The 144,179-nt window shown below is 40.6% G+C and overlaps 3 protein-coding genes across 6 annotated transcripts; 2 read left to right on the top strand and 1 right to left on the bottom strand.

The window, feature by feature from the left end:
• Positions 1–30,379: 30,379 nt before the first annotated feature.
• On the top strand, positions 30,380–40,419 carry LOC105937654 (cortexin-3). Its single transcript, XM_021324723.2, has 2 exons — positions 30,380–30,646; positions 37,677–40,419. The coding sequence occupies exon 2, from the start codon at positions 37,754–37,756 to the stop codon at positions 38,003–38,005; it is 252 nt and encodes an 83-aa protein (XP_021180398.1). The 5' UTR covers positions 30,380–30,646; positions 37,677–37,753; the 3' UTR covers positions 38,006–40,419.
• A 25,524-nt stretch (positions 40,420–65,943) lies between these two features.
• ptpn23a (protein tyrosine phosphatase, non-receptor type 23, a) lies at positions 65,944–95,434 on the top strand. Its single transcript, XM_036135381.1, has 24 exons — positions 65,944–66,195; positions 67,938–68,012; positions 71,448–71,575; positions 72,805–72,881; positions 75,194–75,243; positions 75,322–75,453; positions 75,532–75,612; positions 75,715–75,846; positions 75,959–76,006; positions 77,075–77,131; positions 77,230–77,288; positions 77,389–77,468; positions 79,343–79,457; positions 79,566–79,631; positions 79,740–79,885; positions 81,414–81,731; positions 81,808–81,962; positions 82,049–82,380; positions 83,205–85,428; positions 85,518–85,702; positions 91,383–91,487; positions 91,625–91,763; positions 93,068–93,181; positions 94,000–95,434. Exons 1-24 carry the CDS (start codon positions 66,112–66,114, stop codon positions 94,591–94,593), a joined length of 5,496 nt encoding a protein of 1,831 aa, XP_035991274.1. The 5' UTR covers positions 65,944–66,111; the 3' UTR covers positions 94,594–95,434.
• Positions 95,435–98,199: 2,765 nt separating this feature from the next.
• Positions 98,200–142,324, bottom strand: LOC105937637 (SREBF chaperone). Of its 4 annotated transcripts, none has more exons than XM_036135384.1 (23): positions 142,127–142,324; positions 135,587–135,787; positions 132,600–132,717; positions 130,558–130,715; positions 128,418–128,638; positions 126,604–126,709; positions 124,026–124,198; positions 121,408–121,534; positions 117,448–117,560; positions 117,279–117,373; positions 117,017–117,115; positions 114,534–114,746; positions 111,936–112,315; positions 111,057–111,206; positions 106,411–106,612; positions 106,200–106,315; positions 102,778–103,324; positions 102,597–102,682; positions 101,421–101,503; positions 101,103–101,269; positions 100,893–100,973; positions 99,273–99,479; positions 98,200–98,488 (listed from the first exon to the last, which is right to left on the bottom strand). In XM_036135384.1, the coding sequence occupies exons 2-23, from the start codon at positions 135,706–135,708 to the stop codon at positions 98,243–98,245; spliced, it is 3,810 nt and encodes a 1,269-aa protein (XP_035991277.1). In that variant the 5' UTR covers positions 135,709–135,787; positions 142,127–142,324; the 3' UTR covers positions 98,200–98,242. The 4 variants fall into 4 exon arrangements, with proteins under 4 accessions (XP_035991277.1, XP_035991276.1, XP_035991275.1 ...); XM_036135383.1 differs by lacking the exon at positions 142,127–142,324 and adding an exon at positions 140,480–140,827; XM_036135382.1 differs by lacking the exon at positions 142,127–142,324 and adding an exon at positions 139,460–139,759.
• Between the last annotated feature and the right edge of the window lie 1,855 nt (positions 142,325–144,179).

The following is a 144,179-nucleotide window of genomic DNA, read 5'->3' as shown; positions in this document are numbered from 1 at the left end:
CCCCCCCCCCCCCCAGTTTTTTTTTTTATAGATATGCTGTTATTTAATAGTTTATGATACCAAGAAGTCTAACAAGCGTCCCTCGTGATTCGAAAGACAAACAGGTCCACACAGGTTGTGAGGAGCCTTTCCACATAAACCCATCTGTCTTTGTGTGTTTACAGGAGAAATACTTTATCCCATCCATCCATCCATCCATCCATCCATCCATCCATGCATCCATCCATCCATCCATTATTTATACTGCCTTTTTTGTGCAAGGCCGTGGCTTAAATGAGCAAAAAGTAAGAAATGTACTGCAAAATTAACCGAAATTCTCATTTGTCACCCAGGATGGCAGTAACATTCCCCTTAAACCACTGACTAAGGCGTGAAACTGAGTTTCCAACATTTCACTTTTTCACAATATTCAAATTTTTGGAGACACAAAACTTTAGTTTTTATTATTATTGTTATAATTAAGCTGTAATCATGAAAATTATAAGAGATAAAGGCTTGAAATATGTCACTCGGTGACATATTTCAAGCCGTTTTATTTATTTGTTATGTTATATGAGATGACCTTCTGATCTGAGGGACAAAAAATACTGAACTCTTTCACAATATTCAGATTTTTTGAATATTGTGCATAACTGATTGTGGCACTCAGGGGGCTTTAAGTCGCCTCTGGGCAGAGCACAGTGCTCTGGTTATAATCCCACCAGCATTTAGGGAACACATTTACAGTTTGTGATGTTGGACAGAAAAGGCTTCTCTGGCTTGCTTGCCAAACTAAGATTTGACAAAGCTTCTAGTTGCTATAGAGACATGATGACCCAAAAAGGCCACATTATTTGTTGTAGCACAGAAATAAGGAAATTTGGAGATTTTTCCCCCCTCACTATTCTACTCCTTTTAAATTGGTGGAAAGATAAAATTGTATCCTAATCCAGCCATACAAATGATAAATATATAACAAATCGATTCAGGGAAACCGGGTCATGAACTACCTGGTTCAAATGTTACCAGAAATACTGATCTACTTAAAAAAGTAAAATTAACTTTTATTTTTTTAATTCTTCATTGAATTTGATTTAATGGTGATAATCAGGCATGAAGCACATAGCTTTGTTGAAAGAACAATCAATCAATGAAATTATGCTGCTGCCACAGAAAAACAATTAATTTATAGTTTTTTTCTTTACAAAGGCCGGTGTGCTATGGGTATTTGAGCACTGTTCATTAAAGAAAAAAGTTAAAAGATACAGCTTTAAAAAGACACCTGTAATTTTATTAATCTGTGTATGAAATCTGACAAAACATTTTGATTTTTTTTTCTTCCTCCTTTCTTTTGCTGGTAAAATCTTTGACAAGTGTTCCTCTCAAACAATAAGTACAAAAAAAAAAAAACACACAAAAACACTGCACATCTCTGCACTTTCTATGTGTTTTTACATCAAAGGAGTTCCAACCACGCATGCTAATAAGAGTCTGTTTGAACTGCTTCAGATCTACCATTTTTCCTGAACTGACAACAAAGAGTCACAGAAAAAAATGGTGCGTAAAATAACTGGGTGTGATCAGATACTTGTGCTCTAAAGACTATGTAACGGCTGAGAATATTTCCCTGACAAACAGAGAAAATTACCCAAAATCAAGGGCCTATGGGTACGAGTCGACAGATGTTTGTGTGTTATATCCATCCATCCATCATGCCTTGAAAGCTGAGCATAACAGAATGGGGTAAAAAGCAAACACTGAGCCAAGGTCAAAGCCCTCATTTAGGGCCATAGCGCACATTTTCTTAACACCTTAAGAGATTTAGTAAAAACCAAAGAGTTTAGATAATGTTTAGGGGTCCATCATTCTTACGTAAGCCAGCAGCTTTTTGTTTGACTTGCATCACCTAAATATTATAAGTCATACTTAAAACTCTCCCTGGTCAGTAAAAAAAAGTTCAAATAAATATATAAAAGTTTTTTGTTTTTTTTATTATTGGATGCAACAGTCATTATCAAACATCCATTCATCAATGATTTTGTTATTTTTCCTCCGATAAGCCACTTTTTTCCCCTACAAATATATAATATATGCAAGCCCCTAACCCTCAGAATCAAAGTTTAATCCAATGTCATTCTACACATTTTTAGGCATTTAACCAAGAAATTGCTGCAAATATAAAGGGGGAGCAAAGCCTTTAAACATGAACTGTGTTTGTATTTAAATGTTTCAGGCATTCCAAGTCTGGAGCCTGATATGTTAATACTGAGAAAAAGGCAGTTCCTGGAATAAAATGCTGCATGAATGAGCCTGGGGAGGCAGGAAAGTGAAGAAGGCATGTAGAGTCCTCACTGAATGTAGATAGAAAAGTCCAGAGGGCAACATTTTGGAAAAAAGGGAATGGTAGAAGGGCTGTCAATGTTAAAGAAGTCAATTAAAGTCAGTAGTGAAAGAAATAAGTAATAAAATAATGTCTAAACCAGTCATTTTTCTTCTCTGATTACAAACCACAGATTAAAACTGTCACCCTTCCCATTATGAAATATCAGCGTTGAAACACAGATCTGTGCCTAAGATTTATTGCGTCCTGATCAAACTCCTAAACAAACAAGGGTTTGACTGTAGCTTCTCTAATCTCACCAATCCACTCACAGTTTGGTATTCAACCAAAGTATGAATACAAGAGGTCAGGCTCACCTACTTCTCCTGAGTGTTGGCAGCAGAACTGATTACTCTGCAGGTCATAAGTTAATTGTTTATACGACTGAAAGACTGGCAGGAAATGTGCCATCTGCTTCCCTGAGAGGAAGAGAAACCCTGACAAGGCATTAGCTTCACAGGCTAAAGATTGTAAATATGGACAACACTTTTAGCCTTTTGTTGTTGTTTCTTGATATGTCAGAAATTAAACCTCATAGATGGGAATGTAAAGCAGCATACATATTAATACACATAATAATACATCTAATCTTGACCTTCTTCCACACATTATGCAACAACGTTTGGAAGTGCTACCAAACTAGTTGAAGGTCAGTCTAACCGGACTGGAGAGCTTCAGTAAACATCGATTTTTTAGCCCTTCTACTGAGGTAGGTTTAGGACTGGGCTTTGACTGGGCCATTTCAGCACATGGATATGCTTTAATCTAAACCATTCCAGTTCAGGTTGTATGTTTAGGGTCGCTGTCCGGCAGGTAGGTTATCCTCTGCACTGTTCTCTTTTCCATCCTCTAATTGTTTTTTTTATTTTTTATTTTTTATTTTTTGCTGGATTATGCCACTGAGCTATATAATACACTGGAGTGCTGATTTTGCCGAAAAACTGAAGTCACTGGCCGCCATCTTGCTACTCCCGACTCTCACAGAATCCCATAGGATTTGCTTGCAACAACAAGCCGTTTCCTGGCTGTGTGAAAACGTTTCACAGGTAATTCTACAGTCAGTGGATGTACTAACACTATCAACTACTAGGAAATTAGGTGCTGAAATATTTTTCATGTTATTCATATTAAATATATATATATGTATATATGAGTATGTGTATATGTATATATGTATATATATATGTATACACATATGTAAATATATGTTTTTGTATATTGTTATTTATATATTTATAAATGTTAAACATATATATTTAAATGAATAAAATACAAAATATTTCAGCACATGACTTTCTCACTACTTGATATTTTTAGAACATAACATAAAAGTATATGGCATTTGACATTTTAAAAGTCTTAAGCCCCCCCTGAACATGAGAAAATCCTTGTTATTCGATGCTGTAGCGCACATATTCCCTAGTTACTGGGGGAAATAGGGAGTACCAATATGGCGGCTGGTGGCTTCAAAGCGACTCATTCAAACAGACGGTGATTAGCACTCCAGTGTATTATATAGCTCAGTGGATTATGCAGTGTATAGCTACATCAGCTTTTCTATTAACTGCTATCACAGTTTTTTTGTACCGTTAGATTGTGTTCATTAAGTGTTTATTTAACTATACATTGTGTTCTTTTTATATGTAGGCCAATAAGTTAAGCTGTAGTGTCATCTAACCAGAGCATGTTCTTCCACATGTTCGCTTTGTCCCAATGTTGCTTTGGTCAAACAGCAGGGGGATACTTCCTTTGGCTTATTTTCAACAACCTTCCCACTCTCACCACCCATGACTAGACATGGTTCTGGTAAAACCTTCCCCCACTTGTGATGCGGATCTCTGCAGCAATTCTCCAAAGCTGCCACCAGTCTCTGGGCTGGATGTCTAATGAATGCTCTCCTTGCCCGACCTGCCAGTTTAGGTGAACAGCCATGTCTTGGTAGGTTTGCAGTTGTTCAACATTCTTTCCCTTTTCAGATCATGGATGGAACTGTGCTTCAGGAGATGCCCAAAGCTTAGAATTACTGCCTTAAAAGTAAACTAATTTTCTCAGACTCCTTCAGAGAAGAGCTGTATTTTTAAATTGGTGGGGATAATAGTTTGTAGTTGTTATAAGACAAAATGTGAGCGAGCCTAAGGAGTAAGGATACGTTTGCAAGGCACTATAGGCTCCAACATGTAACTAAGTGTAGTGTATTGCAAAAGAATTCATACCCCATGACCTTTTTCACATTTGATGTGTGTGTCATGTGTCTATGTAGTGGAAATCAGCCAGAACTGATGATCTATTTGCAACAGGGAGTGTCCCATTTCTTATTGGAATATTTTAAACACTACATTAAGTAAATGCCGAGTGGTAGAGGGACGCAGGGAGTTAAAGGGGTAGGCTAGATCTGATAACCAATCTAGGTACACTGCTCATAGTTTAGCATATAATTTAGCATATGTATGTATGTATATATATATGTATGTATGTATGTATGTATGTATGTATGTATGTATGTATGTATGTATATATATATATATATATATATATGTATGTATGTATGTATGTATGTATGTATGTATGTATGTATGTATGTATGTATGTATGTATGTATGTATGTATGTATGTATGTATGTATGTATGTATGTATGTATGTATGTATGTATGTATGTATGTATGTATGTATGTATGTATGTATATATATATATACACATACATTTTTCTCTCAATTGTATGATTTAATTTCGAATGCAAGCAGAGACGTTGAAACATTTGCGCGGGCTCACCTGGATTCTGCACGTCTCCGTATCATTAAACATCCATAATCCCCCTATGGCTCAGTTTTTGCTAACTTCACCATTCAACGCCGCCCACCTGCTTTTGCTGACGGCAGCAGCTTCGAGGGCAGTCCGCTTGTGGTGGTTCACGCTGATACACAATTAGCCCTGGAACAGCAGCGGTCTCATTGAGCTAATGATTCACAAAAAGAAACCCCAGCACCCCACTCGCTCTCCCCCGCCTTCTTTATCTTTGTCTTTCCCCTCTTTTTGCCTTAATACATTTCTTCTCCTTGCTTAAACTAATTTTTTTCTTCAAATTAGATGTCTTTAAAAAAAAATTCCATCCCAGGATCATTACTGTCAGCGTGAGATTGAAGACATGACGGCTTCAAGGCCTGTAGATTTCTCGGTGCAGGCAGCAACATTTTTTGTCTTTGTTGTTATAAATGAGCTCAGGTTTGTGTGCAGCGTGTGTGCGAGGAGAAAATGGAAACCATGGGAGCCACCGCAGGATTGATCTAAAAGACTCACCTCATTGATTTCTTTCTCTTTTTCCCTTCCACCTATTTATTTCCTTGTTCCATGTATCAACAGACATGCTTACATTAGTAATGGTCCTTTTACATGGAGAGGAGGTTCTGTCGACTGGTTATGAACATTCATAGTGTGTGCTCCATGGAGGCAGCTTTATTGTTCTTTTTTCAAAAAGTACAGTATATTTTAGTCTTCACTGACTGAATTGCAAAAAAAAGTTGTTCATATATTTTTCAGCCAAAGTAAGAGCTTCCCTGATCAATTTTCTTATAAATTTTAACTAAAAAATAACAGCTTTTGTTCTACCATACCATACCATACCATACCAGCTTTATTTATAAAGCACTTTAAAACAACCACAGTTGATACAAAGTGCTGTACAATCCAAAAACACAACAAAATAAAAATAATTATAATTAAAAGTAGTTTAAAAACAAAGACATACACTTTAAACTAGATCTCGCTGCGTGCAATATTTGTGCAATGTTCTTGTCTACCTTTATCATGTTTTTATAGCAGCTTGGGTTGATTGAACATTTGTATAAACACATGCTGGACAGAATAACATGAGCTGTGATAACGATCTTAATGTTAAATATTTAATGTTTTGTGGTTAAAGGGAAACAGATTGTGAACAGATAGGGCACTTATTTTACCAAAAACTTGCACAATCCTGCACAATGTCTTGAAGTTTTGCAAAGTCATTTTTTAGAAGCCATATCTTTGTCAAGGGCAGCTTAGTTCCCATTCTTAGAGCTGGATTTTGAGTTTATCCATCTATCTTACGTACCTTACATCTGTGACAGCTCTTGCAGAAAACTCTATTTGTTTGCCTCAAACATTTCAATGGCATAGTATTTTTCTTGCAGAAACTGGAAGATGTGCTTGGGATCAAAGTAAAACTGAATGGCTTAATTAAGTAATCCGTTTACAATACATTTTAGTGGGTTTATTCCTGCGATGAGTGTCATGGCTGCCATAGTGGATTTGGTCTTCTACAGTTTGGGAGATTGTTTGGGAGATTTTTGCCTTCAGGTCCAACCCATTCTTTACACAATAAATTCAACAAGGTGTCTGAAACATTCCTTCAGAGTTTCTGGTTTACAGTGACTTTATAGCATCATGCAGTTGCAGCAGATCTCTTGTAAGCACAAGGTTTCTACATCCGCAATGATAATCTCATGTTTCAACACATCCTGAAAGTGCTCTACTGAATTGAATTGAATTGAATTGAATTGAATTTCTTTATTTGTCCCTTGTGGGAGAAATTTTGTCTCAGTACAGCCCATCAAGAAAAGACAAACATGGGTAGACGTGAGACTGTGGCCACAGCCTTGCCAGAAGCTTTCTTGCAGAGTGGAGGAAGGATTACATTAGGATGGGTAAGGGGAAAAAAAGAATGCATTAGTCGCAATGTCTGTCTGACAATTCGATCAATGTAAAAAAAAAAACTCTCAGCACAAAAAAACAAACATACAGGCAACATCATAGGCAGACATATTTCAGGAGGAAGGGTTTTCGGGTGGGGAGGCATCCAAGTCCAGTATCCCAAGTCAGCAGCGTCTACGCGTGCACAGTGAATGCGGTGAGTCACAGGGGGTATATTTATCACCATGTTCAGGTGTGTGTATGTGTGCGTGTCAGTATGGCCCCATGACCCTCCAGGCGCCCCTCTCCAGGTATAGTATTATATGGTATATTATCAGCAGTTCAAGAAGGGCACTGTTCAGGTTCACAGGTGTCATGAGTGGATCCGGGCGGGGGTAGAGCGTCTTGCTTGCAAAAAATCCAGGAGAATTTGCGACAGCGAGCTCCAAGGCTAGCCATCAGGGTGCTGGATTCAATAACAAGGAGATTGTTTTGTGTCACGCTGACCGTGGAATTTGTGTCAGCCTTCAAGTCTCTGCTGGTCTGTCTTCATGGCAAGTCAGCCGAATTTATTGGACTTTCTGCCGTAAATTTGAGCTACAAACTTCCCCGAAGTCTTACCATTCCACCATTCAATTTGACTCCAGCTGACAAGCGATACGGTGCAAGTATGGCATCAAGCGTGCGGTGTTGTTCACTAATCGAATCTGGTTAACTAATAACGGCCCGGTTCAAACCCTCACAAACTCCCGGCAGCCTTATAATGGCCAAAACTGCTGCCAAGATCTTCAATTTTTCTTGATGTATCAGGTAATCGCCAGCTCCAATAAGCAGAAATCCTGTTGTCATAAATCCAATTATATGTACTCATCTTGCACGTCCTCGATGGACAAAATACACAGACACACCATCTTCCAAACTCCCCAGGAATCCATGATGTATCAGCCAGCGTGTGTACTGGCCGGACAGCTTGGCTCCCCCATGCCTGGTCTTCTCGTTGAGAAAATTTTATCAGCTGCCTTGAGTGACCAGCTGATCAGATCCATAGTTTTCGATTCAGATGATTTGCAGAAACAGGCTCTGAGAAAGTTACACAACATGCAAGATCTGAGAACTATTGCTGGGTGTGGAGTACAATGAATTAATTGTTATGTTCAAATGGTCAGTAACAACACTCAGTTGGACATTTGCAGTTAAATAATGTTAAATCGGTGCTACAGGGTGTTTAATGTGCCAGTAAAATATATACCCCACACCATTATACCATCAGCAGTAGCGTAATGCATCATTACAAGACAGAATGGAAGAAACCTGATCAAACCATGCAAAGTTTTGTTATTGTCAACTTTCAGTGTTGTACAATTAAAGGTAATATTCTTCAAACCTTGGTTGTAACACGTGGTTATTTGAGGCACTGTTGCCTTTCTATTATCCCAAAACAGTCTGCCCTTTCTCTTCTGACCTCTGACATCAACAAAACATCTTTGTCCATGCAACTATTAATGCTGCTGTTTTGACCATTCTCTAAAAACCAGAGAGGCAGTTGTGAATGGGAATCCCACTAGATCCATTTCTGAAAAATTCAGTCCACATCCCCTTGCACCAACAACATTACCATAGTTGCGTAAATACACGTTTTGTCTCACTTTAATGATCGGTTTGAACTTTAGCAAATTCTCTTCATTATGTTAAGATGACTGCCATGTCATTGGTCATCAACTGAAAAATTAAATGAAAAAGTGCACCTAAAAAAAGTATTGAGGATCGTATATTTGACCAATTACCCATCTATCTTCCACAGATTATAAATATGGACCTCATGACAGTAGATATGGAAAATCATCACCAATGTTTTCACTTTTTGCATGCTTCCCTTGGGCATGAATGCCAGGATGGAATATAAATTTCCTTTGTTATGCAGATGACAACATTGTATATTTGTCTATGGAGCCAGGTGAAACAAATGAGTTTATTAAATTACAGGTATGCCTCAAAGGCAATAACACCTGGGGCCAGACACAAACAAATGTGCAGTTTAATTCTAAGCACAATGGAGAAAATGAGCATACACATTTTTTTTCAGGCTGTATTTGCCATAATTAGCAGTGCATGCCATCACCTAGACACATACGCTGCACTCTGATCTTTTCCATAAATAGGTGTTGAATCTTCTCTACTTAATTAGATATGTAAAGATGGGCCACAAACAAGTGCACAAATTAAGGGTCTTAGATCATGTATGAAAAGAGATGCCAAGGCAATTTACATAATGTTACAGTAATATACATATTGAATGATAAAATGTGTGCTTTAATATTTATGCATGTAAATTTATTCAAGTACAAACTGAAATAAATTTGAAAATGAGCATAATATGCCCTTTTAAGGCCCCTTTAGATATAAAGTGATGCTTGTCATTTAAATAAATGGCAAAGGGTATGTTTGCTACACACAAAAATAAATAAGAATTAACAAATATATTTTTCAGAATAAGAATAGTGGCATGATTACTATTGGCTAATATTTTGTATCAAAAAAAGGTAATAAAAATGTACTTTTTGGCTGCATCTGTCATCGACGATTATGATGCAAAATAGAAAAAAGAAGTGCAGCTTTACAGCTTACAGCTCTCCTCTCTTACAGAACAATGCATTAATCTCCAGCTCCGAGGGAGATATGCGATGCATGTGCTCATAACTGCACATGTTAAAGAATTGTTAAAGGAGGAATTAGCAAAATGTAATTATTTTAGATAGAAAGAGCTAAAAAATAGTGATGTGAAGAACTAAAGGTAATATTTTAAATAGACTATGGTACGATGTCGCCCTGCATCTCTCTGTGTTGTTCTCCAGTCTCTAGTTACAAAGCCGGACCGGCCGCGTGTGCATGTACGTGCCTGTGAACAGCTGCCGCTCAGGGCTTAGCCACTCCCTGCCCGAAAACGCCACCATCAGAGCAGAGTAGGAGCAACATGGCGGAGAGCACACCCAGCAGATCAAAATGTTTACTTGCTAACAGCATTATGAGTTACTTAAATCTTTACTAGAAATGTTCCTCCGGAAGGTGAGGCTGTTTTGCTGTGTTTTTGTCCTTTACGCATAGGAGGCGATGGTTGAGAAGGGAAAGGAGGGGGAGGAGACGGGGCTTGTCAGATGTTGTTTTGGTCTACAGACAGTGCTCAAGCACCACCTAGTGGTGAAATATCACTTATTGCTCCTTTAACATTCATTATTTAATATTCAGCAAAGGACCAAGCCAGTTGCCTGAGTATCCCGTGTTTGTAGTTCAAGGTGCAAATTCACAATATTTCAGCCACTTTCCAGCACCAATACACAATGAAGCTTAGTAGACCAAGCGTTTCGCTAATATAATGTTGTTTCCAAAATGATTGCAAGCAGCTAAACAAATACTTTCATGTTATTTACCGCAAACCCTCTTCTTGATGTCAGGATTTATCGACTCATTTTCTTGTCTATTTGCCTGAAGAATCTTGAAGTAGTACTTAATTTTGACATTTCGATCATGTACTTCTCTAACAGCATAAAATCAATTATGTTTAAAGCATTTTCACAGTGGAAGATTTGGCCTGACTGACAGGAATGCAGAGTGCCATTAAATATTGCTCTAATTTCACGAGAGCACCAAGAATTCTTGGTAATTTATCATCAATGAAGACTTTCTCTGATCCTAAAAAGCCTTTAAAACTAAATTAAAATGAACCCCTTCAGCAGATATTAAGCACTGAGGAGAAATGACTGATGTTCATCACTGTGCAGTGAAAGAAGCGAGAGTCTTTCCCCTCCATTTCTGTCACTTCAGCTTCCCAATACGCTTGCCTCATTAATTCAATTGATACGACACAACAGAACCTTGTTGTGGCAATCAGAAGGTTAGTTAATCTGGCCAATTAGCTTCCAAGTGGCCATGGACTGATCGTGCTCTTTGAAAGGGCTTCTGATGCCCTCCATTTGCACAGTAAACAATAAATGAAGACAAAGGCACTGAGCCATTTTATGAGGCAAACAGAACGAGAGGAGAAGCTGAATGTCATTATCCTCTCACAAGGGCAGAAGCAGGAAATTAGCTAATTTACCAATAAACAAATAACTGTATATGTTGACGTTTTTAGAGCTTCAGTCTGGATATAGTAGTTAATCATCAAAGTTGAAATGTATTTGGATTATAACTCCGATCCCACGAGAAGGGTACCTGCTCTAGACATCTCTTTTGCAAAGCAAAACTGCCTTGGTACATGTAGACAACCAGCTTCCTATGTGGTACGTCAGAATTGCCAAGAAAGTGAAACGTAGTCTTTATATGTAACAAGTCGTACATGCAGAAGATGTTAAATGTTTACGCACCGTTTCTTATAAATCCAAAAACATAATATAATTTCCAAACTTTTTTCAAAAGTAATTTGGCATGTGTCCTGTACAGTTCAGCTTTTAAAGACCTTTACATGTTTTGTAGGAGTCAATCAGTATCACGCGTCTTATCTTGACAGTATTTGCTCACTCTGCCTTGGAAAGGTTTCCCAATTCGATCAGAATTGAATTATTTTACTTGTCCACTGACCTCTTCAGGTGACCCCACAGACCTTATGTCTAGACTCTGACCCGCACCCTCACCAAATCTGGAATTTTCCTCTGGTAAGGCCATTCTTATGTTGATGCATGCATGCTTGGACTCAGTGATGCTAAAAAGGGAAATATTCCACTTGCTAGTGAATCCCAGAAGGGTCTGGCCAAAAATATACTGGTATTAGTACCATAGCATGTTCTTTACAAAGGTTTTAGAAAATGTTATCTTAGGAATAAGAGGTCTGTATTTGCAACCATAGACAAAAGGATACAATACTTTTTTTGTAAAATTTCTACGGTTCCCACAGTGATAATGTTTCCCATTCTGGGAGTACTGTTGACAAGTTTCCAATTTGCATTTTAGTCTTTTTAGAGGAGAAAAGTCCAGTTTTCTCAGTGTCACTGTTGTCTCTTATCTTTTTTTAATTAATGAGGACTGTTTTTGACTTTGCAGTGGTACAAATACAATACCAGATGTTTTGCATTTGTCTCCTAACTTTTGTCTAAAACTTTACATATCTGTTTGTCGGACTGAACTTATGTAGCGCTTTTCCAGTCACACTGACCACTCAAAGCACCTTACACTAAAGCCACATTCACCCAATCGCACTCACTAACATGCACACATCCATACACTGATACACAGATCGATAGGCAACTTGGGGTTAAGTGCCTTGCCCAGGGGCACATCGACATGTGACAGAGGGAAGCTTGCAAGACGACTGCTCTACCCATTGAGACTCACCCCAGAAAGGTCACCCTAAACAGGTTAGCAGTCCACGACAAGGCAACATAGACACAAATACAGGACAACCATGCATACATTCACACCTTAGAGCAATTTAGAGTAACCAGTTAACCTAACAGTCATGTTTTTGGCCTGTGGGAGGAAGCCAGAGTTTCAGGAAAGAACCAAACTCCATGCAGAAAGACCACAGATTGAGATTCAAAACCAAGACCGTCTGGCGGCAAGGGAACAGTGCTACCAACTGCGTCAGACTTTACATAAAGGGTGCAAAATTAATGTTTGGAAGATCATAAAAGACTGACATTTTATTCAGGGGTGTGGGAACGTTTTAGAGCTACATTCCAAATTCAGCTGTTATTCAGATTGGTTACAAAGTTTTCTATTTAAAGGTACATTCACATAGAATGCGAACGAGGTGAATCAAGAGAGTGATTTACATACAGCAACCATGGTGGGTTCAATAGACAAGAGGAACCATAAGCTGATAGACGCTCCTTCTACTTGATGACGTGGTGAATCGAGTTGGGGGAAACCTGGCTGCGTTGTCAGCGCATCTTGTTTGTATGAGAGAGGCGAAATACCAAGCTTTTAACAGCGGGCGATCAACGTGAATAATCTGCATTGTTCACGTTCGTTGTGAGCGTACGTACGTTAAGCAAATCCAACAGATTGCATCGAGTCATTGACTTGCAGTATTCTCTCCCCCTGGATGAACTTGTAGCCACAGTGGACAGTCGCTTGCATTGTGTCGTAGACTTTGCAGCAATCCCTCATACCGAGCATGCATGGAGTGACAGTGGAGAGGAAAACTCCCCTTTAAATAGAAGAAATCTCCAGCAGTTTCAGAACCATCATCTGCCATGATCGACTGGGGGTTAGAGAAGACAGAGCAGAGACACAAAAAGAAGCCAGAAGCACTGATCCAGGAGTACTTTCTGTGTTGGAGAAAAAAAGTAAAAGGGTAATAGCAGAACTAGCTCCACTGGTGGCTTTATCTGGAAAAAGCTGAGTAGATAAATGTCCAGCAGAAAAACAGGGTTAACCGCTGAAAGACAGGGCCAAGTACATAATCTAGAAGGAGAACATGAAGTTACTGGCAGTAGCTCAGCCAGTGCTCCCACTTTGGTGTCCCAGCTAAACAGAACACCAGCCCAGATATAACTTTTATAAGAGAAAAAAACACAGTGAACAGAAATATAAAAGCTGAAATATTAGCAAACCATACAAAATTGAAGAGCAATAGGAGAATGTAGCAGAGTGAGGAAAAAGTGGTCACTATGTCCTCCAGCAGCCTGAGCCTATACAAACACAGCTACAGCAATAAATGCCCCCTTTTATATATTTACATTTAAAATGCCTTTATTTTTTAGAGGAACCAAGGTCAAATTCTTTTTTTGTGTCCACAAACTTTGAGAATAAAGCTGATTCTTATATGTTTCAACTCAATTCATGTTATTTGTATAGTGGCAATTCACAACATGTCATCTCAAGGCACTTAGAAAGTTTATTCTATTGAGTCATTGATTTACAGCATTCACTCGTCCTGAATGAGCGTGTTGCCACAGTGGACAGTCGCTTGCATAAAGCTCAGGGTAACATGAACCACTCTAACTAGAAGCTTTGTCTGAAAGGAAAGTTTTAAGCCTAGTCTTAAAAGTAGACAGGGTGTCTGCCTCACGGACCAAAACTGGGAGTTGGTTCCACAGGAGAGGAGCCTGATAGCTAAAGGATCTGCCTCCCATTCTACTTTTAGAGACTCTAGGAACCACCAGCAGACCTGCAGTCTGAGAGCGAAGTGCTCTGTTAGGAACATACGGGGTAATCATAGCTGTGATATATGATGGAGCTTGATTATTAAGGGCTTTATACGTTAGAAGGAGAATTTTAAATTATATTCTTGATTTAACGGGAAGTCAATGAAGGGAAGCTAAAACAGGAAAAATGTGATCCTCTTTTTAATTTTCATCAGAACTCTGAAGGCTTTTAACTGCATTTTGTGGACTTCCTGATGATAAAGACTTACAGTAGTCCAGCCTTGAAGCAAATAATGGATAGACTATTTTTTTCCTGGAAAGGATATTTCAAATGTTGGCAAAATTCTGTAGTGAAAGAAAGAAATCATAGAAACATGTTTAATATGAGATTTACATCCAGAAAACCCGCTATGACATAAAAAAAGGTCATATACCTAATCATTAAAACATAAGAAGTATTATTTTACTTATCCTCTCAAAGCTTGACATACAAAGAGTGTAGAAAGTGACTTTGACAGCTGATTTTACAGAGTATGCTTGATTTGTAGTTTTGTCAGCAAAGAAGCCACTATTCCTCCATGGAGTCCCTCCAGTAGATTAAAAACTTGGATCATCAGGGTCTTAACTGCCTGCACAGACTGTCCTGAGTCCCATCTAACCAGTATTCAACCGGAGCAAACGCTGAGGCTCAGCACAAAGATCCGTAGCTGCATAAGGACACCTTGTGGTGGCGAAATGAAATCACATCTAAACCCATCAACACAAGGCCGTGCTGGAGAACCATATCTCAAACCTGCTGCCATTGCTGCAGATGCACACCGTTAAAGGGCTGAATCCTAAAATCTGAGATGTTTGATTAAATATCAGAAATGTTTAAAGAGTCAATATTATTTTTTTATTTACACTTTGTTACAGAGATGGAGCCCACAACTGCAATAATATGCAGGTTTTTTTCTAAAAATGCCTTTACTGTTACTGACTGGGCTAAAGCAAGAAGAGAGGAAAACATGGCGCGTTACAGACTTAACATCTGGAGTGAAGCCGTCATAAATTCTGCACTTATTTATTAGAGTCTGTCACTCCTTAGCTCTGTGCTATCATGATTAGCCCTATTCTTTCATTCATTTGCAAATAATTGCTGTTCAGACTGAACCCATAGATTATCTTTTCCTTTTCCTCATCACTCCTGTAGGACCCAAACATGCCAGGGCTGCAGAAGACCCAACTTTGGACAACTTTCTCATTATTCCTGGTTAGCTTACAGACTTTTGTGCTCGAGTTTTCTGCTTGGCTGTCATAGCCCAGCTCAGGTATAAAGGAGGCAGTATAAAAATAACCGGAGGCTAAGACTGACCTGACTTAGCGGTTTGAATGAAAATTTGAAAGATATCCCTAAAGAAATAAAGCCCAAGAGGATAATAAGCAGATTTCTCAAGAGCAACTTTTAGGGGAGTGAGGCCAAAAAAATGTGCATCAAAAGAGGGTTATTATCACCTCAGAATTGGCAAATGACCAATGAAGGTGTTCTTTTTTTTTGCTCCCTTTCTTTCTCCATCTCCTGTCATTTTCTCTGCTCTCTCCTTTCTCTCCTGTCTCTCTCAGCACCGCTCAGCGCCTCTCAATGCTCAGCCTCTACCTCCCATTTCAAAATCTTCTCAAAAACTTACGTTTTGGAAAACGTATCACTTAGAAGGTTAAATATTATAGAAATATTTGCCACCATCGATAAAAAAGATCAAATCTGTCAAAAGAATTTAGCTTGTCTTTAAAAGTAATGAAGTGAACAAAAAAAGAAATAGAATAGAAATACCTTTATTGTCCCACAGTGGGGAAATGTGTGCTTAACAGTGGCAAAAAAAAAACAAGTCAACAGAAGACACCAGACTAAAATAAAAGATTAAATAACGTGAAAAATGCTGAATTCAATGATAGGCTGAGCAGCAGAAAAGAAAGACCCAAACTTCTCAAATGAAACAAAAATAGTGACAAATGTTTATGCTAGGTCAGGACTGGTTTTTGCTGCAAACCAGATTGCTTGTGTCACCACCATTTTAAAGATAATAATAAAGGTTGTTGGGTCATCAAAGGTCACTCAAACCTCCTCATATTAACTAAACCAAACAAAAATGGTATCAATCAATAGCTTGACTTTTGTGCTGGTTTGTACTGTTAAAATATTTTATTGTAGTCCTTTTAAAGATATTAAACTAAGAAGGAAAAATCCAAAGTGATATGGCTGTTGTGTTTGGCGGCAGAGGCTGTATGACCTTTGGATGACCTTTATGTTTATATATATATATATATATATATATATATATATATATATATATATATATATATATATATATGACAGCTTTAAACAGACTTGCAGATTTGTGATTATTTTGACTTGATCATTTCAGTGTTTGACTTGAGGCCCCAGAGTTTCATATGGAATGCTTTGCTTTGTCTTGAAGTCACTTGGAACTGTAAAAGATCTATTTTACAATGTTTCTATTTGCAGAATTATGTATTTATTTATGCCAAGCAACATGGAAGGTAAGCCCAAACTAAAACCAATCACACCCAGGTACTGGCCAGCAGTGTCCACTTTAAATGCAATACAATTGATGAAGTACAAGAAAGCCTGGTTGCAACAATCCACAAATGTACCAGCTGCTCATTTTAAAGGTCTAATGCAAACATTCAGGCCCCTGCATTGTAGCTAAGGAAAACTCTGCCACTAACCAGCAGGATCTTTAGTAATTTATGGGAAAAATCTTTTTGGAAAATGAAAGGATAGTGGTTAAGTAGTTATGAATTTAAAGGTGTTTTTTTTAAATCATGATCCTGTAGTAGAAGACATATTTTTTACTTTCTCAGCAACTGTTGGGTTATTTGCTTAAGGGACTTGGTGCTATTCAACAAAATCAATTTCTCTCGGTGCAGCTTTATCATTTGGTCTACCAGAAGCTAGAGCACAGCCGGGATACGGCAGATTTTCCCTTCTAAAATTTCAAAGATATTCTTATTTCCTGAAGTGTTTTTTTTTTGTTTTTGTTTTGTTTCATCGAACTACTCTACATTTTTCTTCAGCACTTTGTTGCAAAAGGTGCCAGGCTTCAGTCTATATCCAAATACTGACATCGAAGTCTTCTTTTTGTCTTCATATACTGTTCCACCACCACCACTGTCGTTGCCTCTTTAATGCATCACACCAGTCACACAGAATAGAAACTTTAGTCTCATAGTTTTACAATAATAAACAGATAGTGCAGGCTTACTGTGCTGGTGGCGCAGACTGATGCGTTGTGTTGGGGTGGCACGTTTGGGATTGGCTGGTACTAATAATAATAACAATTGTGCACCTGTATCCCTGAATTTTCTAAAAAATGGCTACTTAAACACTGCATTGAATAAAAAAAAACAATGTAGCCATTAGGCCTGTAGGTTCCCACAAATAATCGATAATGCCTGAGACACTCCTGGAGATTATTCAGGGCTCCAAATTGGATTAGCAGAGACGCTTCTGCTGGCAATTAGTCAATGGGAGTAGATGAGCCGAAGGAAGCACAAAGCTATTAATTAATGCTGAGGGGAGGATGGGGCCAGTCAGTTCATGCAGCAGCAATGAAGCCGTGAACCACTGTAAGAGAAAAGATGTCAAGCTAAGAAGCCCATCAGAGGAAAATACGGGAGAAAGGCCAGGAAATCAATACCACCCTGAGCTTCTCTTTTACTTCTGTCAATGGCAGATGTGAACACAAGTGTTCCTGCAGGCGGGCTCCAACAAACTTTAACAGAAAGTTTGAGGAGTGGATTGCTGACAAGTCTTCTCACATACATCAGCTTTATTAGAAATTGTTTTTGAGAACTTTGTAACCTCCAGGAAAGTGTTTTTTTTTTCTTCCTTTCTGTAGTGTTAGAGAAAACTACAACAGAACAAACTTTATATTTTTAGTCCGAGCCTGATATTGCTGAATTTTCTCGAAGTCAATCAAAAGCCAGACGCATTGAATGAAGAGTTATTAGGAGTTTGGTCTAATGTGTTTGATTATAGTTGGTTGTACAGTTGTGTGTTTTTAACGTGAGGACGTCAAATAACCAAGCTCTGAGCTGGAGCCGGGCTTACAGCAGGAATCCAGAGCTGCTTTTAAAACGTGGCCTAGTCTGACACATCCGTCGAAGGTCTGACTCACGCTGCCATGTTTAACATGAGTGCAGCGTGGAATCCAGCGGCGCCATAGCTGGGAACTTTTAAAGCAGGTCCAACAGAATTAGCATCCATGATTCACTGTTATAACACCGTTACTTTAATGCTTTTTTTTAGGCCCTGAGTACAAATGATTGATTTGCTTGGGCATTTTGAATATCAGTCTCCCTTGGTGAAGCGACATTTTTAAAGTTAATTTCATCAAGGGGTTGTTGGCATACGGCTTTTGGTTAAAAGTGCAGAGGTGGGTAGAGTAACCAAAAATTGTACTCGAGTAGCACTACTTCAACATATTTTAACTCAGGTAGAAGTAAAACGTAGTCAGCCAAGAAATTACTCAAGTAAGAGTTAACAAGTATTGAGTAAGAAGGCTACTCGAGTACTAAGTAACTGGTCATAACAGTTGATGATTTAATACTTAAAAATAATGTAATCGGATTGGCAAAAACTGGTATTTTAAAGTCAAAAGATACATTGAAGGCACTGAAGACTCGAGAAACGCTTCTAAATATTTTTTTTAAACATTAAACTTGAAAGCAGTACTTACAGCAGTTAATGTATATATAGTATGTTAAAACAGTGCAAAGTACTTCCAATGACAATATCTACTGTTTGCTGTAAGTTAATTTGACCTCCAAATGAGGTCAGCAGATAAAAACCCAGATTTTATGTTAAAGTGAGACTTCTTGTTTGTACACAATCTTTGTTATTTTAATGTTATTTTCTGTCTCTCTGGTGCATTTTTGGTTATATAAAATATGTTCTACTCCTACATATTTTACTCAAGTAGGAGTAGTGATACTTGAGTAAAAATGTGACTCAAGTAAAAGTAAATAGTACAATGCAGTAAAACTACTCCTAATATGGAGGACCCCATAATAAAAGTTACTCAAGTAAATGTAGCTAGTTACTACCCACCTCTGAAAAAGTGACTTACAGTATAAAGTATTTTGTAAAAGCGTTATTTACCCTTTGAACTGTTTAGTTTTTTTATGTAACACACCAACACAAAGTGGTGCCTAATTGTGAAGTGGAACAAATATGACATGGATTTCAGAATTACTATAAAAAAGAATGGGGGACGGGGGGGGGAATAATTAAGTATAATAAATTAAGTATGTTTTTCTTTTAATACAGAAATAGAAAAATTAAGCTTTAAATGTTAGTGATGAAGCTTGTTCCAGTGAAACTGAAGAAGTTAAGGATTGACTTAGTTTATCCATTACAATGAAACAAGAGGTTGTCCTAGTTGTAACTTTAGAAAAGTTGGACAAAATTATTTTAGATCAGAAAGTCGAGGATTTACTCAACTTATTCCTTTGTTAATGTAATGTTTTTCTTTTCCTATCTAATATTTCCTCCTGTAATGTTTTTCTGTTCATGTACAGCACTTTGATTTGTCTTGTTACTGAAGAGTGCTTTATAAATAAACTTACCTTGCGTGTTTGTCCAGCCAAAGGTTTCCTTCATTTCTAAGCATCCAACCACAAATGACACATGGCACATGGATATAATGAAACTGGTGTATTTCTAATAAACTGGACACCCATCTTCATCATCACCAAGCTCAAGTCAACGAGTCTCTACTCTCCATCCTGCTGGATTCAAACTTCCTAGTCAACTCCTTTGTCTCCCACTTGTTTTTATTGTTAGTTAGCCTCCCTGCTACCTACTCGCTTTTCTATTTTTCAAAAATCTATGCAGCATTATTTCCTGCCGGCCAAACCAGCCTCTGCCACTTCACAGTAACCTCCCCTGACTCCCAGTTGTCACTAAATCTTATTACAGCGGTTACTGAGGCGGAGATGTTCCATGTTTCCTGGCAGTCTGCTTGCCTTCAGGTACAGTCGTCTGTGTTGCAGCCACATGCTTTCAGCTGTTTGACTGTGTTCTGTTTTTAGACTGAAGCTGTCAAAGTTTATTCGCCAGATGGTTTATCACTGCAGGAACGTAGTCGTCTGGATAAAGACAGACACGTTGTAAAACTTCTTGGCAGGTTATTGAGTTGGCCATCTGTCCGTCTCTGTACCCTACCGACCGGCTTCAGCGGCTAAACGCAAACAGTCGGTAAACTCGTATTCTCTGGAGACGGAAGTCAAATGTGATTAAAAGCCTTCGGTGTTATTTGCAGCTCTTTCAAGCAAAAAATGAGCTGCTGTTCCTAAGTACTCGGCATACAAGCCATTTCTAGCCTCTCATACGTTGAGGCTGTTCCTGAAGCCAGCTAGGGATGTCGATCAGCCGTTTCTGCTGCGCTTTGGCCACAAACGAGAAGCTCTAAGCCTGTCAAGATGGATTCTGTCAGGATCCCAATCGGCCAAACCTCACGGGAATCCAGTTCCCCTCCAGCACAAGAGGGAGTCTGGCAAAAAAGTGTCCGTCTTCCTCATTCTTAGTGGGAAAGCTTGTTTACGGTTGCATGTAAGCGTCCATCTGCGTCACTCATCCCCCTGCAGAAGATGCAGATCGGCTCATGCAGAGCTCCGGTAACTCGTATCGGGTTTAGGTACAAGGATGTGAAGATGGCTAGCTTGAGAAATGAGAGAGTGAAAAAACCCGTTCAAATCATTTCAACGCAAACAACAGCGCTTCATTTATTTACCAATCATTTCACATCAATGAATCAATCAGATTTTTACTATGGAGCACTGTTTGGTCAAATGGGGGGAAAAAGCTTTTCTTCAGAGTTAAAAAAAAACAAAAACAAACATGCAATTAATAGATAACTAGCGTGAGACTTTGATTAAAGTGCAGAACTGAGAAGATGCGATTATAATACAAACTGAATTCTGAAGCACCAGAAACAGATCTGAACATTAATATTCAACATCAATAAAACAAAACACTTTGACAACAGACAAATAAATAAAGATAAAACAAAAAAACATGTCAAAACTGAAGTTTAAATTAGTGCTAAAAGCAAAAGTAGAAAATAATTAATGACAACCACCCCAAGTAACAATAAATAAATAGAAAATAAAGTGCCACATAATGTGAAGAATAAGTGAGCGACACTGGTGCCGCTTTAAGGTGTTACTAAAGCAAAGATCTTTTAAAAACACTGGTGTGTTTTCACAAATAGAAGAAGGGGCAGACGTTTTATTTTAATAGGTATAGACTTATCTAGTCCAGTCTTGATACAGGTATTTTAATATAGAGATGATTAAATGCAGTAAAACGCTGTTAAACGGACCCATTAATTTGACACCAAAGTGAAAGGTTTGAATCAGATCGTTCATTCATTGGCCACCTGAGTAGTAGAGGCATATTTTATTACAAAGCCTACAGTGTACACAACACAGGAGGATGCGTTCTCCCTTTTGATAAGCATGCTGATTAAAAAGGGCTCAAGGGAAATAATAACTTTGTTTATTCTTTGAATGATAGCTTACTGCAAGAACTGCAGTGTATTTTGTGAGTCAAGTACGCAGAGTTTAAAGACCTGAGTTATACCAGACAGCCGTTGACTGTACGTTTGGAATTTTCCAGAACTCCCAAAAGAAAAGAAAGTTTGAGGTTATAGTCCTGAAAATTGATTTTGAAACTGGAGCAGAGCAGGTGTAGCGCACAGATAAAGTGCACTTTATCTTCTAGTTGCTCTAAGTGTGTGCCACAGCATCAGTTGTGGTTGGGGTTGGCATTTGGCATCCCCGGGCAGAGCGGATCAGCACCTGTGTCAAGATGATCCGCAGCCAAGCAGACACAAGCCAGGTACAATTTACCAAATAAAAGGATAACTGAGTTGCTGGGAGGCATCGAGTGAGCCGGCTGCGTCTGAGGGCTGAACACTGTTTTCCCTGAGAGTCTTGGAGCTGTGAGAACTCTTTCGCTTTTTTCTGATTGAGGTATTAACCTTCACAATCCTTCCAAATAGTTTTTTAAGTGGCGTCCCATTTCACGGTATCCTTAAACCCTGTGGCATATAGTATTGCGCTATGATATAACAGGGTTTTTTTTTCACTAAATGTCAGAATATTGCCAAAAAGACCTAAATTCAACAGTTCTAGAGCAATTGTTCTCAAATGTCTTTCCAAGTAGAAAAATGTCAGGACATCATTTTAATCAGTCATACAACAGTTGTTTTTTTTTTTTTTTTGCTAAAATAAAAATTTAAAATTCTTTGTAAAAAATATTTGTACCAAATGATCAAATTCCAGGATGGAAAAATAAACAGGAAGTCAGAAAGAAGGGAAGATGACGATTTCTCACTAATCCTGACCTCTAGATGCAATGTTGCTGCAAATATAAAATGTAAATGGCCAGAGTGTTTGTCACACTGAATCATTTCCACACATAAATACACGTAAAACATCCATTGGAGAACAAGTTAATTTACTTTTTGAATATATAAAATACAGAGATATATTTTCATTGATGCTTCAGGTAAAGCTTAAACCAGTGGAAGTAAAAGACACAATGTTGTTTTGGATGTCATTTATATTGCAAAACTGGTTAAATTTATGGGTCTTTTTTGTGTGTGTCGGGTTTTATTTACATAATTAACAAGGTGCATGCCATTTTGTCCTGTTAGTCTTGTTTTCTTCTGTTCTTCAATCACCGGCTCCTTGTTTTCTTTTCACATCACATCTTTTTGATGAATCCTTCAGCAAATAATCATCCTGGTTTTACTTTTTCTTCATTCTCTGTCAGATCCTCGTCGTCATTTTTGTCTCTTCAGTCTTTTGGTTCCCTGGTGCTTTTATTTTAGATTAGTTTTGACCAGCTTGTGCTCTGTTCATCCTGATTTTAGTTTCTTTGATTTTTTTTTTTTGTGTTGATTAAAGATGTCCTTGGATTTTGTTCCTGTGCCTCATCATGATACAAACAACCAGAGTTTCTAATAAAACTAATCTAATAAAGTAGTTATTTTAACTTTAGCAAACTATAATTTTTTTAGTTTTGTTGAAAGCTATCCATAAGTCGGGTACTCACACAAACAACATAAATCGTTGCAATGTCAGAGAAGTTTTTTTTTTTTCATCTGCTTAGCCTCAACACACCGATGATGAGGTGAAAACTGTTGCATTCCTTTAAAGTAGTTTATCGCTTTGATTTTACGAGTCGGAACGGAGAGACAATAATAAAACGTCAATAATAAAACATTCTAATAAAGTAGTTTTATTCTCTCTGTAAAATATATTTACGTGGGCGAGGTTGCTGACTGGCTGTGGATGATTTGTTCAGCTGTTGCAGAATGCATGCACCGGTTAGGCATAACATTATGACCAGCTGATTAACTTCTCTGTTCAATTTAAACCAGTTTATCTTACATGACGAAAGGCACTTTAACTACTATTACACACATTCCGACTTTTCACCAAGGCTCCAGTAGTGTGTGAGCAGGGGCGGTTCTAGACAGGGGCCAACAGGGGCCCATGCCCCTGTAGATATGACCCTGGCCCCTGTTATGGCCCCTGTACTAAAAGCATGATGTTAAATAAACTTCTCATAATTATTTGCAATGGCAAAGAAACCATAACTGTTTGGTCACTTTGACCAATATTATTTTTTACCTATACAGCTTTACTCTAAAAAGAATTTAAAACTTAAGATGTTTCACGTTTAGCTTTAGCCGTATTGAGCTGGGGGCAAAGTTTTCAACTGCTAGATCAGGTGTCTGAAACCTGCAGTTCCAGAGCCACAAGTGGCCCACTTAATATTATTACACAGTTAAATATTGCCATTTTATTGTTTTTAAATTTTTTTGTTCTGTGCCCCTGTGAAAAAACACTGGCTCCACCTTGGCCCCCCTGGTAAATTTGGTCTAGAACTGCCCCTGTGTGTGAGATATGCTGGTATGAAGTACAGCTAAAGTTCCTAATGCTGTTTCTGGTAGAAAAGTGCCAGAATAGCCACAGATCAGGCCGGGAGCCGATGCTGATCCCTGTCCGCTACTGTAAGCATCAACAGTAGCGGAGCATCAGGGCTGGACCATGGAGCGGTGGAAAAAAAGTGACCCTGGTCTCGTGAATCATGTTTTCTTTTACATCACATGGTCGACTGCATCATGTTTTAGTGAGGTGTTTGCAGGACCAAGATGCAGACATGAAGCAGCAAGATGAGAATAAAGATTAAATGATGACCAAAGTGAACCTATAACAATAAAGGATGAGGACTGAGGGGGAAAAGAGAATAATGGACACAGCAGACTGTGAGGAAACATGGAGATTTAACACAGCGTGATACAAAAAATAGCCCAGAATGAATTAACAGAAACCACTAATTGGATCACATGGTAAAAATAAACATACTGAACAAGGCACGGTCCCAGGAACTTAAAGAATCAGTACAAAAAGCAAAAATCCCTTTGGATCATGACAGATTGGCTGCGTCACTAAGCTTGGAAACACAGGACCCCCAGGATGGGCGATAGGAAGGCAGCAGGGGGAGGCACTGAGCAATGCCCTGCTTGGATCCTGTCATCCATGTGGGTGCACCTCCTACCTTAGCGTTGCTGAAGACGTTGTTCATCCATTCACAGAAATGTTATTCCCTGATGGCCGCAACGTATTTCAGCAACCTATCGAACCCTGACACACACCAGTTATAGTTCAGCAATGGTTACAAAAACACAACAACAGGTTCAATATGCAGACTTTGTCTGTTATATTCCCAGATCTCGATCCTACCCAGGATCTGTGGACTGTGCTGGGCAATCAAACCAGATCTATGGAAGTCCTACCTTACAACCTTCAGGACTTAAAGGGTCTGCTGGTGTCACCATGCCAGATACCCAAAGCAAACCTTCAGAGCTCCATGACTCCACAGGTCATGCTGTTTTTGCTGCAAATGGGAACCAAACAGACCATTAGGCTAGTGGTCATAAGGTTATGCCTGATTGGTGTATATGTACACATATGTGTGCATAGATGACTTCTTTCTAACATAGATATCATCCAAAAACTTTTGTTTTGTTTTTCATCAACAAACTAAAGGAAATTTTCAGTAAACAAAGACAAAATGGCTGCAACCACAATCAGAAGCCCACCTTATTATTTTTTTTATTTTTTTCAGTTATTTTTTTAACAGTTAACATAATTATTTTCTCTGCGATTGAGATTTAAAAACATTGATAAAAAAAAGCATCCCATATCTTGGAAGTCATTTGTGCTTCATAAAAAACAATTAAAGGTGTGAAGGAAATGATTAGATATTGGACAATCAATCAGGTTCTGATTAGGATTACTTTTTAGGGAAATCCCAAATTCATTCATTTTGTACACATCAAGAATCCTGATAAGATTTTGGAACAGGAACCGTGTTGCCTTTTTTCTAGCGTCATATTTTTCAATCATATCATAAATACCTAACTTTTCGAATGGCCTCATTATAAACATTCAAAGATCCAATCATTACATTGCAATAGAAAGAGCAAGTTTAATCTATTTATTTAGAAATCACACCGAACAAATACATTTTGTTGGATTATACATATCTGTTTACAGTTTGGACTCCTTTAGCGATGAAGGATAATGAGCAGATCTTTGCAACCTTTTTTGAAAATAGGAAAACGGCAATGTAAAAAAAAAAACTTTACTTTATTAGATTAGTAAAAGAAGAAAGTTGGCTTTTCTTTACCTGCACACTTCATTTGTAAAGGTAGATAAGCAAAATGATTATGCTTAAAGGTGTCAATCCATAAACATCCATAGACACTAAGCCTTGTAATGTCCCTTTGTAATTTTAGGCCAAATATTCCCTAACTTGTTTTGTTTATTTGCTTGTTTCGTTTTCTACTAAATAAAGAAAAAATAGATGTAATGTTTTACTTTTGTGAAAAGTGAATAACAAAGAATCCAAAACTTTATTTATGTAGACTTAATTTTTCAACGCTATCGCCCTTTAATTAAAAGCATTGCCGATTAATTATTCCTCCAAACTAAATTATGAAATAAATAAATAAGTTCTGTCGCCGCGTGTAGTTCTTAAATGAGTCCACCAGGTGGCGGCGCTGCGCTACTGCTGGACATCACATAATCTCACACTTTCCAAAAGCTCCAGCGCGCAGTTTCTCACCACCGTATGGACCAACACTTCCTCCAGGTTCTCAAAGGTGTTCATGCCCTCAAACGTGAAACACCACAACTGACCAAAACAGAATACTTTATTTTTTATCTTTCCTTTCTTTTCTTTGTCTTTGCGAACAAGCTAAAGACTTAGTGCAGCCCATATCCTCATTTTATGGACCAACACTAAATGTAATGTACATAGAAACAATCGTCGCACGTTTAGTCATGCCAGGCTCTTGGCAAGGTCTACTGTGTTGTATTTATATTTCATTTAGGTGTCTGCACATTTAGGTAGAGCACATCACCCCAGTTCTAAAGTTATTACACTGGCTCCCTGTATCTCAGAGAATAGACTTTAAAATACTTCTGTTAGTCTATAAATCCCTAAATACATCACAGACTTGTTATCAGTATATCAACCATCCAGACCACTAAGATCTTCTGGCTCCAGCCTACTCTGCAGAACCAGAACCAGAACTAAACAAGGAGAAGCAGCATTTAGTTCCTATGCTCCGCTTATCTGGAACAAACTTCCAGAAAATTCTAAAGGTGCGGAAAGCCTGAGTTCCTTTAAATCAAGATTAAAAACACATTTGTTTAAGATTGCCTTCAACTGTTCTAGTTAACTGAATTACCACTTTTTTGTTCTTTTTTCTATCTACATTTTATTCCTACTTGCTTTTATTCTGTTTTATTTTGCTATATTTTAATCACGTAAAGCACTTTGCATTGTCTTTGTACTGAATTGTGCTATATAAATAAATTTGCCTTGCCTTGCCTTGCCTTGATCCAAGTTCACTGCACTCCACAACACACACGGTCTTATAGCCAGTAGCTGCTGCAGTGACCTTTGTGCGCCCATGGTGTTGGAGGTTGGAGTCTCTCGTTTATTTATCTAGCTTTAAAACACAATACTGAGGATATAGTCACATCTTGTACCTGTAAGCATTTCAGTGTTTTATTTTCAGATGTCTCGTTGCTTTATACCTAATTTTTTTAAATAATACCTACTGTTAGTGTTTGCATCTTTCTCATCTTGGCCAGGATAAAATAAAAACCTCTTTCCTGGAAAAATAAAGGTTAAAAAAATAACAATCTAGTCTACTTGTGTGGGAGTTCCCCCAAAGTTTTTTTTTTTTTTTTGTTTGTTTTTTTGTTAATGCATGCACAGAACCTGTGTAGTGAGCGGTGTTGAGGTTGCAGAGCATTCTGGACGGGTTGCATTTTTTAAAAGGTAGCTCTCAAAATTTTTGCCCGGGTTCAGGCCTTGGTCAGCAGGAATTTGATGCAGGTGAATAATAATGATACCTGTGGCAAAAGCCTCACTGCTGCAGAACCGCTGCTTCAGCTCACCCTTCTGATGACCGAAGGATAGAGCAGATTAACTCAACGCATTCTACACTCTGCATAAAGCTGTGTATTTTTCATACGAGAAGATCCCAACAAAATGTTAGCTAAAACAACGATCCCCCTTTATTTAGAACGCAGTGATTGATGAAAACTCTCATGAGCCATTGCATCGAAAAATAAAGGGCATACTTAAATTTTTTGTTAATAACTAAAACTTTTTGATCTGTAACAATCATTATGTAGATAATTACTCTAGAGGATGGATTATTTGGTCAGGATTATTCATCACAACTGGCGATTACATGCTACCGCGGCCAATGACTATTTCTGCCTCTGTGGATGTTTCTCTGCAATTTTAGAAACTGGAGCATAATCCAATTGTCAGCAAACGTGGTAAAATCATCTATGGACGGTCATGCGTCAGTAAAGAGAGGAGTGGTTGTGCACAATAGGTTTTCAGTGTTTTCTGCAGTCCAGCCAGTTTCCATGTGATGGAGGTCACATTGAGCACAGTAGTCTTGATTCTCTAATTTTTGATAGCGTGGTGGTTTTACAAGCGTCGCATATCTTTACTTATGCCATGTATTGTTCACCAAGCTCCAGCAATCGTTCATGCAGCCAAATAACAAGGCAGTAAAAAGCTAAAGTATATTCTGTTAGAGGCATAAATTACAAAGTGCTACAAATACATTTGTTCCAACAGCTCTTTCAGAAGATACGACATTTAAGCTTTCGTTAAAATGTTTCCCAGTTTGCTCCATTAGAGAAAATAAACATTTAAAGTTACATGACTTTGTCTTATACTTCCTATAGCGTTTTAAATGTTTAATTCGACTTTGTATGGTAAATGTACAGTGCCTTCCAGATTTACTTGCACCAAGGCCTCATAATAAACCCAACCTTTTATTGCAGTAGCAGAATAAACCTGCTGCAGTTCTCAAACAATGTGCTTCCCATTCAAGCATCCTTACTGTCAGCACTGTAAACTTTTGATATTTTCTTTGTTTTTTCATCACGGTTCCAGTACTTTTCTTCTCTGACTGTATTTATTTAATTAACTGTTAGGGATATTTATATTCAAGGAAAATGTAAAGTCTTGGAGTAATGATTAGAAGCTCCTGGACACTCTACCCCGCTAAAATGAAGTGTTGGAACATTTCTGGATGGGGGGATGTTCATAATAATTTAACTTTATTGATCCCATAATGGATAAATTTACTTCTGCATCTGAACCCATCCCCTTGGGGAGCAGTGGGCTGCTACTGTGCGGCACCTGGGGAGCAAACAGGGGTAAAGGTTATTTACTAAACACTAGTAAATAACCAAACACCTAAGGATTGTGACGGTGATCAGAAACAAACAAAAACAATTAAGTGTGTGCCACTGAATAAGTATTCCAAAAAAAAAAGTTAAAAAACAAAACAACTGGACTTTTTCCGAAGTTTGAGGACCTTTCGCTTCCCATCCAGGAAGCTTCCTCAATTCAAATGTCTGGAGTAGTGTGGAGTGCCAAGCTTTATATTATTGCCCAAATAGGCCTTATTATGGCTTAGAGAACAAATTAGATGCAAATTAAACCGAAACTGGTCCACCCCTTAGAAATGGGGAGTCATTAAGGTCATAGTTGGCCTCGCTTACAGGGGAGATGTGATCACCTGCATGGAGTTGAGGATTGAGGTGAAAATTGAAAGGAATCAAACCTATTTACCTACCTTTGTTGTAACACAGCAGCAATACATTACAACACAGCAATAGGTTTGATTTCTCACATAAACAAAAGAGATCACATTACCCCAGTATTAGCAGCTTTGCACTGGTTACCGGTCCAGTATAGAATCCAGTTCAAAATTATTGTCCTTACTTTTAAAGCCCTGCATGGTCTAGCTCCTCCCTACATTTCTGAGCTGATACAGCTCCATACTCCGACCCATAGTCTGAGGTCACTGGGCCAATTATTGTTAGTGGTCCCACGCACTTATTTTAAAACTAGAGGGGATCGCTCATTCCAGGCAGTGGCTCCGAGGCTGTGGAATGTTTTGCCTCTCTCTTTACGCTGCATGAATTCTGTTGCTTCTTTTAAAAAGCAACTAAAGACGCTGCTATTCAAGCAGGCTTTTAATTAGACGTGTGGGTTTTATGGTTTCGTTTGTATGTTTTTTTTAAAATGCTGTTTAGTATTGCTGTATACTGTTTTTTTTTGTATTTGTATTTTACTGTGAAGCACTTTGTGATTTTTATCTGAGAAAAGTGCTATATAAATAAATTTTACTTACTTTACTTTACTCATACATTTGAACTGAGGAAGCTTTCTGGATGGGAAGCGAAACGTCTTCAAACTTCGGGAAAAAAGTCCAGTTGTTTTGTTTTCTATCTTTTTTTTTTCTTTTCTTTTTTTTTTTGCAATGATCATGACCTGGATGACCTGGAGAATCTTCACCAGCACTGAATAAGTACTGAAATGTGATTTTTTTAAGTAGGAAGTTTGGACGTTTTTGTGTAGGAATGTATTGATACAGTAGCCTAATATATCTTCTTTTTGTTGTTTAATGTGTATAGAGTTGTGCATCATCTTTCGTCCCTGACTCAGTTTAACCAGGGCCACAGCTTTGACTTATCCGCGTGCAACGTACGTGCCCTACCTGGAGGATTGCTATGGCAACAGGTTGCCAGTGGCGACGGGGTACCTCCTTGCCCGTGTTTCCACTGCGATGAGCGGCGCGTCGGGAAGGAGGGAGGGAGAGAGAGAGAGGGGGGTTCACAGGGAAGGGTGAGGTCTGCCGGGCTCAGTCGCCGTCCATAGACAGAGGGAAAAAATCACCACAGTCAAGCCAGGCTTTTCCCTTTCTGCTCGGCGAGGAGCCCCGCGGTCTGCCGGGACGCATCGGTTCGCTGCTGCCATTTGTTTCGGACCGAACCGTCGCATCCAGCGGAATGGAGACCTGCCGCTGACGGAGACTGTGCAGCTCCCCCCCACCTGATAACAACAGGTTAGTGTTCGGCCACTTTCTCCTGCAGCTCACACCACCTCCTATATATATATACATACAGCTTCCACTGCTGCATGAAGCTTTGTTTTATTATTATTATTGTTATTGCGTTTTTTTATAAGCACGACATATGTGGCAGATTTTAAATTGTGGAGGGAGGCGCAGGACTGTCTCGCGGATGCAGGAAGAGAAACGGGATTCGGGCACGTTTCTAATCGCACGCACGTGCACGGTGAGGAGCCCAGCTGTGTTCAACGTAGCTTCTTTTATTATCATTATTATTATTACTTCACATTTCACAGCTGGATTATTACAACACGTTTTGCGTTGAAATAATAAATAAATAAATTGGCGACATCACCGAGCCGGGACTGTCGGGAGATTCCTGCGCTGCATCAGTAAACCAGTGGGTGTGTCTACCTATTATCACGCTTGTGTTCCAGCAATTTGGATGTAATAGCGGAGCAAATCAGAACCAATTAATCTGGAGCCATTCCTGTTGCTTTTATTTTTAGGGCATTATTTGTTAATCTTTTTTTTTTTCTTTGTATGTCATCAAATGAAACATGACACTGTCTATATAAAGTTGGAAAACAGACATTTTAATGAAAGAAAAACCTAGATTTTATAGAAATATGCTTACCTTTACCTTTTCACCAGGCTTAATATTACACAAATGCATTTGTTTCGGTTCAAATCAACAGCACAATGTAAAAATATATAGTTTACTGGTATAACATGTAAGAAAACATGATAAATATGTCGTTTTAATAATATATATTGCACTAGATGAATCATAAATAGGCATTTTATTGTTCATTTTTGTAGTAGATTATTGCTCTGACAAACTGAAATGACTTTCCACGAAGCTTAGCGATTCTATTAACCTTTTTTTTTCTACTACACAAACGCCTCGTGAATTGTTTATTACGCTTATTTATAGCAAACACAGACTGTGCCTGCAGCTTACATCAACATACCTAAAATAACCTGCTTGTTGTTCTATATTTGGCTCTGTATTTCTGTCACATTCCGTCTAGACTGACATCTTTATGCGTATTTTCCCCACAGAGCGATCCTCGGTGTGCTCTTGAACCAAAATAACTCATTCTGGTGAAATTTCTTTCATTTGTTTCCCCCCTAAAACCTGACATGGTGTAGTGTATTTGTGTCTTCATCTGGTGGCTATTCCAGAGAAACAGACGTTTGTCTTTGAAAAGCATTTGTTGAGGAGCAGAGACAGATAATGTGATAATGTAATACTTGCTATGATGCTTTTTTTTTTTTTTGCCCTTTTTGACATGTAAAGCTCCGTCTTAAGTTGTCACTGGGAGCTTAACAGTTTCTTTGCGTGTCTCTCTGAAACTACTGTCAAGAAATGGTCCCAAACTGTGAGCGCTTAGTCATGGAGCCGCAGATGATATAAATGCTGGGGGGGCTTTGAAATGAATTACATAACCTTGTAACAAATAGCTGACTGGTTTCTGGCCTAAAGTGATAATACTGTGTAACCTGGCTGTGTCGTTGGAGGACAAGCCGATGACAATATGACAGTGAACACTGATGGAATGCCAATTCGCCAAAGAAAAACAACCGTGTTGCTTATCTTTTTTTCTTTTTTTCTCAGTGAAAGCAATGAATCACTGTAGTGCAATATGATTTTTGAGCTTTAAGTGTGATGGATTACACGCTGCTGATCAGTGAGGCGGGGCTGAAATCTGCTCGATCTGTGTCTCTCTGGTGAGTTGCAGAAAGACCCCGTCCCCCCCACCACCGCTCCCCACCCCCCTACCCCCCCACCCCTCTTTAAAGGCAGGAGGAGAAAGCTCCTCTGCTCGTCTTGTCACTTTGAGTCGTCTCATGACACATTCAGCATTTCTCCGAAGTGATTGTCAGTGTCTGAGACGGCTCTTCGCGCTCACTGAAGCATAGCCGAAGGACATAACCCCAAAACAAAGCAAGAAAAAAAAGAAAAAAAAAGAAAAGATATGACTTTTGGTTATGTAAACGTTACCCAGAAGCATCTGCCATGACAAATCTCGAAATGACTTGGAGGAGCAAAAAGATCCAGTGGTGTCACGTGTTTAACAGACCCAAGCAGAAACCATTTATTGTCATTTCATTGTAACAGAGCTTGTAACATTTTCCTTGGATCTTTAACAGATTTGAGGGAAAACTAATAAATGGATGGACAAATAGATGGAAAAAGCACACAATTGATACAAATATATACATTAAGATGTTACCAACATGTTTCTTCTGACCGGAAGTAATATTAACATTTTGGAGTGGCTTTAATCTGATCAAGAATCTGTTGAGACAGCTAAAGCTCAGGGCAATGGAAAGGTGGCCTTCAAACCTCAAAATAAAGGCTCATTACAAAAGATAAATTCTTAAAAATAACAGAGGATTAATGAAAAAAAGCGGGTCAGTAATTATAATAAGGATTGTATTGCTATAATACCAAGTTACTATTGAATTTCCAGTCATAACTGAGAAGGATATGATTTAGGGCATGGCATTTTGTAATAATTAATAAAAATACATTGTTTTTTTCAGAGCTGATAATACGTATACGTTATTTTATTATCTGTTAATCCTCTCAGAAACAACGTTCTTAGTTGAATGACATTGATTTTACATGTAAATCTGCCAGAAATACATGTAATTTTCTCTCTCTCTCTAACTATGGCAACAGGTTGCCAGTGGCGACGGGGTACCAACTGTCATTTCAATCTATTTTATAAACTTAATAAACAGAAATAAGTATAATCACCACGTGTCAGATATAGTATAAGCCATATAAAAAAAATATCTTTAAAAGCTTGGATGTCCCCAACAAGGTTTAGCAGTCTTCTGCTGTTCAGATGAATTCTGTTTTCGGCCATATTTCCTCACTGTGGTGATTTTCTCTGTGAGGGGAACAGCTTCAAACGGACCCACATACTGTTTGGGAATTGATTGAATTACCCCTGCCTTGCCTATAGAAAAGGAAAACCACTGTCTTCTCGTCTAATTTTTCGTTTGGGCCCCCATGTTGTTTGAACAAATGATTCACACAGCTTCCTGCCAATTTCACCGAGTGAGAAGAAATGTTGTATTTTCCGTGATGCTCATATAAATGAACGCCAACTTCAAGGCTTCAAGGGTAGACGTGCGGTAGAAGTCCGCATAATTTAATCACTTTCACTGCATAATTATTCCCATCGACTAAATATCAAACATTGATAAAGCCTCCAGGTGTAAAGGCGAAACAATACAGAAATGACTCACAAATGCATTATTTATAATAGTCGACAGAAACTTTTATCTGTGGTCTTTAAAAAAACAAAAAGAAATTTAAAACAAATTGTAAATAGATTTCTGATTTAAGGCAATATGACTGTAAAGTCAGTGAGTTTCTCTTACCTAGGGCTATCATCTAATTAGCAATCAAATACAGTCTAGTTTGGTGGTTATGTAATGGGTATAAATGATGGATGTACCCCCTCCATTTAAAATTGTAACAGATGCAGAACTGCCTTAAAGGGATAATCCTTTTTTTTTTTTCATTGGGGTCGTTTGAAGTACTTGTGATTGGCCGTCTGAGCCGTAGGAGCCGTCAGAAAAGTCTCGGTTTGGATAAGAACAGAGGATTTGCACTGATGAAACCAAGCTTACGGCTCCTCAGAGTGAAAAACAGCTTGAACTTCTTAAATGTCGCCGCTGTAAGAGAGAACGCAACGCTCTGTTCTTTTTTAACAACTTTATTTAACAAAACAGTTTTTGTACGGCTATATTAAAAAAACTGGAGTCTTAACATGGTAAATCTAATTAGTTTTAACCACAAATTACAGTTTTGACATCATGATTTGCTTTAATTGAGCACTTCAGCGCTGTGAAAGGTATTTGCACCCTTGCATATTTATTTTTCTGTTTTGTCTCCTTTAAATCTTTTAGATCATCAAAAATATTTGTAAGGCCAAAGAAGACCAGATTAAAAAATGGCATTTATTAAGGCAAAAAGCTTTACGAACCAGTCCTCTTTGAAAGGTAATCGGACCCTAAACCTAACAACTGGTTGCGCTACTTTTGACAGCAAAAACCGGCATCAAGTGATAACGAGCCTTTTACATCCCTGTAGAGAAAGTTTGGTCTAATCTTAATTACAGAAATGTTTTAAGAAGTGGTTGAAGCATGAACTGCCACAGCATCTCAATTGGATTTAAGTCCAGACTAAAGATCACCCTAAAACCTTGTTTTGTTTAAACATTCAGAGATGGACCCACTAGTTTGTTTCACATCTCCGTCCTGCTTCATGAACCAACTGTGATTGAACTTAAGGTAAAAAAAAATGATAGCCAAACATTCTCCTTCATGATGTTTTGGTACAGATCACAACTCTATTTTTTTCACCAATCGCTGCAAGTTATCTAGGTTCTGAAGTGCCAAGGCGGCACCAGAATGGCATCATGGCTGGGTATGATGTTGTTTTCTTTTCCTGAGAGGCTGTGTCTGTTAGAAATAACAGATCGCTCACCTTCTGAAAAGTTAATTTTTTGTGACGTCAGTCCTCAGAATATTTCCCTACAGGTCTTGGGGATCATCAAGCATGTTTTGTCTGCAAATATGAAGCTGGGCTTTGAGTCCCTTTTATTTATTTCACAGTTGGTTTTACCTTTGAACGTTCAGCATGAACACCGCCATCAGTAATCAATGCTCTGTTGGAGTAATTTTAATATGCTGGCCACTTTCTTTCCAAAATCTTGTAGCCTACTTCATGTTGTCAGACAGGTTCTTTTTAAGTCGTCTTTTGAGTCGATAAAACTGCCATTAAACTTGCCTGTGAGTGGCTGGTCACATTTAACTCAGCTGTGCAAAAACTGTGATGAATCACAGTTATAATTTAACAAGGAAGGTTACGACTTTTTCACTACACTGCAAATTAGCTTAATTTCTACAAACATCTAATTATTTAAACTGAGCAGGCTTACTGAGATATGTAGTTACATTCGCATCGTTCAGAAAATCCCTTTGGATTTTTGCTCAGACAAAAATGTCTGTTTGTTAACAAAATCTAAAGTTAAAGCAAAAAAATAAAACATTTTGTAAGTTAAACCAGTTTTAACCAGCTTAATTTAAGTAACAAGGATCATGCTTGTTTGGTAAAGCAGATGTTGAGGCAGAGTTTGCCTAATTATCCCGTTGCCATTTTGTACCCAAATTTTGCCATTTTATCCCTCCTCCTTTTTTTACATAAAAAAACCTTTTGTTCCACTGAGTAACAGCTTACTCCTCTTGGATTTTAGGTATTTTAATCAGTCATTAACATGCTAAAATGTCTTGTGTAATTTAATCTAATGGTATTCCTTTATGTTATACTCTCTTTTCACTGCTTTAAATTAACTGTTACAGAGACAACCAACATGTTTACTGTTAGTAAAAGTCAGAATAGTGAAATGAATGTTATTCATAATTTATTACGTTTGGTACCACTAAATTAGAATCAAACACTTAAAATATACTTTCACAGACCCCTGCCTTGGCCCTGTGCTTTCTTGCAGCATGGTGGGGGGGGGGGGGGGGGGGGGGGGCGGAGTGTATTTAGATTTAGCAGTTTTACAGAGTAAACATTAATTTTAACACAGTGTAGAGCACCATTTCAGATGCAATGCCATCTCAAGGCAGTTCATCTACAGTTTTGTATAATCCAATTATGTCCAATTTCTATTCATCTGAATCTGATTAATTTCAGTACAATGTATCTAATTTCATCCATACTATAAAGCATGTTATAACAGTGGAAAGGTGACACTTACTTTTAGCTTTCTCTCCCCAGTTTGTGTCAATCAACTCTAATTTCCAGCTTATAGACATTAATCAAGCCACAATAACTCGGAGGGACCATTTGCTGGTAGATATTATTCAGTGGAGAGATAACAACATTCACTTATGACCATGACTAAATACATAATATGAACCATTTTACCTCAACACATACACAAAATGACCAGAACCCACTTTGGGGTGGCAGTATGTCTTAATATTTAAATGCCTTTAAAGTTGCTTAAGGTTTTAAAAAAAAAAAAAAAAAAAAAAAAAAAAAACAGTAATAAGAAAAATAAATGTTGAACTAACCCAAATTTATCTACTCAAGATTCAAAACGTGACTTCACAAATCAATGAGTAAGATCATATGACATTTTTTATACCCTGTAGTAATTACATTTGTTCTATGAAATCCAGTGTGTGTGTATATATGTATGTATGTATGTATATATATATATATATATATATATATATATATATATATATATATATATATATATATACTGTAGATATACTGTATCTATATATATATTTATATATATATATATATATATATATATATATATATATATATATATATATATATATATATATATATATATATATATATATATATATATATATATATATATATATATATATATATATATATACACTGTAACTGTTCACTGCATAGTAATCAGTCCCTCATCTTTGTGCTGTAAACCTATCTGGAATTATGCTTCATTGATGCAACCTTTTCTGGGGAAGAAATTCATTTTTCCTCATACCTGCCTGTGCTAAAAAAAAAAAAAAAAAACTGTCTCTCCGAAATGTAAATTGCTGCTGCAGATATGCTGCATATCAGAGTTGCTCACAGAGGACAGGATTGCAAATGTTCCCAATATCAGCCCGCATAATGATGCCAGTGACTTATCTCCCTCCAGACCACATTGCCTCCCATAAACATTGCATAACTAAAACCCCATGTTGACAGTTCAAGCCCCCTGAGCTGTTCAGATTCTCATGCCCAAGTGACTCCCCTGAGTTGTTACTCATTGATTGGACTTTGTGGCTCCAGTTCCAAAAATAGACTCATCCACGAGCAAATTTGTCATGTCCTGAGACTTTTTATGTCCATTCATGAAGCCCGAGGAGCCTTTTTCTTTTCTGGTTTTACTGTACCAGCTGTGAAATCTCAGGGGACACCATCTCTAATCTATCTGTTTGGGTTTTCTCACAGGTTGTATCTCTTGAGCTCATCTTCCTCTCAGAAATCTTTCAACAAACGACAAAGAGCTGGAGCCGAGACGGTCAAGCATGGACGTGCCCAGGATGGCCGAGGGCCTCTTCAGCAGCACGCTGTCCTCGTCGGGAGGGGGCCACCACGTCCCCTCCTACCTGACGCTGGAGCAGAAGGCTGCCTTCGTCTTCGTGCTGCTGCTCTTTATCTTCCTGGCGCTCCTCATCGTGCGCTGCTTCCGCATCCTGCTCGACCCTTACCGCAGCATGCCCTCATCCAACTGGACAGACCACACTGAAAAAGACACGTTCGATTACCGCATCGTTTGAGGAGCCCAAACAAATTAGGAGAAAACTTTTGTTAATTTCTGTGATCGGATGCTTTACGAAGCCCTTTGGCCCCAAGTTCAAACGACTGCCGATTCACTCGGAAAGTTGAAATTTTTCTGAAAATCCTCTGAATGTTCGGATTGATTATGGCATCGGCGATTTGTGGTGAAAAACGTTTAAGAGCTTCTCTTTAAATCTGAATTTTCTCAGCCATTAAATCTCGACCAGATTCATAGTTTTAAGGAAATCTGTCAAACCACCACTGCCATTGTCACACCCGAATTTTATCATTGTGAGACAGTAAAGCTATTTCTATTCTATTCTATTGGAGCCCATAAAGGTTCAGCAGAGTTAGCGACTAAGAAGCGAGTTATGCTTAAGTTTCTAAAACAAAGACTTCAGACCTGACTTAGACTTGTCCTTTAAAGACCTGACTTAGACCCAAGGTTTGAGACGTCAATGCCATATGCACACGACAACAATCCATTGAAAATGGAATGGTTTTCCTGTGTCTGCTAACATATCTGCGTGACAACTTTTAACTTAGCGATCGCTGCGCACAACACACAAAATTAAACCAAAAAACAGTGTAATTGCCTTGTAGCACCACTAGTTGGCGGCGTGCCCTGCTTAATGCTTAAAAAGGCACCGCCACTAAATAAACTTTCAGAACGGGAGGGACTCTAACGTGCACAGACGACGAGGATGACTGAATTATAAAACCACACAGAGTACATATTTGAGGCTATTTCTTAACAAAAGCACTTGCGCAGTGCGTTTAATTTAATATCCAGGGACAACGACCCGTTCGTGTTTTGTTGTTTTTTTTGTAGTGACCAAAAAGACCGTACGGATGTCTCTGAGAATGAACTCTGTATTAAATGACAAAAAAAACTAAGCCCTACCCGTTTGTGAGATTGTATTGTCTCGCTGTTTGGCTAGCCTCACTATAAAGACACTTGAGGTTCTTCAAAACAAAAGCACTTCCTGTTTGATTCATGCAGAAATAAAAAATTTTTCTACTGATTTCGCGTGAAAGGAATTGCTAATTTATGTTTTTAGCGGGGGGGGGGGGGATTTTACCCAACAAACTTTCAAAATAACATTTCTAGCATGTTTGTTCATGAAATGTTCATGTGTTAAATTAAATCTGGATTTGACTCTATAATCTAAAGCAGCTCTGTGTATTAGGCAGATGGTTGCCACTGATACTGTGGGAGGGTTTTAATTTCAGCCATCAGAAACTTCAGACTTGACTCAGACTTGCCCCTCAGAGACGTGAAAGAGCTGAGACTCGATTTGGACTTCTTCTTTAAAAAACTTGATTTAGACTCGGAAAAAAAATCTCTCTTTCCCCGCCATCCGTTCTTTTGTGGACTACCTCACTCGTCTGTCTCCCGTACGATGGTGTTTCCTCACAGATCACACAGGGTCCAGTGTTTTTTGATATACAAGCCAGATCAATGGTGGCAGTGTTTACATCAGATCACATCCTAGAATTTTTATGGATAGTGTAGACAATCAGTGTTTAAAGTAGCTTAAAACAAATGAAGTGCGACTAGTGCGGGTTGTTGAGGTCGTTTTTTTAAGAGTATTTTCTTAATTCGCAAAGAGGTTCAAAAGACTTTGTGTGATATGCAGGCAAAGAGGAAGTCGATTGCCTTATGTCTTTATAAGATGCATAAAGGTTCTAAAAAAAAAAGTGTTGTTTTAGCTTCATAAAGCAGGTTTCACAAACAGAAAGAAGACATTTTTGCTTGAAAAGCTCCCTTTAATGCTTAGGAATGATTTGAACAAAGAAATGGCAGCAGTGAGTTACTCACTGTTGCGTGTGTGTGCGATGGGCAGAACAAAACTAACTTAACTGTGTGTGTCCCTTCAGTCACGGAGGGGTTTTTGGTGTCATCGAGTTTAGACGTAAACAACCAAAAGAGGTGTTGAAGTTACAAAAAAAAAAAAAGAGAAGATAACATTTACTGTGCTGTACTGTGTGCCTAACCTAAAAGATGTTCTTGGAAAAAGAGAGAAAATGGATTCATATTCGGGTATGTTTTTATTTTATTTACCGTGTGTGTCTGTGTAAATGAGCGAGTGCATTAGTGTGGGGTGGCAATTTAAAAAAATGAACTGAAAAACAAAAAGAAAAAAGAAAAAACTAAACAGCATTTTACTGCCTGCAGTTGGTATATTGACAGTTGGTATGCCAGACCTGCAGAGTGTTGATGTTGAAGATGATGAAGCGTTTTCACATCCAACCCTTTACAAACTAATGTTGTGGCTCTTTCTTTGGCCAACTTTTCAACTGTGCGCCTTATAGTGTAGATTGTTTACAGTATCGTAGGTGGCAAACACACTGGGAACTCCACTGCAACAGTGTCTTTGCTCTTCACCGATGTCATATGATTTGTTAAAAATGACTGAAAAAGAAAAAAAGTCTCTGATCTCGTCCCTGGTTGGACACAAAGTGAACTGTGATCCTTTTTGATGAAATGTAATGTTCTTGTGGTCTGCTGTGGCCTTTTACTGCATAATGCAGATGTTGCAATGTTGTGCTGAGGTGAGTTTTCTCTCTCTTGCTCTAGTTTTTCTTCCCCCCCGCACGTGTATTCAGCAAAGTATCCTGTCTGTGCATGATAAATGGTGACGTGTTTTAATCCCGATGTTGTCGTTGTGGGCCAAGTTGCTCAAGCAGCATTTTTCTGTCCGCTCTGGAGCTTTTTGTTTCAATCTGTTTTGTTTTTTTTGCATTGAGCCGCTCTTCTTTTTGTAATAAAAATGATAGGAGTCAACAAATCACTATGATGTCTTTTATTTCATCGTGTTGTAATTAGCCAGGCTGCGAAAGTTGGCGGTGTTGTGGGGGGGGGGGGGGAGCCACATGGAACTGGTGAGCAAATGGTTCTTTCAATCCCTCCTGACCTTTGCGAGGCAGCTGTATCCGCCTGAGGCCCACACATTCTTTTCCATTTTATCAGGGATTGGCAGGGCGAGCCGGCAGGTGTCTCGATTGGTTTTCTATGGACCCAGACGCTTCGTCTAGATACAAACGCAGAAAGTGAAGAGAGAGAGAGAGAGAGAGAGAGAGAGAGAGAGAGAGAGGGCTCCAGACCAAGGAATTCTCCTTTTAGCCAAAAACCTTCAGAAAACTGTGCCTCTAGCACATTCTGCGTATGCTGATGTGAAATCATCTGCTGCACACCTGCAGAAAATCTCTGCGTCATGTCTTGCCTTACGTATTTAAAGTGTTGCTTCCCCTGCAACAGAATTTGTGGATCTTTCGGGGCGCTTAATATTTCTGCTGATATCATGCTTTGGCTCTTCCATATTTATTCGTTTTTTCAGTGGAGGGCAGAGGAATAGATGTGGATCAGAATTTTAAACAATGTGCAGCCTGGGCTTTTTTGGTTTGTTATGTAAGAGACAACCGACGTCTTCACTAAGGCTTTCAGTGTTTTCACAAGTCAGAATATTAAAGAAATGCCGTCCATAGTTGATAACTGCTTGTACTGCCATGTTAAAATTAAACATTTGTCATGTGGTTACTAATACCCCTTCCTTGGTCTGGTGCTTCCTGGTAGGAGTATGTGTCATAGGTTTTAAATAATTAAGACCCATTTAAATACAGTTTCTTTATATCACACCAGTTTACAAAAACAAACCAAAAATGTTGTCTGAATGCAGTTTATGGGACAAATAGATCCAATTCATATTCATCAATCAGACTGATTAAGATCCAGTTACAATGAGTCTAGTTCAGGTTTTAAAAACAATACAATGAAATTCAGCTGACATCTTAAGGAAGAGTTATCATCCTGAGCGAACATCTGGCCAGAGTAGAAAGTAACCCCCTAATTTAAAAGGAGCCAGGCTTGTTAAGAGAGGTTATCTGCTGTGGGGGTTGGGATGGTGAAAAATAGACACAGAAAAACCCCAGAAGCACCAGGTGTACTTTCTATAGCAGGTGGATGGCACCGACAGCTCCATCAGTTGCTCCATCCAGGAATCAGACAGATAAACCCAGAAACACTGAGCCCTATGTGCTCTCTGTGGGAAGAAAGACTACAAAAATTAAGCAAAAGGTCCGCCAATAACTGTGTCCAGAAAAGACCAACAGCTGAACAACAGAAATGGACCACGACTACTTTCTATTGAAAGCACAAAGAAAATGAAAGTGCACAAAGTTAAAACCAGTGAAAGCTCAAATAGTGCCTCCATCCAAGAGCAAGACAAACCTTAATACAGAAGCACCAGGCCAAGAGTGTTTTCAATAGAAAGAAGAAAAAAAACATACACAGCTAAAAATTAATGGCAGCTATAGCTCTACTACTGTCTTCATCAAGGAATAAAAACTAAACATAAAAGTGTTGAGTTAGTTGGACTTTCAATGCAATGAAAGTAGCTTTGCTACTGACTCAACTCATTCATGATGAGACATATAGCTAAATGTAGAACTAACAGGCCAGAGGTACTTTCTATAGAAAAAAAAGCAGAGAACACAAAGTTAATTGCAGCAGAAGCCTTGTCACTAGCAAAACACGTGCAACAATCACTTCTTTCATATCAAAGGGTTCTTGATTGTTCAGACCATTGAGAAGTATCATTTAAAACTGACCCCAGATTTAAGCCTCAGTGATCATGTAGCCGATGCAGCTAGCGGAGATGCTGAAATAAACCGGCGCTGGACTTGAATTCGCCACCAGTCCTCAGTAAATGTCTGCTCACCCAAAAATAGTTCCGATTTTTAGCATCCTCCACGGGGGGGTTGGAAATTCTGATCATTTCTACTGATATCCAGAATAGAGGCTTATCATTTGGGAATGAAAGCGCTCCTTTCTGTCCCTCAAACCTCATTAGCTCTTGCCAAACAAACACACTAATCCATTCTAAACACACCCTCACCCAGCAAGTGGGATCGGCGGGAGGGAACACGAGCCATTATGGATCAATACCACAGTCATGCTTTCTGAAACATGACTCATAATAAAGAAATTCTAATTAAATTATTATTTTTTTTGTCTCCGGTGTGCACGCTCAGATGCCTTAAACCAAATTTATCCCCCCCACCCCCCTAACGGCTCATTTCCCTATTCAGCCTCCGTGCAATTTAATGCTCCGTGAACAGGTTGGGAGGGATTGTTCCCTTGTGAATGTTGAGTCGCTGTGCAAGATCACATAAAGGAGGCAGTATTGATGTTGGATAATGGATTTCTGCAAGGAGTCCTTTTTATTCTGAAGTGCTGATGACTTTCCTGTCACATCTTCCTTTGACAAATAGTTTAGAGAATCATCGAACATTTGCAGACAAAAAGGACGCTGCAGGATTTTCAAGAAGACTGTTTTAGGACGGCGGATGTCAAGAACTAACAGATTCACTTTGCTTATGGATTATACCGTCACCTGGTCGTTATTCTGAAATGAATGCATGAAGAGAGGCTTCATTAAATGTATATTATTAGCACGTGGAATGTCTTGGCAATGATTTCGGATATTTTTCTCAATTATTTTGGCATCTTTTTGATGTTGTTTTTTCTCTCCATTACTGTAAAAAAGAGACAACCCCCAAATCTCAGCTCTGATATATCTGCCATCTGTTGGAGCAGATTGTGGAAAATCCAGAGATGCTGCGGTCACACAAAGGCCTCTCCATATCATCTTAACAGCTTTTCTACAAGACACTGCCTGGATGATCTCTAGGGAATATTTAAACTTTTGCCTTCAAGGATGCAGCCTCTCCAGAGGCTGACCTGCAGCTGAGTGTGAGGCGGTCAAGATGAGGCTAAGCTCCTCAGACCATGGGTCTAACACTGAAAATAAATGGACTCCTCCCACTTAGTTGGTTTTGGATATCGCAACTGGTGTGTTTAAGCATCTGTCTTTCTTGTTCAGTTAGTGAACAAGAAAAGCTCCACATTCGGTGACGAACTTGCCAGGTTCAGGCTTAGGGATGGGATGAGGAGAAGACTCTGGTCGCCTCTGCTGAGTTCAGGGTAGGGCAGCTCCTGCTCTGTACTGTAAGAAGTGAGCTGAAGTGGTTCAGCCATCTGATCAGGACGGCTCTTTTTAGATGTTTTTGCACAGCTTCTGCTGGAAGGAGACCCCAGGGCAGACCCAGTACCTTCTGGAGGGGCTACAGCCTATTTTCCTTCAAACGAGAAAAACCCTGGGATCCTTTGGAGATGACGGAAAAATGTTGCAGATGAAAGGGATGACCGGGATTACCTTCTGGACCTAACCTGGCCAGCCAGATCCATAATGTATAGCACTCTATGCTGCAAAAACGGAACTAGAAATAGGTAAAAATGTTCTTAAAATCAGTGTATTTGTCCTTGATTTGAGCAGGTAAATAAGACGATTTGCCAATGGAATAAGATTTTTGCAATTAAAATAGGAACAATTCAACCCTATCATGTTTCAAGTGCAGGATGTCTAATTATCTTATTTTAGGGGTAAAAATACTCGTTCCATTGGCAGATAGTCTTATTTAGCTGTTCAAATCAAGGATAAATACACTAACTTTAAGAACATTTTACTTATTTTTAGGTCCGTTTTTGCAGTGTAGTTCTACACATCATCCATCTGGATCTGTTTGGGGAAAGAAGGAAAGTTCAGCAGAGCTCTGTGAGCTGATTGAACAAAGCAACACCTTGTGCCCGCCTACCAAAGTTTGGTTTTTAGCCAATCATGGTATCAAATGAAAACGTAAGCAGCAGACATCATAAGAAACCAAAAAAAAGTGAGCTAGTCAAGGTATTTCTTCTAGCAGCTACGCGTGCGTCCTCTTGCGCTGACATGTTTGTGTTGGTTCAGCTGTGGGCTCGTCAGCTCTTGCTTTTATTGCATGGATAAGTCCCGCCTTAAACCTCAATACTACAACGTGATTGGTCCGAACCGCGAGAATTCATCTTGCAAGCAAGGTTAACCTGGACCTGTTGGTTTCAAGACGTAACCTCCATCTGGATGTTAAACTAAAAATATCAGCAAAAAATAAAACGCACACAAAAAAAATCTATCTATCTATCTATCTATCTATCTATCTATCTATCTATCTATCTATCTATCTATCTATCTATCTATCTATATATATATATATATATATATATATATATATATATATATATATATATATATATATATATATATATATATTTTTTTTTTTTTTTTTTTTTTTTTATTATGTTTTAAGTCATGTGGAAAGGTCTGGCCAAATTCCTCTTTACCTTTTTACCGGGTCATTGCAACAGTAAACAGGCTTAAATCGGAGGAAACTGGATTTTCAATCAGTCCTTTCTGAAAACGTTTCAACATCTGTCCAGGAGTCTTTGTCAAACAACATGCTAGAAATGGTATTTTGGGAGGCGATGTCCCAACCAGTGAGTAAACGATTACATTTAAATAATTACATAAAACAATCCTCTAGGTTATTATTACTGTAAAGCCATATTCATTGGCTCTGATAACCTCTGGTTAAATACACAGTCTCAGACACTTTGTCGCAGAAACAAGAGAGAAAAAAAAACCAACAAGCCAGCCAGGAATATTTTAAATACCCCAAAGGTTGGCAGCCGTGACGAATTTGCACACAATACTCATGATTCAACATTTTCATACCATTACATCCCTGGTCCCTGGATGTTCCCGGGGGCATATGTAGCAGATTGCACCTCGTGAAGAGCTCAGGGATAGCGTAAAAAAAACACATTTTCTTTTGCTTTTTGATGCAGAGCATTTTAAAACATGACTCTAAAGATGATAGATTGCACCTGATCTCCTGCGGCAGGTCGTTTTGCGCCTAAGGGTCCTGCCAATCTGGTTGTCTCTGCTAGTCTTCGTGGAAGAGCCTGAGGGGCCCCCATCAGGTGACTCCAGGCTGCATATGAGCACCCACACATGCTGCGGAGCTCCATAACATACATAGACGAACCGCCGTGGCATGTAAAGCTGCCAAGGCTAAAACCTGACATCAGTGAGGACAGACCGAACAGTTTAAGCTAAGCGGATGAAACAGAAGAGCTGCGATGCTGTCGCCTGTGATTTGTTAGAAGTCTGGAGCTGCTCTGTCAGATTCCTGTCAGCTGCGGCGTTCGTTAACGCTTAAAAAACATCTGAGGACGACAGCTGCTCGGGAACACACAGCTCGACAGACACCAGCGCCGACTACGACTATACGACTGGGCCCGTCTCTGCTCACATTTTCAGACGCTCTAATAGAGACCGCGGTGTTTCAATTGTTGCTTGCTAAAAGCTGCCCGGTGTAATGACAGCCATTATTGGTGATCACTTTTTCATGAAGCAAGCTGAGAAAATAGATGCTTCCACAGGCAAGAAAACAGTAATGAGGATAGTGAGCGGCCATAATAGAGTCTACAGCAGGCAAAAATTGGATTTTTGAATCAATCTGAGACTGACACTCCATCTTTTAATTCCATCCATTCATTTACCGTCCTTGTGTAAGTGGGGTCATTAAGGGAATATAATTCTCTTATTTTAGCTATTTTTACCACTTTCATAAATGATGGAAGAGTCACAGAAGAAAGAATAAGAACAGCAAACCAAGCGACTAAGGTTATAGCTAATATGAAAAGGTAAATTAAGTTATTTTGATTATTTTATGATAAAGGAGCATTTCTTACCAACAGATGAAAGCTTGGCAATTGAGACAATGGGAAGAAATAGACACTTGACCACATCTATGACAAAAACTTGTATTGTTATTATAAAATGGATGCATGAAGATGTTTAAACTCCATCGTAGGTTTGTTTATCATGCTTCATGTCCTGTCTCCAAATTTCCGATGTGGTTTTAGAGGTATGATAAGAAGTAGCACAGAAAGGAGCTGTTTGCCATCAGCGGCGCCACCTGGTGGAACGCCGTTCCCTTGCTATCACGACTTTTTCGGAGTATGCTGCAAAACAGTTCAAGCTCATTCAGATGGGATGGGTAGCATCTGTAAACATCAATTTTCAGTCTCTGCCTCAGACTTTGAGTTGGATTCTTGTCTGGTCCATTCTAATACGTAACTCTGGCTAAATGTTTAGCATCAGTATCCACTGGATTGTGATGCTCTGATTTTGAAACGAACCAGTTTTCTTCTCAGATTGCCGCCCATTGTCTAATCAAGTCTTAACTGCCCTTGCTGGGGGGAAAAACACATCCCATCTGCATGATACTGCCACCACTGTGTTCTGTCAAGGGAATGGTGTGTTCAAGGTGATGTGAAGCGCTAGATTTCCATCACAGACAATGTTTTTTACATGTATGGTAAGCATGTAGTTCAATGTTGGTGTCGTCTAACCAGAGCATGTTCTTCTCAGCACAAGACTTGTGACTAAGTTTTATCCAGACTTCTTATGGCTTCCTTTCAGAAATAACTTTCTTCTTCTTCTTTGTTGCACAGTTTTTATTTGTGTCATGCAAAACTACTGTTGTCCTGTCATGATGTCATTCTTTCACCTGAGATGTGAATCCTGGCTACTTCTCTGATTCATCTCATCCTCTCTCCCTCCTGTCAGTGGAGATGTCTTGGTAGATTTTTAGTTATGTCATATTTCCATTTTTCATATGAAGCTTGAACAGGAAATTTTGAAAACCACGTGGTTTTTCCTTTTATTTTAACATTTGCGTTAACTTTGTGTTCTTTTGTCACAAAAAAATTCAAATAACATGCATTGAAGTTGGAGATTGTTATCTGAATAAAATGAACTGGGGGGATGGATATTTTTGAAAGGCACTGTAGATTTATTTCTCTGCATGGTAAAGATCCAAAAAGACAACATGTTTCATCATTCAACTTCATTTTTCATTCGACTCCTTGCAAGGCAGGCTTTCTCTTACATTTTTAATGTTATCAGTCTAAGCAGAGGTTTTCACACCACAATAACTAAATAAAATAATAAAACACACCGCAGACTTGACAAATCTATGCTCGCTGTTATTCAACTTGTGAACTGCTCTGAGAATCCTTTGACATCTACACAAAAAAGGTAAAAAGATATTTTCGGATTTGTCTGTCATTACTGTTAGACATTTTAGGCTACATAAAAAGCGACTTTCCTTAACTCGAAAAATACAGCTGTAGGCTCTGGGGCAAAAGGGTGATGCAGTAGCATACTTTAAGATATACTGCAGCATATGAAAATGCCAATGCCTCTAACAGTCACCATGAACTGAGATTTTCTAACCAGCCACCCTGTAAAATGGCCGTGAGATTGCTAATTGAGATAATATGTGAATATAGCGATAATCCTTTGAGGCATTAAATGAGAGTAAACGAGTGTACATTCTGATGAGAGCTTTTAATCCTCCAAGCTCTGTCTTTATATCATGCTTAAACTCACTTTGTCCCATCAGTGGGAGAGGCGCAGGGCTGCAGCCTCCGTCTTCATGCTGGTTGAAGTGTGGATATTTAACATCGACTTTAGGAAAGCAGAAGCAAGCAACGTGGTGTAAATACAGATACCAACAAAAATGTTTTAGCTCTGAGAGGAGGGTGTAAATATAAGTAACACAAAACTGGATTTCCACCTATGTACAAGGTAGCGACTGCTGTCATTATGACTAAAATTGTTTCCTCAAGTTTTATTACAGAGTATTTGCTTTTCAAAGTAGCTCAAACTCAGTTGACAACATTTTCTTAGTTATTTGATACATTTTAGAAATTGACTATACATACATATATATACATATATATACATATATATATATATATATATATATATATATATATATATATATATATATATATAGAACAGATGTATGTATTTACAAATGTATACAATGTATATGCACGTATATACGCGTAGGTACGTATGTATGTAGGCGCATAGATATATGTATATATTTAAGTATATAGATATGTTTATATATATATAGAGAGAGACCACTAAGAATGTAAATGAGACATCATATGCCCATTTCTATTTCCTTTTTTGTATTTTTTAGTATTCTTTTTGATCCATTGTATATATGAAGATTCACTGTATATAACTGAATGCACCTTCCCTACTCTGCACCTTCTTGTATGAGCCGATGTCACGAGTGAATTTCTCCATTGTGAGATCAATAAAGACTATCTTATCTTATATATATTTATACATAGGAGTGTACAGAATTGTATATTGTATATAGCTGTATAACTGTATCTAACTGATTCTACTTACCTATTTTGACACCTTCTTCTGACTTTTGACTATTGAGCCGATGGGACAAGTGAATTTCTCCACTGTGAGATCAATAAAGCTTATCTTATCTTATCTTATCTTATCTTATATATATATATATATTTGTCTTTCAGCAAAATCAGGATGCATGAGACATGTTCTTTGTGGGGAAAAAACTGTCAATAGTCAGAGCTGGATGGAACATAAAAATAATAAAACTTATTTTGTTTCCATTGCTTTAAGGTCACTGCCATATCCATAACAATGACTATCTTGACTTTGTCTTGATTTCAGTCTCACACCGTCTGGCACCGAGCGACTGAAATGGACCTTCACATCAACAAATAGACCCCACTTTGGTAGAAGCTACATGTTGTCCCAGTTACAGCGAAAGTGGCTGGTTGATGCTTTGAAATTAAAAAATAAATTAGCAAGAAATTTGCCCTTCTTAAAATGATTTGTTCATTTTACCTTTTGTCCCTCCAAAACAGCTCTGTTCCTCTCGTTCTAATTTTTGCACGCTGAAACGTTTGTGTGTGACCTGACCAAGCAGATGGGAGGCAGGAGGAAACAAAGGTCACACGTTTGATTCCAAGAAAAGATAAGGTGTGTCCGTGAACTGACGTGGCATCTGTCGAGGTGTCCTTGAGCCCAACACAGAGCTCCTATCTTTACAATATGGGTCACCCTGGATAAGAAAGGATGAAGTGCTCTTACAGTAATTGCTTCGTGATTATCTGTGGCGAGACAGTTCACTGCTAAAGTGCAATCTGAGGGCCATCATCACACATCCTGGCAGTTTGGTGCAGACAAACACCTGAAAGTAAAGCTACGCCGTACAGTCTTTACCGTCATACAGTTAAAACCAGGTATTTACATGCACTGTATAAAAACACACAATCTTTGCTCACTGTCAGACTTTTAAGGCTTTAGGATATTCAAGATAACCAAAATCTTTCTATTGGCCAGGATAATTAGTGAGAGAATTTAATTTTAGATCTTATTCTCTCTTTTGGTTAATACATTCGGTTGGCTGGTCCACTGGTCCGGTCAGAACCGGCTCAATCTTAACCCGCTCAAGACCGTTGACGATGGTGGACCTATGAAGAACATCTCAATACACTGCCACTCCTCACCATCCTAAACAACACTGTATTTACTTTGGATTAATTTTGGTTTATAAGAACCAGCCTTTATCGCTACCTGAGCTGGTCCTCACACATTGACACTGTTCTGCAGAAAGCCCGGCAGAGACTGGACTTACTACGGCAACTCAAGAAGTACAACCTAGCCCAGGAGCGGCTAGCCATCAGCTATGCTGCTATTATTCAGTCTGTCCTGGGTTTTTCCACCACTTTTTGGTTTAACTTATCCATAAAACAGGACAGGTCCAACCTACAATGAACAACTGGGTGGGCAGAATGGATCATCAGAACTGACCTTCCCTCCATCTGGGACTTATACAGTGGGGCAAAAAAGTATTTAGTCAGCCAGTGATTGTACAATTTATCCTACTTAGAAAGATGTGAGAGGTCTATAATTGTCATTGTCATGGGTACACTTCAACTATAAAGATAAGATGCTTTGTTTGTCATTAAACATACAAGGTACATACGAAGAAATTACATTGATCAGATAAAGGGTTTTAGAAAAAAAAATCCAGGAAATCATATTTTCGGATTTGTTTTTAAATTTATTTGTAATATATGGGGGTTATCCGGGTAATTGCAACAGAAAACAGGCTTAAATCGGAGAAAACCGGACTTTCAATCAGTCCTTTCTGAAAACGTGTCAACATCTGTCCAGGAGTCTTTGTCATGTCCTCCATGTTCTTAAAATAGCAGTGCACCAACTGCAGGTCGCTCAAGTGCGAGGGATCAGAATTGATAAAAGACTCCTGGATAGGTGTCGAGACGTTTTCAGAAAGAACTGAAAGAAAGTCCGGTTGCCTCTGACTGAAGCCTATTTGCTATATGGGGGACAGAATTTGGTCACAAGCAAAAGTTCAACTCAATACTTTGTCGCATAGCCTTTGTTGGCGATGATGGAGGTCAAACGTTTCCTGTAGGTCTTCACCAGGTTTGCACACACTGTAGCTGGCATTTTGGCCCATTCCTCCATGCAGATTCCCTCTAGAGCAGTAATGTTTGGGCCTGTCGCTGGGTAACACGGGCTTTAGACTCCCTACGCAAATCTTCTATGGGGTTGAGGTCTGGAGACCAGCTAGGCCACTCCAGGACCTTGAAGTGCTTTTTAATGGAGCCACTCCTTCATTGCCTGAGCGGTGTGCTTGAGATCATTGTCATGCTGGAAGACCCAGCCACGTTCCATCTTTAATCCTGATTCCATTTTTTTTTTTCAGACCGAGTGCAAGTACGAGTACTTCAGTTTAGATTCTTGCCAATGTCAGTCTCACACCATCTGGCAACAAGTGACTGACATGGCCCTTCACATCAGCAAATAGACCACAATAGACCACACTTTAGTAGATACTGAGTACTTAATAAATTGGTACTTATAGATCATAAATAACTTAACATCCAATATCGTTGACTACTGAAACACGACTGACCATTAAGGGCGATGAGTTTGATTAGAGTTTCAGTTATCCTCTCTCCTTCTTTTTCTTTTGGAGGGTCAGCAAACAACCCTCTTGGTGTATAGCACCACTAACTGGTATAGAGTGGCATCTAGCCTTTGAGTTGCAGCATAGCCCAGCCCAGGAGAAAAAGTGGTATTGGTTCAGAGTATCAGGTTGCTTTCACAAGTATAAGTATAAGTACTTGACGCTATCGGGACACCACTAATCTTCAATGCTCTAACTGATGGAAGGAGGTTTTGGCTTAAAATCTCACGATTCATGGCCCCGTTCATTGTTCCTTTCACACGGATCAGTCTTCCTGTCCCCTTTGCAGAAAAACAGCCCCAAAGCATGATGTTTCCACCCTCATGCTTCACAGAGCTGAGTTTTTTATTCTCCCAAGCCTCTTCTGGATCATCCACATGCTCGCTGGCAGACTTCAGACTTCAGACCAGTACATGTCCAGGGCCTAGACATGTACTGGCTTAAGCATGGGGACACGCCTGGCATTGCAGGATTTCAGTCCCTCTCAGCGTAGTGTGTTACTGATGGCAGCCTTTGTAACTCTGGTCCCAGCTCTCTGCAGGTCATTCATCAGGTCCCTCCGTGTAGTTCTAGGAGGTTTGCTCACCGTTACCATGATCATGTTGACTCCACAGGATGAGATCTTGCGTGTTGCCCCAGATCGAGGGAGATTACTTTCTTATAGTTGCTCCCGCAGCTGGTTTATTCACACCAACCTGCTACCTGTTGAAGATTCACTCTTCCCAGCCTGGTGCAGGTCTGCAATTTTCTTCTTGGTGTCCTTCGACAGCTCTTCGTTCTTGGCCATGGTTAAGTTTGGAGTCTGACTGTTTGAGGCTGTGGACAGGTGTCTTTTATACAGATAACGAGTTCAAATAGGTGCCATTAAAACAGGTAACGAGTGGAGGACACTCGAGGCTTCAGAACTGCACTAAAATCATCACTGGGAAAAAATCCATCTCTTATTTACAGCTCATGCTCTTCAAAGTCAAGGAGAGAGTAAACTTGGATGTCATCAGCAGGTCTGGGTGTACAACCATCAGTCAGAAATTCTTGTGCTACATCATAATCTCTGTTGCACTTGAATTTTCAGTGTGTGTGGAAAATCCAGACTGTAACATCTTCATGTTTACATATTTTCCTTATTCCATATTGTTTAATCTCAAGGGAAAGGAAAATATTTGCTGTTAACAACAAAGCCAATAGAGAAATAGCTCCTACAAATTTCTTTGCATGGGATTTTTGTCTTTGCTCTCTAATATAAATGTCCACATTTGAAAAATACAATTTCTACCATCGCTTTTCGTTGTGAGAATAGCCTACTCAATGAAACATTCATACATACATTTATCCATCTACATTTTTTGTTTTATGCATCTTTAATAGGTGTGCCAAGAACTCAGAGTGCAGTGTATCTATTAAAATGATTACAGCTCGAAAAAAAGAACTGTACTTTAGCTGTGACCACAATCATTTTCAGCCTGCTACTAGTGTTGACAACGCATCAGCTTCTCTTATGAATTATTAAGTAAACACAGTTTTCCCTTAAGTCGTTATGAAATCATAGCTCCATTTGCTTTCAGGGATTACTGTGTGTAGTGGTTCTTTTGACACTAATTAAAAATGAAGAATGGAGACTATTTATTGGCTTTCATGCAAACATTTTCTATATATAGAATTTCTGAGAGCATCTTAACATCCCGACCTAATCATCCAATAGTGTGATGAAATTTGTAAAGCACACTCGAGGCTTCAGAACTGCAGTGGAATCATCACTGGGAAAATCCATCCCTTATTTACAGTTCATGCTCCTCAAACTCAGGCAGAGAGTAAACAGGGATGTCATCAGCAGGTCTGGGTGCAAAACCGTCAGTCAGAAAGTCTTGTGCTACATCATAATCTCTGTTGCGCTTGAATTATCAGCGTATCAGGGTGGAAATGTGGAAATGTGGAAAACTCAGACTGTAACATCTTCATGTTTTCACATTTTTTTGTTATTTCATATTCTTTTATCTCAAGGGCAAGGAAAAAAAATATCTGCTGCTAACAACAGAGCCAGTGCATCGCTCCTTGGAGAGTGCAGGCTGTTCAGTATTCAGACTACAGACCCTTCATGTTGTCGGCTGAGTCTGCTGCCCCTGCCGAGTGATGATGAACCGTCGGCCCAAGGCTGCTTGCTTCCTGCCGGTGAGAACCATCACCGCGGTCACCAACCTTTCCTATCGCCACCTCCGCTGACACCGTGCCCCAGCACTTCCATAATGTGACAGCTGGCCCGTTTGGTTGACAGCCAGATACGGCTAATTCACCACAGAGCTGCTGCGCCGTAACTCAATCAGAACCAGAACGTTATGCAATCACAAAGACATAGTTTTCAAAACTGTTTTTTTTTTAACTACAATAAAGAAAACCTTGGATCCAAACTGCAAAGAGGTAAAGATACATTTTTTTTCTGTTAAAAGAAAAATGGATGCTAGAAATGAATAACTTAAGGCTCGATCCTGCAGGCATTGTCTAAATGCTTTTCATTTGTTTGAACATTTGCATTTTTTTTTTCTCATATCGACATAGCTCTGCTAATTAGCTGTTGCTCTGCAATGTGCAGGCGGTCTGTCTTTGTTGTAGGTGTTTCTTTTTTGTTTTCTGCCATAATTATGTGTCCCACGAGATAAAACTGTTTGTCCCAAGAAGGTTTTTTTCTCTTTTTTTGCCCACCAGAAAATAATCCGACTGTCACATCCCTTCCATTTAGTGCCTATGCATAGTTTCTATCGCCTTTTTTTGTGCTTCTCTGCCGCATTTAAAGCCTTAAGAAATTGACATTTTCAGTTTGAAGACGAGCAAAAGCTGCACAAAGGAAGGTAATTTTGCTTAAATATCCTTCAACAAAAATATGAATTCATGAAAGAAAAATGAAGCCCGGAATAATTCCCCAAGTAAATTTGAATTGCAAAATGCCACTTGTGGTTCATTTATTTTGTTGCTGCTCATCGGGTTTAGGTGGCACATCTGGAGGCAGAACTAAATCAGTGAAGAAGTTAATTGAATTTTAAATTGAATGAGAATGAACGGGCAACTAATTTGACAACTAGCCTGTAACTGCAGTTCTTACCCAAGCAAACAGCACTCAGATGTTGGCTGAATTAAATTTATTTTCTTTTATCATTAGTCTTGAAATACAGATAGATTGTATAATGGATCTTAAACCTATTAAAATAGCTAATTGTACCTTAGGCTAAGATAGAGTTTGGCCAATTAACTCTGGCAAAACAGAAGAAAGAAAATGCATCAAGAGAAAAATAAATCTGAAGAGTGTTTTTACATTGAGCCTAAAAGGTCCTTTCAGGGTGAATAGCGTCTAAATAGCTCTTTGATCTCAGAAATAACTCAAAAACATTAATGCATGACATTCATCCAACCATTTTCTGTCTTTTTAGTCCTGTCGAGGGTGGTGGGAGGATGGGTGAAGTCTATCCTGGCAGAGAACATTCGACTCCACATAAAGAGGCCCTCCAAACATCTTCCTCTAAATCTATATCCCTGTTTGAAACGGAGAGAAAGATTCATATGCAGAAAACAGCAGCTGTTATTGACTAACATTATCTCATTACAATGACCTTTAGAAAAGTCTTTGGAAGACTGTCCGTTTATGCATCATTGTTAATGGATGCATTATTGTTAATGGACGTTACATTGTTAATGTACAACAACCATCAAAGTAGATTATTGCCGCAGGTAATTAGCGATGCCACTATTTTCTGCTGCTGTGAAGATTTTGTTTCGGCAAACTTGGGTTTGTTTTAATCTTTTTTTAATTGTTGCTCCACCATAGATATGTTGTTTATGGAAGAATCTATCAATATCCACAAACTTTTTCTCGTCTTTTTTTATTTCTGAAGCCTTGCGGATGTTCCCTTATTCAGGACATTACAACTTGTAAACAGACTCGGCAGAGCTTTTACAACTCTGCTGAGTTGCTGGGAATTTGTGGTGCACTAAATTTACACCCCAGAAAAAGAATACATTGAGTACTTAAGACACTCCCGTCAACTTAAAAAAAAGTGAAGTTTACTGGGGGGGGAAAAATACAGTTACATTTAATTTAAATTAGAATCAGAAAAACTTTATTAATCCCATGAAGGGCAATTCATTGCAGCGACCCGGCCAGACATACACAGAAAAACAGACAAGCAGACAAGTATGTGCTGCAGCCTTTCATACACAATGGTCAGAAATGCAAACAAGATACTTAATTAAAGCAGAAGGTATAAAAGATTTAGAACTGCTGTCCTTTTTTTGTGACAATCTGTGTTTACGTAAAATTTCAATTTGTCATCAAACCCAGTTCCCAGGTTTTTGTAGCTCTTGACAATTGCTCTTCTTCAGCATTGATGGCACTGGCTTTATGCTGGTCACCTGCTTGCCTAAAGTCTACTACAAGTTATTTAGTTTTAGAGATGTTTAGGTCCAAAACGTTGTTGTTGCACCAGGCGACAATAGAGGAAAGAGCTGGGCCATTGCTCTTTGTTGTTGCCCTGGAGAAGAGACAGGACAACAGTGTCATCAGAGAATCTGACAAAGGCCGTTTGCTGCACTGCAAAAACTGATCTAAAAATAAGAAAAATTTTCTTAAAATTTGTGTTTTTGTTCTAAATTTGAGCAGGTAAATAAGATTATCTGCCAATGGAATGAGTATTTTCACCCCTAAAATAAGATAATTAGATATACTGCACTTGAAATAAGATGATGGAGATGAATTGTTCTTATTTCAAGTGTAAAAATCTTATTCCATTGGCAGATCATCTTATTTACCTGCTCAAATCAAGGACAGATACACTTATTTCAAGACAATATTACTTATTTTTAGTTTCGTTTTTGCAGTGTGGTTGGGGTTTCTGCCGCTGTCAGTATATAACATAAAGAGGAGAGCTGACAGCGTACAACCCTGCGAAGATCTGGTATTGGACACCAGGGCAATGAATTGCATTGGGTGTAAACAGGGATTTTCAGGGATCAGGGATTAAGGCTAAATTCTCTTTTCAGTGTTAGATTATTCTGCAATAAAATGTTATTATAGCTTAATTCTTATTACACATTTTAACAGGTGTAACAAATCTGGAATCAGAGGAGTAACACAGACTCCACACAAGTAATATGAAAACTTTTCAGCATCCAACTCAGAAAATACATTTTGCAGAGGCTTTCTTTTTCAAATGTCTACTGGTAATGAATGCTTATATCCAGGGGCAGTTCTAGACAGGGGGCCAACAGGGGCCAGGGCCCCAGTAGAAATGGTCCTGGCCCCTGGTATGGCCCCTATATTAAAGGCATAACATTTAATACACTTCCTACGATTATAAGCACTGGCAAAGAAACCATAACTGATAATTTTATTTTTTACCATTACAGTTTCACTCTAAGAAGGATTTAAAAATTGAAGGTGTTTCACGTTTATCTTCAGCCATATTGAGCTGGGATCACAGTTTCTATCTGCCAGATCAGGGGTGTGAAACTTGCAGTTCCAGAACCACAAGTGGCCCACTTAATATTATTAAAGCATTAAATGTTGCTGTTTTATTGTTTCATTATTTTGATCCTCTATGGAAAAACACTGGCCCCACCTTGGCCCCCTGGTAAATTTGCTCTAGAACCGGCAGTGCAGATATCACAACAAGCAGCAACCCATGCAGGTGTTCAACTGTTTTTTTGTTTTTTGTTTGTTTTTTTGGTAATCTTTTTTTTTATTCAATTTTAATCAGTCTGTCCAAATAAAACTATGGACAAACTTTTCAAAAACATGAAGCACTATTGCGCTACTTTAAAAGACTGAGAAAATCTGGATAATTTTAAGCAAAATACGAAGAAATAAGGAATGCTTCAAGATTTTTTTTTTCTTATTTACTCCAATGCTTGGACAATTGGTGAAGGAGTAAAGTCTTGATTTTGAAAACTCTAGTTGCCTCACAGTATAGATTTTGCACAGATCAGAGCAGTTTTGGTAGTTAAAAGTTATTAGATTAGATTTGCTGTTCGTCCGTCCGTTGTCTTCCGCTTATCCGTGTCGGGTCGCGGGGGTAGCAGCTTCAGTAGGGAGGCCCAGACGTTCCTCTCCCCAGCCACTTGGGCCAGCTCCTCAGGAGGAATCCCAAGGCGTTCCCAGCAGAGAGACATAGTCCCTCCAGCGTGTCCTGGGTCTTCCCCTGGGCCTCCTCCCGGTGGGACGTGCCCGGAACACCTCTCCAGGGAGGCGTCCAGGAGGCATCCTGACCAGATGCCCGAGCCACCTCAACTGGCTCCTCTGGACGTGGAGGAGCAGCGGCTCTACTCTGAGTCCTCCCCGGATGACTGAGCTCCTCACCCTATCTCTAAGGGAGAGCCCAGACACTACGGAGAAAACTCATTTCAGCCGCTTGTATCTGGGATCTCGTTCTTTCGGTCACGACCCAAAGATCGTGACCATAGATGAGGGTAGGAACGTAGATCGACCGGTAAATCGAGAGCTTCGCCTTTTGGCTCAGCTCTCTCTTCACCACAACGGATCGGTACAGCGCCCGCTTCACAGCAGACGCTGCACCAATCCGCCTGTCGATCTCCCGCTCCATCCTCCCCTCATTCGTGAAGTGAGGTTGCTGTTCTAGTAGAATATCTTATCAATATCATGTATCATATCTGCCTAACTGTGGGAACCTGTGAAAGGATAAAAACGTTGTACTTTCATGCTATCTTGAGTACATCGTACATGGTTGCCATTTCTGGTAACAAAGAAGTAACTTATTGTGTCTGGGACATGTAGAGTTCATCTAAAGGAGAAAGTAGAGGAGAGACTTCTCCCTGTGGATCTGATTGTTCTTTCCATTTAAAACATATATAAACCAATTCTTCCAACTTAGTAGTTGCGCATTTTCGCCTTAGCTCTAAAATTCTTATTAAAGTAAAAACCTGTGCCCGCCCAGCGATGCCCTCCTAATGATTCATCCTGCAGACTCTCAGTGGAACATGCAGGACTCATGGCCATGGTGGGTGTTTGTGATTCTCCCCCATCCGAATAATCCTCCCTTACATGCCTGGGTCAAGCTTTGCTGCGGGCCCTGCTATCTGTATCCTGGAAAGACTAAGGGTCTTGTACAGAAGTTATCTAATGATGACTAGAAACTCCCACGTACCACCTAGAGGTCCCACACACACCTCTGTTATGTAAGGCTTTGGTGGGAGAGCACGTGGACCTTTTTCAGCTCTCCTCCAAATGCTGCATCAGCAGAATCTTCACCCATCACAATGTTGTTGATTTTAATTTCCCTTTGGTTATCAGCGTGACTTATTTGTTTATAAAGACCAGCTCAATTCCAGTCTCATGAGAAATGCTGTCTAAATGCGGGTGTTGTTGTGTTAAGAACTGTATGCCGGCTGATAGAAAAAAGGATGCACGGCCACTGCAACCATAGCAACAACAGTCGGAGTATGGTCGTGCTTAGAAAATATCAGATGTGTTTGGGAAATTACAGAAGGCCCGATCGGACACGTTAGCGCCTGCAGTCTTTGGCGTTCTTCTTTTTCATATTTCTTTCTCTGTATGTGTGAGTTAATCTCTTTAAACACCCCCCCCCCCACACACACACACACACACACACACACACTTCTGTTGTTCCTTTCCCTCTGATCTCAGCGTATTTTTTTTCTCCTCTTCCTCCCTCCTTCCTCTCAAGCCTCTCATTTACCCAGCTGTGTCTCAACGTCTTCCCTTAAACCGCTCTTTATGTCCACCACCGCACTTTTAAAAGTTAACTTTTATCCGTCCGGCCTTAAAGTGTCAATATTGTGCTTCTGAAACGAGCAAGCGCAGGTTCTGTTATCCAGTCGTAAAGGCTTACCCCTAGACGTTTGTTATGTCAGTTAAGAGATAACCAGATTTAAAATGCCTCAGTTTTTGTCCTTTTTTTAATGCCTCAACCTTTTTTTTTCAAATTTCTTTGGCCTTGCCTTATTAAGCTCTTCCTCATCAATCACCTTTCAGTTTTCCTCATTATGTCACCGTTCTGTAGCCCCTGTTATTATCCGCTGTCAGCCCTCCTCGTCTCTGTCCTCCATCCATCACTCTCATTTACTCTTTGCAGCGTTTTCAGTGTCTTTTCCCCTCTTTGTTTTCTTCCTGCAGCGCTTCTCTCCTCTGCGTCCCTAAATTCACTCTTCATCCATCCACCTGTAGAAGAATCATCATCCACTGGTATGCGGCTCGTCAAACCAGTTGAAGCAGAAGACATCTGTGCCCTGCCTCAGCAGCGGTCTGGTCTCCTCCCTGTGGCGCTGCTAAGCCCCCCCGTCGCGTTGCCTTCATCCTGGTTTAACAGCGCTCTGTCCAGAGGCATCATGGCTTACACTGATGAGGAGAATACAAAATATAAGGAGAAAAGAATACACACATCTCTGGATTGTATGCTCTATCATTCCTAAAGGAAGAAGTGAGGTAGAAGTTTTTCTTTTTCTTTCCATGTCTCTTTACATAAGTGTTTGGTAGCAACAAATACTGAACGCTACAACATTTCAATTCAATTCAATTTTATTTATTTCCAGACCGATTGGTCAAAACGTTTCCTCTCTAAGGAAACCCAGCAGGTTGCATCAAGTCGTGACAAGCAGCATTCACTCCTCCTGAAAGAGCGTAGAGCCACAGTCGTCTGCATTGTCGATGGCTTTGCAGCAGTCCCTCATACCGAGCATTTGAAAAACTACATTTTAAACCTAACAACCTTTATGCAAAAACTTTGGATAATGCTATCCAGTATTTCAACACAAACCATTAAATAGTATCTTGTTATATCTCTGGTTCTTGCTGACTTCTGAAGGCTCTGATATACTTCACATTAATCAATAGCTTCAACAAGGATGCAAAACCTTGACTAATAAGTTATTCTTAGCCTTCTTCTTTTATTAGTTAGTGTTTTTCTTTGGTTCATTTACATTATGAGGATCCAAGGATTTAATTTTCTGCAAAAATTGTCTCCCTTGCATAACACTTGTCACCTTCCAAATCTCCAAACCGCTTCCACGGCTTTGCTCAGATCGTGTCGGCTTATTAATGAGCACAAGCTGCAGACTGAGAGGAACTTTTTTTTTCTCATTAGTTTAAGCAAGGGAGATGATTCAGGTGTCTGTCACATATACTCTGAACTCTCGCAGCTCTGCATCATAAAACACTGCTTCCATGACAGCTAATCAACCACTGCTGACACTCCGCGGTAATAGAAATCTAAATTCCCATGACTTTTTATTCACTCAGTCATCTTTACTTTGAAAAGAAGCGACACAGGTGAGTTACTTTGCTCATAGCCGGTCTGGAATTTATACATCTAACTGAGTTGAATGAGGCTGTTTAAAAGGTGAGGTGTTCTGCTTCTCTTCAAATTCAAACATAAAGTCAATGTAGCATAAATCCAATGGAGCCTGTGAATTTTTAAAAAGGCAATACCTTGTCCTTTTTTTTTTGCATTTTTTACAATTACGTTTTTTTTTTTTTACAAACTGAATGTTATATTCAATTTGTTATAGTACAGTGAGCAGAGAGAATCACATAATAAAAAAAGCTGAAAACGAAATATATAATAGAATGAAAGTGCATTAATATGCATAGGAGCAGTGAATTATTATTGGGCAGTTTTATTGATATTATAATAGCTCTCAGAAGTCTAGAGTATATGTTTAAAACTTTCATAGTTTTAACTTTCAAAGAAAGTTTTATAAAAAAAAAGAAATATTTGGAATTGTTATTTACTACACTTCTCTATTAATCATCATGAATCAAGCAGTCTCATAATCTATCAAATATATTTCCCATTGAAGGTTTTTACATTTTACATTATCTCTTTGCATTTAATGGAGAATCAGGAGCTTTCTGCGTATTTGCAAAGATTACAATTAATTCAGAACACAAGATTTATCAACAGTTAAACGAATGAATATCAAAGGTATTAGAGCAAGCCAGGAACCCATGGAATCAAGAACTAATTTAATTAAATTAAGTCCAGTAAATACCTGTTTCCTAATTAAATGAGCTAATTGAGACATGAACAAGTATAAAGATAAACAAAAACAATACTTAGCTGAAACTACAGAGTCGAGGGGAAGTTTTACGACTAGGGAATGACTGTTGAGATACTAATTAACTGATTAAAAGGTAAGACTTATCAGGAGCTCATGGGATTCTGATGATGAAAGGAAAATAACGGAGTGTTACAGCCTAGCTCTGAGCTTCTACACCTGTCCTAATTTAAGAGGATACTAGAAGAGGAGAAGGCAAACCAGGGTTCAGACCCCACCTTGATATGTCTGTTTTCAGCACCAGAACCTATGATAGAACTGATAAATATGTCTTATACTTCGACCTGATGGGGCGTCTCTCTCAGACTGTGAGGCTCTACGCTTTGGCACAAGGTTTGTGAAAGTCAGAAGGTTTCCTGCTTTGGATCAACTGCACAGTCCTGTTGACAAGCCGGGAAAATTGCTCATATTGGGTTAATGAGTATATCTGAACTCCCTCTAGGTAAGACTGGCTGTGTATGGTTGTTTGTCCTGGGGTGGGCACCAGCCCCTCATGACGTTGCAAGGATAAAGGGTTACTTAAAATGGATGAACAGGTAATGGTGGTGGCACAGGGGCAGTAAAAGGTGACCCATGAACGGAGGCGTCAGTCCTGGTTGTGGTTGTTACGGGTTTGAGTCTCGACCTAAAGACTTTTGCCACAAGTCATTCCCTGAAATAAATGGATGAATAGCTATTTCATCTGACATAAATGTCAAAATTTTGGGGTGACCCAACTTGATACAGATAGAGAATCTGTGGGGGGTGGGGAGCTAAAGATTAGGGTGATGGTGAGGAGAGCTTCCACCCACAAAGATTATACCTTTGGAAACGTAGAAAACTGATGTACAAATATAAGGATTTGTATGTTGTTCTGCTGATAAAGATCCTCACGCTGATTATTGAGAAAGGTATAAAATAACTTTCAACGTGCCATTGTATTTATAAAATATGAATAAAAACAGACAAATTATATTGTTTCAGAAAGGTTTCTTTGTGTTAGTAGTTTTAAATGCAGTCTAACCAGGGACTGAGCCTGCAAATTAGCCTTGGGCTGTAGGGCCTATAGACAAGACAATGTTTGTTTTGTTTTTTTAATGTAGCTATGTTTATGTCTTGTCTTTGATCAAATAAATTAAAATAAAGTTAAAAAAAATGCCAACAATTGATCACTTTAGCCAAAATAAAGATCTCATGACTAAGGTCTTGTCATATCCCATTTTAACTATCTTTCCACTAAATAGAAGAACCCTTCAGATTTCAAACACATTTCTAATTAACAATGACAGTTATATATTATATATATATATATATATATATATATATATATATATATATATATATATATATATATATATATATGTGTGTGTGAATATGAATAATTGTATGGCTTTTTCCATTTCTACATTAAACATGACAAAAAATGTTGATATGACTAATACTACTTTTGCATATATTTATAAGCATTTAAAACATTTTAGCATACTTCTCACATTTTTGACTAGTGCAATCCATCTATGAGAATATTTTGAAATGACCAAGAAAAAAAACTAGTCCCATTAGGTCAAAGGTCAAGTCCTTGGAAGGTCAGGCATTACTGAAACTTAAAAATAACACAAATATCTGTTGTTACTTTAACACACAATTATGTTTAGATAATTATTTTACTTAAGTATCTGCTGTTTTTATTCATTAACTGGCTCTTTGCATGTCTGACCAAAACTTTTGATAATAATTATTTTATTCTCCAACATTTTTGAGCATGTACGGTTTGTTTGTCGGTTAAGAATACAGTTCACAGGCAAAACAACAACAACAAAATACAGAAAAATACATGTCCGTGTTTAATGAAAGAAAAAGGAAAAGATAATGTGTCACTCAGTGATTGTGACAGAAGATGAGCTTTTATAGTACTACAACAGTAACATGGACTATTGCTAACCCACAACAGCTTGCTTTAATATCTTGTGGGTATAAAACATCCTGTCTACTTCATGCTGCCCTCACTGGATGCTTCACCAGATCCTCCAGTGACACCTGCAGGCAGGAAAGGGATAAAGCAGTCCAAACAGGGACAAATATAATAATCCTAAAAACCTGACAACCAAAATATCATTATGGTTACATAATGACAATAAAGGCTCTTGATTCCTGATCATCCATGCCCGCCTATCTGTGCAGGGCTGCAGGGGTAGAGGGAGACCTATCTCCAGCGGTCATTGGGTGAGAGGCAGATGCACCCTGACAGGAAAAGTAAAACACAGACAAGCTAAAACGGAAAAATAAGATAGTTAAAAACTGTTAAAATAGTTAAAATTAATACAAATAATTGCAAATAATAAAAAGAAATAGAGCCAACCTCTCAGGATGTGCAAAATGCTTCAGCAAACAGGTGCGTTTTAAGAAAAGTCTTAAACTCTGAAAGAGGAGGCCTGCATGACATGCAAGAGCAGATTATTCCACAGCTGAGGAGCTGCTACAGCGATGGCACCATCTCCTCTTCGTTTCCACTTGGATTTAGGGACAATAAGGAGCTGCTGGGGTTAACAGACCTAAGGGAGCAGGCAGGTGTATTTGGAGTGCAGCAGCTCAGAAAGGTAAGGGGGGGATCTGTGAAATAGATCCTAAAATGTACAGGCAAACAATGAAGAAAGGCTCTGAATGCACTCAGATGTTCCCGTTCCAGTTAAAAGTCGTGTTGCAGCATTTTGCACAACCTGCAGGAGCCTGATGGATTCCTCAGTAATGCCTCAGATAAAGTGAGTTACCAGCCTAGATGTAACAAATGCATAAATCACTGTTTCAAAAAGCTGCCTTGATATTACTGGCTTTACTTTAGCTAGCTGCCGATAATGAAAAAAAAAAGCTTGATTTTGCAACAGCCCTAATCTGGCTTTCAAGTTTAAGATCAGCATCTATCTTAAATCCCAGATTTGTGATCACTGGCCTAACATGTCGTGCCAGAGAACCAAGATCTGTGTTGGAGATGTCAGACGTGCCACCAAAAACCATGACCTTTGTTTTTTGCTTGTTCAAATGTAAACGGTTTGAGGCCACCCAGGACTTTATATCATTAATTTGAACAGTGAATCTAATGAGAAGCACTTCATTTTTTTAAGAAGGAGATTAACCTGGGAGTCATCTGCAGAACAGTGGAAGGAAACCCCATGCTTCCTGAGGACAGAACCAAGGGGAAGCAGGTACAAGGAGAAAATGGGCCCAACACTGACCCCTGTGGGACCCCATAGCACACTGAAGCGTAGCAGCAGAGGACACTAAATCACCAAGTTTGACTAAGAAAGTTCACTCTGCCACTGCAATCCAATTGCCCTAAAAATCCTGTTTTTGGCTGTAGGAGACGGGAAGCTCACTGCAAAAAGGGAACTAAAAGTAAGTAAAATTTTCTAGAAATGAGTCTATTTTTCATTGATTTGAGCAGGTAAATGTATTATTATTTGCCAATGGGATTAGTAGTTCTACCCCTAGGATAATTAGATATTGTGCACTTGAAAAATTATGATGGAGATGAATTGTTCCTACTTTAAGTGCAAAAACATTATTCCATTGGCAAATAATCTTATTTACCTGCTCAAATCAGAAAAAAAAATGCACTTATTTCAAGAGAAAATTACTTAATATTAGTTCCCTTTTTGCAGTGCTGTGCAACAGCTCTGATGCTTCAGGTGTGTATTTAGGTATATTCTACTCCTCATGCAATTAGTTGTTTGTTAGTCGATTTGTACAAAACCACAATACATTCACACTTCCTTTAGAATTGAATAAACTGGAAGAGATCATTCAACTGCACATTCACTAAATACATTTGAACGAAATTCCATTGCATGGCTCCGTGTATTAAAAAAACAGAAGACAAAAGGGAAAAAAAACATTATAAATATAAGTATGTGTCATGAATTTAGTGGCAAACCAAATAGTCAATTAGACTTATTTAATTTAGTATGGAGATCATGTTGATATTTAGTTGAAATATAGGAAAAACACCGAATAAATAGCGACAATTTCACATAACTTTCCGACTTCTTCCTCGTTTCGGGCTGCACTGCTGACTAGTTGACTACATTTCCCAGAAGACCTTGGTGTCGAGGCCTAACGTCTTCGCGTACGCTTCCGGTTGAGGTGTAAATGGATACATGACACAGTTGTTTGGAGGAAACGATCCTTAGGGGGAAAAAACCCTTCTCGGCTGAAACGTTTCTGACGGCATTCGGAGACTAAAGCCGCCGACGGACGGTGTCGGAAGGTGCCGGCCGCCATGGAAGCGGTCCCGCGGATGCCGATGATCTGGCTGGATCTGAAAGAAGCTGGGGAGTTCCAGTTTGGTCCGTCCGTGAAGCAGGTGAGCTGGGCGCGGAGAGGAGCAACAGGGCTCGGGGTCGGAAGTCAACCCAAACTGGGATTAAGGCGATAATCCGAGCAGGAGAGCTGGCGTCAGCTGCGGTTCTTACGGGAGGCTGCTGCGGGGAAATTTCCAGAACGACCGCCCGGCTAGGCTACGTTATTTCTCCGGCAGACCGCCCTGACCACCGCCTCTGGCTTGCTAACATTAGCCTGCTGACGCACACATTAAGCCAAACGCTCCACATGAAGTTCGTTATTAGCTGTCGGCGAACTCGCCCTAATTAAATGACAACGTCGACGACCGTAAGGACGGAAACGGGCGGTGGTAAGACACGAAGCCGGCGGCTGGAGCCTGTAGCTCGGCCAGCCTTCGGGCAGGGAGACGGTAAACAGTGAGCTCATTGTCACATGCACCTGACGGAGATTCAAACCCACAACCCTGACCAACACACGGGCCTCCGCATTCCCACACAGCGACGTTCACAAATAAACCCGACCAAAGGCCTCCTGGGTCAGAGGAAAACATTGTTTTTACAATGTTTAAATCCCCTTTTCCTGCTGCAGGCAGCGATCCAATTAGTCCACTGAAAAATGGGACGCACCCACCCACATGTTTTAGTGTCATTGTAAAATCCCTTTATAGGCTTATGTGAACTTAACTGACAAGTTATTATAACACAACCGAAACGAAACAGTCTAAATACGTTTAGAGAATAAATTAGTTTTAGTTTGACCTCAATCCTTCTTGTTCTTCTGTATCTTTATCAGGTCACATGCTCTCATTGGTTTAAATAGGTCAATAAAGTACAAATCGTTGGCCTTTCCCCCCTATGTTTTAAAATTATTTGTGTTACCAGTTGTGTATTTCAAGACTACACACAAAAACGGAGTTTAGACCATGCGCAAAATTTAAAAAAAATAAATAAATAAATAAAACAATTGGACTTCTGTTATGAAGCTGAAGACGTTTCGTTTCCTTTATCAATTTATCAATTCAAAATGTCTGAAGTAGTGTGGAGGTCTTAATGGACCTGCTGGAGAGGCCTCGTTAGAGCCCTAACGAGCAGCTCCATAAAGCTTGGAACGCCACACTACTCCAGACATTTTGAATTGAGAAAGCTTCCTGGATGGGTCTTTAGCTTTAGAATAGAAGTCCAGTTGTTGCATTTTTTTTTTTTTTATTATTTTTTTTTTTGGATTGATCATGACCTGGATGACTGAGAATCTTCACCGTGTTAACAGGAACAAATGCACCTTAAAACAGTTTTAAATGTTTTGTTTCCCCCCCCCACATGAATACCATTATTTACCACTATTTTACATAAAAAGCGAAACATTGTTTTCCTTCCATTTTGGAAATTCAAAACAAGGCAGCTTGTGCCCTGTTGTCGCGTCAGCGGGTATCTTCCCACCGACCTTGTGAGCTTTCTGCATCCGTGACTGAATGAAAACCAGAACCAGCAACGTCTGACTCTGCAGGGTATGTTTTACCTGCTGAGCTGACCTGGAAGTTGCTGCGCTGCTTTTTATAGCAACTAAAATCTGGGGAAAGCATCATGGCAGATGTCTTAACTTATAGCTTTTTTATAGAAACATAACATTAGTAATAGGACTAAACTAACCGCAGACATTTGAGAAGATTCACAGTCCTCCTCTGAATTTTAGTACTATTTAACTTGATTCTGTAGCGCTGATTTGGGCACATTTTCTGACTTTCTGCCTTCATTTCCTTCCCTCTAGTTCATTTTGAAGAACTATGGAGAGAATCCAGACAACTACAACGAACAGCTGAAGAAACTGGAGACGCTGCGGCAGGTGGGTGGCATGTAAAACCTTCCCCACAAAAACCTCGTGTTGTGTCCCATCCACCCGGTTCTGGGTTGTTAGGAACCACTCTGCCGGCTGGGCAATCCTTAGATATTAATCTGAAGCACAACTATCAGGGAAACAAGGGTTACCATGTCAATTTATTCCCCCGACGATGGAGACAGCAATCTGAACTATTGCAATAAATACAGGATAGTGTTTGTTCTCACACGTTACAAAATGAATACCAATGATAGGGTTTTTGTCACTGATAACAACTTGTGATTCATCTAATGTAGAAAAGTTTCAAACTACGCTTTATACATTCTATCATATGTTAAAATAAATGCCGAAGCAGCGGAAATGAAACCAGAAATTTATGCTCAACCACTTTTTTGTTCATATTTCTTGAGTTTATATCAAATGCTCACTTGTTTCCTGTGCGTTTCTTTAAATTCAGTTTATTTATACAGCTCTGATTCGCTACACGTCACCTCAAGGTGGTTTACAAAGTCAGTTCTATCGAGTCATCCAGACAGATTGGTTAGAAACGTTTCTATCTACGGACACCCAGCAGGTTGCATCGAGTCATTGACTCGCAGCGTTCACTCCTCCGGGTAGCCACAGTGGACAGTCACTTACGATGTGTCGTTGAGTTTGCAGCAATCCCTCATAATGAGCATGCATGCAGCAACAATGGGGAGGAAAAACTCCCCTTTAACAGGAAGCAACCTCAGCAGAACCAGGCTCTGTGTGATTTATTGGGGTTAGAAAACTTCTGTTCTGCAGAACTACATTGGTTTCAGTTCAATTTCTTTTTTTAATTATTATTATTTTTTTAGATTCTACTGAATAAAATGGTAAATTTAGCTCTTTACTGTAGCTGTTACAGTGCAGCTGATGCAAAACAACTGAGCGCATGAAATTCAAGCCCGTTCCCATTTATGCAGAAAAGCAGCTGTTGCTTCATTTTCTGTAAATTTTAAGTAAAACTGAAACATTGCAATAAGAAACATGTTGTATCTCCATGTGTCTACAAACCGTGAGGAAAAAAACGCAAGTTTTTAGTTTTGTTGTGTCTATTAAATGCAAACCGCAACATCAGTCATCATCAAGTACAGCGCATTTCTCTGACTGTATTATGGTAAATGGTCTGTACATGTATAATGCATTATTAAGCTACCCAAAGCGCTTCACGCTACATTCAGTCATTGAAGCACACGTTCACACGCCGATGGTGGTGAGCTGCATTGTAGCCACAGCTGCCCTGGGGCAGACAGACAGAAGTTAGGCCCTCTGGCCCCTGCCAGCAGGGAAAAAGTAAGCGTATGAGATTGCAATTGAAATAAGATAACATTACAATATAAAGTGCAGCAGTGATAAGAATGTAACAGTGCAGGAGAAAAGCAGTTTTTTAAGTGTGCAGAAGAATGTTCAATCATGTTTGTAGTGCAAAGATAACGGTGCAAAAAAGGCATTCATTTGAAAAAAAAAAAGTTCAATGTTGGCAGTGCAAAATAATAATGGTGCAAAAATGCAGTAAGTGTTCGGTTGTGTACTTTGAAATTTTAATGGATTATAAAAGTTTAGCAATGCTGGCAGTGCAAAATAATGAGAGGGTGTGTGGTGTGGATGACCCTGACCGGCCTGCACAGAGTCCTGATCTCAACCTAATGGAACAAGTTTGGGATGAATTAGTGCGGAGATTGAGAGCCAGACCTTCTCGTCCAACATCGGTGTCTGACCACACAAAAACCTGCTTCTTGGAGAATAGTCAAAAACTCCCATAAACACTTAAAGGTATACTATGCAACCGGGGTTGATTTTCCAGCGAGGCTCCCCCCAGAGGGCGAAAGTAAAAGTGCACTGTCATAAAGATGCTCAGCTGTTCTGGTTTCTCCGTCAAGCCAGGCGCGGTTGTTTTGAGCTTAACAGACAGGCGAACGCAACGAAAAGTGGAAAATACGGCAGTACAAACAATGACTAACACAGTGAAGGTATGAACATCAAGCTTCCCGCAGCGCTATCTTTTATTATTATTATTATTATTGTTTTATGTTGGCGAGACGCTACCGCCGCCGCCTCGCCGCCGCCGCTGCGGTAGCGTCTCGCCAACAAAAAAAAATAATAATAATAATAAAACTCGATATGCTTGCATGTTTATTTGACGTTAACACGCGGTTCTTTGTTGTTGCTTTCGCACGTGCATATAGTGAATGGCAGGGCAAAAACACATGGAGTTCTCGCCGTAAAGCAAGACTTCTGAGCCTGTGGGTGCGGGCCGAGAGCTCTTGCAATTGCAAGTGCGGTATTTCCCCCACAGACCACCAGGGCGGCTGAGAAAACCTTTGTTCAACCTGAAATGACTCATTTAATCATCCAAAACGGTATGGAGCACATTAATTAACTGAAAAATGTTGCATAGTATGCCTTTAAAACCCGTTTGGACGGCCTTCCTAGAAGAGTTGAAGCTGTTATAGCTGCAAAGGGTGGACCAACGTCACGTTGAACCCTATGGTTTAAGAATGGGATGTCACTTAAGCTGCTATGCAAGTCAGGACTGGGTAGCAAATACTTTTTCAGGGTTTCCCCCAAAACATTGGGTATTCCTGGGGGTAGTTGTCTGGGTAGGTTGCGGGTTTTGTGCGCGGAACCGAGCTCGACGAAGGGGCGCAGACCTTTAACCAGATACCGTAGTGTGTGTTAAGCTAATAGCAGCTAGCGTTAGCTTATGCTAGCTCATGTTGACTGGGACGTTTTCTCCCAGACGGGACATTTACTGTCCGTTTCATGTTGCGCTCAAACATGGAGAACGTTGAACATTTCAAGAAAACAAAGGACGCTTAGCCTGACGGCTTATAGCCCGCTGGGGGAAAACCAGTGTCTCCTCCTGCAATCAGTCTACACAAAACAAATAGAATAATTATCAAAACTGACCCAATAAATATCAATCATTTAACAAAACCCAGGTATAAATCGTGTTTTTTTTCTTTTTTTTTTTTTTCTGTCATTTCTCATATTTCTACAAGACTGTTTTCATGTAAGTATGAGCATAAACTGTGGTTCTGTTACAACTTCTCCTTTTGCTTGAAACATGTGCTGAAAGGCAGATTTCTTTCCTTACAGAAGGAGCCTAATGGCAGATGCTTGTAGTCGAATGATGGGGGTGGCAGATGAGCGATGCGGGCTTTGTTCAGCACCTCATCAATTCCTGCTTACATCTAAGTTGTAAATCACGTTGAAATTGACGCACATAAAAAAAAAACTGAGCGCTTTGCGAAGTCATTAAGGAATGATACATTTTAAAGAGTCTGATTAATGATACGCAGCGTTATTACATCACCGCCATCAACGATGGAATGTTTTTTAAACTTGTAGCGGTACGGATGATTAGTTTTAACGCGGCATAAACGGATGATTTGTGCGTGTTTGTGTGTTCCCCAGAGTGCCGTGAACGTGACGAGAGACTTCGAGGGATGCAGCACCCTGAGGAAGTACTTCGGCCAGCTGCACTACCTGCAGAGCCGGGTCCCTCTGGGGGGAGGCCAGGAGGCAGCGGTGCCCATCTCCTGGTAGGAGCTCAGCCGTCCGCGCGTTTGTACCCGAGAGCCGCAGACATCGGCCAGTTGTCGTAACACCTTAGACCAGGGGTGTCAAACATACGGCCCTGGCTAAATGGATTATCATTATTCAATTCAACTATCATTATTATTATTTTAATTTTTTTATTTTTTATTTTTTTCCAGTGTCCTGTCTGGCAATAAGAATTGTTGTCTTAATGCCAAAAAGAGCTCATCAGATTTGACTTTCACAAGTGGAGCAGTACTGCTTTTGCCATAGTGCTCTGCTTGATTTATGAATGTGAATAGTTTTATTATGATTCATGCAGGGAATATCTCAAATGATATGGACACTACAATGGGGAAAGTAGGAGAGGAAAGGAAGAACAAGAAGAATAAAAGAAAAGGTGAAAGAAAGAGGAGATAAAAGGAAGAGAATGATAAAACAATTATTGAAAAAAACATGTACTTCGTTTATTGAAAATCTGCAGTTCCTATATTGTCCACGAGGGGCGCTGTGTTTTAATCAGCAGATGGGAGCGTTGAGCTTCAGATATGGAAAATTGATTTGAAATTATTTCTTAATTTTTATCTGTTTGATGTATTTTGTCATGTAGGACAGTGTTTTTAAGTTCCAAAAAATGTGAATAAATGTTTTTCAACATTGTACAATCACTGTGATCAGTTCTTATGCATTAAGCACTTAAGTAAACGTTTAACTGAGTAAAAGTATTGTTGAAATTGCACATACTTTCCTTAAAAACGCTGAGGTTATTCATAATATATTGTGTAAAAGTGAAATTCATTTAATATAAAAATCAACAACAAGTTCACTTTTATTAGTTCTATTTAATCTTGCAATGAGTTTACTCGTGTGGCCCTCTTGAGATTAGATTAAGCTGTATGCGGCCCCTAAAGCACAATGAGTTTGACACCCCTGCCTTAGACTTTAGTCAGGACACTGACGTCTGTGTGCTGCTTTAAGTCTGTAGGTCCAACACCAGACAAGATAACAGGGCAGTTTGGCAAGAAAGAAGTTCTAATGGTGCCTTTCCTGTCCATTTGTGTCCAAAGTGACTCGGTAGATTCCCTTTAAGCCTCTCATTTAAAAATGTTGGAGGATAAACGAAAGCTCTCGCTAACTAGACGTTATTTAAGTGTGGTCGTCTGAAATGTTGTAGCCACCTGGTCTCTGACGTTCATTCTTGCTTTTTTTTTTTTTTTTTTTGGTTCTCGTTCAGGACTGAAATCTTCTCTGGAAAAACAGTCACCCACAACGACATCAGCTATGAGCAGGCATGCATCCTTTACAATCTTGGTGAGTTAGATCACTTGCTGCACGTTCTTTTTTTTATTCTAAATGCACTATTTAATAGTGTTATTGTCACATGTCTGACTACTTTAAAATCATTATTTTTAATCAGTGTTGGAAGCAGGGGGGCCCGCCGTTACTTCCTGTGTGTAATCCTGTTAAACTGTTACAGCTTTTACTGACTAGTGGTGATGTGTTAAGCGTACAATGTGCTGCATCTGGTTGTCGTCGTCTTCAGGCAATAATTAACATATTCTTGTCAATTTTAAAAGCTCACAGCTCACCATATCTGTTCTTACTCTGTGCAGCCCGACGCTCTGATACGTTCAAAAAACAAACGTACCGCCGCCATGCTTCTCTCCACCCCTATGTTTTCGTTTGAGAAGACAAAAAAAAGAATTCCCTTGTTTGCACATGCTCAGTGCGGGGGGTCGGGGGAAATCGGCTCGTAGACGCTGGTAGCTCTGCATCAACAGCAGGAGGCGCTCACGATCACCTCATGAGGGCCGACTGAATTTCAAACATGTTTGATTGTCAACAGACCGTCCTATTCCTGATCGGGAGGTGGTCATGAGAAGCTAATCGTCCCTCGTTACCCTCCGTATACTACATGACACAGGACGCACGATCAAGCTGAAACTCGGCCCGATCCAAACAATTCTCGCACAAATGAAGAATCGGCCCGAAAAGGGCGAAAACACGTACAGTGTACGCCCGGCTTAAGCAAAACGCTTTATAGTAACCTCCCGTCGCAGATAATTGAACAGTGATCTTAGCCGTTCATCTCTGGGATAATCTCAGACTCAAAATGTTCAGTCTTAAAGGCATACTATGCAACATTTTTCAGTTAATTAATGTGTTTCATACCGTTTTGGATGATTAAATGAGTCATTTCAGGTCGAACAAAGGTTTTCTCGGCCGCCCTGGTGGTCTGTGGGGGAAATACCGTACTTGCAATTGCAGGAGCTCACGGCCCGCACACACAGGCTCAGAAGTCTCGTGCATCGCGAGAGTCGGTCTCGCTTTACGGCGAGAACTCCATGTGTTTTTGCCCTGCCTTTCACTATATGCACGCGCGAAAGCAACAACAAAGAACCGCGTCTTAACGTCAAATAAACATGCAAGCATATCGAGTTTTATTATTATTATTTTTATTTTGTTTTTTAATGTTGGTGAGACGCTACCGCGGCTGCGGTAGCGTCTCACCAACATAAAACAATAATAATAATAATAATAATAATAATAATAAAACTGGCGAGGCGGTGGCCGCGGCGGTAGCGTCTCGCCAACATAAACAAAAAAATAATAATAGAACTGGCGAGGCGGGAAGCTTGATGTTCATACCTTCACTGTGTTAGTCATTGTTTGTACTGCCGTTTTTTCCACTTTTTGTTGCGTTCGCCTGTCTGCTAAGCTCAAAACAACCGCGCCTGGCTTGACGGAGAAACCAGAACAGCTGAGCATCTTTACGACAGTGCACTTTTACTTTCGCCCTCTGGCGGGAGTCTCGCTGGAAAATCAACCCCGGTTGCATAGTATACCTTTAAGTTTGAGCACGTTCGCTCTGTTGAGGAAAAGGTTCCACAGCCCGGCACTTCATGTCTTCCTGTAAGACGTGACCGATCTCTGAGCAATCTCTCCTGGAAGCTTGGCGTCCTGGGTCGTGGTCTTTCCAGCTCATCTCAAAGTTTTTCCATATGATTTATGCCGTTTGGCCATTGGAGAGCTTCTTGATTTAACCACGTCTGCGATAACCTGGCTGTACGTTTTGAATCATCATCATTCCACCCAAAGATCCAGTGATGACCCACCTTTAACGTTCTGGCAGAGGCCATTAGAGTTTTCTGTCTAATATCCCAGTAATTCATTGGGTTATTGTTAAGTTTCCCCTTCGAAAAAGAAACAGGCCCCCAGCGTTTTACCTAACGGTGAGAGCGAGTCGCTTTTCCATTTACGTTTGTGATGGTAGGACAGAAAAGACTTTTTTCCTTTGTGATTTAATTTGAATATCTCCTGCCATTCTCCCCCGTTTGTGGCAGCGAGATGAACTCTGGTGTCTTCCAATCTAGTGGGCAGCAGCTAAAAACATGAACCTCTCCGTCCCATTTAGACCCGAGGGGAAACATGCAGTCCTGAATTTTTCTAATTTAAATGTCCATAGAGAATCTCAGTGCAAAAAAACTAAAAACAAGCTTAAGTAATGAACTAAAAATGGTTCAAGTGTTGTTGGGAGTGCTAAGAAGTGTGGAGGCTGGTGGTTTTGCTAATTAAATTCTTACCATCTGGCCTACTAAACCAATCTGTGAACTGTTTTCCAGGAGCCCTGCACTCCATGTTGGGAGCCATGGACAACAGAGTCTCAGAGGAGGTACGGCGTTCCCCCGCTCACACATTCCCCGCTCCTGTCTCTGCTCTCCCAGCGTGACCCGCTCTGCTGTGCTTTCAGGGCATGAAGGTGTCCTGCACACACTTCCAGTGCTCCGCCGGCGCCTTCTCCTACCTGAGAGACCACTTCAGCCACAACTACAGCGTGGACATGAGCCACCAGATCCTCAACCTCAACATCAACCTCATGCTGGTGCGTAGCCTAAAGCGCCGCAGGCCGCCTCGCCGCCTCGCACAGAAGCACGTCACCCATCTTGTTTTCGTTTCTCAGGGCCAGGCCCAGGAGTGTCTTTTAGAGAAGTCCATGCTGGACAACCGGAAAAGTTTCCTGGTTGCTCGCATCAGCGCTCAGGTTCACTTTCCCTCAACGTTCATTCTTTTCCGTTTAATCTGGACGTCAACGGTTTTAAGCTTTTTTTTTTAAAAGCCGGCGTGTGTTGCTGTGACGCTGTAGGTGGTGGATTATTATAAGGAGGCCTGCAGGGCTCTGGAGAACTCCGAGACGGCCTCCATGCTGGGAAAGATCCAGAAAGACTGGAAGAAGCTGGTTCAGATGAAGATCTACTACTTTGCTGCTGTTGCACATGTGAGTTGCCAGTAGGAGGAGGTTCTGTTTGACTCTGCAGGGGGTTGAATGTGGTTTGTGGACGCGCACGCAGCCTTGGCCCTTTGTCTGAGGCTTATTTCTGTCCCAACAGCTTCATATGGGGAAGCAGGCAGAGGAGCAGCAGAAATACGGAGAACGGGTGAGCGCATCATCTGGTTCTACTTCGACTTTCACTGAGTTTCTGTTCAAATGTTCACCGCTGGGATAAAACATTATTTTCTCCGATGATTTCTAAGCTTCAAAGTCTTCAATTGCAGCAATTTTGATTTCAGTCAACGTTTTTTTTTAGTCATTTAGAAATTCAGTTTTTTTGTTTTGAATTTTTTCAATTTTTTTTTTACATTAAGAAACAGAAAGGATAAACAAGATTTGGCTTGAGAAAAAAAAACACACAAGGTGATACAATTTTCCTCCTTTAACCCCTCAGGACTGTAAAGTCACTTCAGGGTGTAAGGGTTTTATTCGGCATTAGGGCTGGAAAGTTAATTGCATTTACAATATAATCGCAATTTTTTTGTAAAAAAATTCCAAATCGCAGAGGTCTGATTTAACAATTAATGGATCAGACGCATCATCTAGAATTCGGTAAAATGTTTAAAGTGGGTTTGCCTCCACATGGAAGGGAAGAGAGTTGCAGCAGTGAGATAATCTAATTTTATTACTTGTCTTAGAGTTTATATAGTGAATTTTCTTTTTTTTTTTTTTTTTTACCAGAAACCTTCAGGAATCTCACCATAGCATTAAGTACTGGTCAAACTCTTTAACACAGACGTGTTGGTTGGTTAAACTTTATGTTCAACAAGGATTGATGTCCAACTAATCAAGCTATTCTCTTGAATAAAAATAATAATAATAATAATAATATTCTGATTAAAAAACAGTTAAATCGCTTGTTTTAAATAGTCCTTGTCTACGAGGATCTTTATCTACAGGCAGTTTTCGTGGCTTGTGGTTAATGCAGAGAAAAGTCTAAATTATGGTTGAAATAAATCGCAATCTTGATCTGTGGCAAAACGGCACAGCCCTTTTCGGCATCAGCTTCTTATCAGACATAAACAGGCTACAGAATATAGATGCAAACTTTACAGGTACATCTAAAAAAAAAGTGCCTATCTGGAGAAAGCTCAATCTGCCAGTTTCTCTTCTAGTCTTTATCGAGTCTTGTTTGGTTTTTAACTGAATGACTGAAACCATGTGTTTTCTGCAGCTGGCTTATCTGCAGAGCTCTTTGGACAAACTCGGTGAAGCCATCAAGCTAGCTAAGGTAACGCTCTTCTATTGAACGTGGTGTTGCTGTAACTGGTTTTGAAATGTTATTTTCAAACTTGTTTTTCTTTTTTTTGTCCTCCATAATCCATCCAGGGTCAACCTGACAGCGTCCAAGAGGCCTTGAAGTTCACCATGGATGTCATCGGCGGAAAGTGAGTGATGCGTCCTTTTCTAAATAGCATTTAATCGCGTTTTGCTACTAACTGATTAAAAGACATGTATTTAAAATGATTTTTTCCCCCCAATCTGCAGATATAATTCTGCCAAAAAGGACAATGACTTCATTTATCATGAGACTGTTCCCTCGCTGGAAACCTTAGCTTCAGTTAAAGGTAACGCAAATGTTAATGTTAGATAATGTATGCATGCAAAACTGGATTTGCATCAGCTGTAGGTGTATTTCACCAGTTGCATGGATGTACGGATTAGAAATAACACTTGTACTGTGTGCTTGACTTAAAGGGAACAAATGCAAATCCAGCTGTTTTGGCCCTTAAATCCATTTTGTTGTGTATTTGGAGTGGATAAGGCTACGTTCACACTGCAGGCCTTTATGCTCAATTCAGATTTTTTGCTGCAATCAGATTTTTTTTTGAGGAGGCTGTTCATACATTAAATGCGACCGGCATCAGACTTCTGTCTGAACGGTTCACGACCGCAAAGCGACACGCATGTGTGGATAACAGATGGAGACGTCACAGAGCAGCGCACTGTTTAGGGAACTAATGGTGAATGTAGTTGTTTGTAGAAGTGTTCAGAAAAGTTTTGTTTATAAAAAAACAAAAAAAACTTGATTAAATAAAATAAAATAAAAACTTGTATTTCGGCCGGCGCCTCTGCTTGCTATTATTAGAAAAGCTGCTGAGCAATAAGAGCCGATATTAGACATAGCGAGACTAATGTAAGAAGAAAGCAGCACAGCTATTAACAATGGTCTGCCGTGAAAAAGACGGACATGGGTCGCATATGAGCAAAAAGATCGGATTTGGGTCACATTTCCCTGCAGTGTGAACGTAGCCTAAGAGCGCTGTCTGTCCTGATATTTTGGTCATATTTAAGTTTTCTGTTACATTTTTTTGAGCACTTACTTCATGTAATTTGCTGCAGAGCGGCTAAATAAGATCATGGACCAATTCCAATGGCAATTTCGTGAATCTGCCATTTTTATTTCCTGGAGCGTTTTTTTGCAGTCCAAGCTATAGGACGTCAAAGCGAAAGTAAAAATGGTCGGTTGTTCATTACACCGTCCCCCAGCAGGCTACAAAGATGGCCGAACGGGGTGGAGTGGAACGCTCTGTGACCTGGAAGGGTGTGAAGTGTCTCGTTTAGATTTAAAGAGACGGCACCAAAACGAGTTGATCAAAGACACGCATCATAACGGTGGTAAAAATGGGTTAACGTGGGGGTAAATTAACGAGGGATTCAGACCAAACCATTGCTGTTCTACTTTATATAGGCCACAAATGAGGGATTTCAAATGTGAACAGGAAGAACGGAAAAGCATGATATATAAAGCAGCAGCATTTTACTCTATCGTTTTATATCTGTTGTGTAATGGATTCTGTTGCGTTCTTGCTCGTGATCTAGTAATGTGCTTTAAATTTATGTATAAGAAGAGTTTGCAGTAGTCGGTTATGTGGCTGCAAAGTTCAGAATCTAACCTGAAATTATTCTTTCTTAAGGGAGCAAAGAAACTATGAATATAACTAATCATGCAAGGAAAAAACTTTGTTTTCTCTATATTTAGCATTTTGTGAACAGCAAGGCAAGGCAAATTTATTTGTATAGCACATTTCAGTACAAAGACAATGCAAAGTGCTTTACATGACTAAAACATAGGAAAATAAAACAGAATAAAACAAGTTGGAATAAAATGTAGAAACAAAATAAAAACATTGGAGAATAGAAATTAAAAGCATATTAATATTAAAAACAGTTGGACTACAAAGTTTTCATGCTTTTAGGCCAATACTTTTCATCATGAAATCAAACTTTCCACCCTTGGGAAAAGATTGAGAACGATTAAATGTTTTCTGTTTTTAATGCTTTCATCTGGATTTTTTACATTTTTATTTAGACAAAACAGTGAATGCGCTTTCTGATTGAAATATTAACTACAGTGGCCCAAGCCTCTTATTGGGATGGAATAAAGGCCTGATTCTGTGTGTGTTTTTTTATTTTTATTTTTTGTTTTACCTGTTGCCAGGTGCTCCGTTGGTGAAGGCTCTGCCGGTCAACCCCACCGACCCCAGTGTCACTGGACCAGACCTGTTTGCAAAGCTGGTGCCCATGGCTGCCCACGAAGCATCGTCTCTGTACAGGTAGGCTCTTCTCATCTGGACCATTCTTGGATCTTAGGACGCCGTTAAACCAGAGATTTACTGGGGTTTTCCTGCAATGTTTCCTTTTTTCTTCTTTTTTTTTAACAGCGAGGAAAAGGCCAAGCTGCTGAGGGACATCATGGCCAAGATTGACGGCAAGAATGAAACCCTAGAGTGAGTGATTGTGTCTGTGTGTAAGGCGGCTGTGTGAAAGCCTTCATTGGAAGGTTTTGACAAAATGTAGTTATGAACAAATGTGTGTTTTTTTTTATCTCCCTACAGGCAGTTCATGGACTCTTTGGGCTTGGAGCCAGAGTCTGTTGACAACCTGGACATGTACAACCACATCCCTCCGGTTCTGATGGAGAAGTGCGCTGCCCTCAGCGTCCGACCCGACACAGTGAAGAGCCTCATTCAGTCCATGCAGGGTTGGTAAAAAAAAATGGCATCTCTGGGTGCAAACAGATACCCCTTCAACCACAAACATCAATGTTATTCATTAGGGAATTTATGTGATAGAAGTTTGAAGTTCTAGTCAAGCTTTGGGCATCTAAAGCAGCGCTGTTTAGTCCATCGTCCAAAAAACGGAAAGCTTAGGGCACAGCTGCATACCAAAAATTGCCTTCCACCTAAACCGAAAGGCGCTGCGTTAATCAGCAAGGCCGCAAAGTCGTAACTCTGGGGGAGCTGCACAGATCACCAGCTCAGGTGGGGAAATCTATTGATACTATCAGCTGTGCAGTTCACAAAGATGACTCTGGTGGGAAAAAATGGCAAAAAAGAAAGCAGCTGTTGAATTAAAGCCACAAGAAGTCCTCTTTGCAGTTTGTCACAAGCATTGTGAGGGTCGGAGTTTGCAGGAAGAGGGTCTGCTCATTCTACATATGGAGGGAAGTGAGCGCTGACGCTGTACAGCATCCAATTGAATTGCTTTATTGTCCCCCGTGGGGGAAATTACGTTTCAGTACAACCCATGAAGAGAAAGACAAACATGGGAGACAGGTTCACTGAGGCCGTCCAATCCTACTGGCTGTTTTGGTAAAAAAAAAATATTTAATTCAATTCAATTTTATTTATATAGCGCCAATTCATAAAACATGTCATCTCAAGGCACTTTACAAAGTCAAGTTCAATCATATTATACAGATTGGTCAAAATTTTCCTATATAAGGAAACCAGTTGATTGCATCAAAGTCCCGACAAGCAGCAGTCACTCCTGGGGAACCGTAGAGCCACAGGGAGAGTCGTCTTCATTGTACATGGCTTTGCTGCAATCCCTCATACTGAGCAAGCATGAAGCGACAGTGGGAAGAAAAACTCCCCATTAACGGGAAGGAAAACCTCCAGCAGAACCGGGCTCAGTATGAACGGTCATCTGCCTCGACCGACTGGGGTTACAGAAGACAGAACAGAGACACAACAAGAGAAACAAAAAAGCACAGAAGCACACATTGATCCAGTAATCTGTACCATCTAATGTAGTAATCTACATTAGATGGTAATAGCGGGTGAGCCGTCTTCTCTGGATGATGTCACAGTTAACAGAACGCCAGACCAGGTGTACCTACTATGAAGAAAAAGAGAACAGAAAGTTAAATCAGAAATGACAACACGTAATGCATAGTTAAAGAACAGTAAATCTCTAAATGTGAGAAGCTGGTGGAAGGACGCCCTGCAAAAAGTGGACTAAGGGGGGCTAAATACTAATGCACGGCACACTTTTTCAGATTTTATTTATAAAAATATTACAGATTTTATTGATTTATTTATGAAATCCACATTTAATTTTCCCTCCACTTTGTAAGGTGGTGAGTCACATAAAAACCCAATAAAATAGACGTTTGTGGCTGTGTGGCGACAAAAGCTCGGCTCGGAGTAAATATTCTAAGATGTTCCAGATTACATCTAGACGCATGAGCTTCCCGTTTTTCTTTGTTTTTTTGTTTTTTTTTGCAGTGCTCTCAGGAGTCTTTACCGACGTGGAGTCTTCGCTGAAGGAGATCCGAGACGTCCTGGGAGCGGACGAGGCGGGCGAGCGCGCCCTGCAGGAAGCGTGCGGCCCCGCCGCGGCTGAGATGCATCCGGCCGCGCAGAACCAAGCTCTGGCCGAAATTCAGAGGGACCTGGAGAAGTACATGGAGGCCCACGAGAAGGCCAGCTTCACCAACACGGAGCTCCACAGGGCGATGAACCTGCACATCAGCAACCTGCGTCTGCTCGGGGGGCCGTTGGAGAGTCTCAGAGAGGCCCTGCCGAGGCCCCAGCTCAGTGAAGGTGAGGCTGTAGGCGAGTCGGGGGGGGGAGACGGCGCACGGCTGTGAACGTGTAGCTGATATAAAATGCTTTACAGAGGAAATGGCGGGGCTGCAGCGTATGAAGCGGATCCTGGGGAAGGTCCAGGAGATGAGGGAACAACGGGGCTCTTTGGAGAAACAGCTGCGTGACCTCATTCAGACGGACGACATCACCTCCACCCTGGTCACCACCGACAGAGCGGACATGAAGGTACGCGGCGGCGGCTCCTCCTCCCACAGAATACCTGCCGTTGCTTTGCGCTTTAAGCCGAACCGACGTCTCTCCCCCCATTCCAGCGCATATTCGAGGAGCAGCTGAAGAAGTACGAGCAGGTGAAGGTCTACATCGACCAGAACCTGTCGGCGCAGGAGAACATCCTGAAGGCGCTGACCGAGGCCAATGTGCAGTACGCATCGGTGCGGAAAGGCCTGAACCAGACGGAGCAGCAGTGGAACAGCACGGTGCAGGGGCTGGTGGGCTCGTACGAAGCCTACGAAGACCTGATGAAGAAGTCCCAGGAGGGGAAGGAGTTCTACGACGACCTGGAGGCCAAGGCGTCACGGCTGCTGGAGAGAGCCAAGACCCTGTGTCAGAGCAGGGCAGAGGAGAGGAGGCCCCTGCTGGAGAAGTAAGGGTTTAGCTCACATTTCATGTGGAAATAACAGCGATTATTATAATTTTTTTTGTTTGTTCACTTCTGGTTACTTATAGGGCTGAACTATTTTGGAAAATAATCAAATTGCGATTTTTTTTTTCTTAATATTGTGATTTAATGTGATTTTTTTTTTTTTTCCCAGTTTAATTTATCATGTCTTTTTAAACATATACAAACAATAAATCATTTTGTTTCCTCGCTGTGCAGATTAGGTGCTTAAAGACCCGCAGCATCTAAACTCAGAGCAGAAATGATTGCGTTCTGCCTACAATATATTTCAACCAAAATTGCAATTTTGACTTTTCTCTGCGTTAACCACAAGCAACAAAAATGGCTTCTAAATAAAGACGTTTGTAAACAAGGACTATTTTAAACAAGAATTTTTAATGTTTCTATTAATCAGAATATTATTCAAGAGAACAGCTTATAGTTGATTTGGACGTCAATCCTTGTTGAACATAAAGTGCAACCAACAAGCAAGTCTATGTATTAAACTGATTGACCAGTACTTAATGCTATGTATGATTATATAAACTCTAAAACAAGTAATACAATTAGATTATCTCACTGCTGCAACTGTCTTCCCTTCCATGTGGAGGCAAACCCACTTTAAACATTTTACCAACACCTAATGGACGTGTCTAATTCCCTAATTGTTACATAGCCAAAAATTGCAGACTCTGCGATTTGGAAATTGCGTTTTTTTTTAAATCGCGATTATATTGAAAATGTGATTAATTGTTCAGCCCTAGTTACTTATCTGAACTTGTACATAAACCAATAACTTTGCTTTGCAGAGATAAAAAGCCCCCAGCGCGCCCTACGGCCGCCAAGCCCGTCCTGAAGCCGAGAGCGTCCGACGCGGACTCTGCGTCGTCGAGCTTCGAGGATCCAGAGCTGGCACAGATCAATGCAGCCATCATGGCCCTAGGGGGCGACCTGCCTGAGGACCTCCGGAGCCTCCCCCCCGATATCCCTTCCCTCTCTAACGCCGCTGGTCGTATGCCCTGGCCAGGTGCCCCCGCTGCCAGCCTCCCCCACTTCCCTCCCAACCTCCCACCTCCGGAGCTCCTGGCAAGAATCGCCCAGTTTCCCCCTTCAGGGGCTATGGGTCAGGGTCCCATGCCACGTATGCCCCTCCACCAGATCGCTCACCACAGGCCTCCAGTGGCGTCTGGTTACCGGGCGCCGCCTCCTCAGGCTCCCCAACCGGGCCTCGTGGCTCCCGTCCCCGTCCGCCCCTCCACCACCACCGTGGACAGCATTCAGGCTCCCATCCCCAGCTACACCCCCGCCCCGCACATGCCTGTTCCCCCCGCCTCCACGGGGTACACGGTACCCCAGATGGGTGCGTACCCCCACATGATGCCGCACCCATCGCAGCAGCAGAAGCACCCCCAGCAGTACGGCCCGCCCGCAGCCCAGCCTCTCCCTCAGGGGTATCAGCCTGGACCGAGGGCCGCTCCCACTTACACCCACGGATATGCTCCGCCTCAGCCCAACGTTCCTCCAAACTACCAGCAGGCGTTTCCAGGTCAGCTTCAGCAGCATCAGCAGAATGGCTTTCCTCCCCGACCGCCGGCGCCACAGGCCTACCACATTCCACAGAGCTTCGTCCCCCAGCAGCACCCTCAGATGATGCCGGGCTCCATGCCGGGGGCCCCCCCCCAGGCTGCACATCCACCAACGTCTTCAACTTCTGCCCCCTATTCGCCGTATCCCAACCAGCAGATGCCCCCCGGACTGCCTCACCAGCAGATGGCCGTCCCTCCCGCTGCCCAGCACGTTCTGCCCCACCCACAGATGCAAATACCAGGTGGCCACAGACCACAGCTGCCGCCCAGCGGTCAAACTATGCCCCCGGGGTCGCATAACTACATCCCCCCGGGTGGTCGGCCTCTTCCCCCTACCATGCATCCTCAGATGCCGCCTTCTTCTCAGCCGCATGTGCCCTCTGGTCCCCAGGTCAACCTGCCAGGAGGCCCCGTACCCCACATTCCTCAGAGTGCATTGTCTGCACAGCATCAAGCTATCCCCGGCGTTCCTGGGCATCCCATGCAGATGGCCGGCCCGCCGCAGCCACACCCTTCTCAACACGGTGGGGGTTGCTACCCTGGCGGCGCGCTAATGATACCCCAGCAGCCTCTGGCGCCTCGGCCCACGGCTCTCCAACAACCCCAGGTTTCCCTGCCTATGACCCACCCCCAGCCTCCCACTCTGTATCCTTCTGCAGCAGGGACAGGTGCGCCCCCCGGTGCCCCACAGCAACCCCTTGCAGTCGGCCCCCTCTCCCCCGGAGGCGCCGCGCTGATGCAGCCGACCAACCCTGTCGTCCCTTCCCCCTCCCCGTCTCCGGGCCCGGCGTCTCTGGGTCTGACGGCCCCGTCTCCAGGGGGCACGGCGCCGCCCACTCTTCCCAACCCCTCCGCATCCACGTCTCTGTTCCAGCGGCAGAACTCCAGCACGGACGATCTCCTCTCCTCCAGCCCGGAGAGCCAACACGGCGGCACCAAGGCGCCCACCAACGTCCTGCAGCCCACCAAAGCCGTCGAAAGGAAGAGCTCCCAGGGAGTCCTCCTGATCCAGGGAGATCCGTACCAGGCGCCGGAGCGCGTGGCCCGCCTTCACAGCGAGCTGGAGCATTACCGAGCCCAGGTGGACTCCCTGGAGCACCCCTCTGAGAGCGAAGGAGGCGTGTCGGTGCTGGACGCCCGCTGGAAAGAGCTGCAGGACCAGCAGGAGAAGGACGCCCGGCAGCTGTCCATCGCCATCGCCCGCTGCTACACCATGAAGAACCGCCACCACGACGTCATGCCCTACGACCTGAACCGCGTGGTCCTGCAGTCGGGGAAGGATGACTACATCAACGCCAGCTTTGTGGAGGACCTGTCGCCGTACTGCCCTCGCCTGATCGCCACCCAGGCGCCGCTCAGCGGCACCGCCGCAGACTTCTGGCTGATGGTGTACGAGCAGAAGGTGTCGCTGATCGTCATGCTGGTCTCAGAGCAGGAGCTGGACAAGGTGCTGGGCTCTAAAAGCGTCACGGTGGTGAATTTGTGTCGTTTTTGAGGAGTTTTCTGACGTGCGGCTTTTGGTGTGATGTTTTCCAGGGCAAGGTTCTGCGCTACTTCCCCACGGAGCGCGGCCAGCAGCTCTCCCAGGGACCAATCACGCTCAGTCTCACCACACAGAAGATGACGCCGACACACGTGGAGCGCATGATCAGTCTGCAGTACCGCGACCAGAGCCTGAAGCGCACCGTGGTCCACCTGCAGTTCACGTCCTGGCCAGAGCTGTAAGACGTCCGGTTTATTGGCAGCTAGAGATCCTCCTGCACTGCAAAAACAGACCTAAAAATTGGTAATATGTTCTTAAATGTGTGTGTTTGTCCTAGATTTGAGCAGGTAGATAAGACTATTTGCCAATGGAATGACCCCTAAAATAAGATAATTAGATATATTGCACTTGAAATAAGATGATGGAGATGAATTGTTCCTATTTTAAGTGCAAAAATCTTATTCCATTGGCAGATAATCTTATTTATCCACTCAAACCAAGGAAAGATACACTCATTTTAAGAACATTTTACTAATTTTTAGGTCCGTTTTTGCAGTGTGTGAGGCGTCTCCTGGCTGGTATGGTTTCTGTTACATTGCACTGCAAAAAGTGAACCAAAAGTAGGTAAGATCCTCTTGAAATTGGTGTATTTTTCCTTGATTTGAGCTGGTAATTCAGCTCAATGGAATAAGATTTTTGCACTTAAAATAAGAACAATTCATCTCCGTCATCTTATTTCAAGTGTAGGATATCTAATTATGTTATTTTATGGGTAGAAATGTTCATTCCATTGGCAAATATTCTTATTTAGCTGCTCAAATCAAGGAAAAATAAAAAATTTTAAGAACATTTTACTTTAGTTCCCTTTTTGCGGTGAGCTTTATAAAAGAAAAAAAATAGAATAAAACAAACGTACTGCAGGTTCTTTGAGAGGGCGAGTAGTTCAGAAAGGGAAGGAAACACAAATTCAGCCCCACGTCCTTTCAAAAATAAGCTCACCTGTCCAGAAGGAAAGCAGCAACCTCCGTGTGCGTTCTAGGCCCTTCTTAGGCTTCCTTGATCGATGTTCATCCTCGTTTTGCTTCGTTTTTGGTCCGCTTGAATCTCAGAAGCGATTTCTCAGCGCTATCATGGAGCTACTATGATCTAGCCAGGTTGCCAGATCAGGTCAAGGTTTTCCAGCCCAAAAACTTGTTAAAAACCACCAGAACACACAAGAACCCGCCCAAACAAATAATATTCTGTATGTGCGAGCGTGAATCAGGGTTCCCACGGGTCCTTGAAATCCTTGAAAGTTTGTGAATCTGAAAACAGCCACAAAAAAAAACACCTTGTCCTTGAAAGTCCTTGAATTTTTTTGTGGGGTTGAAAGTTCACACGGATGACGACTCGTCATTATTTTACTACCACACAAATTTTGTTGATTCTGCAGACTTTTAATTTGCAAAAGTACGTTCGCTCTTCTTCGTTAGTTGGTAGGCTACGGTTTAGGCCTACGTGCGTCCAATAGGTTACATTCACGCAGTGTTGCCAACTCAGCGACTTTGTCGCTATATTTAGCGACTTTTCAGACCCCTCCAGCGACTCTTTTTCAAAAAAGCGACTAGCAACAAATCTAGCGACTTTTGGAGACTCTTACGTAAAAGCACGTATCGTTCATACTCTTGTCCTCCAGCGGCAGGTACTGCCGTGGGGCGCCTCACCCGTTCTCCCCCTCCCGCAGGAGTCCCTCTCAGCGCTGCAGTCAGAGCCACAGCATGTTTACCGTCAGCGTCCAGACTGCAAATAAAGCGCGCATGCGCCGGGATTGACGGCGCAGGTTGATCATAAATAACTGAATTTGAAATATTTTATCTTAAATAAATAACGGCATTTGATTCACACAGCCACATGTTCATGTTTTACCGTGATTTGTAGGCTCCTTAGTGGACCACAAGAGAAAAAAGAAAATGTTGAAAAAAAGTTGAAAAGAAAAAGATTGTAACTCCGCCATAGTGTCTCTTTATGGTTCATTTTGCCGGTCTCAAACCCGGGTAAAGGAGGAGGGTTAGTAAAATGCACTGAAATTGTGTCTTTAACAAAGGTAACAAAAGCCTGAGAATGATTTAAATATCTCTCTGAGCAGCTTTCTGGCAACCGTGGCACTTTAAACAGAAGTCAAAAACTAGCTTAATCAAAGATGAAAGTAAGTGAAACAAATTAATATAATTCTGAACATCTCAATGCTGCACTTTTTTTCCTTAAAATTCCATGAAACGGTAGACTAATGTAGATCTTATATGTAATGTAGTATGGCATAGCCATGTACTGTGGATATAAATGTAGGCTATGAATATGATCAATATCAATGTAGGCTATAAATTAAGTCCACTTTCTTGCATTGCTTCTGACCCAACAACTTCTATGCCATTTAGTCTTTTATTGAATTTGCATTGTATTAAAATATGATAACCTATTCAGCGGTCACAGTAGGTAAATGCCGCCACGTGTGGTCCTTGAATTTGAGGAAATTGGTCCTGGAAAGTCATTGAAAGGTCATTGAATTTGATGTTCACCAAGGTGTGGGAACCCTGCTGAATGCACATCAATACTACTTAAAAAGCTGCAATCGAACCAAACATTTTATGGAACGTTAAGTGTGAGATTACATCTTTCATGGCGTATGGGTGGAGGCTCAGTTTCGCTGTAACGGTAAAGTTGTCACCTGGTATTTGTATCTCCTGCATCGGGAGCGACGCAGGAGGAGCTGATATACTTTCGGTTAAAAAGTACTAATTGTTCAGTTCGTGGGTTAAAACAGAAAAAACACACGACTGCCTAATATGAGGAGAATCACGTCTGTTTAAACTCCCTTCACAACTTTTACGCTCAATATTGCACCTTAACAAGTGAACGTCTCCGTGGTCGTTTGCTCTGATTGTCGCTCATCTAAAGAAATTCTGTCTGCTTTATTCTTGTAAAACATTTTTGTTTCTAGGTAGATCCGCATGAATGGATCAAACGAAACAGACTCCCAAATGTACTGAATAAAAAGTTAAGACCAAAATTATGTATAACTGATGGCTCTTCCTGCTCCTCTGTTAACACAAACTGCAGCAACAAGCTGTGAAAGAAGCTGAAACGGATCATCCGCAGCCCAGATGGGAAATAGGCCGTGGGCCAGAATCTGTACGGTGACTTTTCGTATGAACTGTCAGGGGGCAACTTTCTTGCACCGGGATAAGTTGCTACACATAGCAGTGATCTCAAAACACCAATGTTCCCACGTTTTCACTTGCACATTAAGAAGTTATAGCCGATAAAAAATCTAAACTGTGGCGCTCCAGTCCAATAAGTCACGTGATTCGATTTTTGCTGCTCAGCCAATCCGATCGCTGTATTGTCAGCTGAGCGAGTTTACCACGTCATCATGGCTGCGCCCGTAAGATGGTTGTTTCTGTTGTGTCTGTTTCCAGACGAAGAAAGCCCAATAATAGCATTTTGTGGCGCCACCTGGCAGAGATCTTGATGGCAAGAAAAAAATAAATAGCCCAGACCATCCATCCATTCATCCATCCATCCATCCATTCATCCATCCATCCATCCATTCATTTTCTAACACGCTTATCCCTGCGTTCGCGAGGTGCCGGTCCCTATCTCCAGCTGTCAATGGGCGAGAGGCGTTGTATAAACTGGACAGGTCACCAGTCCATCGCAGGGCAGAAATAGTCCAGACTTTTGCCCAATTTACTGTGATATCACCAAGACCTGCTGCGCTAGGATAGCACAGGTGTCGTTGTGCCAAACGACTTATCCCCGCCAGAATTTGTATTCCCTGCGCCAAGAGCGCATTCAGCTGGAAGAATGAATCTAGTCAACTCCGCCTCATTTCCAACCTATTAGGCGTGGAAATGAGGATGTTTTACTTTTCTTAACGAAATATAGCAATGGTGTCGTTACATTATCGTTCATCCATCCATCCAGTATAATACGTTATGAGAAAGAAAACGGTCATTTCCAGATGTGTCACGAAAATATTAGCTTTATGTTATTAGATTGTCGAATGTCTGTCTGCTGAAACCAAAATCCACCTTCCTAAGTCCATCACAGCTGTCTGCTGGTTCTCTTTTTTTCTTTTTTGGTAGCTAAACCCGCATGAATAGATTATATAAAGCGGATTTCACGTGTGATCAAATGAACACTGAATAAAGGCACAGCCAAAATTATCAGATTTAATAAGATTTTAATTCAACCAAGAACCTTATCGAGATATTAACCGTATTAAGAAAACGAGATATGTCTCTTTTAAAAATAGAACAACGTATTAGGAGTTTAAAAAAAATAAATTTCATTTTACTAGAATGTGATGTTTAAAATATTTAGACTTCACAAAGCTGGAGGTTAAAACTTTTATTGATTTCAAAAATACAATACAAAATTCTACAAATTCCGAAGGGGATAACTCGTTTGGCACAACGAGTTTATACAACGCATCTCACCCATTGACAGCTGGAGCTCGGCACCAGCACCTCGCAAACCCAGCGGGGATAAGCCTGTTAGAAAATGGATGGATGGATGGATGGATGGACAGATGGTCTGGGCTATTTATTTTTTTCTTGCCATCAAGATCTCTGCCAGCTGGCGCCAGAAAATGCTATTATTGGGCTTTCTTCATCTGGAAACAAATGCATACAAACATCTTACGAGCGCAGCCATGATGAACTGATGAACGCGCACAGCTGACAATACAGCGATCTGATTGGCTGAGCAGCAAAAATCGAATCACGTGACCTCTTGGACCGGAGCGCCACAGTTTAGATTTTTTATCGGCTATAACTTATTAATGTGCAAGCGAAAACGTGGGAACATTGGTGTTTTGAGATCACTGCTATGTGTAGCAACTTATCCTGGTGGAAGAAAGTTGCCCCCTGACAGTTCATACGAAACTTCTTAAGGAAGCGTCCTACAGATTCTGGCCCACGGCCTAAAATGGGTGTCATCACGCGGCTCAGCAGGCTACATGGTTGAGTCAGATTGCCCCAATAACTGCTATGAGCTAATTAGTAGTGAAGAAATTATGGCGTTTATAGGTTAACTCAAAAAACGCTGAACCGACTCCAAATCCGTCCAAATTATACCCGCAAAATAAAAATGAAAACGGGCCAGTTGGGTAGAAAACCGCCTAATCTGGCAACACTGGATCTGGCAACTATTACAATTGGTGCAAAATCCTTTTGTGTTGACGTTGGTATCATAACCAGAAGTAAATGTTTACATATATATTTTTGGAGCTGTCAAAATTCATAAAATTATTTATTTTATTTTTCTGCACCTCTCCAATTGTTGTTCTGCGGATGTATTATTTAAAAAAAAAAATTTCGTTTTGATGAAACGGTTGTAGCTGTGACCAGTGGCGCCTCCAGAAATATTTCATAGGGGTGGCCAGATGGAGCCACTTAAACTCTTGGGGTGGCACTGAAACTAAAAGCTGTAATTTCAGGATTTTATTCTACTGTTGTAGTAAAGCTGCATGTAGAAAACAGGCAGAATCAGAAAGACTTAAGTAAACGCCTAATAATATCTTATGGTTTGTAATGGTTTTCTGAAATTTTAATGTTCCTAATGATCTAATGTGCATAGCCCAATAATAGCAGAGTTAACATTTTAAGTTGAACAACAATATTTTTATTGCGTAATTACATTAAGAATAAGGTGTACTTTTATTAATTTATTGAAAAAACAAAACAGTTACCAAGGGAAGTAGATACTGGCAGAAACAAATAAAAGTGCAATAGAAGCCAAGGAAGAGCCTTGCTGGCTGTGACCTTCAGAACGGATGAAGGAGAAACCAGTTCTCATCTCTGGTGCATCTTTATAAAGAATAGAAAATGTTTCTTCAGATGGGGGGGAAATAAAAACATTTCTTCTCATTTGATCAGGGGTCTTCCTGACAGCAAGAGCAACCTGCTGCGATTCATCCAGGAGGTTCATGGACACTACCTCCACCAGAGGCCCCTGCAGACTCCTGTTGTGGTTCACTGCAGGTGAGCGCCGGCTTATCCGCTCCACAACACTAACCCAGCGACTGAGCTGTATGTTCTGCGCATTGCGACCGTCACGGCATGCTGGGCGCGCTTGTTTAAGGTAGCGCTAACGTCGGCCTGTGCACCTTGTGCCTCAGCTCCGGCGTGGGACGCACCGGCGCCTTCTGTCTGCTCTACGCGGCCCTGCAGGAGCTGGAGGCAGGAAACGGCATCCCGGACCTTCCGCTGTTGGTGAAGAAGATGAGACAGCAGAGGAAGAACATGCTGCAGGAGAAGGTCGGATAACCAAACAGGAAGTTGTGTTCAAGGTTTTATCTGGTTTAGATCAGACTAACCTGAGATGTATCGTATTCTTTGGGCTATCAGTCACATTTTTTTCATAGTTTGGCCGATCCTGCGACTTAAATAAATGTTAAATTGTAATTAATTTTAACCAATATGAACTAAGGAGTAAACATTACCGTATTTAGCCACAAGAGGGCGATCTAGGCTTGTGAAAACTATATGCTGTTCTTGTAAACATTAACTTGTAAACAACAAAGAGAGAACACATGTACATATGCTGTTTCTGTCGCTCAAAGGACTGAGACACAACCTGTTACTGGGCTGTCTGTGAAGCTAATAGCAGCTAGCGTTAGCTTACAGCTCTGTTGTCTGGGCGGTTTACAACTTCACTGATGCACGTTAGCTTTAAGTTGCTCTGAAACATCCGTGTCATGCTGTTAGCTTATTACCTGACTCCGCCAGATAGATTTGCTCTGCATATCCATCTGGAAACCTTCCGTTGAAGTAATTTTGGGAAGGGGCGAAAATACTGGTCAGCTGATTGGCCTTTGTTGGTGATAGACGGGCCAAATGAACCAATCAGATTCGTCGTCGCTCGTAACAGAGCAACGACGAAAACACAACCACAAGCCAAGCTACTCTTGCTGCTGCAGGTAAGGGCTCGTTAGCTCAGCAAAGAAATACTCTGTAATTCCGATAAAACTTGCTCGATAGCCACGCTAACGCTAGTTTCATCGGCTGAAACCGCCATGTTCTTTAGACTGAACTGTCGCGCTTCTCGTTGCGGCACACCTCAACCCGCCTCAAAGCCAACGCTGATTGGACGTTCGTTTGGTGAACGGCTCCAAATTTTCTTTAACGGAGAGTAGCCAGACTGATCTGCGAGTGAAACCTTGAAAGCTCGCGAGATCAGGATGGTCTCACGAGGCTAGTTAGCTTAGCACGTAGCAGCAATAAGTTCACGGTCTAATTTAGGCGTAACTTGGACACCTTTCAGCGTAACGAGCCGTTACGGAGTTGCTAATTTACTCCATTCATCCTCCCAGGTATGTTCCATGTTATTCAGCCGGCTGTAGATGCAGCTGTGTAATTGAATAAATTATCTTACCAGATTAAATGTCAGTTTTTAGCCTTGGATTATGTGAAATAAATGCGACTTATAGTCTGAAAAACACGGTAGTGTTAAAAAAAGAAAAATCTGGATTTGTAGCTCTTCACTGGTCTTTAACTTGAACTCTATTTATGTTTCTATATGCATTATTGGATTGTTGATTTCATTTTTTATGTGCCTCCAGCTCCACCTGAAGTTTTGCTATGAAGCCGTGTTAAAGCACGCTGAGCTGGTCCTTCAGCGCCATGGCATCACTACCGCCACCTACAGCAAGAACACCAACTCTGCAGCCACCAAGGTTGCCAGTTATTCTTACTTCTCTTTCATTTCCACTCCAGTTTTTATTTGCCTAAGTATAATCATATACACAGAGAGATCTAAAAGAAAAACAGACATGAGTTATTAATTGATAGAATTTCATTTCATTTAAGTTTAAACTATTTTTTTTTAATGTTGAAACAAGACTTGCCAGTTTGTTCTGTGGTGACTGTTGGAGGCAGAGAGACCGCAGCTGGATCTGCTTTAAACTTTAAATCAGAATTCTGTCAAATTAAGATCCAGAACATTTCTCTCCTTCATGACTTAGACAACTTTATTTGTCATTCGGTATGCACAAAGTGCGTACAGAACGAAATTTCGTTTCGTACAGCTTTTGTAAATCGCAGTAAAAGTTAAACTACAGTTTTAGGTGCGGCAGAGATTTAGAAGTAAACAGTAGATTTTAAATACACAGTATACAAACAGTTGAAATGTAACAAAAAAGAGACATTATTTATGTACAGATTGGATTGTGCAAGGGCATTTGTGCATGAATGCATTTGTTTGTGCAATTTTAAGACTAGGAGTCCAATAGCATTTTTAATGCTATACGAGCTGCAATGATGCATCTAAGTCTCTAAACTTCATCATGAGAAGTTTAGAGACTTATCCCCCCCTCTTTTATTTTTAACTGTATGAAAACCAACCTGACGTTATATTTCTGCTCGTGTTTTGCACCCTTCGTTCTGGTAGGCGTCACCCTCAGTAGGACAGACGCAGCAGTAGTCAGACGTCGCTTCATCGTTTTTTTTTTTTTACCGTATCTTACTAATCGTCTTATCTGAACTCCCTCCTCAGCCTTACTCCAGACAAGAGTCCCAGCAGGACATCGTCCTCGGTGGCGACATGCCCATCAGCTCCATTCAGGCCACCATCGCCAAGCTGAGCATCCGCCCCCCCAGCGCAGACCCCACCACCGAGGGCGGAGGCCCAGAGGAGCACTTGGGGGCCTCGTCACCAAATCTGGACTCCATGGGCGACATGCAGTTGTTGCCGGACCCCTGTCCTCCAGCAGACCCTCAGCCTCCCTCATCCCTAAGCCCGCCTCTCCCCTCCTCCGCGTACTCCCCCCCGCCGCCCAACGGCCTCGATGGCCTCTCCCCATCTAGTCCCCCCGCACCCGACCACCAGCCCGTCCCGGAGTCTGCTCCCTCCGTCAGTCCGCCTCCTGCGTCCTCCGCACAGGCTCTCTCCTCGCTGGAGCTCCTGGCCTCTCTGACGCCCGAGGCCTTCTCCCTGGAGGGGGGGGGCCGGGGAAAGCAGCGGGTGACCAAGCAGAACTTCCTGCAGCCCGCCGAGGGTCAGGGCATCCACGGGACGCGGGGCGCCGACGACGACGGCGCCGACCCGCTCAGCAGCCTGGATCCGCTCTGGACCCTCAACAAGCACTGAGACCGAGACGGGAGCGCCGCTGCCTTTCTGCCACCTCACCACCAGGGGTCAGGCCTGCAGCGTTTCGGCGCGCCATCACCAAGATGTGCCTGTTGGCCGGCGGTAGCAGAGAGATCCCTGAAACACAAACACTAGCTTCGCTTTCATGCCTGGTGGAGTCCAGGACCAGCTCACTATGCACTGGCGTCTCTGTTGCTCGGTCACCCGGTTGCTGCTTTCCTTCAATGTTTTTTGGACAGATGTGAAATTCCAGCTCCAATATATGGGGCGTCTTTAAAAACAAAACAAACACAAATCTGCACTCCAATCCTCTTTACACGAGGCTGTTAAGGCGTCACAGGCTGCTGCTGGGAACCTTTAGAGAAGCTCTGACCCGGGAACTCAGAACCACAACAAACCGGCACCTTTTAACAGGTTGATTTCTGTCTTCTGCAACTCTGTAAATATCCCAGATAAAGTTAGACTGTTCTCAAAGAAGGCTTCCTTTACTGAAAAACAAAAAAAACAAAAAAAAAAACAATCACTAACTGTTCATTATTGTAAAAAAAAAAAAAAATTCAATAAATCTAGGAAACAATGTGTTTTAGATCAAAGCCTCTTTATTTGAAAATTAGTACAAAGTCTGTTTTAGTTACAAAATAAGTTACTTCTGTTACAACGACCTGCAGAAATGAATCACGAGGAGACGAGCCTTAAAGGTCTGCGGTGGCGGTCCAGATGTGGAGGTGAGACGACGTCGACGCGAGAAGCTGCTCCGGGTAACGAGGAGCTAATTGGGAAAGGTCCGCATCTGAACCGGGACATTCATGAAAAGGCTAAGACTGACGTGAAGTCATTCCTTTAAAAAAAATAAAAATCTGTTTGGCATTTTGGTAAATTTTGTCGCTTTAGTCCCATACGGCTGACTTTTAAAAATTTTAATGATTTGCTAATGGGCGGGACATTTTTTTGCCCACACCTGAATGGTGAGGATTCACTTTTCTCCACTGTGACAGTCTTCTCCTAAAACTGAGCAATAAACAAAAATCAAAGAGTAGATTTAGCTCTTTTAAGGAAGATGTTACTTTTGTTTGTTTTTTTTTGCCTTGTTGCTGTCCTGCCTGGATGTAAATCCCCCATTCTCTGCACCTAAAAGGCAACATTTTTATTTCCCAAAATGCCAAACTTGTAGCTTTAACTCATTCACATTTCTAAAAGGGAAAAACAAAAAAAACAAATCCAGTTCTAAAAGCTTTTCCTCGACCAGACGACAAAGCGCCTACCTGGACGTGGCAACGACGCGGCGGCGGCCATGTTGGCTGGTCAGCTGTGGGACTGCGGCTGCAATTTGAGACTGCTTGTCTAAAAAAAAAAAAAGGTGAGGAAGTTCCCGCTGCAGTGATCTGCGCGGGTCAGAAGCTTGTTCCCTAAATGTAAACATGTTCGCTGCGTCCCACAGAAACCAGCGCGGCGGCCTCAGCTCACCTGCCTCTCCTACCTGGACGCTGACGTTAGCAAAAGTGCATTAAACATGTGAGCATTGGTTTGGAGCAGAGTCAGCAGTGCACTCAGTTCACGGGGGAAAAACGCGGCTGGCCTGGCGCTACATTCAGGACGAAAACCATAGCTGGGACCTTTTAAATAAAATACATTCTAGATTTATTTTATTTCTGCCTGCTCAGGAAAGAAGGTCAATCCTGTGATAATGTGGATTACATTCTCAGCAGTCCTTTAAATTCGCTCCTTTACTCAATCTGATGAAGGATCTAATTAAACGTTGCTGGGTTTTTGAAATCTGAGAATTTGAAATCGGAATTGAAATTCAGAGAATGCAGCTTTAAATGCTGTTTTCTTACAGCTAAAAAGTTAAATAAACTAAAAACCTTTAAAACAAAGGCAAACCGTGATGAAGTCGTAGTTTTTAGTGGAGACGCACATCTGCAGCACTGATTCTAACGTTTTGTCTAGTCTTACCGCCATCGGTTGTTACGACTTATATTTATATTAGCAGATTTTACTTTATTTGTACCATTTTAGTGATTAATGGCATAAATCGACGTGTTCACCAGTCTCTAGGCAGTTTTCTGTGAATCATTGTCCGAACTCTTCAGCTGTGCAACGTTTGAAGCTCGGAGGGATAAAACGGCTGCGGTGCCTTCGTTCTTCTGCATATAAAGTCGCAGCCTGAATGTGAAGCTAATAAACAATTTAACTTCCTGTTACATAGCTTCTTAAACCTTTTGGTGCTTCCTTCGGGAATCATCATCAAATCCCTTCCTGATACTGAAACAGCAACAGTTTCAAGTTTTTGTCCTTCAGTAACGACTTCCACACCGAAGGGCGGTTGGCTAAGGTGCTTTTGCTGAAACTAAAAACTGGATTGTCAACCTTTTTCCAGATGTGATTTCATCTAATTATTCGCTCTCATGCCCCAACCCCCAGGTGGTGAGCGGCGTGATTTAGATGTTCTAAATGCCTGAGTTGAACAAACGGGTCTTTAACAGGTTGTTGGACAGTCGGAGGAAATAATTCAGCTTTTATTTGGTGGTGCTGGGGCAGAGACGGTGAGGATCAGGAGGGCCCATCCCTTCCCTAACATATAAACTACGTTGATAAATATTCTATCATTTAATTCGCTGTGTCGGTCCTCAGAGTGCTGCTCATTGCTGGATTTCTCGGTGCATCTCTAGTTTTCAGTTTATAAGATCATCAAAATCCACTGAAGTGTTTTTTCAGACTGACACTGGAGGAGGAGAGAACAAAAAAAAAAAAAAGGTTTTAATACAAGCTACTGTTTGAGTTTTTGTGTTGACGTCTTGGAAGCGACTTGAAATTTACCGCGGTCGGGAAGTTGAGCAAATTTAAAAGATATCTCGAAGAACTCAGAAGGTGACGGAAGAGCAAAGATGAGAACTTGAGTCAGTCAGTCAACAAAATTCAAGCCATTTTAAGAATGGAGGTAGCCTGATGAAGGAGTAGCGTAAATTACACCCCCCCCCCCCCGGCGGTCTGGGCTCCAACACCTTCCAGCTTTAAAACATTGGCTCCACGCTGCCAAACAAACACCTTTCCTACGTTTAAAGTCCTCGTTTCCACCTGATAACAGAAGTTTAAGAGCCGGGATTAGCCACTCCCATACAAACTATCACTTAAAAACGTATCGCTAATAAATAATGGATTTATACATATAAAAACATCCTCCACTGGAGGTTTACTTTTTACAGTAATCACCAGTTCTCCCCCACACACGCACTCACTCTCTCTCTCTCACATCAGTTCTTCCTCTCAGAAGGTGTTTGCTTTAAAAAAAATAAAAAAACAAACGTCTTGGATTAGGTTTTCTCTCGCTCACGCAGCTCAGTTCATCCCGACAGGCGAGCGGCGCAGCAGGAATATATAAAAAAAAAAAAAACAGCAGGAATCTGCTCCGCCTTCCTCTTTGGGGGAAGGCCGGATCCCAGGAGGTCCCATCCGAGGCAGCAGCATCAAGGGCAGAGCGACTGAACCAAAACGTGCAAGCTCGCACTTTCAAAGAAAAACTAACGATGGGGGAACGATGGATTTGATTTCATATCCCAGGACCCTCGTGGTAGTTTTTGTTTTTCTTTCCCCTCCTCAACATCTTAACGGATATTAAAAAAAACGGCGTCACCAGAGCAGCGCTGACTCCTCAGTCCAGCTTCTCCAGCACCGAGGGCACGTAGACCAAGCTGAGCTCGCTGCCGAAGTCGCAGACGATGGCGGCGTTGTCGAGCACCAGCAGCTGCCGCACGCCCTGACCGTCGGCGCTCTGGCTCAGGTAGACGGTCTGCAGCAGGTCGCCGAAGTTCAGGTCCCAGAAGGAGACGCAGCCCTGGCCGCCCGTCACCAGCAGCGACTCGGAGATGACGCCGAGGCTGGCGCCGCAGCCCACCTCCTGAAGGGGAACCGACCAATCAGAACGGCTCAACCAACGACTCTGCTAAGGTCTTTTAAGAGTTATATTAATCAGCGAGAAATCTCAAGCTTTAAACCGCCGTATACAGAGAGATTTATAAGGGAAATGAGGGAAAAACAAACAAAACTGTGTGTTTATTTGTAAAAGCCTTGAATTAGGGCTGGACGATATAGGGGGAAAAAAAGCATATTGATAAAATAAATATCATATTGATCGATATTGATAATTATCAACAAATTCAAAATATATTTTAAGTGCAGCGCTGGACATTTTATGCTGTTGCTTAGCGACCTGTTAGATAAAGAACAAACACTGAATTGAAACTCAACCCTTTATTCAACCAACTTATTACCAAAACTACAGGTTTAAAAAAATAATAAGTGCTCTATGAATTCTTTAAAGGGGGCGGAGCTTGGTGTCGAAGCATTCCTGGTACTGGGTTGTGATTGGTTGGGAGGATGTAATGATAAAATAATAATAATAACCTACATAATAAGATAGAATATGATAATGAAAGGAAAACTTTTAATTGACTTTTTTTTTCTATCGTTGACATACGTCTGTTTTTAAATTATCGCCCAGCCCTACCGTGAATTTAGAGTCGCATTTCCTGCTTTGACTTAATTACTTCTAAATAAACCACCTAAAAATGCCCCAACGTATCATTTTGCTTCTGCAGAAATATGTACAGTTATATCAACGAATTTCTTTCTCCCCCCTGAATGACATGAAATCATCTTTAAATGATCACTGGTATCTGTACCTGCTGTATGGAGTAGAGTTTGATGCCGGTGCTGCGGTCCCAGATACAGATCAGGTCGTCCAGCCCTGAGCTGATGACGCAGGAGGTAGTGCAGACCAGGGAGGTGACGTCGCCGCGGTGACCGTAGACATGGCTGACGCGGCTTCCCGTCAGGACGTCCCACAGGCAGATGGCGCCGTCCTGCCCGCCGCTCGCTAGAACCATCGTCTGATGAAAAACCAGAGCGTCCGCTATAAACACTCAGTGAATTTATTTACTTTTTATCACAGAAGGGTTTAGCGTTCCCTTCAATATACAAACTAATCCATCTCGTATGTGTTTATTTTTATTTTTTAAACTACCTACATCTCTTTGGTAAACCAGGAGCTCCTAAAATAGGCACCAGATGATGGAAACTGTTTACCCTCATCATGGACATCATGTCACAAGCTGGCCTGGTTGAACCCAAAACTTTATTTCCTCTTATTTCTAATTGATCAAAACTAAAAACAATCAATATTTTTTGTCTATAAATGTATTAACAGTTTGTCTTTACTGCAAGAAAAGCACAAAGGTTAAAGGCACACAGTACGCTTTGATGCATTTATAGGAATAATCTCTCCGTTTTCTGCTGTCAGGACTTTTAATTCCTCGTCGGTTATTGTTTGTTGGATTATAATTGTAGAATAAATTATGGTCAAACGTTGTTGGTAGAGCTGGGCGATATGGAAAAAAATCATATATCATGATATGGACTATTTTATATCACAATAACGATATATATTGCAATATGCCCCAATTAAGTAAGTTTTCAGCAAATCTCTGAAAAATATGACAAAACATAATTGTTTACTTTTTTCCAACTTTATTTTGAAGTGACATTTATAGTACTGTCACAAATTACAAAAATAAATTGTAGTGCAGTAACATAAATACATAAAATGAGGCAGAGGTAGCGCTACAGTACCCTTCACATTTTTTTTTCAAAATCCTACAGGTTTTTAAATTAAATTACCAAAATAAATAAAGAAAAGTGCACTAATGTTTAGTTTAAGTTTCGGAGTAGAAAAGCACACATTTTTGAACGAACGTTAGTTACAAGTTTCTGAAATATTTAACCTTGTAGTGCAAAGTTTGCATACCATAACGGCAATATAGATTATCGAAACTTTTTTGGTAAAAGTGCTTCATCTTGGGTTGCCGGCGTAGCTGTCTCTGTTTGTTGCAAGCACGGGTTTAAGACTTCAGCCTCCTGCGTCTCCATCTCTCAGCTCTCATGAGTTAAGTAACGTAAAGCATGTCGCAAACCCGCGTGTGAGTCAAAAGCCGTAAAGCAGCGTCATGTTGCAAAACCACAAGACGGCGCTTCTTTGTGAATTAAAAATAAATAAATCTTGTTTATCACTTATAAACTGTGTGTAGGCTACGTGACTACACTAATAAGTTTGTCGTAGTCTACATTGGGGAATATTTGCTTGAATACGAGATAAAATGGTGGTAGAAACGATAGAATAGAATTAGCACTGTAGACACTTTTCTATCGTCCGTACGATATGTATCGTCCTATCGCCCAGCCCTAGTTGTTGGTGTTACAATCAGCAGGTCAGAACCTAAAGAATACGGCATCCGTCTGCGACCCACCTGATCGATGTAGATGGCCGTGATGCCCCCAGAGTGACCCTGCAGGGTGAAGAGGCAGCAGGAGTCCTCCAGCCGATAAACCTGATATAACACAAGAAAAACTCAGGATTATTTGTCCGGCCTTTTCTTTCCCACAGCTGCATTTCATGGCATAAAAAAAGCAGCCATTGACGTCTTTGCTGACATTCAGGCTGTGCGTTCTGGAGTTACCCGGACTGTGTGGTCCTGGCTGCCGGTGACCACCCGGCCGGCGGCGGCTCGCAGCACCGTGATCGGCTTCTGGTGGGCGCACTGCACGGAGCGAGTGAGCTGACAGCTGATCAGGTCCTCGCTGCTGTAACAGGGGGACGGGGGCATGCTGCCTCGCCCGGGGGCTCCTGCAGGAGGCGGAGGACACAGATGTCCGTCTCAATGCCCAAAAACTAGCAAATTAATCGGATGTATGAACTTCTACATTTTGGTTTTGCTCATCTTATTTCCTCAACAGCTCGTTTCTTTGAGGCCAAACAGAAACGGGGGCCGCCTCACCTCTGTACTGCAGCAGACCCAGAGGTTTGTTGATCTCAACGGTGAAGAAATCCAACGAGCCGTTCAGTCGCGCCGCCACGATTCTGAGAGGCAAACAGAAGATCAGAGCCGGTATCAGAACCTGACGCGTTTTGTTCAAACGTCACATTGAAACTTTGGAGAAGTTAAAAACAGGTGAAGCGCAAAAAAAAAAAAAGCAAAAATCAGAAAACCTTTAATCTAAATAAACCAATCCAAAAAGATAATTGAAAATCACCAAAATATAGATATTTTTTTCTTTCTCTCTCTCTCTCATCAGTAAGCACAAGGTTAATCATATATAAAAGGGTCCACCGGCAATTTTTGAGACAATTTAAGGATTTTAAGTGCACCTTATCTAAAAAATACGGTAATTATGCCTTTTAAACTATTAGACCCTGAGGACATAAGGGTCAAATTTTCTCACTCTACTGATTTCTACTGTTCTCCAGTTTTGCATTGTATTACATTGAAATGACTGTCGTCATTTCAGCTTTTAACTTTTTGCTCTCTCTTTTTCTTCATAGTAGGTACACCTGGTCTGGCGTTCTGTTAACTGTGACATCATCCAGAGAAGACGGCTCACCCGCTACTACCATCTAATGTTTCATGATTTGGCGCTATATAAATAAAATTGAATTGAATTGAATTGAACAGATTACTGGATCAATGTGTGCTTCTGTGCTTTTTTGTCTCTCTTGTTGTGTCTCTGCTCTGTCTTCTGTAACCCCAGTCAGTCGAGGCAGATGACCGTTCATACTGAGCCCGGTTCTGCCGGAGGTTTTTCCTTCCCGTTAATGGGGAGTTTTTCTTCCCACTGTCGCTTCATGCTTGCTCAGTATGAGGGATTGCAGCAAAGCCATGTACAATGCAGACGACTCTCCCTGTGGCTCTACGGTTCCCCAGGAGTGAATGCTGCTTGTCTGGACTTTGAAGCAATCAATTGGTTTCCTTATATAGGACATTTTTGACCAATCTGTATAATCTGACTGATTTTGACTTTGTAAAGTGCCTTGAGATGACATGTTTCATGATTTGGCGCTATATAAATAAAATTGAATTGAATTGAAATTACTAACTAATGCATTTTATTATGATAAGGAAATATAAGGAAAGAAAAGGAACAAAACTTTGTTCAACAGGAAGTTTGACTTTTACCTGTTATTTAGAAACGCCAAAGCTGTGATGCCCGAGACTCCATCTTCGTTGCTGCACCGCAGAGACCCTTCTACTGCATCCCACAGCTGGAACCACATGCAGAAATAAAGCTTTTCATGTAAAGGCCTTTTAGCTCGGGTTAAACACCCAGAAGGAACAAAACCAGGTTTGCTTCACGCACCTCCAGCTTGCCGCTGCTCCTCCCAGCAGCTATCAGGTTTCCTCTCAGCTCCATGGCCCAGACCGAGCTCTCCCAGTCTGCAGCCGACGCGGCCCCAGCCCCGGAGGCTCTGTCTGGGTGCGGGGGCCCGGACGCCTCCCCCAGGCTCGGACTTCTCTGGAGCTGCGAGGCGGAGGGAGGCGAGGAGGAGGAGGAGGAGGAAGGAGGCGGGTAGGCGGCCGGCGACGGAGCCTCGTGCTCCATGTAGGCGCGTTCCACCAGGCCTCCAAAGTCAAAGCCTCCTCTGGGTGGCGTGGAGAGGTTGGAGGGCGGCAGGGAGGCGAAGTTGGTGTCGATGAGCGGCGTCAGGTCGGGCTGGTCGGTGAAGAGGGGGGGCCGGCTGGGCGCGGCGCGATGCCTCAGCAGGTAGCTGTCGTCCTCCGGCGCGCCGTCGCCGCCCACGGACGGCTCGTGAGAATCGCAGCCGCACTCCGACTCCGCGGCGCCGCTCACCGTGTCCCAGACGTCCCGCTGCTCCCAGCAGCCACTGCTGCTGCATCGCCTTAACCTGGAGGGAAAACGGAGCAACCGGTTGGCTGAAACCGAGACAGAACGACCAGGTTTCCCTCAATCAGGCTAACGACACATGAATACGTGGAAATAAACGCTGCAGCAGTACCTTGGAAATAATTGTTTTGTAATAATAATTGTGAACTCTCACAAACACCTACAGGTGCTGGGTTCCAGGTAATTAGAGATTCACTTCTATACAGAAAGCCCATCATTTATTTATTTATATATATATATATTATTTTTCCCCAGCTACCACATTATACATGTTGGATTAAAAAATAATACATATGATTTAGCAATGGTATCAATGTGTTACTTTATTGTATCTGTTACACTAAATCAGTTGGTTGTGCTGTTCTTTTTACATCTCTCTTCAGGTGATGAAGCAGACGGAGGACGTTTTATCATTCTTTCCCTTTTATCTCCTTTTTCTTTCACCTCTTCTCTTACTTTTTTCTCTTCTTGTTCTTCCTTTACTCTCCTACTTTGCCATTGTAGTGTCCACATAATTTGAAATTCTCCCCGCAGAGAATCAAGCGGAGCATTATGGCGAAAGCTGATTGCTCCACTTGTGAAAGTAAAATCTGTCGAGCTCTATTTGGCATTAAGATATCAATTTTTATTGCCATATTGCTAGACAGGACACTGGGGAAAAAAAAAAAAGGGGGGGATTTAGGAACCGGAAGCTTTTTTATGTAGAGCTGCCTGCATGATTTGGAGTTTTAATTTCCTGAAAGAGTTGAAAAGACGTATGCAGCGTATGAAGAGGAAGCCCGCAGCATCACAGATCCGTCGCCGTACTTAACAGAGGGAAGGAAGGTTCTGTTTCCAGAACCACCGGGAGTATCTGTTGTTATACATCAAACATGTGATACTTTTATTTATATTGTGATATTTGCAGGTTTTCACTCCCCTCGTCATCCTCACTGACTGATGCAGACAGATATGGGTCCAGCTCAGTGGTTCAGAGAAACGACTCCATACGTCACATCATATTTATGCCCCAGGCACACGAGAATCCTGAATTACTAATTAGCTCCTAGAAAAATCCTTCACTCACATTCATTTTATAGGAATTGTTAAAAATGCCAAAAAGGGTGACTCAGGTTCTTCTGTTGAAAACACAAATTCTTTAGCATGAGATTTCATTTAAAAGTTAAATTTTTCCCTTAAATTATCAGTGCTCCTGTAATTAAAGTAATAAAACACAGGAATGAATTTTAAAGCTTTTTATATATCACTGAGCATACTGTTAAATTTTATACAGCATTTGGGTTTTTATTATCTGTAAGACATAATCATCAAAATTACAAGAAAAAAAAGGCTTGAAACGTTTCACTCTATGCACAATTAATCTATATAAGATATGAGTGACAAAAATCTTTTTTTTTTTTTTTTTTTTTTTTTTTTTGGTGTACCTGTTACATATTCATCATTTGGAGGAATTACTTTTGCTTCAGGACATTTCATGGTCCTGGTTACTGCTGAACATGCTTGGGGAGCGACAGGACAGGCGTCCTGCAACATGGAGCCGGTCTACGAAGTTACGCCGACCTTTCTGGGTTTTATTACAGCAACGTCTAATGCAGATAAGGCGCAGAAAAGATTCAAGATCCAAGTGTTTTCAAAGGGCTTTAAAGGTGTTATGACTGTAGTGATAATATGAGCAGGTGATCCTTCTCAGTAGCAGCCTATGCACTATGAAAATAGAGCTGGTTGTAATATTATAGTTTAAAATATAATGCAGGTTACACCCCAATAAAATCAATGAATCTATCTTATGTAAGTTAAGCAAAATAAAACGTAATTTTCAGTTTAAACACTTTTTTAGAGATGCTTCTGCTGCATCTCACTTCACTTATCGTCTGATTTTACGAGCTTCGTGGAGATTAAAACTTGAGGCAGAAAGTTGTAAATAACGTGTTTATTATCAACCATAAACGTTTCAGGTTATAAAATATCTCTCCTTAGCGTAAAGCTGGGCAATATGGGCAATATAAAATCTGAGATTATTTTATTCATTTATCGAATCTGATTAATCGATGTTCTTCCCTTTTGTTTCATAAAAACAAATTGTAACAATTATTTTTAAAAACTTACTTTTATTTCTATAATCTCACCTGGGAGTTGACCTGACTTCAAAGTGCAATTTATTACGAGCTTTAAACCATGCGTATAAACCAAGATTATTCACTTTGCCATAGTGAATAATGATAATTATTCTAATTTTATTACACATCTAAGAACAGGCTTCACTTCACGTGTGTAACTTCACACCAACTTAAAAAAAAAAAAAAAAAGAACTAAATGAATAAATGAAAGTGTCTCGTCTCAGGGTAAAAAGGCCTTTGGAGTGTTTAGACAATACATTTTCCTTAACTTTTCATGCCATTACCAAAAGCAAAAGCAAAGCTTCATGCTCTTGTGAAAAGTCAAAAAAGCTTGTTTTAATTAAGTAATGACTCAAAACAAGATTTCTTCAAGACCATTTCACTTATCAAGATTTTCAAGTTGTCTTCTCTTGAAACAAGTTAGTTTATCTCCCTTAAATTCATCTCCCTAGATGGTTTTGACTTGAAATGAGAGAAATATACTTGATAAGATTTTGTGTTTTTTGCAGTGTGGAAGCCAAGGAGAGTCCATTGGCAAACAGCTAAATCTTGATTTTCCAAAATGAAATCTTTAGGAGTTGCAAACTAATCAATAAAATCGATTTATCGCCCAGCCCTACATTAAAAAGTCAGGAAAAGATCTCGTATTTGATAAAGATAAAAATCAAAAGCTGTGGTCGAGTTGCCACTGAAGGAAAAAGTGTAAATTGTACGATTTGTAGTCTGTAGCTGAGAAGGAAATTCAGATTGTGACCTGACCTTTGCTTGGGGATGACCGTCAGACAGTCACCGGTCTGGGCGTCCCAAACACGGATCTGTCCCGCCAAACAGCAGCTGGCCAGCAACATCCCGTCGCTCGCCAAGCACTCGATGTCCTTCAAGAAGGAATGAACGGAGCCACGTTTGAAAAGACCATTTCAAACAGCGTGGAGCGGTTTTTATTAGCGTCGGCTTTAAAATCCTTTCTCACCATACTGTGGCCCCGCAGCAGCAGAGGCGAGATCTCACTGACAGGAGGAGAATAGCCGTAGTCGTCGCAGGGCAGGTCGCCGCGGCGCCGGCGCCCGTGAGCCACGCCGTTCCGGCCGTAGTTACGGGGGCAGAGGACGCGGTAGAGGCAGAAGAGCAGCAGAACCAGCAGGACCCCTGCAGCCAGGCCCAGAGCAGCAACCCTGGACAGGAAGAGGCAAAGAAGGCAGACAGTGAGAGCAGCTCTCTCTGGACACAACGCGGTAAAACGTTGCTTTCTAATCCATGAGATCGTGTAAAGAAACCATTTATTTTCTATTTTCTTCCCTAAACACGTTGACAAGTGCGGGAAGACGTGTCTACAGCATGGTGAGCTGCTGTCGACTGAAAAACATGGAGTTAAAGGGATGAAATAATCCAGAGACACGACTTTCTCTCCCAAAAAACATGCTCTGTAAACCTAAAAACTGGCTTTGCAACAATATAACGGGTCTCCAAGACGCCTAAAGGTCCATTCATACCCAACGTTTGGCCTACACGTCCGTATTTCTGTCCGTACGTTCCATCCGTTGACTCCTTCATACCTCCGTCCGTTGAGGTGCGCAATAACCAATATTTCCTCTAGGTGGCAGTGCTGGGCGCCAATGATTCGTCATGGCGATGGTCCAAGACGTGATTTTGTTGTATTTGCTCCGTAAGTAAACTTTTTGTTTGTCCCTGTGCCCCGGACACGACACATCATATGTGTGGGTAGTTGCCACTGAGCTATATAATACACTGGAGTGCTGATTTTTCCGAAAAACTGAAGTCACTGGCCGCCATCTTGCTACTCCCTACTCTCACAGGATCCCGTAGAATTTGGTTGTAACAACAAGTAGTTTTCTGGCTGAGTGAAAACGTTTCTACAGTCAGTGGATGTACTAACACTATCAAGTACTAGGAAATTATGTGCTGAAATATTTTACATGTTATTCATATTATATATATATATATATATATATATATATATATATATATATATATATATATATATATATATATATATATATATATATATATACACATACATACACATACATATGTAAATATATGTTTTTGTATATTGTTATTTATATATTTATAAATGTTAAACATATATATTTAAATGAATAAAATGCTAAATATTTCAGCACATGACTTTCTCAGTACTTGATATTTTTAGAACATAACATAAAAGTATATGGCATTTGACATTTTAAAAGTTCTGAACATGAGAAAATCCTCTTTATTCGATGCTGTAGCGCACATATTCCCTAGTTACTGGTGGGAAAATAGGGAGTACCAATATGGCCGCTGGTGGCTTCAAAGCGACTCGTTCTAACAGACGGCGATTAGCACTCCAGTGTATTATATAGCTCAGTGGTAGCTGCGGACAAGCTCCGCAAGTTGTTCCTCGAATCCCGCCATTGTTTAAAGCCCAGAATTCTAACCTTCTTCGTGATTTTGTTGACATTTTGTACTACAAACTCAATAGCGGCCCCACCGTTTCCGGTAGTATTGCTCCGTATTGATTCGTTTCGTCCGTAATCGTAAGCTCCCAATTTTCGTGTCAAATTACGGACGAAATCGACGGTTAGAACGTATGAAAGACTCCACACGTATCCATATCAGTCTTTTACGTGAGGTATGAATGGGCCTTTAAATAAACAGAATTTTTGATAATTTATTTCTCTTTCATCGCTAACTTGAATTTTATTTTTAAGGAGTTGTTAAAAAAGTAAAAAGCTTCTAGGAACTTGAAATTCATGGTCCGCAAAGAAACAGTGACGATTTACTTAATTACTTTCTGGTTTATACAGTTTGCAAACGTATAAGCCAATTAATGTTCAATTTGGTTTAAAGTTACCTATTAAGGGGATAAATGCATTTAGTTTCAAGCCTTTATCTTAAAAAGGAAACTAAAACCCCACAGAAATGACATGAATATGAAATGTTTGCTTTGTTTTCACCAAAAACAATCGGCAGCAGAAGCAGAAGGTGGGAAAAGAAGCGCCATCAGCAAACAGAAAACACACATTCCACTTCGGTGTAAAGACCAGTTTCAACTCGACTGCGACGCAAATCGCATCGCACCGTCATCTCGACGGCCGCTTAGCTTTACTTTGCACGTCATATGGTGGGGGTGTTGACTGCACCTTTCCAGAAGCCAGGAAAGGAGGGCGTGCTTTGAATACTTGGAACCTGTGTGAGGCATTCCTGGTAAGAAGAAGACGGTTTAGGGTCACAGAGGAAGCCGTTCTTTCTGCATATCTAAATTTATTTTAGTTATTCCCATTATATGCGATCTGAAGCCTTTCAGAACCATCAGTAAATCAGGTTTCTTGCATTTAGAAACACCAGAAGAAGAGACGTAGCTGCTGTGATAACCCAGCTTAACTTTGTATAAGTATAACAGATCCCTTCTAGTTTTTATGATTGCACCCCCCTCCCCCCTCTCTCTCTCTGTTTAATGATGCACCTCCGATCTTTATCACACCGGCCTTCTGTCCATCTCAGGGTCAGATGAACTCAGCTGCCTCTTCTCCAACTGTGAGGGTCGTGACCCTGACCCAATTATTGAAAACCCGGCCATACAGTCCGCAGTGAAAAGAGCAGCTTCCACTTGGCTGGACAACACGCCGCCTTATATAACACAGAACAAAGGACTCGGCTCCAGGCTCCGCTCAGTGGATGAAGTTACTGCAACGCATAAAGTTGGAGAGACCGAATAGAAATATGGGACTCGGCTGTGTCTTAAATATCTTAGATGGCGTTTTTTATTTAATTGGAAAACAGACATGTTGAAATTAACTGAGGATAAAGTCAATTAGTGAATGTAGCCCAACAATGACTCTCAGATACATCTCAAAGTCTAAAAATAAATCTATTAGTGGTTACAGATTTTAACACTCAACGCCCACTTAGTCAACCATGAAAATCAGGACAGTCCAAACGCACAGACGGCTTTTCTCAGGAGGATTAAATTAGTTTATTTACACCTGAAAGATTCGTCTGTGGACTCAGAGAGCAACAATGACGATCAGGTTCCATCGGTCAGAGAGAGAGAGAGTGAATTTTTACTGGGGTCAGATAACAAAACTCTTGTCTCGTTATCTGGAGTTCTCCTTCTGTTGCTGCCTGATAAACAGCAACAAGAGACACGTTGACAGTTTCCATCTGGTCAAACATTTACCTGCAGTCATGGCGGACAGAAATATTAGTCATTTTGGGCTTTTATTGCACTCTGGCAGTGGTGAGAGCATCATGCTGTGGGGGCAGTTTCACTTCCAGAGGTGCTGGAGAATTGAGCAAAAAAAAAAAAAAAAAAAAAAATGGAGGACCGCCTTGATATTCTGTATCTTCACCTCAAATCCAACTTCTGAGCAAATTTGCAAGAAGTGTTCGATTCCAATCGGAATATTCTTACAAGGACACTAGATTTGGCCCCTTAACTGGTTTTGAAGCTGCAAACGTGGAACGTGACGCTGACCAAAGCCCATATTGGACTGAAATCAAGGTCAAGATCCTAGATTTGCAAAGGTCATGATTGATAAGTTGCTGAACCAGTTTTATTCACCGTTTTTCTTCTTAAACTGTATCGCATTCAAAAGTATTGCATTTCTTTAATGCAATACATCTAAAATGTTTTGCACAAAAATCTAGTTATGACCAAATACAGGAGAAACGTCAGAGCTGCTCTGTACCAATCATAACCAAAACAAGATTTCCTAATATTATCCTTTCCATTTTAACAGATGGATTTTTATTTTTATTTTAATACAGCAGCAAATTACATCTGGAGGTACTTTACAAACAGGTCATACGTGTTATTTAGAATCCAATTTGGTCCAAAACCAGTTTAGTTCCTTCCAATGCAATATAATTACTTTCAGATCTAATTATACTTTGCAATTTGACCCTAAATATAACAACATAAATCAAAGTCAGCTAATTAGATCACTACAATTAGTGCCCTGTTTAAAAAAAAGTGGTTGCCTTTTCAGCAATCCTTTATCCTGGGTAGGGTTGTCAAAAGTATCGATACTCTGAAAAGTATCGAAACTCATACACTGTATCAGATACAGTGTTATCGGTATTGACGTGATACCATGTCAAATTAATATTAACATGGTATCAATAATGAATATTTTAGCATTTGAGGCAAAAGAAGAAGGGAAACAGTGCTTTAAAGTGGTTAAATTAAATCTAACGCTTTTCACGGAAATTCAGCTTGTCTTAATACACCCGTACGCCTGATAATCAATAAATCAATTAAATGCACCATAAATTTTATTCACATGATTAATTAAAATAGGCGTGATAATTTGCGTAGGCATGTTAGCTCATTTCCCCTTGTGCTTCCGTCTCGTCTCTCTGAGAAGAGACAACTAAAGGTTTCATTAAGCTGCGTTGGTGTCTGCTCACCCTCCACTCTCCTTCTCGTTTCCTCGGTGTAGGAGGGGTTAAACCAAATGACACCAACCGCTTAATCTGACTGAGCCGGTACGTCGAGAGGCTATACCTGAGTTATTATGTCGTTATCATTTTAGTTGAAAAGGTCTCCAAATTACAATAATATGACTTATCGTGACAGGCCTATAGAGCAGAAGCCTGAGTTTTATTACTTACTTGTAGAGGGTGAGGTCTGTCTGTATGTCTGCAGAGGCTTTAGGGATCGGTGGTGGAGGGTGTCTGGTGTCCTGAGGGTGACGCGTGTCAATGGCCTCCTGGGGGCTCAAGTGAAAGGTGACGGGAATTACCGGGAGAAGGCTGATGTATCTGAAATGAACGGAGAATACGATCACTGCTCCACCCAAAAACTTAACTTTAAATGAAGGTAGAAACCATTTCACTTTTTATGCCTTCTCGAATTGAAGTTAGAGGCAGTAACATGGCAGCTGTTAGCAATGTCACTTCTCATTCATAGCGCAAACTTTAGAATACTTTACTTTCTTTTTTACTAAAATAAATCAACATTTTATACAAAACCCCAACCCTAAAATAAGACGGGGAGGTTGATATGTTTAAAGGTAGAATGACTGGCAGATATAGTGCATGTATTCCTTAATATAATTTCACTTTTATACAGATGTTTCGCTGTAATCCTGCCCAGAAAGCAGAAAGAAAACCAAACTCAACCATGGTTTCAATGTGCATTGATCTAATATTATTTAACTGTTAACAATTCTGTAAAGAGGTCCAGTTTTAAATCAGTTGATAAAAGTACCACATTGATTTTAATGAATATTTATAATATTTTGCTACCATGCTACTTTAGAAAGTAGTTTATAAACTGAACTGATGAGACATTTTGTTGCTTTAGTTATTTGCTCAACTTGGGGAAAAAAAAAAAAAGGTAATCTATATAACCTAAATTCCAAAATTTAAGTTATATAAGAAAAACAATGCACGTAAAGTCTTTTTTCATACGCAAAGTAAACTAAATCCATTAACTCACATTTTAGACCTGCAGACAGAATTAAGTTCAGAAACTGAGCCAACACTCACTTCTTTGCTAAAGTGATATTGTAGTAGCTGAACAGCGACGGCCAGTGCCTAAAAGACAGTCTCCTCCATCCCTCCTCATCCTCGGCCCCCCAGCTGATCTGGGGCACAGAGGGCGGCGCCTGGTGAAGAGGTCCTGCTGGGCCAAGGTGGCCCTGCGATTGGTTTTCAGGTAGGGGAGTTGGATCGGGAGCCGAATGGATGCTCAAGGTGCTGGTAGGATCCCCGCCACGGAAAACTGGGGCCACCGCCAGATGGGGGGTTAAGCCGCCTCCTACCGAGTCCCCCAGGGGGCTTTGCTCAGACACCTGCGCAGCAAGGTAGGTGCGGATTCCAGCCGGGTCCGTGTAGACGAGGATGCCGATCCAGATTACCGTACCAGCCTTAAAATGTGGAGAGAAAACGAGATTCGTCTGAAATCTGTTGTGATCGGACATGGGATGGTGTGAGATTCCCACGGCGGGATAAGATTGAGGAAAAATACTACATAACACAAATATTTGGAGAAAAAGAATCTTTAAAATAATCAATTTGTTTTTATTTAAGCCAGAGAAGAAACAAAGAACAAACGCTCACCAGCTAAAATAATCTACAGTATTTGTTTCTTGGAATCTGGATTATGACACAGGGGCAGGAAAAATACTGAATAATACAGCTTTAAAGTACTTATAGTATAGAATATTATATATTTTTGCTATTTACAGAGTAACAAGTATAGCAAAGCACAGATTAGCTGGTCAAATATGTCTTTCTTGTAAGGAGAAATAAGTCTAGCAGCCTCCTTTCAGCCAGCTGACCAGCAGAGTGCAGCAACATGTGGGAGAGTCTAAGCTCTCTGGGACTTTGGGATAATTTAATAAAAAAAATATAAAAAAAACACTTTAAAATGCAGACATGAAGTGATGGAAATAGTGTAATTTATTTTTAAATTAGAATTTTTATAAATGCTTCAAAAATTAATATCTGTAACTTGCTCACATCTAAATGTGATCTCTGGGCTTTGTTAGTTTTTTTGGATAAAATCAGTTGAATTTTATCTACAATTTAGACATGAAAAAGTCCTTTTTAATATTTTATTTATTTTATTTTGATTGACTATTTTTTTTATATCTGTAACTTAGGTTATAATAAATGCGTACTTGAGATATTAAGGTACCATTATAATACAGTGATCAGCAATAAAATCATTTGCAAGTTATTCCAATTTCTACAATAATTAAGGTCTTGAAATGATTTTAGGCTTTGGTGTTAAATACATTTTTAAATCAGTTTTTCTGCACAACATACAGCAGAAACACATCAAACAGCTGTACTTTAGTAAACCATTTATTTCAGCAAAAAAAAAAACAGCTAAACATTAAGCTCATGTTTTGATACATGACTTAGCTTAAATTAAATTTTTCTGAGGTTTTTTGGGGGTATAATATGATCCGTTGTGCCCAGATGAGACCGTGTGAACGTCAAAAGCGGGTACCAAAGGGTCTGCTCAGGGTGGTCAGCTTTGTTTCGTTGCTCAAAGGAATAAGTGCTTAAAAAGGAATAAGTGGAATATGTCATATTTGTCTTTCTTGGAAGGAAAAAAAAAAAGTCTAGCAGCCTCCTTTCAGTCTCAACAACACTTAATGGAAAACAAAATAGCCTTAAGTATCCTTTTTTTAATATCAGGGTTCCTACAGCATATGGCAAGTTAAATTCAAGACTTTTTAAGACTTTTTAATGCCACTTGAAATAAAAAAAGTTAAGCCCAACTTCACGATAAACAAGATAAACCTGGTTGCGACAACTTTACCCAAATGTTTATTTTAACATAAACCATTACTTTCTGGCCCAGTAGACATGTTTAAAATTTTGAAAAACATTCCATATAGGAAGAAAGCTAAAAACACACAAATTACAGATATATTTTTAACAACTACTGAACTGAATTCACAAACTTTGTTTTGTTCCCTACTAAAATAAACTATAAATCAGTTTTAAAAACCCACAACATAACCAGTGCCCACTCTTTTTCGCAGCTATGGTCCGGCTGCAACAGTTTTTATTGGTTCTGCTATCGGGACGGAACCAACAATGGTTACATTGAGCCGTTTGGTAAATTAAAAAAATGTATAATTGTGTCAATTATTTTACTGTTTGGTAAGGATTACAAAAATAAAATCCTATTTATGACCTGGTAACAATTTTAAGACCTAAGAAAGACTGATTTAAGACATTTTAATGCCAATTAAGGCCTTAGTTTTATATTACAGAATTCAATGCCTTTTAAGACTTTTTAAGGATCCGCGGGAACCCTGAATATATAAATTATTTTTGGCGGGGATTGTTTATGGCACTTGTGGCTCTTTTATTAAAAGTATGCTGACAGGAAGGGGGGCTGAACGAGGGGGAAGACGTGGCAAAGGACTGCAGGATGAGGCGAACCTGGGTTAGCCGTGCCGAGGAATAAGGCGCTACACGGACGGGTAGGGCTGCGCACCCTTACCCTGCACCACTGGTACCCCCTCGACCTTAAGTCTCCTATAAAATTTATTTAAACATTCATTTGAAGACTAAAAGCAGACAGAATACATGGGGTAAGAGACAAGAGACGGGTTTCCTCACCATAATGATGCGCTGGGCCAGGCGCGTGCGAGCCAGGAAGTACACGACGCGCAGTCTTTTCGGGAGCCTCAGGTTCCTGAAGGCCGGCGTCTGCAGGGTGATGGTGTGGGGGGAGGGTCGCGGTGGGGGGGGCGCCTCGCGAGTTCGCAGGGGTCCCGGTTTTGACGGCGGCAGGCCAGCTTCGGCGGGCAGGCGGCGGTTCAGGTCGGCCAGCTGTAATTGGTTTAAACCAACTCTTGTTATTCAACCTCACTCAGAGTCATGTAGAAAGTACAGCTGAAGAGACAAAATAAATTATGTTGATTTATCAATCATTTGGGGGCTTTTCCCCACTTTAAAAAAAAAAAATTGGATTAAGGACAAAAAAAATAGAGCTAAAATAAATAAAACTAATAAAGATGAAAAAATAATATAAAAATATACTATAATGAAGATCTTTGTAAAAAAGGAATCTATATACATATAAAATATTGTATATAGAGAACATGCACAATCAATATCACACATTGATCAGGTCATTCAGGATAGTGTCTTGTAAATACCTTCTACAAACTGTTCTAAATTCATTATTGTGATTCATTTTTTGTAATTTTTTTTCTAAGTAATGTGCTTCATGTAAACATGACTGTAAATGCTGACATGCTCAAGCAATCTGTATAAACTTTTGGTAGTGTAAATCTACCTTTGTTTGCAAATTATTGGTTGTTTTGTAAAGCGCTGACATTTCCCTTTGAAGCATTTTACTGTTTTTTTTTTATTTGAGCAAAAATAATAAATGCATCAATGCAGAAGCTCTTTAATTATTAATGCTTTGAGTTTTATTATTCATCTTTTATAATGTTCTATGCCAGCGGCCTTCAACCTTTACAGTCCAAAGAGCCATTTTGCCTACAGCCCACTTGAATTAAACTTGTTCAGAGCCACAAATGTTGCCTAGCCTTTTGAAAAAAAGACAAATTATGTGGTGTCATTGTTAAAGAAATCCCCTTTTATGTCTATTTCGAGGTTTTAAAAAAAGAGGATGGATGGGATGTTGATTAAAAAAAAAAAACATAGTTTCCAACATAATGAAAAAATATTGATTCATAATTAAATATTACTGGCACTTTTAGCATCATTCTGTTGTAAAAAAAAAAACCTGATAAAACCTCCATTTATTATCATTATTACATTTAAATACTACAATAAAATAAAATATGTAGCCAAAGTTATTAAGAGCCACTGTGGAAGGTCCAAAGAGCCACAGGTTGCAGACCCTGGACTAGACAAACTGACACTATGTGAGATATTAAAGAGTTATTTTTGTTCTTTGACTATGTATTTTGGGAAAAACTGGTTAGTTTTAAACTAAGAGCAACATACATGCTCGTGCCTGTTATGTTGCTCACATAAAACTAAGAACCACATGTGTTATTGTGCTATAACTTGTTTTAACTTGTGGTGGGAACCTATGACAATGTGTTGTGGGAAAGACTGATTCTGTATTCTTATTTTGCTTATATTTGCTGTATTCTGAGTGCACTCATATTATTTTGCTTCGCACACTGCTGAGGTGCTGGGAACGGTTGATGTTTTGGGAAACATGCTTAGGGAGGCAGGGCAGCTGTGGAGTGAGAGATGGCCACTCTTGCTCCACATCTGACTCTTTGTTTACAAGTATATAAAGAGGAGACTTCCCTCAGCCCGGTGAGTCTGCCGTGAGTTCGTGTGTGGAATACCGGCATCGTGAACGCTGATCTTAACCTAGGACTGAGGGCTCCCAGTTCATGTCAATGGTAAGAGCTGATTCTGAGAATCTGTTGAGCGTCACGTTTGTTTGAAAGCTTGTTGCTTTAATGCTTGCTACTTTGCGTGTGTGAAGAGCTAATTGTTTTGATGTGCTGTATTCTGTGGGGAATAATAATAAATGTTTGCCTTATATTCTAACAGAAACAGTGTTTGAGTCCTTATTTGTGTTTGCCGATCTCTCCCGATCCTGAAATAAACATTTCATAAAACACTATGTATAATAGTACTGTATGTAAATAAAAGGAATATGTTTTTAATGCTTAATTTGAGGAACTATTAAGCTAAAACATATACTAAAGTTTTGGTATGAGAGTTTTGAGTAAGAAAGGAAGACTATGTGGTAAATTCAGATTCAGACAGTATGTCCATGGGATGATCTTTCGCATTTCCTTACTAAGAGGAAAATGTATGAAACAATGTTTTATCTTTCCACACCAGGAATTTTCACATTCATTTTTATGCAAAAGGCTGTATTGCCTTAAACGTTTGTAAAGCTTTACACAAAATAAGTTATGTTTGCACCAACAGGACACAAGCCTTTGAAAAAGCTTTTAAAAACAGGCTTTATTTTTGTTTCCTGCTTACACATCCAGACTGAAAAAAACAACTCAATGCAAATCTGAAATTTGACTCCTTTTAAAAAGGAGAAAATGTTGTTTTCTTAGCATATTTTGGGTTTCACGTGCAAGTCTTACCTCCATACGGCGAATATCTATAGACAGCACTGTTGTGAAGAAAAACATCTGCAGGAAGAAGTCAGAGACGAGCCCCACGACTGCAAAAAGGCAAAACTCCTACAAGACAAAATCATTTTACATCACTTTATACCCTTATAGTTTACCTCTTCGTTTAACAAACTCCTCTGAATATTCTCTCCCAGAATGCAGAATGAAAAATATGTATAATTTTTACACTTGTTGCTCATGATGCAATAATTAGAGCACATTAATCTCTAACCTGGATAGCTGGCACCAAAGTGAAATATCCAATCAGGATGATGCACAGCTCAGTGGCCATGTTCTTCATGATAGACCAGCTCTCATTACTAAGGCCTAGTGAAGCAAAAGCTTGTGATTAATTTTTAATTTCAATAAGTCTTAAAACGATGAATGAGTGGAAAACCCACCCTGAGCAATGCGAAGTTTGACCTCGAGGTCGACAGGGGTGGAAACCACAGACTTGGTGAGAACCAACACGTTTTCCAGGCCGATCACCACCACAAGGTAAGGGAAGATCTCGCTGCAAGCAGAAAATACAGCTTATCAACTCATTTATTAAAAACAAAAAACAACAGTGGGCCAGAAAACCTAAAAATCCTAAACAAAATTCCAACTGACTTTTGTTTTCCAGCCATTTAAGGGGATTCTTCTCACACAAAGAGCCATTGGAGTTTTGTCAACTTTGTAAGATGACATAAGACGACACAACAGAGCTGATCACCTTATCCAAAAATAATTTCAAAAATAATGTAAAAGATATCACAATGCGATTTGCTTATTTGTTCATACATTTGTAACCCAGGCTGTAGGAAGAAGAAGCTTTTTCAAAGACAAAAAAGTGACTAAAAACTGATTAAATGTGTTTGGAACTACAAAACAACCTTTATGAGATGATTTATCATTTCAATTTTTTAATAAATTGCCTGAATCCAGACTACATAAAACAAACTGTACAAAAAAAAAGACTGTTTATCAGAGGCACACACAGTGAACGAGGTGAATTAGTGACAGAAGATTGACTGGAATATTTAATGTGCCTCACATTCCGGTGCACCTTGTGTGCGCCTTATAATCCGGTGTGCCTTATAGTCAAAAAAATACGGTTCATATGGTTTAAATTTTTTTAATAGGTAAATGGTTTGTAGCAGCAAACAGACTTAACTCGGAGGGAACCGGACTTTTGTTCAGTTCTTTCTGAAAATGTTTCCACATCTATCCAGGAGTCTTTGTCAGTTCTGGTGGCTCATACTTGAGCGACCTGCTGTTGGTGCACTCCTCCTAAGTGCATTCTCAGTCAGATCCAAATGAATGACCCACCATCCACTGTCCTGTATTGTTAGAGGCTATAGCCTATGATGAATCATGATGAGATGCTGATGTAATCACTTAGGACTGTGTTGGAGGACCGAACTGTAAACATTGGGGAGTTGTAAGCTCAATCCTCCTCCTCCGTTTAGTGATGGCTTTTCTCTTTTGACCAAGATGGCTTCTTTTACCGCTCTTTCAAACCATCTGTTCTCCTTGTCCAAAATCTGAACATCATTGTCATCAAAACAGCGCCCTTTGTTCTTGAGGTGCAAGTGGACTGCTGAATCTTTCCCATTTTTAAATAATTTGGCCCTCAAAAAAACATCTTTTCCTGATTCTTGTCCTCCTCCTCACTGCCACATAGCAGCTGTCAGTCTTAGGCAACCTTATGCTTTTACTCAGTTTCCCTCTTTTATGTTTGTTTACACATTTCTTAACTTTGAATATATATATATATATATATATATATATATATATATATATATATATATATATATATATATATATATATATATATATATATATTAGGGCTGGGCAACGATTAAAATATTTAATCGCGATTAATCGCACTGATTAATCGCGATTAATCGCGATTAATCGCATTGTATTTACAAACTCCAAGAATGAATTCAAAAGTAGTGTAAAGAGCACTTTTATTTTAATGTTCTGCTGCCATATGAACAAAAGTGTTGTAACATTTGTAGCACTTATCAGTAACACATATTTAGTGTAAAGCTCAACTTAAACATGTAAAACAAAAAATAGCAATAATAATAAATTAAAGCTTATTGCCACTGACAGGGAATTCTCTTTATGGGGAAAAAAATCTACCAAAAACAGGCAATTTCTGAGGTAACAGCAGGGAGCAGCATTACCATTTTATGTTCAATACCAAAGTTTAACTTGGCAGTGGTTCCAACTAACTTGTTTCTGTCATATTCCATGCTGGAAGAACTTTAAACTGAAATGCTTGCTAACTCGATATGCTTGCGTTTATTTGACGTTGACACGCGGTTTTTTGTTGTTGCTTTCTCGCGCGCATATAGTGAATGGCAGGGGGAAAACAGGCAAAAATACATGGATACTTTGAAACGAGAAGCGACTTCACCGACTGCGTCGATGCAGACCCCCCCCCCCCCGCTCCGCTCCGCACAAAACTTGTTCCGGCCGCCAACTCACCGCCTCGCCTCGCCTCGCCTAAGCTCGCTCGCGGTACCTGCGGGAAACACCGCCTTCCGCATGTCAGCTGTGTTTTTTTCCGGCCAGCACCTTTCTTCCTCTTTGAATCTGAGGCTGGGCTGACAGCGAGGTTATTGGCGCATTATCGCCACCTACTGTTCTGATTCAAACCCCTACACCGCAGCAACAGACCTTCGCAAAATAAAAGCATGTGACCAACATGCGTTAACGCGCGTTAAAGAAAATATCGCCGTTAATAGTCTAATGAGTTAACGCGAAATTAACGCGTTAACTTGCCCAGCCCTAATATATATATATATATATATATATATATATATATATATATATATATATATATATATATATATATATATATATATATATATATATATATATTTTAAAGATACACTTTCATCAGATTCCACTGTTACTTATGCCTCTTCAATGAGTTACAAGCAGAAAAGAAAGACAACCATCACTCAAATGAACGTAGTCACAAGAGTGAACGTTAAAATCAGGCTGTGATATTGATGATAAAACTACACAGTGCTCTAAATATTGTGATGGGATTTGTTTGTCAAAGATATTGCACTGGGAGAGAATAAAACCCCAAAATGAAGATTATCTTGACAGATCAGCTTTCATGAAAACGGAGAATTATCATATAACAAGCTGTTAGCAACTGACTGATATGTGCAGGGAATTAGCTCCCATTACAAAGTGTTACAAGAGATTACAGATGAGCAGGAGCTTAGTAAGTGTATAAACACGTCCCAGAGGAGTCAGCAGCTCTATACGTTACATCAGCAGCAGCACGGATAAACACACGCTCGCCCCGGCTAAACTCTGTGGCCCTCAGTGTGGAGCCAGCCATGACTAAGCAGAGTCCAAACCAGGGCAAAGTTGTGTCTTCTGAGGTATTCATCTAACAAGACCCATTTTTTTTTTTATAAATTAGGGTTTAATAAATTGGGAATAAAAAAAAAAAAGTTCTTTAACTGTATACATTTTTCTAAGAGATCTTACAGTTGCCCTAGTTTTGTGTTTGTGCAACCCCCCCATAATGAGCACAGCCCACGGCAGACACGCGTGGATCTTAGACAGTGGTTGAGCACCAGCGTGCCATTGTCACGCCACGATGTCAGCTCTTTAATAATCCTCGCTGGATTGGACGAGCCACTTAACGTCAACACGACGGCGTCTCCTCCCCCTGAAGTCGTCCAACCCACTTCCACTCCCAGCGCTTCCTTGTCCTGTCAACACTGACACACTGACTTTTGAGCTCAGGTTGTAAACATTAACACGCATCGGCCTGAAATCAATAAAGAGGAAGCAGGAAGTTAGAAGTGTTTGTGTGTGACTAAGCAGATTAAGGCTACAGATAATAAAACCGTTACAGTCTCCATGGGGAGCAGATATTGACTAAAAACATGTGGTGCAAATAAAGGGCATTGTTTAAGCAGCGGAGCAGAAGCTAAAAGCTGTAATTTCAATATTTGAGCGCAAACATGAATCACAGCTATGTCTACATGGGTGTATTATTAGCCGTTGTGGGTAGCGATAATAAATTAAAGCATTGTATGAACATACGGTTTGAACACATTTTTTTTGTCCTGACTAAAAAGAGACATTTTCAATCTGACCAGGATGTATTTCTGAAGAAAATTCAATCAGGATCTTTTCAGCGGCTTTATCTAAAACAAAATGGGTTGAGAGAAACTTCTCGATCGTTACCACAATGTCTAAAAACTGACCGGAGAATGTTGAATTCTCCCGACTAAGACTGGCGGTGGAGGACAAACCGTCGACTGTGCGGACCAGTTTTTTTTTTTTTTTAAGTTGTCTTAACTAGAGTATGAGAAAAATGCGAGCACTCCTACCCTCCATTCAGTGTGGGTGTGAGTCCAAACAGCGTACACAGTCCCACGGACATGAGGAGGGAGCTGAGGACCGTGACCACGGCGGCCAGAGCCAGGCCCCACTTGGACTTCACCATGTCGATCTTACCTGCAAGGAAGGAAGAGATGAACCGCTTAGTGGGATTTATTTCTGAACTACCCACCCTTTACCGCAACGTGGTTAATCGTATTTGATTAAACTAGCCTTACAGCAAGGAAGTGAGCACAATTACCCTTTAAAGACACCAATCTTTAATAAAGAAGATCTGCAGCCAATTTAATAAAGAAGATATGCAGCCAATTTGAAAAGCTGTCAACACAGCATGCACTGCAAAAACGGATCTAAAAATAAGTAAAATGTTCTTAAAGTTAGTGTATTTGTCCGTGATTTGAGCAGGTAAATAAGATTATTTGACAATGGAATGAGTATTTTGACCCCTAATATAAGATAATTAGACATCCTGCACTTGAAATAAGATGATAGAGATGAGTTGGTCCTATATTAAGTGCAAAAATCTTATTCCATTGGCAAATCATCTTCTTTACCTGCTCAGATCAAGGACAAATACACAAATTTTAAGAACATTTTACTTATTTTAAGTTACGTTTTTGCAGTTCAGCAGGAATTCAAAATTAATATTATAATAATTTAGCCATAATAATTTTTTACAGTACCTACTGTCACCTAAATTAACAGAATTATGCCAAGTTTAAACAAAGAGAATAAAAATCATTACAACGTGGTAAAAAACAAAAAACTAATTTACAAACAAAAACTATTTTTGACTGGAGGGTTCCAGGGTTTAGAAGTTAAGGATTCTTCATTAGAATAAAAAAAAAAAAAAAAAGGATTCAAAAAGGAGCGGAAAGCCCAATATTTGCCTCTGACTTATTGTAAATGGAGTTTTTTTTGTTGTTACTTATAATTTCTAATCCAAACGCATTGTTTTAACCTACTGTGGTTATTTACATTTTCATTACATCACCGTTAAAAGGAAAGAGCAAATTTTAATATCTCCAGCCCTCTCCAGTGACTGGCAGGTCAGATAATGAAAGAAAAATCCTAATTTCCTGTTAACAAAAATCCTAAATAACGCAAAAGTTCAGTATAAATCTGACATTTGACAGGTTAGTGTGCTTTGATGCATAAACGGGGTTAATTTTGTAATAATTCATCCCAGCTGTATTTACAGAAAGAGGCAGTGACCTCCAAAAAAAAAAAAAAACCAGACGGCCAGACCTCAAGTCAATAAATCAACTGATAAAAAATATGAAACCAAAAACAAAAAAAATCCAGAAGGTAAAGCCATTATCAAACAAATCAAGGTTACACTGCAAAAACGGATTCAAAAATAAGTAAAATGTGCATAAAATTTGTGTTTTTGTCCTAGATGTGAGCAGGTAAATAAGATTATTTGCCAATGTAATGAGTATTCTGACCCCTAAAATAAGATAATTAGATATACTGCACTTGAAATAAGACCATGGAGATGAATTGTTCCTATTTTAAGAGCAATATTTTATTTATAGTCCTGATGAACTGTCTCCAAGTGTTGCTAAAGTCCTTTTCCCTGTAATTTATTCGTCTCTTGGTTTTTAGGTTACTTTGATCTCAATGTGATCTCAAGATGACAGACAAAGTTAAACAAAGACAATTATGTGAACCTCAGGTAAGTCTTTAAACACAAAATCCACCAGTTTTGAAATAACATGCCTAAATTTTGCATGTGTTTCAGATTCAAGTGTTTTATAAAGTAGTAATTGATAAAGTTAAATGAAAAATACTATTTTATTAAAAAAATAATAAAAAAATCTAGCTAGTAAACCTTCTCAGACCTTATAAACCTAACAGATGTACACGCTGTGCAGGACATTTGTGCATAAAGTGGGTCAAGAAGGACGATTAGAGACCTGCAGTAAACATCCTAGTTGTCAGAACATAACCTAAACATTCAGCAAACTGAAGCTGAGTCGGTGAAGATTCTCAGTCATCCAGGTCATGATCAATCCAAAAAAGGTTAAAAAATAAAACAACTGGACTGCTGTTCTGTAGCTGAAGACGTTTCGCTTCCCATCCAGGAAGCTTTTTCAACTCCAGACATTTTAAGGTGAGAAAGCTTCCTGGATGGGAAGCGAAACGTTTTCAGCTTCAGAACAGAAGTCCAGTTGTTTTATTTTTTAACCTTTTTTTGGATCAAACTGAAGCTATAAAAATTATTAAATTCATCAGGACTGTTAATCAAATTAGACAACAAAGATTTCTTAAAAAAAAAAAAAAAAAAAGGCACCAAATATGACCCGACTAACTGAATTTGAAGTGAATGTATATTTGGGAACACACGATTGTCCTCTGAAGCAACGTTTTCCCTGGCAGGTCTGCTTCTCACTGAGGTGTGCACCGTTCCAGAGTCGGGATAATCCCCGTGCCAGACAGGAACAACCTTGGCACATCAATAAACGTGAGAGAAACGAAGGCGCAGCGGGCAACGGTCTCAGCGAGCGCTTTTCCACAGAGCCAAAAGATGCCGGGGTCGAGCCAAACGTGGAACAGAGAGGCCATTTAAGACACGAAGACGGTAGAAAAACACGGCGGGACTCACGTGTGGAGAAGTAGATGTAGGCAAACAGGATGATGTACGTGGTGACGAGGGGAATTAGCTCAGCGATGCCGATCTCCTCCTTGAAGTGGATGTGAACCATGTGGTCGTCTCTCAGGCTGCAGTTGGCCGACGGGTGGAGCTGCTTCAGGCGGGTCCGAAGGCTGCTCAGGAAGCTGAATGCGCACACAAACGCCATATAACCGTTAAAACACACAACACAAAATGTGTAAAAAAAAAGGTACATGTATGGTAGTGTTGCACCGATACCGATACCAGTATCGGACGGGTCTCCGATCCAGCACTAAAATGGTGGTATCGGTATCGGTGAGTACCAACAAATAGGGCACCGATACCATTTTGATGTTTGTATGTCACTTGAACGCAGCCTTCTCTCTCCTGACTAGTATTATACATGTTATATACACTGCAAAAACGTATCTAAAAATAAGTAAAATGTTCTTAAAGTTAGTGTATTTGTACTTGATCTGAGCAGGTAAATAAGATTATTTGCCAATGGAATGAGTATTTTGACCCCTAATATAGGATAATTAGACATCCTGCACTTGAAATAAGATGATAGAGATGAGTTGGTCCTATATTAAGTGCAAAAATCTTATTCCATTGGCAAATCATCTTCTTTACCTGCTCAGATCAAGTACAAATACACAAATTTCAAGAACATTGTACTTATTTTAAGTTCCATTTTTGCAGTGTAAGTTCACAAATGTTGCACTATTTTGGCCTTTGAGAGCCAAAAGTGTATTCAACTATTGTCACCCATTCCAGGTAGGCAATAAAAAGTTCTACTACCCTAAGTAGTATGCAGTTCTTCATATATACAGACACACACACATCAATTTCAAACAGATGGTATCGGTATGGTATCGGTATCGGCCAATACTGCACAGCCAGATATCGGGTATCGGTATCGGGGCAAAAAAATGGCATCGGTGCAACACTAATGTATGGTAAACACTGCAAAAACGGATCTAAAGATAAGTAAAATGATCTTAAAGTTAGTGTATTTGTCCTTGATTTGAGCAGGTAAATAAGATTATTTGCCAATGGAATGAGTATTTTGACCCCTAATATAGGATAATTAGACATCCTGCACTTGAAATAAGGTGATTGAGATGAATTGTTCCTATTTTAAGTGCAAAAATCTTATTCCATTGGCAAATCATCTTATTTACCTGCTCAAATCAAGGACAAATACACAAATTTCAAGAACATTGTACTTATTTTAAGTTCCATTTTTGAAGTGTAAGTTCACAAATGTTGCACTATTTTGGCCTTTGAGAGCCAAAAGTGTAATCAACTATTGTCACCCATTCCAGGTAGGCAATAAAAAGTTCTACTACCCTAAGTAGTATGCAGTTCTTCATATATACACACACACACACATCAATTTCAAACAGATGGTATCGGTATCGGCCAATACTGCACAGCCAGATATCGGGTATCGGGGCAAAAAAATGGCATCGGTGCAACACTAATGTATGGTAAACACTGCAAAAACGGATCTAAAAATAAGTAAAATGATCTTAAAGTTAGTGTATTTGTCCTTGATTTGAGCAGGTAAAATAAGATTATCTGCCAATGGAATGAGTATTTTGACCCCTAAAATAAGATAATTAGACATCCTGCACTTGAAATAAGATGGAGATGGATTGTTCCTATTTTAAAAGCAAAAATCTTATTTCATTGGCAAATCATCTTATGTACCCGTTCAAATAAAGGACAAATACACTAATTTTAAGAACATTTTACTTATTTTTAGTTCCGTTTTTGCAGTAAAACGATCTGGAGCCTATGGTAGACAAGTGGCAGGAGGTGCAACAACAAGGAGGGACAAATAAGACAATTTTAGAGGGAGTGCAATATAAGAGATCAGGGAGGGACGGAGGTGCCGAGGTATTCAACGGTGAGGAAGAGGAGAATCTATTTGATGGGTAGCCGGTGAAGATATTTAAAGATAGGAGTGATGTGTTGCATGGAGCGGGTTCTAGAGACGATCAGAGCGGCTCAAGTCTGAGAGACTTTCAGAAGAAGACCTGGAAGAAGGGGGTCACAGTAATTTAATCGGCTAGTGAGGAATGCATTGGTGAGGATGGCGGCGCTGTTGGGTGGAAGAGAAGGACGGAGACGGTCGATGTTTAAAAGGCGGGAGAACGACGACAGGATAAAGTGGTATCAGGGAAGATGCCCATCGACCAGTCACAAATAAAAGTAAACAGCATCATTATATTCTACAAAGGCTACATTACGGTCTACTTCCTATAAAAATATTGAATAATCTAACAAGGTTTAGTGCAAAAGCTGAACTTTATGCTCAAAGACATCATTGCAGACTAAACTGCTGCCACAAATGTTTCAAAATTAATGTGGCAATAAATCCTAAAAAGGAAAAAAAACTATTAAAGTTTCATTAGTAAAATGCAATTGAGCATCGGGTTAACGTCATTCTGGAATCTAAATGAGAAACTGCAGTCAGAGATATTCGTGACAGTCTAAAGTATTAAAAAGATCATCAAAAATAATTGACTTTTATTGCCCTTTAAACCCTAAATCAACTCACCCTGCGTGATAGCTGGAAAGAACCACGGTGATCGTGTATGTGACCACTCGTTTCCTGTTGTAGTGACTGACTCCTGTGTGCTTACCAGGGACGCCGAACAGCAGGTCTGAAACACACACAGACAGAATTATGATTTTTAAAAGCCAGACCGCAGCAGATTAGCTTAAATAAAAAAAAATTGTTGTTGTTGTTGTTGCTAGCTACGGACCACGCGTCAGACAAATGACTTCAGCGTGATCAGGAGTCCTTCCCCAGTTATCAGGAAAACATGAGGGGCATTCATTATAGATGAAACAACCGGCATTTACTTCACGCGTATATGAGGTCATTTATTACTGCTGTATAACGAGATCAAAACCACTGAGCGTTTGGTGGATCTGAGCGATGATATCAGGCTGCTGGAAGGAGATAGAAGCAGTTCTGGGACAAACATCACTCCTCTGAGTCGCCTGAGCTATATGTGTGTGTGTGTGTGTGTGTGGAGGGGGGGGGGGGGGGGGGGGGGGGGTAAATATAATACATAGGAGTGAAGTTGTCAGTATAAAAGCCTATTAGTTCACCAGTGTGACCAATCCTTGTTCACTGACTACTCACGGTGGATGGATCATTTCAAACAGAGCGTTACGTTTAACGAGCTAAATCAATTAATTATCTTCCCAAATACAGACTTTCTCTTAAGTATTCACACCCACTGAACTTTTTAACGTTTTGCCTGAATAAAAACCGACACATTTTATGGAGGATTTATAAGGAATAATTAGATAAGAATACATATTTTCCATGTCTCTAACAAACTAAAAATCCTGTATTTATGCCCATGTACACAAATAAATGTGAGCAATGGCCTTTTACTTTATTTAGAGTGAGTCTATTAAGGCGTGAGAGGTTTCGATAGAGAACAACCATTTTAAAAATCATGTTTTGTTTTCTTCCACTTTAAAAAGATGCGTGACTTTATGTCTCCCTATCACAAAAAACAAAACAGTGAAATGCAAAGTCGTTTACATGGATTGTAATAAGAGTAAAAAAGGAGCAGGAATCCTTCCTTTTAATTTCTATAAAGGGGTGGACAATAATACAATATCAATATATATCGCAGTATGTAACTTTATTTAATCAAGGTGATTTGACATTACTAATATACATTACGGTCTATTTTTACAGCTTTTATCACTGACATGTTCTGGGTTCCATTTTATTTTTTAAAGCAAATATTTCCAAAATGTTATACTGGAGGGGTTTTATAAACAAGGTAAAATAATTGTCATAAGTTTATACAGGCATCTATTGTTGGCATTCTTTGGAGTCTTTCTGAGGCTTTTATTTAGTTTATATCGATTTTGTAATATATCGTATCGACCGAAATTAAGGAATATATAGTGATATATCGTCCAGCTCTAATTTCTATAAATGCTAACAGTTCCTTGTGACTCCTACAAGGACAGTAACAACACTGCAAAAAACGGAACAAAAATAAGCAACATGTCTTTTGAAACGAGTGTTTTTGTCCTAGATTTGAGCAGGTAAATAAAATAATCCGCCAATTAAATGAGTATTTTGACCCTTAAAATAGGATTATTAGATATCCTACACTTGAAATAAGATGATGGAGATGAGTTATTCCTATTTTAAGTGCAAAAATCTTATTCCGTTGGAAGATAATTGTATTTACCTGCTCAAATCAAGGACAAACACTCATTTCAAGAACATTTTATTTACCTTTAGCTCAGTTTTTGCAGTGAACTGGTTAATTTTCTAAGCTGCTAAGTTTAACTGGTATTCATCTATTGCTGGCGGAGGTTTTCTGTCTCTACCTCGCAGTGTGGCTGAGGTGTGCAGGCCTTTGGGCTCGTGTTTCTGAATGGTCTTGAGGAGGTCCGGGTCCGAGTCGAACAGATCCCGCTGGTTCTGCCAGTAGTTGCCAGGAGAGACGAGGAGGCAGCCGTGCTCCGGCAGCACAGACTGCATCCGCCGTAAGCCTGGAAACAGGTCCGTCACCTGGAGACACAGCGACTCCAGGCTTCGGACGCCAGAGCTGGAAGGAAACATAAAAAAAAGGTAGAAATGATCACAAATGGCAGAAGACAAAGGTGGTTTTAAACTAAAGGCTGGTTCACACGGCAGGATTTTTAGCCCAATTTATGCCAAGGTTCTCTTCTGATAGGCGTCGACTATCAGCGTGGCTCTTAAGATAATCTTACACATATTCCTGCTGTGTGTGGTGTGTTAATGCGATCGGGTCCACTTGGTAGAACGTCGGACCTCAAATCGGGGATATTTAACTTGTTAGATTGTCTTGTCCTAGCATGTGGGGTGTTCCCTGAGGACAAAGGAGCAGGCAGCCTGTTGAATGTGACATATAGCCAATCAGAAAACACGGTGAGAGCAACCCTGAGAAAAACAAAATAAAGAAGCAGCGCACCTCTATTTCACAGTGCAAAGGTTCAGCCCTTCAGTTCACACCGTCTGCTTCTTTAACCAATGGTTTTTCTTTCTCTAATGTGTTTTCTCTGTTAAAATTAGTTCACAAACTATCGCCGTTGTTCTTCACCGTCGTCCATGTTTCTGTTTTATCTACGATATTTTTTTCATCATGACATGTGGCGTCTCTCAGGCTTTGAAAAATGGCCGACTGTTTTAAAATCTTGCCGTGTGAACCAGCCTTACAATTTAACAGGATTTGGGATTGAATTACTAAATTGTGTTGATCTTTAGCATTTAATGTGACGGCAGGAAGACGTTGCCGTGCTTATAAACCCGACAGCTCATCCATAAACAGGAGTATGACCTACAAAGCAGTCTGCAGGCTAGAGCACCTCCCAAACAAGAGAACGTCCTTCTCTTCCACAGGTCCTGAACTCTGTAGTTGGCAACAGGCTTAGGATGTTCAGAGTTGTTTTTTTTTTTAAGGTCATGGATGTTTTCCCCCCTTTTTTTTTTTTTTGATGACGCAAAACAGGTTGAGGTCCACCGTTTGTTTGACCTTCGTCAAAACGTGAGGAGGCCAGTTTGATGAAAACAGCTGGTTTGGTGCAGCTGCTCAACTACATTTTTGTTCTGTTTTAGACTTTGCTCTCAAGCACAAAGGTGAGGCACTACTCCTATTCTTTTTTGCATGGACTATGTTGTTATTGTCACTGTATTAATTGTATTTATGGACTGTGACAGCCATACTTAGTATGATTACATTACTATGGATAAAAGAATGTTAATAAAAACATGTAAAGAAAGTTTGCAGGCGACACCACTGTGACGGGTCTGATCCCTGCAGACAGGATGTGGATCGGCTGGTCCTCTGCAGTCAGATCCACCTCCAGCTTAACCCCCTTAACACTGTGGACTAAGAACCACCCCCACACTGCCTCCACTTACCATCCCCAACAACACCGTCTACTCTGGATCACTTCTGGTTCCTATGAGCCATACTTTCCCGGGACCAAAGCTGGCCAAGCCGATACTGCCCTTCCTGCAGTGTCTCAAGAAGTACGACCTTCCACAGGAGCTGCTGGTCATCTTCTACGCTGTCATTACTCAGTCTGGCCTCTGTTTGTCCGTCACTGTTCGGCTCATCCCCTAAATGGGACAGGTCCAAACTACAGCCAACAGTCAGGTCTGCAGAGAGGATCTTCAGGGGGAGAACTTCCCTCCATCCAGGACTTGTACAGGCCTGGGGTCAGGAAAGGGGCCTAAGGGTTCTGCAGACCCCACACATCCTGGACACGAACTTTTAAGGCTTTTACCTTCAGGTCTGTGCTACAGAGCGGCGTTTGCTAAAACCAGCCGCCACAGAGACACTTTCATCCCCAAAGATGAAGGCAATGTAACAAAATAAGCATGTTTGTCCCCATTTTTCCCCTTTTCTTTACATATCTAAAGAAAATTCACATACACATTTGTACATGCTGCTTCTTTTACACTTGTTTTTATTTCCTCCAAATTTTTGTGGCTGTTTACCCGTCGGAGTGGACGTGGTTGCGAATCTCCTCCAGCAGACTGAAGACTTTACCCAGAGGTGACCGAAACACATCCACCGGCACGAGGCTGCTGTCCCACGGCGACACCGCTGCCTTCACCAACACCTGCTGGATGTAGGCGACCGGAGGTCCGTGGTACTGCGGCGTGGGCGTGGCACACAAACACACACACACACAAACACACACACACAAACAGAGGAAGGTGACGCCATCAGTGAAACTCAAATAAGCCGTTTTTATGTTTATTTTATAACTGGACACCAAGCTGTGTCCAGTTCAGTCTCAAAATATTATAACTTGCAGTGATTTGAAAAGTGTTCATACCCATTAACTTTTTTTCATGTGACAGAAAGTCGAGCATATTTAAGTAGAAGCAAAACGACACATGGCATCTGCACTAAAGCCCTATAAGCCAATACTTTGTAGAACCATGTTTCAGTGAAAGTATTTTGGAGTAAATTTAAGGCCTAAAGGTGCTTTCCTGACCGACCGCAGTGACATTCCGGACCTGCACTGAGTGGTATTAGTCAACACCGGCTTCACCGCATCATCAAGTAGGAGGGGCTTCTATCTATAAATTTTCTCAAAAATTGATGGTGCGCCTTATATCTGATTAAAGTTGTGCTTGCTGACTGATTTTATGTGGTAGAATGAGCTCAGAAATCTGTTAAAATGTGTAAATACGACTTTGGTTAGCTACAAAGCCACTCTACTCAATGGATATGAGGAGCATTAGGGTTTCACTGTGTCACTACCTGATAGGACCCCTGAGCTGTCTACAAGACTGCCTGACCGTAATGTCTAAACTAGAAGTGCATTAATGTAAGGCAGCTGGAGTACGTGCTAGCAACAACAAACCTGGTAAGTTAATTCAATATAAAAGTTACGTTTATTTGGGCCTTATGTTAGAAACAGGGCAGTGTAGTAACTAGTCTGTCCTCCAGACAGACGGATAGCCTCCCTCACAGGAGGGAGCTGTGTACGTGAAGGAGTGGAGTGATATCACACACTTGAGAAGAATATTTAGTGCGTCTTATAATGCGGTGCGTCTTATGGTCAGAAAAATACGGTAAAACGGCACCGTTTAACCACAGTAACTTCTTCTACATGTTTGCGGTGTCCCCTACATGGCTTGTGACCAACTACAAATTGAAAGTCTTAAGGTTTTTTTTTCTTGCCACTCCTCCATAAAGGTTGGATTTGTGCAGCGGGCATCAAATAGTTGGAATATTATATATCTCCCCCACCCGGCGTATCTGGAAAGTCTTTTAGTCTTTAGGTCGACTGTTCGCTAATGTAACCCAGCAAACCTTCACACAACAGCTGCGTTATAACCTGAGATTAAATTACACACCATTTACCGACTGGGTGACTTCTGAAGGTGACTGGAGGCACAGATGTTGCTTATTTAGAGGAAAAACAGAAATTGAAAACCATGTTTTTGTTCTTCCTCTTTGTGGTCTACCACGTAAAATCTCTCCTAAAATACATAAAGGTTTGTGGTTGTAATGTGACAAAATACAAAAAGTTTAGAAGGGTAAAGGCACTGTTGACACACTGCAAAAACGGAACTAGAAATAAGTAAAATGTTCTTAAAATCAGTGTTTTTGTCCTTGATCTGAGCTGGTAAATAAGATGATTTGCCAATGGAATAAGATTTTTGCACTTAAAATAGGAAAAACTCATCTCCATTATCTTATTTCAAGTGCAGGATGTCTAATTAACCTCTTTTAGGGGTAAAAATACTCGTTCCATTGGCAGATAATCTTATCTACTGGCTCAAATCAAGGACAAATACACCAACTTTAAGAACATTTTACTTATTTTTGGATCTGTTTTTGCAGTGTAAGTATAATATGGTTAAGAGCAAATGCTTTGGATCCATCTTCTGCTTTACTTTCTCTTAACATTTGGTGGGAATCTTGTTACGTTTGTCTTCTCCTCTCTAGCTTAATTCAGACTAAACACACACACAGAGGTACAAATCAAACACAAGCGCACATATGACCTCTCGTCTCTTACCCACTCGGGCCGCTCTAGGTCTCCCTGAGGCTCGTGGGAAGGGACGCCGTAGTCTCGGACCCCCGTGGTGAACTCCACCGGGCCGGTCCCAGGCAGGGGAAGCCTGAGCAGCGGGTAGCTGGCAGATAGAGAACCTGTGAGACCCGGTGTGTTTTGTTTCTGCACAACATGCCAATCAGCTGTACAACATCTTTATTAAATATTAAAAAAAACAACAATCAACTCTCATTAGTTAGGGCAAAAGATTACAGGCAAGGTTTAAAAGCCACAAAGAGCCGTGAAAGGGGCTGGGTGTTTCCTTCTGTGGGACAGATTAACTCTTCTGGGAGGATAAAACCTGCACCTCTGGCTTTTCTTGCTTTTTTTTTTTTTTCCCCAGCTCAACGCGTTACATCAACAGAATTACTCCACTTTACTCATTCAACTCGGTTGGTCCATCGCACAACAGTCAGCACCTTGCCACCTGCGTGTCTGGGCCTGCGTCAGAGGGCAACATGGTCCTGATTGAGCGACTGGAACAGGAACGACTCTGCCCTAACCGAGCTTTGGTGAAAACCGCCGGAGGACTAAGCGTTCTCCTCCTCATGCACTGTTATAACCAGAGTAGGAAAATGATTAAATCTGAGATGTTCTCCGTGTAAAACTAAGACTTTAGGTGTAAATCCACGGGTCTTCCTTGCAGAGCTGCTCTAATCGGGCGCCATTCAGGCAGTTTGCTGACTCACTTGTTTTGATTAGCACAGACCATCCATGCATATCCTGAAAGTGCATTTTGTCCTCTTGTGCAAACATTTTTTTTTTACTCTTTTAAGCGTGTGTTTGTTGGTTAAGTGGGACCTTCCTGCCTCCCCCCCCCTCCTCTCTCCCTCCATCCATGCTTTCCACGGCCTCCTCCAGTCCTCCTAGGTCACTGTACCTACACAAAAGCTTCTTTTGTGTTTAGCCAACCCCCCTCCTGTCAGGCAGATGGAGAGACAGGCATCCCATTCTCACAGGGCCACTTTCTCACAGCCCCCTGCCCCGGCATCGCCTTTAACAACCCCTTTCTTCCCTCACTCCCCCCCCCCCGGGTGGCAGCCAGTCATCCGTTTAGCTGTAATACGCTGCAGGGACAACACGCAGCAGGTGCATGAGCGATTGTTTTACGATCCCCGCACCGACGGGGCCCCGAAGCAAGTCTCTGACCTATGTCCTCTTTGGACCACTCGCTTAGCAAGAGCGGACGCTGTATGTGCACGTGGTGGAGGAATGGCTGCGGCGGCGGCGGTGTTGTCGGCGGGGCGCCGGTCTGTGTGCACAGATGGCCTTGAACTGAGCTTCGCTGTGTGTGCAGCTCCACTCGGCTTCTCTTTCATATTTCAATGGAGGCCAAAGGAGAGAGAGAGGGGCAAGTAAGTCACATCATCGCTGGAAAATATTTTCCACGGAGGCCAGGGCAAATAAAGTCAAAGTCCTGCGAGAACCGAGCAAATCTGAACCCAAAGGTTTCCAAACGGCCGGAGATGAAAGGGTGTCGAACGCATCTAAGAGGGAAACGTCGCCTTAAGAAGGGACTCTTAATATATGAAAAGAAATAAAATGAACTTTAAAACACATGTCCAAGAAGGCATCGCATACAACAGGAATCAGTAAAAAAATAAATGAAATCTGATCTGTACCAATAAAGAGAAATGTTATTGTTAAACATGAGTTTTTTTGTCAGCAGGATTTTTATTACATCTAGAAAAGTAGCGGTCCGCTACTTTTATAGATGCATTCCCAAAGCTCGAAAAGGGGAGGCTGTTCGCCGAGCTAATAAAAGCTAGCACTGGCTAATGTGTTTATAGTTGGGCTGATGTGCGTTCAAGAGCTTCACTGACTTTTCTATGTTGCTCTCAAACATCCATGACGCAGTAACCATTACGGTCATAAAAATGAGCGTAACTGTCTAATTTCAGCAAAACTTTGACACCTTTCAGCGGAACGATCCATTACACTGAAATGCCCTAGCAAGAACCCTGCAGGTGTAACCATGAGACTCCTATGTTGTTGTTTTTTTTTTTTTTTGTATGTGACAGACCGTGTGTGTGGAGGGGAAACGGTTGACGACTTTAACGTCTCCACATGTCACCTGTGCATCATTCCCAATTCTTTTCTGACTTAATTTCTTCCAGGATTGTCAAATTTCAGCTCCATCCATCCTTCCCAATAACCCCGACCAGCTTCTCTGCCCCCCCAAGAAAGTTAAACATTTCATTTAACTAATATAACTAATTCCATTTAACTATTAGAGAACATGCAGCATGCATTCTCCATTGTGAATTACATAAAACCTCAATAAAATATACGTTTTTTTGAGGTTTTGCTGTAGACTTTGTGTTAGGGCTGGATTAAAAAATAAATCTCCGATTTTATCATACCAAATCCGATTAATAGATTTTTTTCCTCCTTTTTGTTTCATAAAAAGAAATTAAAGAAATTATTTTAAAACGTTGCTTTTTATGTCAAGCATTTCGTCAGGGAGTTGACCTGAATTCAAAGTGCAACTAAAAACAAGCTGTGAAACATGCAAAACAAGATGGCAGCCGTGCCATTATAAACAATGAAAATATAACAAAACATTTGCTGCTAGTGGTGTTACACATTGAGCTAAGAACAGGCTTCACTGCACTTGTGAACTTCAAACTAAGTTTTAAAAAAAAAAAAGTAAATAAGTAAATGAAGTACCTCGTATTATGGTAAAAAAAAGTTTCCACTTAACAATATTTTGACAATAATTTTGCCTAAATATATATTAAGCATCACATGCTGTTCTCTTCATGGAAACCCAATGAGTGTATTGGCAAAATAAAATCCAGATTTTCCAAAAATGAAATCTTAAAGAATTGTAAATTCGAATTAATCGATTAAATCGATTTATCGCCCAGCCCTACTTTGTGTGCAATAGAGAATAAATGGGAGCATATCCTGAGCACAGAGACACGGGCGCCTCCTCACAGGGTACCTACCAGCAGGTGAGGATGCTGGCGGAGGTGAAAAGGATGATGGGTACTGGGTAGGAGGCACACAGCAGTCCGTGCCGGTAAAAGGCCGCCGAGATCTTCTCTCTCAGCTGCTTGCGCAGCGTCATCCTTGCGCTCGTGGTCAACTCCCGGCCATTGGGTAGCAAAGGGCGGCCGAGGACAGGGCGCCGCGGAGCATCCAGAGACCTGGAGGCGAATGTACGACAGGTTCAGCAAACAATCCCATCCATCTATCCATCCCAGACACTTCATATTGTCGCAGTTAAAGCTTAGTGCTAATGTTGGTCATTATTTTACCCGAAATCTTTTTTTTTTTTATATTTGCTGCTTGATCAACCTGCAGCTTTCTTAGGCAGCGGCCCACAACACAGGTCCAAACCTCCCAGCGCTTAAATCAGTCAGAAAGGACAATAAAATAACAATTTAAACAATCAAAAGTGATTTTCTCGACTCTGCTCATGGTCAACTGTGAGGAAATGTGGTTATTTGAACCCAATAAATTATATCTGCCAATTATCTTCAGGTAACCCAGGAGTCAACATGCTTTGATCAGGGACTTTTAACCCAACATTTTAAAATGAGTCCAAACAGCGAATAAAGATTAATACAAAGTTTAATTAAGACAATGATCTACACAAGATTTTTGAATTCTTAATTGAGAAATAATAAAATACAATGAAAAAGAAAAACAGTCACTGTTTAACCACATCAGTTAAAAGTAGGACGGGACAAAAAGAGAGTTTTAATCAAGAGCTGACATGAATATATTACAAAACTAGTTTTAATTATGTTTTTAAATATGCTCACACCTTTTTTTTCTTACATAACTTCAACAATTTGCCAAATAATACATTTCTTATCATTGCCAAATATACATGGGAAAACACTAACGATTAGTAGACTAAAGTAGAAACAAAAACATGTATTTAGACTTTTAAAGTATTTAGACTTAGACAACTTTATTTGTCATTCAGTATGCACAAAGTGCGTACAGAACGAAATTTCGTTTCGTACAGCTTTTGTAAATCGCAGTAGAAGTTAAATTACAGTTTTAGGTGCGGCAGAGATTTAGAAGTAAACAGTAGATTTTAAATATACAGTATACAAACAGTTGAAATGTAACAAAAAAGAGACATTATTTATTTACAGATTGGATTGTGCAAGGGCATTTGTGCATGAATGCATTTGTTTGTGCAATTTTAAGACTAGGAGTCCAATAGCATTTTTAATGCTATATGAACTGCAATGATGCTAAAATGTGCAAAACATGCAAATGTTGTGCAGAGTTTGTGGGTTGTAGTTGGGCAGTTCAACAGCAGTTTAACAGTTTAATTTGTTGGTTACTCTTCATTACCCGTCATTTTATTCACTTTTTCAACCTCGTTATATTGTTGACATTGTAACAAGGTTTTGTTTTTCTCACCTAGAACCTACAAAAGTGTTCTCGTAGAATCCAGGAAAACTCATTTTTGGGTGTATACATTTCTTTTTTCTTTTTTTTTTTTACTGTGACAAAAAGTGACACATTTTGGGTCTGTCAAGTTTTTTTTTTTTTTTTGGCCCACGTTTCTTCTCATCAGGGGAACTCCTGCACTAAGATTCTACAGAAAAAGACATGCGTTGGCCCTGCCTTCAACACCTAGCTAGTTTCATACTCCCACTGCTTTCGCAAGCATGGCGCTGACACACACACACACACACACACAAAAAAAAAAAAAAGAGGGTCTGTTTTTGTTTCTGTCCAGCTCCTACTTTGGTCACATGCTAGACGGCGCCTTAACACTCAACTCTTTCAGAAGCCAAAAAGGTGTGGACACATTCCCCGCTGGAGCAAACATCCAGCTCCAACCCTCCGTACCTGGAGGAGAAAACAACTCCTCCAACCTCATTTTCCTGGAAGACGTTCTGGGCGTGTTTTCTTCTGAGCAGGGAAGAACATGAATGGTGACCAAGGAGTACGCACCCAACTCCTGCGCTTAAGTCAGTTTGGAAATGAGCGAAACATTCAAACACATGAACGTGTCCAATGAGTCATTTTACTTATTAATGTATTCGTTGATTTAAAAAAAATGCATTGAACAGTCAATACGATGTTCACATTTCCGTTTTTCTCCAAGTAAACATTTGTTAAAAAAAAATACATTTATTTTTGGACCATAAGTTGCACCAGATTATAAAGCGCAGTAAATATTCTTCCCATGTGTGTAATATCACTTCTTCACTTCCACAGCTCTCTATCCATCTCTGTCAGGAGGACAGAGTAGTTAATAAACTTAACTTTTATATTAATTTAACTTACTAGGTTTATTGTTGGTAGTGCATACTCTGGGCGTGGGCTGCCTAATTATAATTATAATCATCTTTAATGACATTGTAAAGTACATTCCAATGAAATTTGTCCTCTGCATTTAACCCGTCCCTTGGGGAGCAGTGGGCTGCCAATGTGAGGCACCCGGGAGCAATCTGGGGTTGAGGGTCTTGCTCAGGGACCCAGAGCAGCAGTCTGTGGGAGTTGAACCCAGAGGCTCCCACAGACCGTGAGCTTGGTGGACTTTACGCACTGACTCTTCACAGTTTTATCCTTCATAGTCTAGCGTAGTGTTGCCTACATTTCTTGTGGCAAATTCCTACAATTCCCACACTTTTTAAAACTTGTGATCACCTAGAGCTGTTTCTGTTCCAGCAGGCTCCCACCTGTCAGTGAGAACAGAGACGGACTGTGATGCTGCGTCCTGGAGACCAAATTACTTGGAGCAGCTCAGTGTATTAAGCTCAGAGTCACATATGAAACATTTTGATGCAAAGACTTCTTGCCTCCGAGAAACTTAGTGTGACGCAGCGTACGCGGTCGTAGAAACTGATTTCTGCACAAACCTGAATGCGCAGAGTACGCCTCGAGCATGCACAAACCTCGATGAAGTGAACTACACCAGAGAATGTGCGGGGTCTTTACAAGAATGCACTTCTAATTTAGACATTACAGTCAGGCAGTCTTGTAGACAGCTCAGGGGTCCTATCAGGTAGTGACACAGTGTACCGTAATGCTCTGACATTACGGCACAGAGCGGCTCCATTGCTAACCAAAGTTGTACATTTTAACAGATTTTTGAGCACATTGTACCACATGGTTAGTTAATCATATATAAAAAGGCAAAACCATCACTTTTTGAGACAATTTAAGGATTTTAAGTGCGTCTTACAGTCTGAAAAATATGGCGGACCTTAAAAGCACTATCATTCATATCGTTCATATCATATTTTCCAAAAATGACACCGCAGGATTCTGTAGGGGCCAAGGCGCTCCGGTTCATTTTCTAATCCAACACAGGAGAGATGAGCTGCAGGTACTGCTACCCAACCCCGGTAATAAAAAACTTAAAGCCACAAATAAAATAAAGCAATAAGCAAGCATAATAAATTATTTCATATTCAATTACATCAAAGGCACCAAATTTTAAAATCATCAACTACAAACTCCAGAAAATAGCCGCCTGCTCCACATAAAAAGCTGATAAATCTATTTTTATTTCCCTTTGCACGGCGGCACACTGAACACTTCTGGCCTCCATGGTGCTCCACCTCACCGCCTCCTGGGTCAGCTCCATCTTCTCTACGCTCCCTCAGCAAACAGGTGGAGCGCTTCCTTTCAGCGTTTGGCTTTCCCCAGGCACACACGAGCAGAGCTGCAGCTAAACCTCAACGGTATCGCATTTTTTCTCCACCCCCAGCTAATCCTCAGCGGTGCCTGCTTCTAGCTGCTGTTATTAAAAGCCACAGTCTACCGTGTTTAACCTTACCTCCACACAACATCAGCCACTGTGTCAAACACAAAAGCCTCACGCTGCTGTAAGACAGTACCTGGTGAAGGGAGAGCAGTTTATCTGTCGGGGTCCCACCTGTTTACGTCCCTTGACAGCAGCGGCAGCAGCAGCGGCGGCGCTGGGACTTTTTAGCCTAATCTGTGCGTCGCTGTTGACATAGCGCTCCCTTCTCGATTCAGGCAAAGTCTGTGACGGCTTGGCTCTTCCTCCAGGGAGCGACGGAAACATTCCCTGGGAGGAACTCTCCTCAGGAGTCTCTTGATCTGCTGTTATAAATACTCTATGCAGTAAACACAGCGGCAGCCAGCTTGCACAATGGCTTCTCCAAAGGCCAGAAACAGGGGTTTGAAGTGTTGTCTCTAGGCCAGGTTCTGGTCCCGCTCGCTTTCCTGCCAGAAACCTCTGAATGAAAGCCCCCCTCGACTTTCATCCGTCAGTAAGTTCGCCGGGTGCTGCATGGGTGCAGCTGCAAGGCCTGATTTGGTAAAAGGATCAGCAGCATCTCCGTCAGTAAACTAATCCAGGATTGAGCTGATTGGAAACTGAGCGGGCAGGGAGCAGACCCCGTGGCCACCTCCCACTGCTCTCACTCCAGCTTTGGTCACGGCGTTCAGTCCGGGGACCCGGAGGCATCCGTGCTCCAAAAGCATGGCAGGGCTGAAGGGGTCTTTACAACGGCGCCTCTACAAAGAGAGCGGCCGGTGGACAACGGCCAACAGCAAAGTGCTGGTAGGCAAGCAGCCCCACAATGGTGGGGCTGTGTTCCCTTCAGCTGTTCTGGCAGGCGGTAATCAGTGATTGGAGAACAGGTTCTGGTGCATTACAGCTAAAACTCAGCAAACTTTACAAAAAAAAAAAAAAAAAAAACTCTAAGAAAGTGTGGATCTCCTCTGTCCAACAGAGACACGACAAAAAGTTTCTGCATGCAAGGACCACTTAATTTATCAAGATCGATTTTGCCTTTTATTACTTTAATTGAACAAAACACCTTTAAAGTAAAGCAGCTGTAAGGAGATGGTTGTGGTAAGGGGGGGGGAAGCAAAAGCAAAACCCTTACCTCTTCTCTACCCTTCCAAAAAAGCCCAGCTTGAAAGCCCCTCCAGGCTTCACCGATTCCAGCGGCATGTTGAGCACAGTTAGGTGTCGGGCCAGACGTGCACCGGGCGGCCGAAGACAACCACCAGCCTCATTCCAGAGAGCGCCGGGCTGCATCCATTCTCCGAAGCATAACGGCATCACAGATTCAGCCACATGGTTGCATAACGCCGAAGCATGCGCCGCTGATAAGCGTAGACTATTAGCCCCGTCGTAAAAACCGCGGGGGGCAGGCTCCCCGTGAAACGAGCTGCGCCACGGCTGTTTGCAGGCAGGGCCGGTGACAGGAGAGGGAAAGTTTCTGTCGATCAGTAACCACGCTGTAACAGCTTAATGACTGTGACGTGGGGCGGCCCGGTTTCTCCACGTGGGCCCCTTTGTTTGAGACAACAAAAATAGATAAAAATAGGCAGAAGGAAAACAAGACTGTGCCAGTTAAGTGTCTTAATAGTTGTTCCTGGAGCACACCATGCTCAAATTCTGGGGCAAAATACTACAATCACCATTTGTCTCCCCCCCTCCACTCCTCAAAGCAATTCTAAGCAGACACATTTGAAAGCTGTTAAAATCGCGAAGGAGCTCTCCCAAGACAGAAAACACATGGATAGATGGAGAGGAGAGGCTGATGCAACCTGGCTGCAACATCACCTGCAGGAGAGAGTTATGTTTGATGTAACCGATAGGCACCACATCAACACACACAAATGGGGGGATATTTCAGAAATCTAAGTTTGGCAGAAACATAAACCAGCTAAGCATCCCTGCTTTCCATGTTTATATTTTGGGCAATACAGCTGTGAAGTCAACAGATCACCTGAAGCCCACCACCAAACATCAGCCGACGAACTTTGTTCACCAAGCATCTGAGTGCGAGCACAAGCCTTGGTTCATTATCTTTCTTAAAAAAATAGAAAAACAAATCAATGCATCACGTAGAAAGCATTAAAAAGACACCGCGGGGGCACGTTTTGGACCCGAACAATTTATATTTAGCACGTCTTGAGTCTAGAAATACACAAACTGCACACAAACCCTGCTATGATAGGAACACTTTATAAACTTAAACCGCGTGTAAACAACTCAACCTCTCAATGTCACAACTAACAGCGCCCAGAGATATGTTGATCCAAAGCGGTGTTGTTGTTTTTAAGTTTGTTTTGGCACCAAGTTTAAGGTTAGCATGGCTAACAGACACCTAGCGACGTTAGCTTCACTTTGAGCTTAATTCCCTGTCAGTTTGAGATTATTTTAATTCCTAATATTATGTCTATGGTATTCCCAAATGCGTTCATCGTATAATGACAATGGATGCTGTTAGAAAACTTTTTTAAAAGTATTCCAAAAACTATTTTTTTTATTTTTTTGCGGAGGGGGAGAAGAAGACAGCGTTAGCTTAGCTAAGACGTCAAACTGAGTAAAGTCGCCCGTTTAAACTGTGAAGTTCGGGATTCAAGCGTAAAGTAGAGCCGAACAGAACCGAGGTTAATGCCCCCTATGATCTTATTTTTCTTAAATAAAGAAAGTAGACAGTAGCAGCTCCCACGCCCCCCACTAAGCTAAGCTAGCACGGCTAATGCTACCGTGTTAGCTTCCCTGTCCACACACTCACCTGATCCAACGTTAGGATTTCCTCCAAACGACTCACTCGGTTCGGTCCTGCTGGGTAAACTGGCGACCAGATGCAGAGTTAGTCCTCAGTTTCTAAACCTGCTTCCCGGGTTGTTCTAATCTTAAAGCGACGTAGAGCATCACGGCATCAAAACTGCTGGTTGGTTGTCAAATCCCAGCAAACCCTCTCCACTTTGACCTCTCACCACTCAGTACGAAGAAAAACAAAAACTATGCCACAGCATTGACAAAGCTTGGTGGACTTGACAAAGACGGGTATTACATGTTTTTTTACACGCACGAAGCGCCGTTACAGTTATTTGGGAAATGAATTATTTATGCACTATATTTGCAAATGTATTCGCTCATTCATCCACTTAATGAATGACGGGTGTATAAAATCAAGCACCTAGACTGTTTCTAGAGACATTTGTGAAAGGATGGTTAGTTCTAGTTGTGCAATGCAAAACTAGAACTGTGATAAGAGGATGCCAGCTGTGCAACAAGTCCAGTCGTGAGATTTTCTCCCTCCTAAATATTTACAGTCAGCTGTCAGTGTATTATGACAAAGGGGAAGTGATTGTGAGCAGCGATGTAAAGTTGGACAACTCCAGTGTCTGTATTTACGAGGATTCTCAGAGTCCTCTCAGAGAGTTCCTATCTTGGCCTAAAGGCACGGCAAATGTATTTATATGTCACATTTCAGTGCTTTACATGATTAAAACCTTGGGACAAATAGAAACAGAGTAAAAGCAAATAATACAAAAAGAAACAAAGAAAACAGTTGGAATAAAATGTAGGAAAACTAAAAGCAAATATTAAAGATCCCTACCTCGGCATCTCAGCTTGAGAGCGACTCTCCTACTTTTATTCATTATGATCACTCAATATTTGTCCTATTATATGTTTATTCTCAATAAATTTACATTAGTAGCAGCACCTTTAACCCATCGGGCTGTGGAAGCCAATTAATTTCCCTCTATGGGGATGATAAGCTAGTCTTATCTACATAATTGTATGATTGTTAAAGAAGTTTATGTGCCAATTTCCTCTGGTGCTTATGTGGAGGATCAACCAATCAGCTCTTTCTGTTTCCACAATCTTCCCTGCTTAAGACTCAATACTCCTGCCATATTTCTCACTTTAGTGGCTCTCTTAAGACCTAGGATGTTTTGTGAATAACTTTTATACTGAGGTAAATTTCTAAGAGCAACCTTAGCATTAGAGAAATTCTAAGATTTTTCCTAAAATTACATCACTAAGAGCTACGTTTAGTCTTAGGATTCTTTGTGAATACGAGCACTGGTCGTGCCGTCCAACATCAGAGTATGACCTCACAAGCGCAGGTCTAGAAAAGTCAAACAAGCCCATAAACACTCTCCAGAACCTTGTTGACAGCCTTCCCAGAAGCTAATATGGCAGAAAAGGGTGGACCAAGACCACAGGTCCTCCGGTCATCTCGAGAACCTCTCAGGAAACAGGCACGTTATCAGGCAAGCAGATAACGTGACTTTGGACACCACAGTCATGTTGAAACCCTGAGGACAATTTTATTGAAATTAAGAAAGACGGTCCTGGGTTCCATTCCTTCGTCCCTCTGTAAGCCTCATTCATGGGTTAAGAAATAGAGATGAGCTGGAGTACCGGAGGCCTCTGAGGGATGATGAATAAGAACGGTTGTGACTGAGCAGAAGGTGAAGAGGATTGGACGCTGATGATGTGACGAGTTTTAGCCAATTTTTGAGTACACTTGTTTTTTTTTCTAATTTATTGGACAATTTAACATTTGACTTTGTTGACCGTCATGATTGCAGGTTTCCCCTGACCACATATAATTTATCCCAAGTGAGACGGATAAAAGAAGCTTGAATACCTGAATACTTGATGGTACTTTTTAAATTAGCTCAAATAGCTAAATCTATATGACCTATTTTCATTTCAATATTAGTGACATCCACAATTTCTTCCTTTTCATTCCATCGTAGCTAGAATTTCTTGCACAGAGTAAATTAATTCCCAAAAACCTTCCTTCACAGCTTTGTGAACTAGATTTT

The sequence above is a fragment of the Fundulus heteroclitus genome, chromosome 3 (assembly GCF_011125445.2).
Source record: "Fundulus heteroclitus isolate FHET01 chromosome 3, MU-UCD_Fhet_4.1, whole genome shotgun sequence".
NCBI lineage: Eukaryota > Metazoa > Chordata > Actinopteri > Cyprinodontiformes > Fundulidae > Fundulus > Fundulus heteroclitus.
This window is presented reverse-complemented; position numbering and strand designations above follow the sequence as displayed.

Excerpts from the sequence above, each read along its gene's own strand:
- LOC105937654 (XM_021324723.2), top strand. The coding sequence starts at position 37,754 with ATGGACGTGCCCAGGATGGCCGAGGGCCTCTTCAGCAGCACGCTGTCC.
- ptpn23a (XM_036135381.1), top strand. The coding sequence starts at position 66,112 with ATGGAAGCGGTCCCGCGGATGCCGATGATCTGGCTGGATCTGAAAGAA. Across the intron at positions 79,458-79,565 it reads GAAGCATCGTCTCTGTACAG|CGAGGAAAAGGCCAAGCTGC; the intron begins GTAGGCTCTTCT and ends TTTTTTTAACAG. Across the intron at positions 82,381-83,204 it reads AGGAGGCCCCTGCTGGAGAA|AGATAAAAAGCCCCCAGCGC; the intron begins GTAAGGGTTTAG and ends TTTGCTTTGCAG.
- LOC105937637 (XM_036135382.1), bottom strand. The coding sequence starts at position 139,650 with ATGTTTCCGTCGCTCCCTGGAGGAAGAGCCAAGCCGTCACAGACTTTG. Across the intron at positions 126,710-128,417 it reads CACCTCAGCCACACTGCGAG|ACCTGCTGTTCGGCGTCCCT; the intron begins GTAGAGACAGAA and ends TGTGTGTTTCAG. Across the intron at positions 117,561-121,407 it reads ACACCCACACTGAATGGAGG|CGAGATCTTCCCTTACCTTG; the intron begins GTAGGAGTGCTC and ends TTCTGCTTGCAG.